The 121671-nt window shown below is 40.5% G+C and overlaps 4 protein-coding genes, 28 non-coding genes and 1 pseudogene across 36 annotated transcripts in view; 2 read left to right on the top strand and 31 right to left on the bottom strand.

Moving 5' to 3' along the window:
• Positions 1-13061, bottom strand: part of LOC135552114 (krev interaction trapped protein 1) — a 15383-nt gene extending 2322 nt beyond the window's left edge. Inside the window, exons 1-13 of one of the 3 annotated variants that reach the window (XM_064983528.1) lie at positions 12860-13061; positions 12130-12308; positions 9610-9766; positions 9364-9456; positions 6362-6491; positions 5561-5804; positions 2525-2640; positions 2100-2243; positions 1725-1881; positions 976-1083; positions 716-872; positions 421-572; positions 95-261 (exon numbers count right to left, since the gene is read on the bottom strand). In XM_064983528.1, the coding sequence (XP_064839600.1) occupies positions 95-261; positions 421-572; positions 716-872; positions 976-1083; positions 1725-1881; positions 2100-2243; positions 2525-2640; positions 5561-5804; positions 6362-6491; positions 9364-9456; positions 9610-9766; positions 12130-12231 (1727 nt within the window). In that variant the 5' untranslated portion in view covers positions 12232-12308; positions 12860-13061. Of the gene's footprint in view, positions 1-94; positions 262-420; positions 573-715; positions 873-975; positions 1084-1724; positions 1882-2099; positions 2244-2524; positions 2641-5560; positions 5805-6361; positions 6492-9318; positions 9341-9363; positions 9457-9609; positions 9767-12129; positions 12309-12505; positions 12654-12859 lie in introns of those variants that run through there. The other 2 variants (XM_064983529.1, XM_064983530.1) reach the window with 2 other exon arrangements.
• Positions 13062-15850: 2789 nt separating this feature from the next.
• LOC135552113 (protein rapunzel-like) lies at positions 15851-18431 on the bottom strand. Its single transcript, XM_064983527.1, has 2 exons — positions 18322-18431; positions 15851-17318 (listed from the first exon to the last, which is right to left on the bottom strand). Exon 2 carries the CDS (start codon positions 17298-17300, stop codon positions 16623-16625), a length of 678 nt encoding a protein of 225 aa, XP_064839599.1. The 5' UTR covers positions 17301-17318; positions 18322-18431; the 3' UTR covers positions 15851-16622.
• Positions 18432-29631: 11200 nt separating this feature from the next.
• On the top strand, positions 29632-34340 carry LOC135553312 (uncharacterized; annotated as a pseudogene).
• Positions 34341-37018: 2678 nt separating this feature from the next.
• Positions 37019-42081, bottom strand: LOC135552111 (proline-rich protein PRCC-like). The gene is made up of 7 exons (XM_064983523.1): positions 40441-42081; positions 40267-40314; positions 39345-39824; positions 38801-38899; positions 38423-38569; positions 38094-38159; positions 37019-37802 (listed from the first exon to the last, which is right to left on the bottom strand). Exons 1-7 carry the CDS (start codon positions 40756-40758, stop codon positions 37716-37718), a joined length of 1245 nt encoding a protein of 414 aa, XP_064839595.1. The 5' UTR covers positions 40759-42081; the 3' UTR covers positions 37019-37715.
• A 3264-nt stretch (positions 42082-45345) lies between these two features.
• Positions 45346-65043, top strand: LOC135552112 (hepatoma-derived growth factor-like). 3 transcript variants are annotated; one of them, XM_064983525.1, is made up of 6 exons: positions 45346-45411; positions 53426-53502; positions 53805-53949; positions 54243-54398; positions 59908-60096; positions 60524-65043. In XM_064983525.1, the coding sequence occupies exons 1-6, from the start codon at positions 45361-45363 to the stop codon at positions 60542-60544; spliced, it is 639 nt and encodes a 212-aa protein (XP_064839597.1). In that variant the 5' UTR covers positions 45346-45360; the 3' UTR covers positions 60545-65043. The 3 variants fall into 3 exon arrangements, with proteins under 3 accessions (XP_064839597.1, XP_064839596.1, XP_064839598.1); XM_064983524.1 differs by having other exon boundaries at positions 45350-45839; XM_064983526.1 differs by lacking the exon at positions 45346-45411 and adding an exon at positions 45878-46481.
• Positions 65044-67663: 2620 nt separating this feature from the next.
• On the bottom strand, positions 67664-67746 carry trnal-caa (transfer RNA leucine (anticodon CAA)). Its single transcript has one exon. It is a non-coding gene; the product is annotated as a tRNA-Leu (tRNA).
• A 1572-nt stretch (positions 67747-69318) lies between these two features.
• Positions 69319-69401, bottom strand: trnal-uaa (transfer RNA leucine (anticodon UAA)). Its single transcript has one exon. It is a non-coding gene; the product is annotated as a tRNA-Leu (tRNA).
• A 2215-nt stretch (positions 69402-71616) lies between these two features.
• Positions 71617-71699, bottom strand: trnal-uaa (transfer RNA leucine (anticodon UAA)). The gene has a single exon. It is a non-coding gene; the product is annotated as a tRNA-Leu (tRNA).
• A 1146-nt stretch (positions 71700-72845) lies between these two features.
• On the bottom strand, positions 72846-72928 carry trnal-uaa (transfer RNA leucine (anticodon UAA)). Its single transcript has one exon. It is a non-coding gene; the product is annotated as a tRNA-Leu (tRNA).
• Positions 72929-75553: 2625 nt separating this feature from the next.
• On the bottom strand, positions 75554-75636 carry trnal-uaa (transfer RNA leucine (anticodon UAA)). The gene has a single exon. It is a non-coding gene; the product is annotated as a tRNA-Leu (tRNA).
• A 3284-nt stretch (positions 75637-78920) lies between these two features.
• On the bottom strand, positions 78921-79003 carry trnal-uaa (transfer RNA leucine (anticodon UAA)). The gene has a single exon. It is a non-coding gene; the product is annotated as a tRNA-Leu (tRNA).
• Positions 79004-81219: 2216 nt separating this feature from the next.
• Positions 81220-81302, bottom strand: trnal-uaa (transfer RNA leucine (anticodon UAA)). The gene has a single exon. It is a non-coding gene; the product is annotated as a tRNA-Leu (tRNA).
• A 1396-nt stretch (positions 81303-82698) lies between these two features.
• trnal-uaa (transfer RNA leucine (anticodon UAA)) lies at positions 82699-82781 on the bottom strand. Its single transcript has one exon. It is a non-coding gene; the product is annotated as a tRNA-Leu (tRNA).
• A 1397-nt stretch (positions 82782-84178) lies between these two features.
• Positions 84179-84261, bottom strand: trnal-uaa (transfer RNA leucine (anticodon UAA)). Its single transcript has one exon. It is a non-coding gene; the product is annotated as a tRNA-Leu (tRNA).
• A 987-nt stretch (positions 84262-85248) lies between these two features.
• trnal-uaa (transfer RNA leucine (anticodon UAA)) lies at positions 85249-85331 on the bottom strand. The gene has a single exon. It is a non-coding gene; the product is annotated as a tRNA-Leu (tRNA).
• Positions 85332-86727: 1396 nt separating this feature from the next.
• trnal-uaa (transfer RNA leucine (anticodon UAA)) lies at positions 86728-86810 on the bottom strand. Its single transcript has one exon. It is a non-coding gene; the product is annotated as a tRNA-Leu (tRNA).
• Positions 86811-87794: 984 nt separating this feature from the next.
• Positions 87795-87877, bottom strand: trnal-uaa (transfer RNA leucine (anticodon UAA)). Its single transcript has one exon. It is a non-coding gene; the product is annotated as a tRNA-Leu (tRNA).
• A 1392-nt stretch (positions 87878-89269) lies between these two features.
• On the bottom strand, positions 89270-89352 carry trnal-uaa (transfer RNA leucine (anticodon UAA)). The gene has a single exon. It is a non-coding gene; the product is annotated as a tRNA-Leu (tRNA).
• Positions 89353-90742: 1390 nt separating this feature from the next.
• trnal-uaa (transfer RNA leucine (anticodon UAA)) lies at positions 90743-90825 on the bottom strand. The gene has a single exon. It is a non-coding gene; the product is annotated as a tRNA-Leu (tRNA).
• Positions 90826-92222: 1397 nt separating this feature from the next.
• Positions 92223-92305, bottom strand: trnal-uaa (transfer RNA leucine (anticodon UAA)). Its single transcript has one exon. It is a non-coding gene; the product is annotated as a tRNA-Leu (tRNA).
• A 1397-nt stretch (positions 92306-93702) lies between these two features.
• trnal-uaa (transfer RNA leucine (anticodon UAA)) lies at positions 93703-93785 on the bottom strand. The gene has a single exon. It is a non-coding gene; the product is annotated as a tRNA-Leu (tRNA).
• Positions 93786-95181: 1396 nt separating this feature from the next.
• trnal-uaa (transfer RNA leucine (anticodon UAA)) lies at positions 95182-95264 on the bottom strand. Its single transcript has one exon. It is a non-coding gene; the product is annotated as a tRNA-Leu (tRNA).
• A 1806-nt stretch (positions 95265-97070) lies between these two features.
• On the bottom strand, positions 97071-97153 carry trnal-uaa (transfer RNA leucine (anticodon UAA)). Its single transcript has one exon. It is a non-coding gene; the product is annotated as a tRNA-Leu (tRNA).
• A 3027-nt stretch (positions 97154-100180) lies between these two features.
• On the bottom strand, positions 100181-100263 carry trnal-uaa (transfer RNA leucine (anticodon UAA)). The gene has a single exon. It is a non-coding gene; the product is annotated as a tRNA-Leu (tRNA).
• A 2618-nt stretch (positions 100264-102881) lies between these two features.
• On the bottom strand, positions 102882-102964 carry trnal-uaa (transfer RNA leucine (anticodon UAA)). The gene has a single exon. It is a non-coding gene; the product is annotated as a tRNA-Leu (tRNA).
• A 2051-nt stretch (positions 102965-105015) lies between these two features.
• On the bottom strand, positions 105016-105098 carry trnal-uaa (transfer RNA leucine (anticodon UAA)). Its single transcript has one exon. It is a non-coding gene; the product is annotated as a tRNA-Leu (tRNA).
• Positions 105099-107786: 2688 nt separating this feature from the next.
• trnal-uaa (transfer RNA leucine (anticodon UAA)) lies at positions 107787-107869 on the bottom strand. Its single transcript has one exon. It is a non-coding gene; the product is annotated as a tRNA-Leu (tRNA).
• A 1397-nt stretch (positions 107870-109266) lies between these two features.
• Positions 109267-109349, bottom strand: trnal-uaa (transfer RNA leucine (anticodon UAA)). Its single transcript has one exon. It is a non-coding gene; the product is annotated as a tRNA-Leu (tRNA).
• A 2209-nt stretch (positions 109350-111558) lies between these two features.
• trnal-uaa (transfer RNA leucine (anticodon UAA)) lies at positions 111559-111641 on the bottom strand. The gene has a single exon. It is a non-coding gene; the product is annotated as a tRNA-Leu (tRNA).
• A 1395-nt stretch (positions 111642-113036) lies between these two features.
• On the bottom strand, positions 113037-113119 carry trnal-uaa (transfer RNA leucine (anticodon UAA)). The gene has a single exon. It is a non-coding gene; the product is annotated as a tRNA-Leu (tRNA).
• A 2466-nt stretch (positions 113120-115585) lies between these two features.
• trnal-uaa (transfer RNA leucine (anticodon UAA)) lies at positions 115586-115668 on the bottom strand. Its single transcript has one exon. It is a non-coding gene; the product is annotated as a tRNA-Leu (tRNA).
• A 2212-nt stretch (positions 115669-117880) lies between these two features.
• Positions 117881-117963, bottom strand: trnal-uaa (transfer RNA leucine (anticodon UAA)). The gene has a single exon. It is a non-coding gene; the product is annotated as a tRNA-Leu (tRNA).
• Positions 117964-119769: 1806 nt separating this feature from the next.
• On the bottom strand, positions 119770-119852 carry trnal-uaa (transfer RNA leucine (anticodon UAA)). The gene has a single exon. It is a non-coding gene; the product is annotated as a tRNA-Leu (tRNA).
• Positions 119853-121671: the final 1819 nt, after the last annotated feature.

Genomic DNA, 121671 nt, shown 5'->3' with positions numbered 1-121671 from the left:
CTTATCTACAAATACCATACCAAGATTTCACCAGTTTTAAAGAAGAGTATTATGCTAAATTGATTCAATTCAGGTACTGATTTAAGATATTTACTTAAGGAAACCCTGCTTGTGCTTCTTGCTCTCATAGTTTCCATAGATGATCTGCAGCAGAAGGCTGGCCAGGGTGATCAGCTTGCTGTCCGGGGAGGGGAAGAAGCCCTTGAGGAGGCAGTGTCTGGCCTCGTCAAACAGGATCAGGATGGACAGGGGGTCCTCAATCTGGGGGAGAAGATTCAAGCCAATAATGGATGGATTAACTTGAACAGAGTTGAGAAACACTGATCTAATCAATATTCAATATCCCAAATCCGTGCTTTACAGATGCAGAATTTCCCCAAGGGGATAATAAAGTTTATCAAAATCAAATCGGTTACAAACCTTTTTCTCAATGTCGAGGGGCAGACGGACATCTCTACGGAGGAAGAGCTGTGGGTTCTCCCTCTGGGGGTCCAGGACAGTGAGGTCAGTGACGATCTCGGTCCAGATACGCAGGTGCTGCAGGGGCTTGTGGTAGGGCTTCAGCTGCAGGTCTGATGGAAGACAAGACACAGAAACACACAAAGGGTATAATAAGCACAGGTAGCCTGGAAATGAGATACTACAAATACAAGCATATACTACCTAAGCCTAGATATTGTGGCGGCCATTTTTAATCTGTGTATGTGTGACTCACTGAGATTCTCAGAGCAAATCCAGATGGTGAAGTACTGCTGGGTGTCCTTGGAGAGCCGCATGCCCTCCATGATCTGCTGCACTGATGTGTTGTTCCCGTGCTTCAGCTCCACCGAGCGGTACGAGCCATCCATGCGGTAGATGCGCACCTTCTCGTACTGCAGAAGGAAAACACTGTTTTTTGTATACATTTCTAAACTTAATCAAAGCCTTTGTCAAGTCTGTTGGAATAGCATACATGCACACACACTTCACACTCACTGGTTTGTTATTGGCTTGCTGTAGGAGTTTCACTGTCTCCTCCCATTCGTTCTGCTTGTTCTCTTCACAGATTTGCATGGGCGATCTCTTTTGCTGATCCTCTATGTGCTAATAAATACAAGTAAGCAAAGTTACTTTCTAACTGCTACTTAATACTGGAAACATATTGAAGTCCTAAACTATGATGTTCCACTGGTACCAGCACAGTATGTGGCCATCATGCAAATAGGATGGAGGATATACTGTTTTCAACCAGGCTTCTCCAGTTCAGGTCTTGGAGAGATACTGGGTGTGCAGGCTTTTATTCCAGCACAGCAGAGTAGCCTAGTGGTGGACTAGTAACTGGAAGGTTGTAAGTTCAAACCCCCGAGGCACAAATCTGTCATTCTGCCCCTGAACAGGCAGTTAACCCACTGTTCCTAGGCTGTCATTGAAAATAAGAATTTGATCTTAACTGACTTGCCTAGTTAAATAAAGGTCAAATAAATGAAGGTGTTGAATTGGGAATTAACCCTAACCCTTGGGAACTAACCCTAACTTCACGTCCACACCCTGGCTGAAGTCTAACCCTAGTCATAACCTTAGCCATAAGAGAAAGACTATTTTCACGCCATTTCGATACCGAAGTTACTTTTTCATAAGTTAGCAAAACTTAGGCAGCAGGTTAGGATAACTAATGTAGCAGATTAGGAGTATGAGGTTAACATTAAGAAAAGGGTTAGGTTTAGCAACCCCCGTCTCAGTCTTACCCGGTCTATCTCAGGATGCTGGAGCAGAAGCTGTACTATCTGTGAGTGGCCCCCTCCAGCAGCAAAGTGCAGCGGGGAGCTCAGCTGGCCATTCAGCAGGTTGGGGTTACAGTTTCCCTTCTCCAGCAGTAGCTTGGTCGCCTCCACTTTACCATACCTACATTCAAAACAACACCAAAGTTAGACTCTTATTTGACGATAGCTGTTCGATTAAAAAAAAAAAAAATAGAAACGTTATTGTCCGTAGAGGACTTAACATTTACTTTAGGGACTTGGTTTACAATCTGGGATTTGTTTTTCAGCAAAATGGCAGCCCCGCCACTTGTTTTGGTCTACACCTGTGCTAAAACACAACATCCCTCGTATAAGACGTACCAGCAGGCGTAATGGATGGGGGCCCAGTGGTCGCTGTCCAGCTGTTTGACTGAGAAGCCACTTTCCAGGAGCTTGGTGAGCAGCTCTGTGTCGCCTTCACAGGCACTGCGGTGGAGGGGAAAGTCATCCACCCACTGACGCTCCCTAGGGAGGAGACAGAGAATAGGCCCATTGAAATCACTGACTTCACAATGTCATAAAGCATTTGAAAAGGCCCAAACTCCAGAGAATGCCAGACAGAATTTGGCTTGATTGAGGTTGCCTGGTGCAATGGAACAGATGGAATTGTCCCAAATGGGCAAATGTTGCCCATTTGGCACTTCAGACATGCTCAAACTATTTGAAGGAAAACATATACTATTTGAACCCTGTTCTGGAAAATGCATGAAGTTGTTTTGAAGTAAAATTTTGGGATGCTCACTCACTTGTCCTCTGTCACACTGTTAGATCCGTGCTGCCACTTTTCTCTCTTAGGGATCTGGATTTTAGAGTAATCCGGAGCACCAAGGCCAAAGTAAGGGTTGATGATAACTTTGTCCACCTAGAAATGGCAAAAATAGAGAGGATACATAAACACTAGTTTATGTTCAAATATTTTGATGATGATACAAATAATTACTGTGTAAAATAAAAGTATATCAGTGCAGGGCTAAAACAAAAATGTGAACTGTCTTGTAAGTCATCCCTCAGGAGAGGATAAGGATTGGAAAAAACACTATCATTAAAGACAAATTGGTTAAAGTAAATTGTGATGAATAAAAAATATATATACCAGTTTCATTTAAAGACCAAAAAAATTACAGCTGTGCCATATAGATTGCAAAATAGTGGGGAAGAGATTGTTTTGACGTACCGATTCCATAGCACATGGATTATGAACTGATCCGTAAAACAAAGCTGTACTCAAAACTTTGAATTTTTCCATTTAAATGATTATACAAAATTCTTGCAACCTATAGAATGTTATATATATGGGGGATACAACCTTCCCAGCTCTGCAGATTATGCTACAAAGAGACAGAGTCATTAGATCATTTATTTTGGTAATGTCTATATGTAGCTTGTTTTTGGTCACAGGTCCAGGAATGGCTGAAGAATTGTCAAATTTACCTGGAGCTAACGCTGCAGATAGCAATACTGGGTGATTTGAAAAGTCACAGTCAGCTAATCAATAATGTAATAATAATTTTAGCAAAAACGTTTATCTTGAAATGTACAATCTGTAGAAACTATGAGAATATAAAGGTTCAGAACTTTTGTTAAGCTTCACAGCACAGTTGAAAAATATATGGCAAATAGAAATCCAATATGGATGGTGTTAAGAGATAAATGGGAGGAGTTGAATGGAGCTGAAGGGTGTAACTAATAATAACACGATAACAAATGTAAAATATACTGCGTATGTAAAATGTATAAAGGTTCAGATCTTTTGTGAATCAGCAGTTAAAAATATATGGCGAATCAAACTGGGTGGACATCAGAAATAAGTAGATTAGATTAGATTAGATTAGATTAATAGATAGACAGACAGACAGACAGACAGACAGACAGACAGACAGACAGACAGACAGACAGACAGACAGACAGACAGACAGACAGACAGACAGACAGACAGACAGACAGACAGACAGACAGACAGACAGACAGACAGATAGATTGTATGTATGTATGTATGTATGCATGCATGCATGTATGTATGCATGTGTATGTAAACTCAGCAAAAAAAATAAACGTCCTCTCACTGTCAACTGCATTTATTTTCAGCAAACTTAACATGTGTAAATATTTGTATGAACATAACAAGATTCAACAACTGTGACATAAACTAAACAATTTCCACAGACATGTGACTAACAGAAATTGAATAATATGTCCCTGAACAAAAGGGGGGGGTCAAAATCCAAAGTAACAGTAGTGCAGCTCATCTCCTCCTCATGAACTGCACCAGATTTGCCAGTTCTTGTTGTGAGATGTTACCCCACTCTTCCACCAAGGCACCTGCAAGTTCCAGGGAGAATGGCCCTAGCCCTCACCCGCCAATCCAACAAGGTCCCAGACGTGCTCAATGGGATTGAGATCCGGGCTCTTTCACTGACCATGGCAGAACACTGACATTCCTGTCTTATAGGAAATCACGAACAGAACGAGCAGGTTGCATTGTCTGGTGGCATGCTGGAGGGTCATGTCAGGATGGGCCTGCAGGAAGGTTACCACATGAGGGAGGAGGAAGTCTTCCCTGTAATGCACAGCGTTGAGATTGCCTGCAATGACAAGAAGCTCAGTCCGATGATGCTGTGACACACCGCCCCAGACCATGACAGACCCTCCACCTCCAGAGTACAGGCCTCATTCCTTTGACGATAAACACGAATCCAACCATCACCCCTGATAAGACAAAACGGCAACTCATCAGTGAAGAGCAATTTTTGCCAGACCGGTCTGGTCCATTGACAGTGGGTTTGTGCCCATAGGCGACGTTGTTGCCGGTGATGTCTGGTGAGGACCTGCCTTACAACAGGCCTACAAGCCCTCAGTCCAGCCTCTCTCAGCCTATTATGCGTTCCTGGTGTAACTCGGGCAGTTGTTGTTGCCATCCTGTACCTGTCCCGCAGGTGTGATGTTCAGATGTACCGATCCTGTGCAGGTGTTGCTACACGTGGTCTGCCACTGTGAGGATGATCAGCTGTCCGTCCTGTCTCCGTGTAGCGCTGTCTTAGGTGTCTCACATTATGGACATTGCGATTTCCTGCCCTGGCCACATCTGCAGTCTTCATGCCTCCTTGCAGCATGCCTAAGACACATTCACGCAGATGAGCAGGGATCCTGAGCATCTTTCTTTTGGTATTTTTCAGAGTCCTTGTGACCTTAATTGCCTACCGTCTGTAAGCTGTTAGTGTCTGAAAGACCGTTCCACAGGTGCATGTTCATTAATTGTTTATGGGTCATTGAACAAGCATGGGAAACAGAGTTCAAACCCTTTAAATGAAGATATGTGAAGTTATTTGGATTTTTACAAATTATCTTTGAAAGACAGGGTCCTGAAAAAGGGACGTTTCTTTTTTTGCTGAGTTTAGATATGTTGAGAGAAGAGAGTGCCAAGAGTGTGCAAAACTGTCATCAAGGCAAAGGGTGGCTACTTTGAAGAATCTCAAATATAAAATATTTGGATTTGTTTAACACTTTTTTGGTTACTACATGATTCCACATGTGTTATTTCATAGATTTGATGACTTCACTATTATTCTACAATTTAGAAAATAGTACAAATAAAGAAAAACCCTTGAATGAGTCCAAACTTATGACTGGTACTGTATATATTTATAAATAAATACATATATATATGGGGGATTGAAAATGATGTAGACAATTACATTGATGGAAGCTACAATCTATCTGTAAAGCTGATCTACCCCCTAAAAATAAAAAATAAAAAAAACAGTATGTGGGCAAAGGGCACTCACCCGGTTGGTATACTGCAAGTCTGAGCCGTAGAGAGGGTTCTGAATGCACATGTCAGCCTTCTCCAGTGACAGCATCTTGCTCTTGATCTCCAAGGCAGTGTAACCCATGTGCAAACCCCCGTCACTGGGTTTGCCCTCTCTGATGTAGGCAGGGTTACTCACGTTGGTCTTGACTCGGTCCGCGGGCGTGGGCCGGAACAGAGCTGGAACGGCGTGAGGCATGGTGTGCTGCTCTGCCAGCCACCTGGATAAGGCATGTGACAAGTTCAAAGGTCAAAGTTTAGTAGGATGACGTTCTGGTAAGGTTAACCAATGTCTCTGTGGTGGGTGAATTATCTACTATGTGCCACTCACTGCACTGTAAATCGCTTTAAATATATTTTGTTATTCCCAATCCCAACTCCGCGGACACCACAAACTCACAGGAGGCTGGAAGCAGCACAACGACAGTCACAGTGCAGCGGGGTAAAGTGCCTTGCTCAAGGGCACAACAGTAGTGGATAGTGTTAATGATCTGAAACCAGCAGCCCTTCAGTAACCAATCTAGTTCCCCACTTTTTTCATTGTCCGGCCCGAGAATTAAACCAACAACCTTCCTGTTACCGGTCCACCTCTCTTACCTCTGGGCTACCTACCGACCCTGAAGTGGCCTAAATACAACAGACATGCAGATGGTACAGTAAGTGATGCTACCATATACAGTGATTTTCAGCTCTCTGATACACACCCAAAACAGTAAGTCACACTGGATCAGGGTGCCTGCTAAATGACTTCAATATGAAATCATAGACAAAGACTTACTTGTCCAAGGCCAGGAGGATCTTTGAGGTGATGGGGGAGAAGTGAGGACTGGTCTCGCTACACACACGTATGATATCCTGCAGGCAGTAAAAACTGGGGCTACCAGGGCTGTAGATAGGCTTGCTGTTATCTGTTCAGAAAGACCAGTAAGCAGCACACAACAATAAAAAAAACATTGCTAGCTAAACTATATTATTAGGAATGGTTAAAAAAGTACACCAGACAAAAGTGGACTAACACTTTCACTTACAGTGGGGTCCGGAATTATTGTATCCCTCGATAAAGGATCAAAAAATATGTTTTTTATATAGTATTAAATAATACAAATACTGAGCTATATTGTATGCAAAATATATATATATATATATATATTAGTTTATACTAATACAATTGCTAATACAATATTTGTTTAACAAATAATAAAAAGATGCATCAAAAGCCAATAATTTTGATGTATGCTTGGGATTATTGTCTTGCTGGAAAATCAACTTGCAGACAAGTTTCAGCCTCCTGAACCTGGTCATATGACACGAAAATAAAGGTCTTTGGCCATGCACACCAGTGGTGGATTTGGCCTTAGAGAGAACAATGCATAGACAGAAGATTCCTCATCCTAAATGTTAAATATGGTGGATGATCTTTGATGTCATGGGGCTATTTTGCACTTGATAAGGTCAACGGCATCGTGAACTACCAAGTGCCAGGACATTTGAGCCAAAAACCTGGTTGCCTCTCCCAGCAGGCTGAAACTTGGCCAAAAGTGGATCTTCCAGCAAGACAATAACCCCAAGCACACATCAAAATCCACAAAGAAATGGTCAATTGATCACAAAGTCAACCTTTTGCAATGGCAATCCTATTCTCCAGAATTGAACCCCATTGAAAACTTTTCTTTTGAATTAAAGGAAGCAGTCCATAAGCGCAGGCAAAGGATATCTAGAATCTGGAAAGATTCTGCATGGAGGAAGGGTCTAAGATCCCTCCAAATGTCTTCTCCAATCTCAAAAAAAAACATTTTAGAAAAAGGCCCAGTGTCATGGTCCTCGCAAGGGGCGGGTGCTGGAGTATAGAAAACAGCAGATCCAATAATTCTGACCCCATCTTTGAGATTATTATTTTATTATTATTAATTCTTAAACAAAATCTATTTATCTGAGTAATTTGTATTAGTATAAAATAATAACATGTTTCCTTTTTTTTAGCATACATATACAGTGGGGCAAAAAAGTATTTAGTCAGCCACCAATTGTGCAAGTTCTCCCACTTAAAAAGATGAGAGAGGCCTGTAATTTTCATCATAGGTACACTTCAACTATGACAGACAAAATGAGAAGAAAAAAATCCAGAAAATCACATTGTAGGATTTTTTATGGTTTTTTTTGCAAATTACGGTGGAAAATAAGAATTTGGTCAATAAACTTTTGTTATCTCAATACTTTGTTATATACCCTTTGTTGGCAATGACAGAGGTCAAACGTTTTGTGTTATTCTTCACAAGGTTTTCACACACTGTTGCTGGTATTTTGGCCCATTCCTCCATGCAGATCTCCTCTAGAGAAGTGATGTTTTGGGGCTGTTGCTGGGCAACACGGACTTTCAACTCCCTCCAAAGATTTTCTATGGGGTTGAGATCTGGAGACTGGCTAGGCCACTCCAGGACCTTGAAATGCTTCTTACGAGGCCACTCCTTCGTTGCCCGGGCGGTGTGTTTGGGATCATTGTCATGCAGAAAGACCCTGCCAAGTTTCATCTTCAAAGCCCTTGCAGATGGAGGGAGGGGTTTTCACTCAAAATCTCACGATACATGGCCCCATTCATTCTTTCCTTTACACGGATCAGTCGTCCTGGTCCCTTTGCAGAAAAACAGCCCCAAAGCATGATGTTTCCACCCCCATGCTTCACAGTAGGTATGGTGTTCTTTGGATGCAACTCAGCATTCTTTGTCCTCCAAACACGACGAGTTGAATTTTTACCAAACAGTTCTATTTTGGTTTCATCTGACCATACGGCATTCTCTCAATCTTCTTCTGGATCATCCAAATGCTCTCTAGCAAACTTCAGACGGGCCTGGACATGTACTGGCTTATGCAGTGGGACACGTCTGGCACTGCAGGATTTGAGTCCCTGGCGGCGCAGTGTGTTACTGATGGTAGGCTTTGTTACTTTGGTCCCAGCTCTCTGCGGGTCATTCACTAGGTCCCTCCGTGCGGTTCTGGGATTTTTGCTCACCGTTCTAGTGATCATTTTGACCCCACAGGGTGAGATCTTGTGTGGAGCCCCAGATCTAGGGAGATTATCAGTGGTCTTGTATGTCTTCCATTTCCTAATAATTGCTCCCACAGTTGATTTCTTCAAACCAAGCTGCTTACGTATTGTAGATTCAGTCTTCCCAGCCTGGTGCAGGTCTACAATTTTGTTTCTGGTGTCCTTTGACAGCTCTTTGGTCTTGGCCATAGTGGAGTTTGGAGTGTGACTGTTTGAGGTTGTGGACAGGTGTCTTTTATACTGATAACAAGTTCAAACAGGTGCCATTAATACAGATAGCGAGTGGAGGACAGAGGAGCCTCTTAAAGAAGAAGTTACAGGTCTGTGAGAGCCAGAAATCTTGCTTGTTTGTAGGTGACCAAATACTTATTTTCCACCATAATTTGCAAATAAATTAATTAAAAATCCTACAATGTGATTTTCTGGATTTTTTCTCCTAATTTTGTCTGTCATAGTTGAAGTGTACCTATGATGAAAATTACAGGCCTCTCTCAACTTGCACAATTGGTGGCTGACTAAATACTTTTTTGCCCCACTGTAGCTCAGTATTTACATACTTTATTTTATTGTCTTTTTCTTGCTAATCTTTATCAAGGGATCCAATAACTCCGGTCCCTACTGTATATAACTAAAGAGCATTTATACCATTTCTAATCATTTATACGCCTTTATGTGTTAGTGGCAAGTCCTACCTTTGACATTGACTGGCACAATAAAGAGTTAGTGGCAAGTCCTACCTTTGACATTGACTGGCACAATAAAGAGGGAGACCTCTTTCCCTTCTTTGTCAACATCGAGAGGGAATTTCCTCATGTGCACCACACGCTTTCCTGTGATGAACAACAGGATCAGTGCTTTGACACAATTTGTTATTTCAAATGTCTTTCTACTCTTCATAAATATTTTACATTAACAAACGATTCACATCCAAACCTGGAAAGATACCATAACTACAGAAAAGTAGCAAAGATGTATTTATTTACCAATAAAACCCTGGTTATTAGATATGGGTTTAGTCATTTCGTCTACATAATCCAAAATGGATCTGGCTGTGTCCCCACTCGCTTGGATTTTGGTCGCCAGTAAGACTTTCTTCCGTTTCTTCTCTTTTCCTTCCAAAGGAACTTCTATCAACAGGATCTAAAGGATGGGTAATAGGGTTACACATGTTGATGGGGAACATAAACTGAACGAGAAATACATTTCTGAAATCAAACCATAAGCTAAAAAATTGTAATTGGCCATGAACAATATTTGGGTTAAAGTAAAATTATATTGAAGCGGATTTGGGGTTGATGTTATGGAAATATTTGTATATTTCTTATTTAACCTTTATTTAACTAGATACAGTGCCTTGCGAAAGTATTCGGCCCCTTGAACTTTGCGACCCTTTGCCACATTTCAGGCTTCAAACATAAAGATATAAAACTGTATTTTTTTGTGAAGAATCAACAACAAGTGGGACACAATCATGAAGTGGAACGACATTTATTGGATATTTCAAACTTTTTTAACAAATCAAAAACTGAAAAATTGGGCGTGCAAAATTATTCAGCCCCCTTAAGTTAATACTTTGTAGCGCCACCTTTTGGTGCGATTACAGCTGTAAGTTGCTTGGGGTATGTCTCTATCAGTTTTGCACATCGAGAGACTGAATTTTTTTCCCATTCCTCCTTGCAAAACAGCTTGAGCTCAGTGAAGTTGGATGGAGAGCATTTGTGAACAGCAGTTTTCAGTTCTTTCCACAGATTCTCGATTGGATTCAGGTCTGGACTTTGACTTGGCCATTCTAACCTGGATATGTTTATTTTTGAACCATTCCATTGTAGATTTTGCTTTATGTTTTGGATCATTGTCTTGTTGGAAGACAAATCTCCGTCCCAGTCTCAGGTCTTTTGCAGACTCCATCAGGTTTTCTTCCAGAATGGTCTTGTATTTGGCTCCATCCATCTTCCCATCAATTTTAACCATCTTCCCTGTCCCTGCTGAAGAAAAGAAGGCCCAAACCATGATGCTGCCACCACCATGTTTGACAGTGGGTATGGTGTGTTCAGGGTGATGAGCTGTGTTGCTTTTACGCCAAACATAACGTTTTGCATTGTTGCCAAAAAGTTCAATTTTGGTTTCATCTGACCAGAGCACCTTCTTCCACATGTTTGGTGTGTCTCTCAGGTGGCTTGTGGCAAACTTTAAACAACACTTTTTATGGATATCTTTAAGAAATGGCTTTCTTCTTGCCACTCTTCCATAAAGGCCAGATTTGTGCAATATACGACTGATTGTTGTCCTATGGACAGAGTCTCCCACCTCAGCTGTAGATCTCTGCAGTTCATCCAGAGTGATCATGGGCCTCTTGGCTGCATCTCTGATCAGTCTTCTCCTTGTATGAGCTGAAAGTTTAGAGGGACGGCCAGGTCTTGGTAGATTTGCAGTGGTCTGATACTCCTTCCATTTCAATATTATCGCTTGCACAGTGCTCCTTGGGATGTTTAAAGCTTGGGAAATATTTTTGTATCCAAATCCGGCTTTAAACTTCTTCACAACAGTATCTCGGACCTGCCTGGTGTGTTCCTTGTTCTTCATGATGCTCTCTGTGCTTTTAACGGACCTCTGAGACTATCACAGTGCAGGTGCATTTAAACGGAGACTTGATTACACACAGGTGGATTGTATTTATCATCATTAGTCATTTAGGTCAACATTGGATCATTCAGAGATCCTCACTGAACTTCTGGAGAGAGTTTGCTGCACTGAAAGTAAAGGGGCTGAATAATTTTGCACGCCCAATTTTTCAGTTTTTGATTTGTTAAAAAAGTTTGAAATATCCAATAAATGTCGTTCCACTTCATGATTGTGTCCCACTTGTTGTTGATTCTTCACAAAAAAATACAGTTTTATATCTTTATGTTTGAAGCCTGAAATGTGGCAAAAGGTCGCAAAGTTCAAGGGGGCCGAATACTTTCCCAAGGCACTGTAAGTCAGTTAAGAACAAATTCTTCTTTACAATGACGACCTACACGGGCCAAACCCTCCCCTAACCCGGCTGACGCTGGGCCAATTGTGTGCTGCCTTATGGGACTCCCGATCACGGCCGGTTGTAATACAGCCCGGGATCAAACCCAGGTCTGTAGTGATGCCTGTAGCACTGCCTTAGACCACTGTGCCACTCAGGATCAAGCCACAAACCAGAACTATGAACTTCCAAGGAGCTTTGCAAAACTGAGCCTCCTTACACTAAATGTACTAATAAAGGCATTGACACTTTGCATTAACCATAGTCTGCTACTCGCAGTGTAACTTAAATGTGTATATGAAATGTGCATACCACTTCTGAAACCAATGTAACAAATTCAGGAGGTAGCCCAGACTGGGACACAAACTCAGTACTCCGCGACTGTCATTCCAAACCCTTGCTGTTATGCAAAGAGATCCTAACCTCTGGATGAGGTTGCGAGATGTTGCATGGTCGCTACTGTATCATATGAAATATACTGTAGTCTTACCTCATAGGCTTTAGCCCGATATTCCTTAGAGCTCAGACTGACTTGATTCTTTGGACGAATGACAGCAACAAACACATCTTCCAAGTTGTCTTGGTTGCCCATGGCGTTGACTGGCCTTCAATCCCTTTCAAGCATCCTACATAAGGACTGATTTATGAGGAATGTGAGGAGCTCCATGCCTGAAATGTTACAAATAATACATCAGAATCTAATTGGGAGACAGCAAAACGTGATTATTCTATTAATAATCTATATTCTATTGTAGAGTGTCTTTTAATTATTAAAAAATAGGCTAGGCTATTACACATTATATGGTTCTCATCACTGATCAATCTTGAAAAGACAAGACTTAAATTGTTAACTTGAAATTAATTACTTCATATCTACGATCACATAGGCTGTTACTTTAACGCATTAAAATTAAATAGCATAATGATAGTAACACAATTATGGCGAAAATCTTTTCAAAAGGCAAATTTGATTGCGTTCAAAAGTCGAAAGTTATGTCACAACAACAGTCACGCCCCGGAAACCAAGCATACTGTTGCCTTCCTCTAGAAGACTGCTGATATCACATACAGTATAAAATACAACATGAAAAGTACTATGGGGCACGAATTTTAATTTGAGGTACATTGTGTCCTTTGAAGTAAATGTGAAACTTTACGTCAGATAACTTGAAGACTTGGGTATCGCACTGTTACGTTTTGAGAAACGTTTTCAAACATACCTGAAATTATGATCTATCACAAACTTCAAAAAGTATAAATTGTCGGTGTTTTCATTTTCCCGGGTGTAATAAGGCATAGACACGCAGTAACAATAAACTCGGCAAACTTATAAACAGATATTTGTGCGTTTCCTAAAAGCATAACATCGGTTGCCGACCACAGCAAGTGAAATGGAAGAGAGGCACTGCGCCTATACTGACTAGTTTTGACAACAGGGAACTCTGCTGGTCGGGTGGACTTAGTGCGCATATTTTTCTTCTGAAAATGTAGACAGATGGAAATAAATTAAACAGAAATCAAATCGGATGTGAAAGTAATTTGCTTTGGTATGAAATAAGGCCAAGTGACTTTTGACTCATAACTTTTGTTCTGAATTAATTTGATTGCATTCAGGCAATCCTGGTATAAATTGTGAGTAAGGGCATGTTTCCAAATATTTGTATATTAAATAGTCAATTCCAGGTACATTTTTGCTAGTTTCAGATTATGTATGGCAGGTGTTCCAAACCTTTTTTTACACAGGGCACCCTTTTCACATTTGAATCAAACACCAGGTTGATTTTGTTTAATATGAGGGACCTATGATTTTTTTTAAAGACTAATTCCCTGCAATTATACCAAGTTTAACAAGACGCATGATATATTTTAGGTAGGCTATTTGTGATAATAATGAGGTTAATAGATAAGGAAAATAAAGTCTAGACCCAATTTCCACAAATCTTATTTTGCTACCAAGTGTTTTAGTGTGATAATTTACATGCACCCTCAACTGAATTATACATATTATCTTACAGAAAGTGCTTTAATCAATTAATAGTCACCTATTGTGCAAGATTACTTCCCAAAGTCTAATTTCTTTGACTCCTCGACTTTAGGTCGTAGCTCCGTTTCTGAATATCAGAGACAAACAAAAGAGAATAGTGAATGGCGGCAAATGTTTTACTTTTAAACTCGGACAAAACAGAAATGTTAGTTCTAGGTCCCAAGAATCAAAGAGATATGCTGATTGATCTGACAATTAATTCTGATGGTTCAGTCGTCTCAAATAAAACTGTGAAGGACCTCTGCGTTACTCTGGACCCTGATCTTTCTTTTGACAAACATATCAAGAATATTTCAAGTGCAGCTTTTTTCCATTTTCATAACACTGCAAAAATCTGAAACTGTTTGTCCCAAAATTATGTAGAAAAGCTAAACCATGCTTTTGTCACTTATAGATTAGACTGCTGCAATGCTCTACTCTCCGGCTACCTGGATCAAGCACTAAATAAACTCCAGTTAGTGATAAATACAGCTACTGATATCTTGACTAGAATCAAACAAAGATATCATATTACTCCACTGCTAGCCTCGCTACACCGGCTTCCTGTTATGGCTACGGTTGACTTCAAGGTTTTACTGCTAAACTACAAAGCATTCAATGGATTTGCTCCAACCTATCTCTCCGATTTAGTCCTGCTGTACATACCTACAAGTACGCTACATGGTCACAAGACGCAGGCCTCCTTATTGTCCCTAGAATTTCTAAGCAAACATGCTGGAGCCAGGGCCTTCTCCTATAGAGCTTCATTTTTACGGAATGGTCTGTCTATTCATGTGAGAGACGCAGACTTTACTGAAGACTCATCTCTTCAGTAGGTCCTATGAATGAATGTAGTCTGGCCCAGGGGTGCGAAGGTGTATGGCAAGGCACTGATTGGACGAACCGCCCTTGCTGTCTCTGCCTGGCCGTCTCCCTTTTTCCCACTGGGACTTTCTGCCTCAGACCCTATTATGGAGGCTGATTCACTGGCTTACTAGTGCTCTTCCATGCCGTCCCTAGGAGGGCTGCGTCATGTCAGGCTTTTTTCCGCTATACTCGACTTGAGTGGGATGAGTCACTGACATGATCTTCCTGTCTGGTTTTGCACCCCCTCGGGTCGTGTGGTGGAGGAGAACTTTGTGGACTATACTCAGCCTCATCTCAGGGCAGTAAATTGGTGGTCTGTTGATATCCTTCTCTTGGTGTGGGGGCTGTACTTTGGCAAAGTGGGAGGGTTTATATTCTGCCTGGTTGGCCCTGTCCAGGGGTATCATCGGACAGGGCCACAGTGTCCCCCGACCCCGTCTCAGCCTCCAGTAGCTATGCTGCTATAGTCTATGTGCCAGGGGGCTCGGGTCAGTCTGTCCTATCTGGTGAAATTTTGCTACCTTGTACCAGACCTGCTGTATTTCACCCTCACCTGCTGTCTCAACCTCTGAATGCTCAGCTATGAAAAACCAACTGATATTTACTCCTGAGTTGCACCATCTACAACCACTGTGATTATTATTTAACCCTGCTTGTCATCTATGAACATTTGAACATTGATCTGGCCTTAATGGCCATCCACTCTTATAATATCCACCCGGCACAGCCTGGCCACCCCTCAAAGCCTGGTTCCTCTCTAGGTTTCTGGGCTTTCTAGGGAGTTATTCCTAGGCACCATGCTTCTACATCTGCATTGCTCACAGTTTTTTTTTTTTTTTTTACTTTATTGAACTAGGCAAGTCAGTTAAGAACAAATTCTTATTTACAATGACAGCCTACGGGGGAACACTGGGTTAGCTGCCTTGTTCAGGGGTAGAATGACAGATTTTTCCCTTGTCAGCTCAGGGATTCGATCCAGCAAACTTTCGGTTACTGGCCCAGCGCTCTAACCACTAGGCTACCTGCCGGACCCAATTGTTATACAAATAAAAAAGCCTTTATAAAAGCCTACATTTGATTGATTGATATTCCCATGTGCATCAGTCTTCATCTGGCATTGTACCTATTTTTCTAGCATAACGCATCACAGATTTCTGCGTCGTTTTAGATCAATATAAACAATTATGAATTGTACCCCTAAAATGAAGGAAGGTCCCTAGGTTGGGAACCCCTGATGTATGGTGACATCATTGGTACATAGCAAACAGAGCGAGAGAGAGATACTAGTGTTTCAGTCAAATGATTATTGTGCATACTGTAATATGGGTCATAATTTAGACTTGTTTATTGAAGACAGTGTATAAAATATTAATGGACAGTCAGAGAATGTATTGACAGGTAGGCTAATATAAGGCAGCTGTATGATCACAAGTTCAAATTAGGAACTATTGCCACAACAACAGAGTTCAGTTGACCCGAAAAAATGACAATACATTTGATTGCTTTTACTGTGAATTTAGTTTCCCATCTATTCATAATACATGATTTCCTTGCTTTACTTGGTCCACTTGAATGAGTCTGGTTGCTGAGAAAGTGGGAACGAACCTCTTCTCCACAGTTTCAACGACCAAACTCCACTTCTCACCCACCTAACCTCCCCTCAAATCGTTGGCCCTGTCAAGAATCAACCCCTAGCCCCTACCCCTTGGCACTTGTGTTGATCACAGTAAATTGGACAGGTCTAAGAAATGTTTGACAAAAAATTCCACCTTGCCTCTCATAGAGCAAGGTGGAGCTACAGCCATATTGCTTGTACCTATCCAGTTCTAAAAATGAGTTAGAGCAGGGGTGACCTTTTACTGAATAGCTACTGGGTCTGAAGGCTTTTATTCCATCCCTACTCTAACATACCTGGTTTAGCTAATTAGGCCCATGATCAGCAGCTGATTAGTAGAATCAGATATATTAGAGCAGGGTAGGAACACCCAGGACATACTTCACACCCGGTAGCACTCCAGGACTGGGAGTAAGGGTAATTTCTGGACAGGGTCCCCACCTCTCCCCTTCCCCAAGCTTTAGGAAAGACTCCTATCCTACTCTTTGCACTGACTCAAAACCTCCTGCATCTTGGCTTGGATGTCCTCCACACGCTTGGTCCACTTCTCTCGCACCTCATCCTCGTCGTCCTCTGTCACCGCTGTGTAGGCCATGAGGGCGATCAGGCCGATGTGGAACAGGTGTCCCACCTGGGAGCACCAGTGCTCCATGACCCTGCGGTCTCCGTTGCAGTGCTCCAGGTACACCTTCAGCAGGGGCCTTCCGAACACCGACCCGGTGCCCATTACTCCCCGGTAGTACACGTCCAGGCTCAGGTCGCTCTTGTCCCTCTCATAGACCCACTCGAAGTTGGCCATGTGGCGCCGCGCTCCCTCCGGGTCCTTCCTCACCAACGCCACCATGGAGCTGAAGGCGGCATACTGGTGCTTGATGTACTCCTCGTACTTACCAAATGTCTCATTGACCTCGTCCACACGAATCTGCCGCAGGCACTGGCGGTTCTTCGCCGAGATGCTCTCCAGCTTGCCGTGCACCACCTGGAAGTCCTTGTCCAGGGCGTGTGCCTCATCACCCACCAGGCCTATGCGCACCACCCCGACCAGGGAGGAGACGATGCCGAAGAGGGGATTGATGGACGAGGCGAAAGAGGATACTTTCTCCACGCAGCCCAGCACCTTGACCACTGTCTTTCTGATTTGCCCGGCATCAGCCATCACTGTGAGCTTCTGACTCTGACAAACAGTGAGCAAGACAGACAGACAGGCAGACAGACAGAGGCAGACAGACAGAGCAGACACTGTCAGGCTGTTGAAAGAGTAGACAATGAACTGAACTGTTTCTGTTTTTCTTGTAGATGGGGAATTGACCAATGTTTCAGTAGAATTCAAATCTTATTACTTTTAATGCTGCAGGCAAAATCAGGCATCTTAGTTCAAGTTACATTCTACATATGCATTATGTCACTGTGTCTTTTAGCTTCAGGTATCAAGTTACAGTCGTAATACTCCTGAGTGACACCACTCATAAAGCCCCTAGTTGTGTAGCAAGCAACAAGTCTATAGGCCAGGGCAAAAAGTCACTAATTACTTAGATTTAGAAGCCAAGATGAACTCTTATTTGAAAGAGAAAGCGAGACAATGCTTTTCTAAGAGAAACATTTCATTATCAAACTTTTCATTTTCATATCAGTTCTAATCAAGTAGAGTATTTCATTCAATTACAGGGCATAGAATGCTTCTAAATGCAAACCCCACACAGACATCCATTTGGGTAACTGGTTTAAAGGGAGTGGCTGCTGTCCTGTGTATGTACACCAACTGATATGTGTGGCTGTGGCCAAACACACAAAACATTATAATCATAGTTCATAGCTTAGCTCTTACTCATCATGCCCAAGCCGGCAATGCAAAAAAAAAATCAGGAAGATCAGTGGGTGTCTCTAGGGTACGTTAAGTACGATCATTGACCTCCTATTACAGTGCAAGTTTTTCTAAAGATTAACAAAATGATGAAGGCCCATGCCAATCTTCATCAATTCAGAGATCATTTTGCCATTAGTAAATCACATTCATTTTGGTCTAACTAAATTCATTTCCTGTATCTCCAACCACAAACGTGTATCATGAACCACTGATTTCCCTTTTGAATTAAATATATCTAAACAGTGTTCCTTTTCAGATAAACCCCCAAAAGATAATACAAAGCCAAATGTATTACTACATTTCTTATTTTTACCTGAATTCAAGCTATTGTTATACTTCTCTTCACACAAGCTGTCAGTATTTCCAAGCCACCATATTCCTGGAGTCCCAGCCTACGTTCTGCCATATAAGGACAGAGGAACGAGGAAACATGACTCTTGTTCGGGCTGTGCTGATTGGATGAAGGGGAAAATGCAGCTGACTGCTTTATGGTTGTAACCCAAACAGAGGACAGGGTGTCTATTGTTTTAGGTATATCAAGTACGTCCACACCTTCAGTAGGAATAATTGTTTTATAGTGTTGTAGGGAATGTAGGGATAAGGGTAGGGGGGATCCATCAGAATATAATATATCTATGTTCATATTTGCATGGCAATTCTTAATTTTCTGCTTTCACAGTACTCAACCAACACACCACACCACAACTTTCTATCTCTCTCTCTCACACACACACACACACACACACACGCCAGTAAAGTACTTCAGTAAAAATAATTTCAAGTACTACATAAGTAGTTTTTTTTATATATCTGCACTTTAATATTTTTATTTTTGACAACTTTTACTACTACTCCACTACATTCCGAAAGCAAATAATGCACTTTTTGCTCCATACATTTTCCCTGACAATCAAAAGTACTTGTTACATTTTAAATGGCTGGCCCGCTCCAGGAGTCTGGGGACAGAAACAGGAAAATGGTCAAATTCACACACTTATCAAGAGAATATCCCTCGTCATTCCTACTGCCTATGATCTGGTGGACTCACTAAACACAAATGCTTCGTTTGTAAAATTATGCCTGAGTGTTGGATCCGTAAATAAAAAATAAAAATAATAAAATTGTGTTGTCTGGTTTGCTTAATATAAGGAATGTGAAATGATTTATACCTGTAAGGGGTGCGTAGTGGCGGCAGAGAAGTCAGGCGCAGGAGAGCAAAACTGTGTTACAACGGGGCAGTTTAAAAATGAAAATCACCGTAAACAGAACGATCAATACAATGGTTACAAAACCCGATGCACACCAGAATATCGTGCATAAGCACTTACAATAAAAAATTCCAGACAAGGACATGGGGGGAACAGAGGGTGAAATACACAACATGTAATGATGGAATTGAAACCAGGTGTGTGGGAAAACAAGACCAAACAAATGGAAAATGAGAAGTGGATCGAAGAAGGCCGGAGACGCCGAAAGCCATCCGGACAAGAAGAGGATCCAACTTCGGCGGAAGTCGTGACATCCCCCCCCCCCCCCCCGTGATGCACGGCTCCAGCAGTGCCAACACCAGCCTCGGGGACGACCCAAAGGGCGAGGCGCAGGGCGATCCGGACGAAGACGGTGGAACTCCTGTAGCACTGAAGGGTTCGACACGTCCTCGACCGGAACCCAGCGCCTTTCCTCCGGACCGTACCCCTCCCACTCCAGGAGATACTGAAGGCCCCTCGCCCGATGCCTCGAATCCAGTATGGAGAAAACGGAGTACGCCGGGGCCCCCTCGATGTCCAGAGGGGGCGGAGGAACCTCCCGCACCTCAGACTCCTGGAGCGGGCCAGCCACCACCGGCCTGAGGAGAGTCACATGGAACGAGGGGTTAATATGGTAATCGGGGGGAAGCCTATAACAAATCTTGTTCACTGAGAAGTCAGGACTTTAAATGGCCAAACCAACCACGGACCCAGCTTCCGGCAGGGCAGGCGGAGGGGCAGGTTTCGGGTCGAGAGCCTGAACCAGTCGTCCACCGCAGGAGCCTTGGTCTGACTCTGATGCCAAGGCGCCAGAACCAGCTGATACCCCAGTACGCACTGGAAGGGAGAGAGGTTAGTGGAGGAGTGGCGAAGCAAGTTCTGTGCCATCTCAGTCCAGGGCACGAACGCCACCCACTCCCCGGGCCGGTCCTGCCCACATCCTGGTTTACTCTCTCCACCTTCCCATTACTTTCGGGGTGAAGGCTGATCGAGACCCCCAGATGTTCCATGAACGCCTTCCAGACCCTCAAAGTGAACTGGGGACCTCGATCAGACACTATATCCTCAGGCACCCCGTAGTGCCGGAAGATGTGCGTAAACATGGCCTCCGCAGTCTGTAGGGCCGTAGGGAGACCGGACAGAGGGAGCAGATGACAGGACTTAGAGGACCAATCCACAATGACCAGGATCGTGGTGGTACCCTGTGAGGGGGGAGATCGGTAAGAAATTCCACCGACAGGTGCGACCAAGGCCATTGTTGAACGGGTAAGGGGTATAGCTTCCCTCTGGGCAGGTGCCTAGGAGCCTTGCACTGGGCGCACACCAAGCAGGAGGAAACATAAACCCTCACGTCCTTAGCCAAGGTAGGCCACCAGTACCTCTGTAGGAAAGGGTGAACACAAAATGGGTGGAAAAACATGGCCCACCTTGCCTGGTGAAGGTTCAGTCTCTTCGCTGGCCAGATGTACTCCAGATTGCGGTGTTCAGTCCAGATGAGAAAAGGGTGTTTAGCCCCCTCAAGCCAATGTCTCCACGTCTTTCAAGGCCTTGACGACAGCCAATGGCTCCCGGTCCCTCACGTTATAGATTCCCTCCGCAGGGCTGAGCATCTTCGAGAAGAAGGCACAGGGGCGGAGCTTCGGTGGCGTACCCGAGGGCTGAGAGAGAACAGCTCCTATCCCAGCCTCGGACGCATCCACTTCCACTATAAACGCCAAAGAGGGATCCGGATGGGCCAGCATGGGAGCCGAGGTAAACAGAGCCCTCAGGTGACCAAAAGCCCTGTCCGCCCCAGCCGACCACTGCAAACGTACTGGGCCCCCCTTAAGCAGTGAGGTAATGGGAGCCACTACCTAACCAAAACCCGGATCAACCTCCGGTAGTAGTTGGCAAACCCTATGAACCTCTACACCTCCTTTACTGTGGTGGGAGTCGGCCAATTATGCATGGCTGAAATGCGGTCACTCTCCATCTCCACCCCTGAGGTGGAAATGCGGTACTCTAGGAAGGAGATGGACTGCTGGAAGAACAGGCATTTCTCAGCCTTGACGTACAGGCGTGCTCCAACAGGCGACCAAGCACCCTGTGCACCAGGGACACATGCTCGGCGCGTGTAGTGGAGTATATCAGAATGTCATCGATATACACCACTACATCCAGCCCGTGCAGGTCCATAAAAATCTTGTCTACAAAGGCTTGGAAGACTGATGGCTCATTCATCAACCCGTACGGCATGACTCATAGTGCCCTGAGGTGGTACTGAAAGCCGTCTTCCACTCGTCTCCTTCCCGGATACGCACCAGATTGTAAGCGCTCCTCTAGTTTGGTGAAGAAGCGTGCCCCATGCATTGACTCAATTGCTGTGGCTATGAGCGGTAGCGGGTAACTATACCTCACAGTGATCTGGTTCAGACCTTGATAGTATGGGCGGAGACCTCCCTCCTTCTTCTTCACAAAAAAAGAAACTCAAGGAGGCGGGTGAAGTGGAGGACCGAATGTACCCATTGACTGCAGGGATTCGGAGACATATGTTTCCATAGCCTTGTCTCTGCCTGTGAGAGGGGATACACGTGACTCCTGGTAAGTGCAGCGTCTACCAGATCTATCGCACAATCGCCCCGTTGATGGGGTGGTAATTGAGTCGCATTCTTTTTGGAGAAGGCGAGAGCCAAATTTGGCATATTCAGGGGGAATGCACACGGTGCAGAATACACACCTGGTCTGGACTTTCCACCGTAGTAGCACCAACTGAAACCCCTAAACACCTCCCTGAGCACTCTCATGACCACCCAGGGAGAGCCCTCTGTTGCCAAGAAACAGTGGGGTCATGACAAGCGAACCAGGGTAAGCCTAGCATGGGAAATGCAGGAGAGTAAATAAGGAAGAGACTAATTCTCTCCTTGTGACCTCCCTGCGTCACCTTGCCCAGAGGAGCGGTGCACTCCCTAATCAACCCTGACCTTAATGGTCGATTATCTAAGGCGTGAACGGGAAAGGCACAGCCACGGGAACAATGAGGATCCCTAAACTATGGGCGAACGATCTATCAATAAAATTCCCAGCCGCGCCTGAATCGACGAACGCCTTATGCTGGGAATGCGGGGAATACTCAGCTAAAATTACATACAAAACATATGTGCAACAGAGGGCTCTGGTTGAGAATGGTGCCGACTCATCTGGGGTGACGCCAGAGTGCCCTGCCTGCTGCCTCGATACCCAGAGGAACCAACCCGGCACTGACTGGCAGTGTGACCTCTGCGGCCACAGATGGTGCACGAGCCGGAACCCCCTCTGGTCTCCCTGCGCACCGCCCCTCCCAGCTCCATGGGTATCGGAGAGGGGGTGCGGGGGGATGGAACCAACAGACCCTGATCTGAACGTCCACGGGTAGCCAGCAGGTTATCCAGCCGGATGGACAGGTCCACCAGCTGGTCGAATGTGAGGGTGGTGTCTCTGCAGGCCAACTCCCGACGGACATCCTCGCACAGACTGCAGCGATAATGGTCGATCAGGGCCCTGTCGTTCCATCACGTGCCGGCAGCCAGAGTCCGAAACTCCAGGGCAAACTCCTGGGCGCTCCTCGTCCACTGCCTCAGATGGAAGAGGCATTCACCCATCGCTCTACCCTCGGACGGGTGGTCGAAGACTGCCCGGAAACGGAAAGTGAACTCCTCAAACTGGTCCAACACCGCATCTCCCTCTCTCCGCACAGCGTTGACCCACTCCAGGCACAAGAAGAGGGCGGACACCCTCTCACGGCCCGAAGGAGCCGGGTGGACGGTTGCCAGGTATAGGTCGAGCTGCAACAGGACCCCCTGGCAGTTGGCAGCCGTGCCATTGTATTCCTGGGGAAGGGAGAGACGAATCCCACTGGGACCAGGAGAAGGAGGAGCGCGTAGTGGAGACCCCGGTTGTGCTGGTGGAGGCGCTGGTAGAACTCTCTGTCTCTCCCAGCGGTCCATTATCTGGACTACGCGGTCCATGGCGGTGCCAAGATGGTGGAGCATTGCTGAGTGATCCCGGACGTGCTCCTCCACCCCTATACCCCGGGTACCTGCTCCTGCTGACTCCATAAGTTTGGTCCGGAATTCTGTAAGGGGTGCATACTGGCAGCAGAGAAGTCAGGCGCAGGAGAGCAAAACTGTGTTACAACGGCACAGTTTAATAATACAAATCACCGTAAACAGAACAATCAATACAATGGTTACAAAACCTGACGCACACCAGAATAACGTGCACAAGCATTTACAATAAACAATTCCCGGACATGGACATGGGGGGAACCGAGGGTTAAATACACAACATGTAATGATGGAATTGAAACCAGGTGTGTGGGAAGACAAGACAAAACAAGTGGAAAATGAAAAGTGGATCGATGATGGCTAGAAGACCGGCGACGCCGACCACCCGAACAAGGAGAACAAATAGTCTTAGACTTTTACTCAAGTAATATTTCACTGGTTGACTTTCACTTTTAATGAAGTCATTTTTTATTAAGGTATCTTTACTTTGACTCAAGTACTGTATGACAATTGGATACTTTTCCCACCGCTGACACACACACATACACACACATACACACACACACACACACACACACACACACACACACACACACAAAAACACACACACACACACACACACACACACACACACACACACACACACACACACACACACACACACACAAACACAGAGAGAGAAAGCGAGAGTAGCCCTACTGGATGAGGGGGTTAGGTGCCTTACTCAAGGGTACAATGGCAGTAGGTAGCACATAGGATATTAACGACAGCAACCCTCTGGCTGCTGGAACACTCCCAGTGTCCTGTCCTATATTAGGAATAGAGAGAAGATGGGTCCTAAAACAAGCAGCCCTATGAGATCACAGGTTGGAAATACATTGTAAACCTTCATTACTCACTTTGCACTAGTAACAACAAAATATTGATATGCTACATTGTACTTCAGAAATGTAATTAGAATTGTACAGAAATTAAATTAAGCTGTTTTGAGAAACCGCGACTGTTACTCCTTAAAAATGTGTAATTACAAAAACTGCTCAGTCCATTAGTATGCCATTACAAAGCAATCACTACGTTAGTATGCAACAACACTGTAGTAATTACACGGTTACTACATAGGCATAAGAAAAGGTGCACGTCACCACTTTTTAACCTCATATTCATTATCCATTATCTCCAGCACCATACCAGTGTCTACATATGTTCTTGAGTAAAAAAAAATCTAATCAAAAAGTGTTACAGTTGAAAACATAAAGATACATAATTAGCCTTATTCATAAGGCTCATCAATGCTTATAACACCATACCTGTCTGCTTGCCCCCTTTTCTAATTTTCTCTATACTGATGTATATTAATTGTACAAGACAGCAAACAATGGCTCCATTATTTTACTCTTTAATTATGAAATAATTTCTGCCACCAATGACGTAGCATTGCCATCGTGATGTGAAAATAAACATATTTGGCAGGGCATTATAATTCACATTATATATTTCTATTTGGCACATTTCATATCATACAAAGCACAGCAATTGCACTGAAACGTGACGAGAAAGTGAACGATAAACATGAACTTGCTCGACATACAACCAAAAATATATGTAATTCCAACACTATCGTGTATTGAATTTCAAACCACTGTTTATGGTTACACAGTTGCCTGGGTAGTTATGAATAAGGTAGACTTTGATTTATCTATCTGTGTTCACTTGCGTAGGTGTGTGCGTGCATGCCTTTAAGTGTGTACATGTACGGTCTGTGTTTGTGTATGTGTCTAGTGTGTGTGTGTGTGTGTGTATGTATGTGTGTGTGTGTGTGTGTGTGTGTGTGTGTGTGTGTGTGTGCGCGCATGTGCGCGCGCGTGCGCGCGTGCATGTGTATGGAACAGAATATTGAAAAATATGACCTTGGTATCCTGTAATCCAAACCATCAACCTGCCTCACCCAATGTGATACGGAATCGCTATTATTTTTAATTTTTAGAACACATTCAAGAACCTCCAGAAGCTTGGACACTGATCACTTGGCTACATAGCTGATGCATGTTGGACTGTCCATTAATCACGGTACTCCATTCTGCTTGTTTATGTTTTATCTGTCGGCCCCAGCCGCACTCAGGCTCTATGTGTAGTTAATCCGACCCTCCCTGCCTAGTCAATGCCATTTTACCTGCTGTTGTTGTGCTAGATGATTAGCTGTTGTTGTCTTACCTACTGTTTTAGCTAGCTCTCCCAATTCAACACCTGTGATTACTGTATGCCTCGCTGTATGTCTCTCTCAAATGTCAATATGCCTTGTATACTGTTGTTCAGGTTAGTTATCATTGTTTTAGTTTACAATGGAGCCCCTAGTTCCACTCTTCATACCCCTGATACCCCCTTTGTCCCACCTCCCACACATGCGGTGACCTCACCCATTTCAACCAGCATGTCCAGAGATACAACCTCTCTCATCATCACCCAGTGCCTGGGATTACTTTCGCTGTACCCGCACCCCACCATACCCCTGTCTGCGCATTATGCCCTGAATATATTCTACCATGCCCAGAAATCTGCTCCTTTTATTCTTTGTCCCCAACGCTCTAGACGACCAGTTTTGATAGCCTTTAGCCACACCCTCATACTACTCCTCCTCTGTTCCGCGGGTGATGTGGAGGTAAACCTAGGCCCTGCATGTCCCCAGGCACCCTCATTTGTTGACTTCTGTGATCGAAAAAGCCTTGGTTTCATGCATGTCAACATCAGAAGCCTCCTCCCTAAGTTTGTTTTACTCACTGCTTTAGCACATTCTGCTAACCCTGATGTCCTTGCCGTGTCTGAATCCTGGCTCAGGAAGGCCACCAAAAATTCTGAGATTTCCATATCCAACTATAACATTTTCCGTCAAGATATAACTGCTCAAGGGGGAGGAGTTGCAGTCTACTGCAGAGATAGCCTGCAAAGTAATGTCATACTTTCCAGGTCCATACCCAAACACTACTAATCTTAAAAATGACTCTCTCCAGAAATAAGTCTCTCACTGTTGCCGCCTGCTACCGACCCCCCTCATCTCCCAGCTGTGCCCTGGACACCATTTGTGAATTGATCGCCCCCCATCTAGCTTCAGAGTTTGTTCTGTTAGGTGACCTAAACTGGGATATGCTTAACACCCCGGCAGTCCTACAATCTAAGCTAGATGCCCTCAATCTCACACAAATCATCAAGGAACCCACCAGGTACAACCCTAAATCTTTAAAAAAGGGCACCCTCATAGACGTCATCCTGACCAACTGGCCCTCCAAATACACCTCCGCCGTCTTCAACCAGGATCTCAGCGATCACTGCCTCATTGCCTGTATCCGCTACGGAGCCGCAGTCAAACGACCACCCCTCATCACTGGCAAACGCTCCCTAAAACACTTCTGTGAGCAGGCCTTTCTAATTGACCTGGCCCGGGTATCCTGGAAGGACATTGACCTCATCCCGTCAGTTGAATGCCTGGTCATTCTTTAAAAGTAACTTCCTCACCATTTTAAATAAGCATGCTCCGTTCAAAAAATACAGAACTAAGAACAGATATAGCCCTTGGTTCACTCCAGACCTGACTGCCCTCGACCAGCACAAAAACATCCTGTGGCGGACTGCAATAGCATCGAATAGTCCCCGCGATATGCGACTGTTCAGGGAAGTCAGGAACCAATACACGCAGTCAGTCAGGAAAGCTAAGGCCAGCTTCTTCAGGCAGAAATTTGCATCTGTAGCTCCAACTCCAAAAAGTTCTGGGACACTGTGAAGTCCATGGAGAACAAGAGCACCTCCTCCCAGCTGCCCACTGCACTGAGGCTAGGTAACACGGTCACCACCGATAAATCCATGAATATCGAAAACTTCAACAAGCATCATTTCTCAACGGCTGGCCATGCCTTCCGCCTGGCTACTCCAACCTCGGCCAACAGCTCCACCCCCCCCCCCCCCCCCAGCTACTCGCCCAAGCCTCTCCAGGTTCTCCTTTACCCAAATCCAGATAGCAGATGTTCTGAAAGAGCTGCAAAACCTGGACCCGTACAAATCAGCTGGGCTTGACAATCTGGACCCTCTATTTCTGAAACTATCCGCCGCCATTGTCGCAACCCCTATTACCAGCCTGTTCAACCTCTCTTTCATATCGTCTGAGATCCCCAAGGATTGGAAAGCTGCCGCAGTCATCCCCCTCTTCAAAGGGGGAGACACCCTGGACCCAATCTGTTTCAGACCTATATCCATCCTGCCCTGCCTATCTAAGGTCTTCGAAAGCCAAGTCAACAAACAGGTCACTGACCATTTCGAATCACACCGTACCTTCTCCGCTGTGCAATCTGGTTTCCGAGCCGGTCACGGGTGCACCTCAGCCACGCTCAAGGTACTAAATGATATCATAACGGCCATCGATAAAAGACAGTACTGTGCAGCCGTCTTCATGGACCTTGCCAAGGCTTTCGACTCTGTCAATCACCATATTCTTATCGGCGGACTCAGTAGCCTCGGTTTTTCTGATGACTGCCTTGCCTGGTTCACCAACTACTTTGCAGACAGAGTTCAGTGTGTCAAATCGGAGGGCATGCTGTCCGGTCCTCTGGCAGTCTCTATGGGGGTGCCACAGGGTTCAATTCTCGGACCGACTCTTTTCTCTGTGTATATCAATGATGTTGCTCTTGCTGCGGGCGATTCCCTGATCCACCTCTACGCAGACGACACCATTCTATATACTTCTGGCCCGTCCTTGGACACTGTGCTATCTAACCTCCAAACGAGCTTCAATGCCATACAACACTCCTTCCATGGCCTCCAACTGCTCTTAAACGCTAGTAAAACCAAATGCATGATTTTCAACCATTCGCTGCCTGCACCCGCACGCCCGACGAGCATCACCACCCTGGATGGTTCCGACCTAGAATATGTGGACATCCATAAGTACCTAGGTTTCTGGCTAGACTGTAAACTCTCCTTCCAGACTCATATCAAACATCTCCAATCGAAAATCAAATCTAGAGTCAGCTTTCTATTCCGCAACAAAGCCTCCTTCACTCACGCCGCCAAACTTACCCTAGTAAAACTGACTATCCTACCGATCCTCGGCGACGTCATCTACAAAATAGCTTCCAACACTCTACTCAGCAAACTGGATGCAGTTTTTCACAGTGCCATCCGTTTTGTCACTAAAGCACCTTATACCACCCACCACTGCGACCTGTATGCTCTAGTCGGCTGGCCCTCGCTTCATATTCGCCGCCAGACCCACTGGTTCCAGGTCATCTACAAGTCCATGCTAGGTAAAGCTCCGCCTTATCTCAATTCACTGGTCACAATGGCAACACCCACCCGTAGCACGCGTTCCAGCAGGTGTATCTCACTGATCATCCCTAAAGCCAACACCTCATTTGGCCGCCTTTCGTTCCAGTTCTCTGCTGCCTGTGACTGGAACTTTCGTTCAAGTTCTCTGCTGCCTGTGACTGGAACGAATTGCAAAAATCGCTGAAGTTGGAGACTTTTATCTCCCTCCCTTTTAACTCCAAACATCTGCTATCTGAGCAGCTAACCAATCGCTGCAGTTGTACATAGTCTATCGGTAAATAGCCCACCCAATTTTACCTAACTCATCCCCATACTGTTTTTATTTATTTACTTTTCTGCTCTTTTGCACACCAATATCTCTACCTGTACATGACCATCTGATCATTTATCACTCCAGTGTTAATCTGCAAAATTCTAATTATTTGCCTTCCTCCTCATGCCTTTTGCACACAATGTATATAGACTCTCTTTTTTTCTACTGTGTTATTGACATGTTTATTGTTTACTCCATGTGTAACTCTGTGTTGTCTGTTCACACTGCTATGCTTTATCTTGGCCAGGTCGCAGTTGCGAATGAGAACTTGTTCTCAACTAGCCTACCTGGTTAAATAAAGGTGAAATAAAATAAAAAATATTTTTTTTTATACGTTTTAAGTTTGTTCACAGACTGTATTGAACACCAAGGAAACATTTTCCGATTAAATTGACCCCAACTCCCAACTGTTCACAGTGTTGCCTAAATCAGGTAGGCACATTCCTTCATAGGATGGGAGGTTTGTTTTTATTTTCCTGTTTCTACTCATTTATTATTACTTAAACTCTGTATGTATTTCTTACTTGTGTTTTTCTTTTGAGTTGCAGCCCACGGGTATATTTTATATAAATTGAATATATTAATTGAAATGGATAATGTACCTGTATTGCTGCTAATCTAAAACTAAAGCACCAAACAAAGATTCATTTGCACTTCCTTTTCTTACCCCCAAACTCAGTCCCCATTTATATAACTGAAGAATCAGATATGGCAAGCACCATATGCGGAAGATGTTTATCAAGCAGATGATCCTTTTGTGGTGAGTATCTTGTTTCAAAGGCAGTCAGGGGTTGTGTCTCAATAGTCTTGAATAGTTTAAGGAGACAATGTCATTAGCACTGATCTGAAATGACTGGAGAGGACAAAGCAATATAGTAGAGGCCAATTTAAGCCTTCTGTAGTTATAAAGTAAAGGATATAAGGAGAGGACATCATTCAGGAGAATATAGACACAACCCTAGAGAAGGAGTGTAAAGAGATGGTGTGAGTGTCAGTTGTGAGTATAATTAGCTTACTTCAGGATTAGGTATTGACCTTTGACACCAAACTAATTATCTACCAGGGCTGTTTGCTTGAGCAACAGTGCCATCCAGAGGCCCGAGTACGACAAAATACTCCAGCCCCAGAGTTTGTCAACCCCACCTGGATGGCGGGCCTCCCAGACAGCTGCCTGCTGTCCGAGGTCACCATGGCCATCTACAGTGGCGCCTTGGCCGAGCCTGGCGTCGCAGCTCCAGGCCGGTGTGTGCTTCCTGGTTGTTCGTGTACGCCATGTGCGTGGCAACCTCACCATCCACCACGGCGTGTCTTACCTGTGGGTAAGGGCGTGGCCGACTTCCTAAGGGAGTACCCCGCTGGTGCGGCTCAAGGAGGAGTTCAGTGATACCTTCAAAATCTACGGGGCGGTAGTCAGCTACATCCACCTCTACGCTGACTGGGACCTGCTGTGGAACAGTTGGTTCATGCCCACTGTGGGACAGAACAGAGGGAAGCTCCTTGTCCTGCAGGACTTTGGCGGACCTGACCTCGGAATGGGCCTGGACATTGCAGACGACTGGAAGGTAATTTCATTTTTGAAAATGAAATTGTTGCTAGGAAAATGTATTGAGTCTCATATACTTGTCTCCCCAGGTCCCCACCCTCCTGCATATGGCTGAGAAATGGCAAAGTGTGCATGAACATCTGGAAGCTGCCCCTGTGTGCAACAAGGCCCATATCTTCCTTACCTACGGCAGCGGAGCCCAGCGAATCAACGCCCACCTGTATGACTACCTGACGGCACAGATAGGGCAGAGCAGGCGCTTCGGAATCATCACCATGGATTTCCCCGCCGCTCCCCTCCTTCAAATGATCATCAACTTCAACTTAGAGAGAGGTCCCTCATCTACCAAGCCAGCTACCGTACAATCAACATAGATACAATCAAATGAAAATGGCTGGGACTACATACGAACTGTGAGTCCAGTTTGCATATTGCATGCTTGTTTTCACTATGCCTTGCCATTTAACAAAGTAGTTGTCTCTTGACGTTCCAACAAGCGGGCTCTCCGTAGCCAACATTCACAAGGCCGCAGGGCCAGACGGATTACCAGGACGTGTACTCCGAACAGGTGTTCATGGACGAGTCGCACCTCTATTTTCTCATTCATAGTGGGACCTATACAACAGATGGACATGGACTCATCTCCATCTAAAAATGTCTGATAACCTTTGATTTTGTAGTGAACATTTACTTTAAGTGCTGATGCTCAAAGAAAACAGGCACATTTGGGAAGAATGCCACACCACAAACAATGAACTCAAAAGGGAAAAGACATATGGTATCTGTTTGAAAGTGATGTCATTAAAATATTAACCACTTTCAAACCCAGCAGTGTTTCAGTCACAACAATGACACAATGTAAGTATGATTGGACAGGCTATTCAAAATTGTCAGTAGAAATAAATTGGACTTGAATTGACTGAATTGAGATTTTGAAAGAAAACAGCTGTTGAAAGAATGATGACAATAACTTTCCCACACTGAAACCTTGGCTTTTATCGTTATAAATAAGCAAATGAACACCAACCTTAGTTTGACCAAAAACATTACTATGCTATTTATAGATAGAAAGATATACGATGCAACAGTATTTAGACCACTTGACTTTTTCAACAACAAAAAAATACCTTACAGCCTTTTTCTAAAATTGATTAAATGAAAAACTGTACCCATAAATCTACACACAATAGACCACAATGACAAAGTGAAAACAGGTTTTTAGAAATGTTTGCAAATGTAATAAAAATAAGAACAGAGATACCTTATTTACATAAGTACTCAGACCCTTTGCTATGAGACTTGAAATTGAGCTCAGGTGAATGCTGTTTCTATTGGTCATCCTTGAGATGTTTCTACAACTTGATTGGGGTCCCCTGTGGTAAATTCAATGCAAATAGTCCAGTTAGCTGTTCAGGAGTCTTATGGCTTGAGGGTAGAAGCTGTTTTAAGAAGTCTTTTGGACCTAGGCTTGACGCTCCGGTACCGCTTGCCATTTGGTAGCAGAGAGAACAGTCTATGACTAGGGTGGCTGGAGTCTTTGGCAATTTGTAGGGCCTTCCTCTGACATCATCTGGTGTAGAGGTCCTGGATGGCAGGAAGCTACCCTCTGTAGTGCCTTGCGGTCGGAGGCTGAGCAGTTGCCATACAGGCAGTGACACAACTGGTCAGGATGCTCTCGATGGTGCAGCTGTAGAACGTTTTGAGGATCTGAGGACCAATTACCAAATCTTTTCAGGATCCTGAGGAGGAATAGGCGTTGTTGTGCTCTCTGCATGAATGTCTTGGTGCGCTTGGACCATGACCGTTCATTGGTGATGGGGACACTAAGGAACTTGAAGCTCTCAACATGCTCCACTACAACCCGTCGATGAGAATGGGGGCGTGCTTGGCCCTCTTTTTCCTGTAGTCCACAATCATCTCCTTTGTCTTGATCACGTTGAGGGAGAGTTTGTTTTCCTGGCACCACACTGCCAGGTCTCTGACCTCCTCCCTATAGGCTGTCTCATCGTTCTTGTTGATCAGGCCTACCACTGTTGTGTCATCGGAAAACTTAATGATGGTGTTGGAGTCATGTAGTCATGGGTGAACAGGGAGTACAGGAGAGGACTGAGCACGCACCCCTGAGGGGCCCCCGTGTTGAGGATCAGTGTGACAGATGTGTTGTTACCTACCCTTACCACCTGGGGGCGGCCCGACACGAAGTCCAGGATCCAGTTGCAGAGGGGGGTGTTTAGTTCCAGAGTCCTTAGCTTAGTGATGAGCTTTGAGGGCACTATGGTGTTGAACACTGAGCTGTAGTCAATGAATAGCATTCTCATGTAGGTGTTCCTTTTGTACAGGTGGGAAAGGGCAGTGTGGAGTGCAATAGAGATTGCGTCATCTGTGGATCTTTTAGGACGGTATGCAAATTGGAGTGGGTCTAGGGTTTCTGGGATAATGGTGTTGATGTGAACCATGACCAGCCTGTCAAAGCACTTCATGACTACAGACTTGAGTGCTACAGGTCGGCAGTCATTTATTCAGGTTACAGGTTACCTTGGTGTTCTTGGTCACAGAGACTATGGTGGTCTGCTTGAAACATGTTGGTATTACAAACTCGGTCAGGGACAGGTTGAAAATGTCAGTGAAGACACTTGGCAGTTGGGCAGCGCATGCTCGGAGTACACGTCCTGGTACTCTGTTTGGCCCTGCGGCCTTGTAAATGTTGACGTGAGTAAGATCTTTAAACAGATCGGCTATGGAGAGCGTGATCACACAGCTGTCCGGAACAGCGGGTGCTCTCATGCATGCTTCAGTATTGCTTGCCTCGAAGCGTAGAAGTAATTTAACTCGTATGGTAGGCTTGTGTCACTGGGCAGCTCATGGCTGTAAATGTGATATTTCCATATTTTTTTTAAATACATTTTCAAAATAATTCTAAAACTGTTTTTGCTTTGACATTATGGGATATTTTGTGTAGATTGATGTAAAGTGGCTAGTGATATATTTTACATCAATTCCCATTATTAAAGTGGCTGAAGGCTAGCTGTATTGGGTGCAGTTGACTGAACTGCTCACTTTTGTGTCTGTAGGTATACAGACAAGGAGGCATACAAAGGTATGTCAATTGGCATCGGTATGTTATGCAGAACACATTTACCATCCTCCTCCCTTACCTCTTCAATGAATATCCCATCGGATGTGTATGAAAACCATTTTCAAAAGTTTTTTTCATTCACATTTACCACAAAAACCAAGTATGAATACTATTGTGTGCATGTTTTGTTAATCATCTGTATACTTACTATTTTTTGGATTCACAAACTTCATTTTCCATACACCTCTGAATATAACTACAACATGGCTCTGGAGGAGGGGGGATTAAAAAATTAACCCCAAATGGTTCTTCAAAGAATTTATAGGGGCAGGGTAGCCTAGTGGTTAGAGCGTTGGACTAGTAACCGAAAGGTCCCCGAGCTGACAAGGTATAAATCTGTCGTTCTGCCCTTGAATAGGCAGTTAACACACTGTTCCTAGGCCATCATTGAAAATACGAATTTGTTCTTAACTGACTTGCCTAGTAAAATTAAAATATGGGTTGCTCTACAGTTTCAATTTGAAGAAGAACCCCTAAAGGTTCTTCAGAAACCTTTTATTTTTTGTGTGTTCCTGAGGTTGTCGTTTCAGAGGCTGCAGTTCCAGTCTGCCGTTTCAGAGGATGTAGCAGTCGCAGTTACAGAGGCTAGCATTTCAAAGGTGATTGCAGTTGCGGCTCCAAAAGTTGCCGTGCCCGAGGTGGCAGCTACAGCCCCAGAGGCTACCCCAGAAGTGGCTGCCACACCAGAGGTGACTAAGAAAAGAAAAAAAGCAGTTCCACCAACAGAGAACCAGAAAAAAGACAAAGAACCCCGTGTTTGAGCACTTAATGTCATTACTAGATACTCACAGAACAGTTTACTCTGTTTGACTCCTGGCAATAACAGTAAATCAATTATTTGGATCTGTTTTGAAAGTGGAAGAAGTAGTTATTTAATGACAAACTCATGGTTGTACATTGTATTCTACTCTTTCATTTTGTCATTTCATTATTTTCATATGCACGTGATACATGTCACTTTCACTGCAAGTTGATATAAAGAGTAGTTACTGTGCAAATGCCTGTGATGGAGCCTTTAACTTGGTCTTGGTTTCCAGGTGTCGGTACCATCGACTGATTTATTTCAGTTTCTCTTTAGGCAATGTTAAGAGCTGAGATATTGGTGGACAGGATATTGTACAATACGTATCAAATCTGACAAAAATGGTCAGGAACTTAAATATTTGATTTTAACAGCACAAAACTTGTAACAAAGTATAGGGTAAAACAAGATATTTCTCACATCTCTTCATTGATATACAGTATTGAAATACCTCCTAAGGAGCTTGACAAAGCACAGACCTTTGCAGGAGCCGAGTGCCGAAAGTAGTTAACTATAACACCTTTAGAAATCTAGCAGTCTGTCTGCTTTTCCACTGACCTCAATGGGGTGCTTTTCACGGCACCAGGCTTTGTCGCTGCCAATGTCAACTTGTGAACATGATGGTTAAATTGTGATATATTTTGCTTTGACTTAGCAGGAGTGTCAATGTACAAAACACTTATGAGCTAGTTGATTTATCATGTAAGGTAGAATCCTGATCATTGGACTGTGTTCATTTTCAGATTAAAAAAAAGGGATTAATTAAGGAAACTGCCACTCCATGCTCCATTTCCCTTAATTCTCACCCTTGAAGATCTGAGTGGATTGGATATGTATAAGCAATGAATGCACCTTTATCTATCAAATTGCTATACGTAGCTATTAGCATATTTCTTACACATACAGTATGTCTTTAGATCCAGAATTGATGCGGTCCCAGTATATCACCATATCGAGTTACAACAAAACCAGAAGAATGTGCAGTGTACCCTTCAGAAATATGGATGACCAATTAATCACTAAATGTTGAGGCCTGGCCAGCGAAGCCATTTAAAAACCTGGTTAGCTAGCTGGGACGGTAAAATGCATAACAGATCAAATTTTACATCCACGCCTCTGAAGAGAACGCAACATCCTCAAACATTTTCCACAGCTTGAGAAACAATGGCAGTTCTATTTTATTCAAATTGCACAGCTCAATACTATAATGAACAAGAAATATAAACGCAACATGTAAAGTGTTGGTCCCATGTTTCATAAAATGAAATAAAAGATCCCAAAAATGTCCCATATGCACAAAAAGCATCTCAAATTGTGTGTACAAATTTGTTTACATCCCTGTTAGTGACCATTTCCCCTTGTCCAAAGCAATCCATACACCTGACAGGTGTGGCATATCAAGATCCTGATTAAACAGCAAGATTACACAGGTGCACCTTGTGCTAGGGACAATAAAAGGCCACTTTAAAATGTGAAGTTTTGTCATACAATGCTACAGATGTCTCAAGTTGAGGGAGTGTGCAATTAGCATGCTGACTGCAGGAATGTACACCAGAACTGTTGCTAGAGAATTTAATGTTAATTTCTATACCATAAGCCACCTTCAAAGTAATTTGAAAGAATGTGGCAGTACGTCCAACAGGCCGCAGACCACGTGTAACCATGCCAGCCCAGGACCTCCACATCTGGCTTTTTCATCTGCGGTATCGTCTGAGACCAGCCACCCGGACATCTGAGGAAACTGTGGGTTTACACAAAGAATTTCTGCACAAACTATCTGCGTGCTCATTGCCCTCACCAAGGTCTTGACCTGACTGAAGTTTGGCGTCGTAACCAACTTCAGTAGGCAAATGCTCAACTTCGATGGACACTGGCACACAAGAAAAGTGTGCTCTTCATGGATTAATCCTGGTTTCAAATGTATCGGGCAGATGGCAGACCGCATGTATGGCAATGTTTAGGCGAGTGGGTCGTTTATGTCAACGTTGTGAACAGAGTACCCGATGGTGACGGTGGAGTTCTGGTATGGGCAAGCATAAGCTACAAACACAAATTGCATTTTATCGATGGCAATTTGACTGCACAGAGATACCGTGACAAGATCCTGAGGCCCATTGTCGTGCCATTTTTCAGCCACCATCACCTCATACATAATGCCTGGCCACGTCGCAAGGATCTGTACACAATTCCCAGAAACTGAAAATATACCATTTTTTTTGGCCTGCATACTCACCAGACATGTCACCCATTGAGCATGTTTGGGATGCTCTGGATAAAGGTGTATGACAGCGTGTTTCAGTTCCAGCCTATATCCAGCAACTTCTCACAGCCATCGGAGAGGAGTGGGACAACATTCCACAATTAACAGTCTGATCAACTCGATGCAAAGGGTGTGTTGCACTGCATGAGGCAAATCGTGGTCACACCAGATACTGACTGGTTTTCTGACCCACGCCCCTACCTATCTGTGACCAACAGATGCATATCTGTATTCCTAGTCATGTGAAATTCATAGATTAGGTCCTAATTAATATATTTCAATTGACTGATTTCCTTACATGAATAAACTCAGTAAAATCTTTTAAATTGTTATGTTCATATTTTTGTTAAGTGTACAATTTCAATAAGTCTCTGTCATCACTGTATATGATCATGTTTATTCACAGATGACAGTAGGAGTTTCTGGCTCCTTTAAAAAGATACCAACTCTCCCCCAAAATCCAATAGAGACATATTCCAAACTGGTCAGGTTGAAGCGTCGTCACCACAGGGCAATTCCAACAAGACCACCAAATGTGTTTTCTAACATCTAAAAACCAAGGGAAAGCTTAGGGTTGGATTGACATGATTTAAGAACAGGTCACTGTCCCACCCTTGGAAACGTACAAGATGAAGAAAATATTGACACCACATGGGAAACGTTCCTCTTATTCTCAGACTATTGATCATTGGTGGTTCAAGGTGTAATATGAAAAACACCACCACATGAAATTGCATTTAAACAGTATTTCCCAGGAAACCATATTGTGTCTTAACAATGTGATTTCTTATGCAGCCAAGAACCAGCATAATATAAAATAGTCCCACCAAAATGGTTTAAATCAGAAATGTTTTAAGTATCACAATTCCAGGGAGGCCAACAAATAAGGGTGAACAAAAAGGAAAGTCAGTGGTAGCATCTCCAATGATGGGTCTATGAGGTGTGTAACCCCTCCCCCACTGCAAGGGTATAGTATGACCCACGTTGTTGAGGGAACCTTGTGGACTGTACTACTCTAATCATCAGGGGGGGGGGGGGGGGCTATGCATGCCACCAAGCCTCCTGTTATGGTTCTTAGAATCCGTATTTTGCCTGTGTTTGCCGGCGAGTCAGCTTGTTGTCGGCCCAGCTGTTCTTCAGCTCCAGCTCTCGCTCCTTTGCCTATAGGTGATAAGAATTAGAACAAGTTTGCTCAAACTGACACGTTTGTAAACATCCCATATCTGGTTAAATTTAGGTATGTTGATGTGAGGCCAATAATCATGCAAGTGTTTAAAAAAATGCAAGTGATAGGTGTGCCAAGTCATGGTCAGTTGGTGCCAAACTGGTCCAACTTGTCCAGTGGGAACACATTTTATTTATTTTTCTCCCATTTGTGTCTACTGAATGGGACCTTGGTGTTAGATTCCAAGACAGTACTCTAACACGATCTAGCAATGTATATGTACTCACCTGGTGGATGAGGTATGTGATCTGGTGCTTGCGTCGCTGTTGCCCTGTGGGTTGGTCTCCCTTTTTCTATAGAGGGAAGAGGTCAGGGGTCAGGCCAAACAAGGTTGAGAACAGATGACAAAATCCTCACCGTGGCCACATGGAAAAAGTCCTGCCTCACCAACTCTTGTTCCACTATTGCCTAATATTCCCCTACCCCATTATCACTACTACGATCCAGTTTCCAAATCAACACCTAGCCCCTAACAACCCTTTATATGTTTACAGATCTGGAAGGAGTGGACAAGTGTAAGCAATATTGGAAAAGCTCCTGTGCAAATCTCCCTCACCTTGCTGAAGGACTTGCGCTCCTGCTTCTCCTCAGTCATGCTCTTGGTCATCCACTGCTGGTTGCCACTCAGCTGGTCATCTCCCTTGATCTCCAGGAACTTCACCTCTTCCTTGCCCCTGTTCCTCTTCCCCTGCAGCCTCATGAACTGCAGCCAGAAAACATTATATACTCTACTATATCTTGAAGCAGTAACCTCTTTATTCAATGTATGAACTATGCCGACAATTAAAGATGTGATCAGGACAATATAAAACAAATATAGATATATAGGATAATGTCAGACAAGCAGGACTTCCTGATTAATCAGGGGGGAAAGAGAACATTCCTGATCAATAACAAGCAAATAAACCATTGTCAAGTCAGGAAACCTTCATACCGCTTCATCATCAAACAGGGCGGAGGAACCAGTTTGCTCTGGCTCAGGCAACGCTGGGTCAGACTCAGGATCCTGGTAGTAAGCCTCGTTGTAGTAGCCCTATCCAACAGGAGAATGTTTTTGTTAGCCTGTATCAACGCAACATGACAAAAGCATTACGCTATCCTGATGTGTCTCAATGGATGAAAACAAGAGAGATTTTACAGCAAACTGTTGTCTGCAAGAGCAACTCGTAGGGGTCAATAAGGATCCATTCTGGGCAGAGTATATCTGATGTTTGAACCTGTATATCAGCTTGGTAAGAGACTGATATAGATAATTTGCTCTCTTCTAAAATAAGTTGTAGTTGGAGATTTGAGATTTGAGTAGGTAATGCACAGCGGGTCTATTGTATTTGGTATATTGTGGAAGTTGAGTATTATTGTAGTTAATTTTGGTGTATTGGCAAGATTGTTTTATATAATGCTTTGCAAAGCAATAAAGTTTGTGTCCAAACATAATAGATATAGCTATCTTTCTCTCTATAACAGCATTTTCTCAGTACCTGAGGCTCTGCCGAGGGTTGTTGGTACACCCCTAGCTGTTGACCTCCCCAAGCTCCCTCTTGGTTCGCACTGAAGTCCAGAGGAGCGTCTGACTGGAAGGTACCACGCTGTATGCTTGCAGGAGCGGGTAGTAGGCCTGAGGTGGGGACAGGCTCCGGGTTCAGGCTGGGGATCACAGCGGGGAGAGGTTTGGAGCTCTCTCCCAGGGAGAAGTAGTTCTCTGGGGCCAGTTCCTCGTCACTTTCCTCAGCAGCTATCTGCCTCGCTAGCTGCAGGGCAGCCGACTTGGCTGCTGCTTTGATAGCGGAGGGAGATGCACTAGCACTGGCGTGGCCCTGGGAGGACCCTAAAGAGGGCTTTGTGGTTTTCTTTGGCTCCGGCCGCTTGGTGAGGGTGTGAGGCACTAGGGCCCTCTGCATCTCCTTCACAACCACATTTTTGGGCTGAGGCAGGAGGGAGGAAAGGCCAGTGCCAGGGCCCTAAGAGAGAGAGATAGAGGTTGAAAGACAATGAGGAAGCATGTCTTCAAATCAAAGTTTTTCGTACACAGATTTACAGATGTTGTCGCAGGTGCAGCAAAATGCTTATGTTTCCTGTTCCAACCGTGCAGCAATACCTACAGTTTTTTAATAGAATACAGTATGTACATAGTGAGTGAAACACCATGCAAACATAATTAAAGTGACCATTGTTCATGACTATGTGCATAGGGCAGTAGTCTCTGGGGTGCAGGGTAGAGTACCGGATGGTAGCTGGCTCGAAGAGTGACTTAGTTTCAGGGCTGTGTAGTGGGCGGAGGCCAGCTAGTGGTGACTTAGATCAGGGGTCAGATCATGATATGTATGGTTGGAAAGGCCTATGTCCACAAACTGAGAATTTGACATTGAGAATGATCTAAAAAGCAAGTGCAAGTCAGGTTACCTGGGGCAGGGATTTCTTTCTCCTTGGTTCATCTTCATCAGAGTCAGACTGTTGACAAGACATAGAATCATGTTGAAATCTCCACTTTGAATCCATTTAAAAACAAGCAAACGAGGTCTGTAATTGAATGTTTAAAATGTAGCCTAGGTATGAGCCTGTGGTCCTGTTACTTACATCCCCTCTTTTTATCTCAGGTATAGTGATTTTGACAGGCTCTGTTCGCTTCTTCGGCTTAGGTAAATCGAAAAGCAACCCTCCTTTAAATGCATGAGAACGGGTAACGGAGTCCTCGTCGCCATCGCTTGACACAGTGTTCTGTGATGATGCGTGTGTTGCCCCTTTGCTTGGTCGCACGTTTCCTAGTGCCTCTGAGGCAGATATTTTTGGGGCAGGAAGGCGTGCGAAAAGCCCCCCGGGTTTGCTCCCCGGGATGATGGAACTAGATGTTTCTGAATCACTGTCATCACTGCTAGCATACGCTACCAAAGACATTATCGATGTTTCTGCAGCAGCTTGTTCGCATAAGTAGCGGGTAAATACAGATATGGCAAACTAGCTACAGCTGCACCCACGACCCACTTTCCAAGCTCACGATAGCTAGCTACAATTGTTTGGCCAGGAAAGTATATGAGACGTATTGCATGAGAACAATTAAATTGTGGACAACCATTTAAAATTGGACCAACTTCATTGCTAGCTTTAAAATTGAATTTAAAAACAACTGGCTTGCCAAAGGCTAGCGAGGCTCAAGTCAAGTCACACTGCAGGGTAATGTTACAAACAGGCCGAGGATTGATTGACTCGAAGCTAACAAGGCCTCAGCAGGTCGTTTTAACAGACTTTTAATGTCAACGTTAAGCTAATTGTAGTTTACCGTTACATTTAATATCATGCAATCGATTTATTCAATACTCCATGGTTTCTTTCCTCCACCAAAATAGCTATTTCTATCCAATAACATTAGCAATTGCTAGCATTTCCTTTTTGGGTCTCGAATGCCATTCATGGATAGATGCGTGCAAAACAGAAGTGTTCAAGCTGCTACTTATTGCGCAGCTTCGACGCAAATCTACCTTCTTCTTCTTGTGGTTTTCTGGCAGACGAGACGCTTTGTTACATATTGTCAATCTTTCTCACTCACACAGGACATTTCTGATCCCCAGCAAGACTACTCAGGGTTTTCAGGCACATAACATGCATTTTTTTCTCCTGTACTTGATCCAAAGGGCTTGTATTTCACAGTAGGTTGGGGTTTTCACCTTGCACCCTTCTTTCTGCCTCGCTTCTTCTCGCCATTCCAACCACAGTCCTCTGACATTGATGACTTTCATCTCCGTGTGGGACTTCAGGAAATTCAGTTTCAAGCTGCCCTCTGCAGCTTTTTCTTCTTCTTCAAGTTTTATTGGGGAATCACAACCAACTGACAGGTGCATTCTGGCCCTGTCAAAAAAAACTTTCCTTTCCACATCATACATTTCATAAAATAATAATACATATTCAACTGTTTCCTCTACCATACAGCCATTATACATTCAAAGATTAATTCAATCCTGTATGCCCTAATCTCATCCCATACAACATAACTTCCTCCCTTTTGTTCCTATTATATGCCATTGTAGATATCATTGTACTATAAAACTGTCTGCCATTACTACTTTCATCCCATTGTCTCTGCCAGCAATCAAACCCATTTTTCTGAATCAATGTTTTAATTTCCCCTTTACCTAACTGCGCCTGTATATCCACAATATTATTTTTGCTATTATATCTACTAAACTTCTGTATGAACCGGAATCCAACAGAACTGAATTTCAATACCATTTATTTGTAACCCCAACAACAGCATCACTCTTTCTAACTGTAAATCCTTACGTTCTGACTTTCCAGACCTTAAACTACACAAAACTCCAAACATATTACTACTCTTGGTTGCACCATTTAAATCCAACAATTATCGCAACCATTTTGGTTACTGCCCGCTGCTGCCATGCGCTCTTTTTCATGGTATTATGGCGGTCCACAAACAAATGTTAGAGGTGCATGCCGCCACCTACTGGGTGGGTGGGGGTGAAAACTAGGTAACTTTAACACAGAAAAAAACACAGGGAATGGGTGAAAAATAAATACATTTCGTCCTCATTTTCACTCGCTCCTTCAGTCATTTCCAATGACTCTGAATAGGACACATGCTGGACAGAGCTCTGATTCTTGCTACTTCGACCTCCTTCACTCTTACAGGGCACTCCTGAAACTCAGGAACATGGTTCCCACCACAATTGCAGGACCATCTGACCACAGTGTAGCTCAGTGTTCATCACCATAATGCCCTCCAAGCTCATCACTAAGAACCCTGGGACTGAACACCTCCCTCTGCAACTGGATCTTGGACATCCTGATGGGCCGCACCCCAGGTGGCGAGGGTAGGCAACAACACATCCGCCACACTGACCCTCAACACAGAGCCCCTCAGGGGTGCGTGATTAGTTCCCTCCAGTACTCCAAGTGCACCCAAGACTGCGTGGTCGCGCACGACTCCAACATCATCTTTCAATTTGCAGACGACACAACAGTGGTAGGCCTGATCGCCGACAACAGCCTATAGGGAGGAGGTCAGAGACCTGGCAGTGTGGTGCCAGGACAACAACATCAGCAAGACAAAGAATCTGATTGTGGACTACAGGAAACGGAGGGCCGAGCACACCCCCATTCCCATTGACAGGGCTGTAGTGGAGCGGGTTGAGAGCTTCAAGCTCTTCGGTGTCCACATCACTAAGGATCTATCATGGTCCACACACACCAACACAGTCGTGAAGAGGACACGACAATGCCTCTTCCCACTCAGGAGGCTGAAAAGATTTGGTATGCACCCTCAGATCCTTCAAAAGATCTACAGCTGCACCATTGAGAGCATATTGACTGGCTAGCATCACCGCTTGGTATGGCAACAGCTTGGCATCCAAAAGCGTGGTGCTACAGAGGGTAGTGCATATATCTGCATTGACCCTGTTTGCACTAACTTTTATATCAGACCCAAAAAAAGTACATTTACATAATTGTAGGTTGTAAAAGGATACAAACAATTAGATTGGACTCTGACATTAAGCTAGATTTGCACCTGATGGTCCAAAACAAAAACAAACAAAAATTGAATGAGAACAGCAGCTACCTATTTCCTATCAGGTCCAAATCTACCATTGCTATGGTGATTTGAAAAAAGGACCCATTAGTTCATGGTATCTTTAAAGTACATGGATATCCTTCAAACATGTCAGGGAAACAAACCCCCTAAACATACACATACCAAGAGACGGATATAGATGCCTGGAGGACACTGTGGGAGTTGTTGCTTCACTACCCAGCTGTTGAGCTTCAACTCCACCAGACACAGCATGCTGTGGCAGTTGTGGAGTGTCACAAGAGGGAGGCGGTTTGATCTGGCGGTGTAGCGACAGTGGCATCATTAGGTCTCACAATGGTGGAAACATTGTCCATCATTTGGAATTGTGGGAGGTATGTAGTGTATCCCATGAACAGTCAATTGACCTTAGAGCACCTGTTTGTTAGCACCTGATCATTCTAGCTTTTCTGCAGTATTCTGCATAATCGGACTAACCATATTAGTAATATTCTGCATAGAATATCATAGTACTGATAATCCATCTTCTGCTTCTGGCTTGCTCATCTCCTTATGTCTGGGCCCATTTTTATAAAATGTCAATTGCTGGGTTTAAAACGAATATTGTTGAATGAAGTGTAAATGCTATGCTATGTTTCTGTCACAGACTGCCTCGTGGGACTGTTCGAAGGGGGTAGCAGCAGCTTTTCAGCGAGCCAATCACTCAAAGGTTTTATTTTTTACAAATGTAATGATGCCATCATGTTGATCCAAAGAGTGTGTTTTAAAAACTTTTACTGTCTTTACTCAGCACACTGTTTTTGGTTTGAAATACTGAAATACTGATTTCCCAACATCCTAAAATTGACTTTAATACTGCCAACAACAAAATGGTTCTCATTTCCTGTACTTTATTTGGAGCAGCAATATGATCTTAACGAATCTCCACAAATGAGTCATATGAGGAATTCAGACATTGGCAGCATGAACTCAATGCTAGTTGTTGGATTCCACCAGCCTCCTCAGATGGCATCAGAACCCCTCTATGTCCTCAGGTATACAGCAAGAAACAACAATATGATGGATTTGACAGGTGGAGAGGTGAGGGGCTTCTTAAACAATATCATAAGGCAAATGGGACTCATCTGCTGAAAGGTTTTTCTGCAAACAGAAGGCTCACACATTTGTCTGTGCGGCTCAGAACCTGTCAAATTAGGTACTTTAGATGCTATACAATGAAGTGTCAAAGTTTATATGTGAGACTAAGGCAATATAGTAAGTCTGGCATCACAGATCATGATAAAACACCCAACAGGTTTGATTGGAGATACTTTGGTTGGTCTTGGATTTTTACTAATATGTCAAAAGAAGACTGGACTCCTTTACAGCCCATTCATGCTACTTGATATATCCAGTAATGTCAATCATCTTCACACAGGTTTTTACAGGTACCTTGGACTTCTCAATATTCCCACACGGTGTCTTGATCTGAGAATACCAGGAGCAACTCGGGGACATTTTAGAGTTGGACAATTCAGGATGAATTATCAGTTTGAGATACTTAGTGTACTACTCAACCCTTTTCACACTACTGAGTCCAGTGGGACTGCGCCAAGCTGAATTTTGGCCTGGCCCGGTTATGCATTCATTCACCATAAGATTTCTGGAACTGTGCTGCAAAGGAAAGTGAGAAAGAAAATAGAGCCAGTACAGTACCCTTTTTTGGATTGGCACAATAGTGGATAGAATTGTATTGGTTCTCCCTAGATAGATTGTTTATGTATTTGGGTAGCCTTTTACCAGTAGAATATTATAGACAATTGACCTTTTAAAGCAAATCAAATACAAAACAGGGATTTTTGTTGGTGTACTGGAAGGTTTTTGTTCCTTAGAATCCATGGAGGGTATGAAATCTTGCAGAATTCCAATATCTTTGTTACCTCGGTTTTGGCCTAGACCATACTAGTCAATCCCAGATAATGAATCTGCTCATGAGAGGGAAGCGGTTCCAAATTTCAAACAAAAACAAGGTCTGTAGATATAGACTACAGAGGATTACGACGGCAGGAATAACGGAATGATAATATTTTTAAATAAGAAAATTACATTTAATAGCTGCAGCTTGTAACCACACTCTGAAAAACTCTGGATCGCGCAAAGTTACCAATTCGATTGCGTCCATGTTCCAAATTTCTACGCATGATATAATTTTGACGCGAAAACCTGAAGCCACCCAAAGTTGGAGCTCTTAACCTCACAAGTGCAATCCTCTGGGAGGCTATATCTCGTTGTCCTTACTTGCAACAGTAAACTGACATTATACATTTTATATATATTTTTAAAACATATCTTATTCATCCGCTGAGAAGCTATGCCGAGGTCGAATAGGCAAAAAGAATACAAGCCTGGGGATCTCGTGTTTGCGAAAATGAAGGGTTATCCACATTGGCCCGCGAGGGTAAGCTCCTTCATACTTTTCTTCTTGCATAACCAAACGCTAATAGTAGACTTACCTCTTCTTGTTTCTAGTCCACATGCATGTAGGCCTATCTGCTAGATCAGTTCAACGAGGCCTATCCCCTGGTCTTTGCAAAGTTTATTGGCGTATGACTACGTGGTGTGAAATAGGCTAGTGGCATTTTTTTGTACATTCGGTGTTTGATTTTGAGAAATGCGAAATCATCTATTTGTAGCAGTAAACATAACATTTTTGGGTAACCTAGACAATGCCGTCCTTATTACTGTTCAGTTCGTAGAGGCACGGTTTAATTTAACCATTGATACGAGGCCTAGTATAGGCTGTTCGATAGATTCTGGCTTCACGTAAACAAACATGTATAACATCTTCAACTTCGGTAACAAATAGGCTCGAGTAGCCTACGTTTAAGAACAGTTACCACTCGGATATTAGGCTTTTCCAAGTCCAACTAGTAGCATTTTACAATGTGAATGTGAGACAAAGCTGAGGCGAGTCGTGAAATGGATTCTTTGAAACACTGTAACCGAGTTTGCTACAATGTGGTAATTCCCGTATGATTAATATTTGGCGGCAGCGGCGGCGTTTGATTGTCTGGAAGGAATGCATGAGCCTATTGTAACGGTAATGTAAATGTTGTATTTTAGCCTAGACTCCATTCCAAATTAGGGGAAAGTAGGTAATTCATTATCATTAATGAGAATTGCCATTGTTTATATATATATATATAAAAAAATAAGTTATATCCTCGGGCAAAGGACAACACACATTGCTTGAATTAGTGCTCTCCCTTCCTGAGGCATTCCAAATCCATTGAAGTGTAATTAACTGTTTCGGCAACGTGGATTAGTTTCAAGTAAATATTCTACCAATTTATGCAACAACAGCGTTTGGAAACTTCTAAAAGTTTCATTAATTTATTTTCGTCAAAAGTCATGCCGAATTTACCTCTGTAATTTATACTTTTGCACAGTAGCCGCCCCACAATAACATTGGGAAATGACCAGCTGAAGCAACAAATAAATAAAAGAAGTAGTCTTCAGGACAATGTGTTATTTGTTCATTTGTATTAATTGTGCATTGCTCATGATGGCAGTATACTTGTACATGACAGAAATTCACAACCAGATGCCTAGAGGGCACTGTTACAAAAGTAAGATATAGAGCATGATATCAGAAAGCTCAGAATGGCTGTCAGCCTACGATGACCATAGATACAGGACATGACTGGTCAGATCCCTGGAACAATGCATATACCCCCCCCCCGTTTTCTGTCTGTCTCTCCTCCCACTATCCCTCCCTCCTTCCCCTTTAACAGAGTGTCCACAGTCAATGCCCCTGTCCTTGCCCACCAAACACACACTCTGGTAAGATGCACAACGGGCACGCCTATAGGGCCTCTTTGGCATGACGCTCATCAGGAAGCAAGGTGGCACAGCGAGGCAGGCACGGCGACTCAGTGCCCAACTGTTGTCACAGGACTTCCTGTACAACACACCATAGCTGTGTCACACAGAGAAAGATAATGGGTACCTCTCAATTTTATGGAGTCTTAATCTGAAAACAAGGTAGCCTAGGTGTCCGGTGTTGTGTCCCAATAATCTCCTTGCTTCCGAAGTGTGCACTTATTCACTTCCCTTCACGGATTTTAAAGTGGCAATATGTAACTTTTTGGGCCACCCTGACCAAATTCTCATAGAAATGTGAGTTATAGATCTATCATTCTACTTGAAAGCAAGTCTAAGAAGTAGAGGTTGACCGATTTAATTAGGGCCGATTTCAAGTTTTCATAACAACCGGTAATCTGCATTTTTGGACACCGATTACATTGCATTCCACGAGGAAATTGCTTGGCAGGCTGACCACCTGTTACGCGAGTGCAGCAAGAAGCCAAGGTAAGTTACTTGCTAGCATTAAACTTATCTTATAAAAAACAATCAAACTTAACATAATCACTAGTTAGCTACACATGGTTGATGATATTACTAGGTTAACGAGCTTGTCCTGCATTGCATATAATCAATGCGGTGCCTGTTAATTTTTCATGAATCACAGCCTACTTTGCCAAACGGGTAATGTTTTAACAAAAGCGCATTCGCGAAAAAAGCACAATCGTTGCATGAATGTACCTAACCATAAATATCAGTGCCTTTCTTAAAATCAATACACAGAAGTATATTTTTTAAAACCTGCATATTTATTTAAAAGAGTCATGTTAGCAGGCAATATTAACCGGGGAAATTGTGTCACTTCTCTTGCGTTCATTGCATGCAGAGTCAGGGTATATGCAACAGTTTGGGCTGCCTGGCTCGTTGCGAACTAATTTGCCAGAATTTTACGTAATTATGACATAACATGGAAGGTTGTGCAATGTCACTGACATATTTAGACTTAGGGTTGCCTCCTGTTCGATAAAATACACAACGGTTCTGTATGTCACTGAAATAATAAATGATAATTTCCGGATTTTACCATATTACTGACCTAAGGCTCATATTTCTGTGTTTATTTTATTATTATTAAGTCTATGATTTGATAAATGATAGAGTAGTCTGACTGAGCGGTGGGAGACGGCAGCAGGCTCGTAAGCATTCATTCAAACTTTACTGCGTTTGCCAGCAGCTCTTAGCAATGCTTGCTTCACAGCTCTGTTTATGACTTCAAGCCTATCAAAAAATCAAATCAAATTTTATTTGTCACATACACATGGTTAGCAGATGTTAATGCGAGTGTAGCGAAATGCTTGTGCTTCTAGTTCCGACAATGCAGTAATAACCAACAAGTAATCTAACTAACAATTCCTAAACTACTGTCTTATACACAGTGTAAGGGGATAAAGAATATGTACATAAGGATATATGAATGAGTGATGGTACAGAGCAGCATAGGCAAGATACAGTAGATGGTATTGAGTACAGTATATACATATGAGATGAGTATGTAAACAAAGTGGCATAGTTAAAGTGGCTAGTGATACATGTATTACATAAGGATGCAGTCGATGATATAGAGTACAGTATATACGTATGCATATGAGATGAATAATGTAGGGTAAGTAACATTATATAAGGTAGCATTGTTTAAAATGGCTAGTGATATATTTACATTTCCCATCAATTCCCATTATTAAAGTGGCTGGAGTTGAGTCAGTGTCAGTGTGTTGGCAGCAGCCACTCAATGTTAGTGGTGGCTGTTTAACAGTCTGATGGCCTTGAGATAGAAGCTGTTTTTCAGTCTCTCGGTCCCAGCTGTGATGCACCTGTACTGACCTCGTCTTCTGGGTGATAGCGGGGTGAACAGGCAGTGGCTCGGGTGGTTGATGTCCTTGATGATCTTTATGGCCTTCCTGTAACATCTGGTGGTGTAGGTGTCCTGGAGGGCAGGTAGTTTGCCCCCGGTGATGCGTTGTGCAGACCTCACTACCCTCTGGAGAGCCTTACGGTTGAGGGCGGAGCAGTTGCCGTACCAGGCGGTGATACAGCCCGCCAGGATGCTCTCGATTGTGCATTTGTAGAAGTTTGTGAGTGCTTTTGGTGACAAGCCAAATTTCTTCAGCCTCCTGAGGTTGAAGAGGCGCTGCTGCGCCTTCTTCACGATGCTGTCTGTGTGAGTGGACCAATTCAGTTTGTCTGTGATGTGTATGCCGAGGAACTTAAAACTTGCTACTCTCTCCACTACTGTTCCATCGATGTGGATAGGGGGTGTTCCCTCTGCTGTTTCCTGAAGTCCACAATCATCTCCTTAGTTTTGTTGACGTTGAGTGTGAGGTTATTTTCCTGACACCACACTCCGAGGGCCCTCACCTCCTCCCTGTAGGTCGTCTCGTCGTTGTTGGTAATCAAGCCTACCACTGTTGTGTCGTCCGCAAACTTGATGATTGAGTTGGAGGCGTGCGTGGCCACGCAGTCGTGGGTGAACAGGGAGTACAGGAGAGGGCTCAGAACGCACCCTTGTGGGGCCCCAGTGTTGAGGATCAGCGGGGAGGAGATGTTGTTACCTACCCTCACCACCTGGGGGCGGCCCGTCAGGAAGTCCAGTACCCAGTTGCACAGGGCGGGGTCGAGACCCAGGGTCTCGAGCTTGATGACGAGCTTGGAGGGTACTATGGTGTTGATTGCCGAGCTGTAGTCGATGAACAGCATTCTCACATAGGTATTCCTCTTGTCCAGATGGGTTAGGGCAGTGTGCAGTGTGGTTGAGATTGCATCGTCTGTGGACCTATTTGAGCGGTAAGCAAATTGGAGTGGGTCTAGGGTGTCAGGTAGGGTGGAGGTGATATGGTCCTTGACTAGTCTCTCAACGCACTTCATGATGACGGAAGTAATTGCTACGGGGCGGTAGTCGTTTAGCTCAGTTACCTTAGCTTTCTTGGGAACAGGAACGATGGTGGCCCTCTTGAAGCATGTGGGAACAGCAGACTGGTATAGGGATTGATTGAATATGTCCGTAAACACACCAGCCAGCTGGTCTGCGCATGCTCTGAGGGCGCGGCTGGGGATACCGTCTGGGCCTGCAGCCTTGCGAGGGTTAACACGTTTAAATGTTTTACTCACCTCGGCTGCAGTGAAGGAGAGACCGCATGTTTCCGTTGCAGGCCGTGTCAGTGGCACTGTATTTTCCTCAAAGCGGGCAAAAAAGTTATTTAGTCTGCCTGGGAGCAAGACATCCTGGTGCGTGACTGGGTTGGATTTCTTCCTGTAGTCCGTGATTGACTGTAGACCCTGCCACATGCCTCTTGTGTCTGAGCCGTTGAATTGAGATTCTACTTTGTCTCTGTACTGACGCTTAGCTTGTTTGATAGCCTTACGGAGGGAATAGCTGCACTGTTTGTATTCAGCCATGTTACCAGACACCTTGCCCTGATTGAAAGCAGTGGTTTGCGCTTTCAGTTTCACGCGAATGCTGCCATCAATCCACGGTTTCTGGTTAGGGAATGTTTTAATCGTTGCTATGGGAACGACATCTTCAACGCACGTTCTAATGAACTCGCACACCGAATCAGCGTATTCGTCAATGTTGTTATCTGACGCAATACAAAACATGTCCCAGTCCACGTGATGGAAGCAGTCATGGAGTGTGGAGTCAGCTTGGTCGGACCAGCGTTGGACAGACCTCAGCGTGGGAGCTTCTTTTTTTTAGCTTTTGTCTGTAGGCAGGTATCAGCAAAATGGAGTCGTGGTCAGCTTTTCCGAAAGGGTGGCGGGGCAGGGCCTTATATGCGTCGCGGAAGTTAGAGTAACAGTGATCCAAGGTTTTTCCGCCCCTGGTTGCGCAATCGATATGCTGATAAAATTTAGGGAGTCTTGTTTTCAGATTAGCCATGTTAAAATCCCCAGCAACAATGAATGCAGCCTCCGGATAAATGGTTTCCAGTTTGCAAAGAGTTAAATAAAGTTCGTTCAGAGCCATCGATGTGTCTGCTTGGGGGGGGGATATATACGGCTGTGATTATAATCGAAGAGAATTCTCTTGGTAGATAATGCGGTCTACATTTGATTGTGAGGAATTCTAAATCAGGTGAACAGAAGGATTTGAGTTCCTGTATGTTTCTTTCATCGCACCATGCCTCGTTAGCCATAAGGCATACACCCCCATGCCTCTTCTTACCAGAAAGGTGTTTGTTTCTGTCGGCGCGATGCGTGGAGAAACCCGTTGGCTGCACCGCTTCGGATAGCGTCTCTCCAGTGAGCCATGTTTCCGTGAAGCACAGAACGTTACAGTCTCTGATGTCCCTCTGGAATGCTACCCTTGCTCGGATTTCATCAACCTTGTTGTCAAGGGACTGGACATTGGCAAGAAGAATGCTTGGAAGTGGGGCACAATGTGCCCGTCTCTGTAGTCTGACCAGAAGACCGCCTCGTTTCCCTCTTTTTCTGAGTCGTTTTTTTGGGTCGCTGCATGCGATCCATTCCGTTGTCCTGTTTGTAAGGCAGAACACAGGATCCGCGTCGCGAAAAACATATTCTTGGTCGTACTGATGGTGAGTTGACGCTGATCTTATATACAGTAGTTCTTCTCGACTGTATGTAATGAAACCTAAGATTACCTGGGGTACTAATGTAAGAAATAACACGTAAAAAAACAAAAAACTGCATAGTTTCCTAGGAACGCGAAGCGAGGCGGCCATCTCTGTCGGCGCCGGAAGTAAGAATCAACTTCTGAGATTAGGCTGGCAATACTAAAGTGCCTATTAGAACATCCAATAGTCAAAGGTATTTGAAATACAAATGGTATAGAGAGAAATAGTCGACACGTCATAATTCCTATAATAACTACAACCTAAAAGTTCTTTAACTGCAAATATTGGAGAACTGGGAATATTGAACCACCAGCTTTCATATGTTCTGAGCAAGGAACTTAAGCTTTAGCTTTTTTACATGGCACATATTGCACTTTTAATTTCTTCTCCAACATTGTGTTTTTGCATTATTTAAGTATGTTCTAGGTGTGCTTTTTTTCTATGCTTCCCGTTCTTATATATATATTTTTGCTACTTTTACCTTCGTTTTTTTTTTACACCAGCCTCAAAGAGCTGAAACAATATTTTGGGTTATGGAAAATGTATTTCACAGCGGTTTAGATTGTACACTATCTTATTTTGTCGGACACCTCCAAATGTGCAACTACACCAAAGAATGTGGCAAATGAGCATGCAGAAAAGTATACGCTCACATAAGCATTGGGTAATTAATACATTTGTGCATGATCCCAGATGTGCATGCACATTCATAACACATTCACAGCACGCAAAACAAAAAATCATTACTATTCCATAAACTAGCCCATAATGCCAAACCTACACACACTGTTGTTTTTTATTGTTCAGCACAAAGTGAGTCAGTGAAGAGACTTATTGATTTGCCACTTGGTTTATTGCCCAATATTTGCCTTTGGGAGAGTGACACCATTTTCACACAACTAAATGGCAGTCATTTACGCTATGTGTGTATTTGAGTAACAAAACAAGTGTTGGTCAGTCATTGACAGGCCTGGTTGTCGACAGGTTCTTTGAGTGTGAAGTACATTTTTAATTACCTTATTGGAGCACTGGCGTCTTTGTTTACACTGGTCTGTTTCTTCTTTGTTTCAGTAGCCAACATTTCTTTTTTATGTACTTGTTTGTGTTAGCTCCTGCAATTCATAAATCCATATCAGGTACTGGCACAGGTGATATTTAAGAACGGCTGTCCTAGTGCTCCAGTTGCCTTGAGAGATGTGGAGAGTTAACGCCGTTAGTTGGTTCTCCCTATTTGATTTTTAAAAAACAATCCTTTATCTTATATTTGCTTTTGTTTTGCTCCATTTGTTTTTGGTTTGCTTCATGTCTTTAAGTTTGGTGTGGGTTTAAATTGTGTTTGTCTCCTCTTGGGCATATTTAGACATGATTGGGGCCTTTAAGTCCCAGTTGGACACCCCCTTTCTGAAACCCTTTCTGAACCTGTTTAGTTTTGGTTTTTAGTGACTCTTTGTTAGTTCACCTTCTGTTTGAGCTACAGTTTTTGGTTTCTTTCTGGGGGACGTAACAGATGCACTCACTAAAAGATTGCACTCCCCATTTCCTTCCGCAGATTAATGAGTTACCCGAAGGAGCAGTCAAGTCCCCCTCCAACAAGTACCAAGTATTCTTCTTTGGGACACATGAGACGTAAGTGAATATTGCTTTTGATGTGACGAATCCTATCACAAATCCAAATGAGCCCCTACCTTCAATACACTTGTGGAGATCTGAGAGAAGTAATATGGTGAAAATACAGACTAGCTTATCAGAGAACAAGTTGGAGCTACCACCATATTGTTTCTTTCGCGTATCAAATTCTCTCCAAATCTCCACAAGTGCATTAGGCGGTTCGTTTGAAATTAGAATTAGCTCCATAGAATAGTATTTTGAAGCTCTGTAGGTTGTTGCATGCGTCAACCTTTGAACTTTCTACAATTTTGCCATCTCAGTGCATTCCTGGGTCCCAAGGACTTGTTCCCCTATGAGGAGGGCAAGGAGAAGTTTGGCAAGCCCACCAAGAGGAAAGGCTTCAGTGAGGGTCTATGGGAAATTGAGAACAATCCTACGGTGATACACGAACCCGCAGGTTATGAGGTGTGTGTGTGTGTGTGTGTGTGCTTAGATTACGACGGAAAGGGTCGTGTCTGTCTACCTGCCGACGTGCATGAGCCTTTGTTCCTGTGTGACACACATGATTTTAGCCAATATTAAGAAGCACACCACACACAATGTTTATTTTTCCTTTTCTGGTAACACAAAATCCCTATTACTTTATCATCCATGACGAAAAGTACTCCCAAATACAGATTTACCTATACTCAACCTCAGCAAATACAGGGAGTAATTCACCACAATTTCCTGCCAAAAGTATGTTCTTTCTCGCTCAGCTGGCAAAGGAGACCCCAGCAGAGGGGGCAGTGGAAGCAGGTGTGCCGCGAAAGGGGAATGCAGAAGGAAGCAGTGATGAGGACGAAGGGACCCTCATCATCGATGAGAAGACCGACAGGGGAGGGGCCAAGAGGAAAGCTGGGGATTCCGTCGAGGTAAGTGTCAGTCACAAGCAATGTTCCCATTTTTTTGAGTGCAAATTTCATGTCTGCTGAGCACCAACTTGAACGTTTATAGTGAACACTGAGGCTGTACCCACTTTAAGTTAGTTTTAACAGTGGCCAAGTCGTCTATTTTATCATAATACCAGAGTGGCCTACCATCAAAAACAATGGCGAAAATGCATCCCATAACATTTTAATATGGAAATAGCTGTTCTATCATTCAGCCAACAGTAGCAGACAATGTGTGGTGTTCAATGAAGGCCTACATTCCATGAGACTTTTAACCTCTATCTGCTTGTCCTTCAGACAAGGTGACTGAAAATGTTGTTTGATGCCAGAAACCACTTTACAAAATCAAATGTATTATTATTCCCATAACATTATTACAGAGAATCATACAAATTATGCTACCCTCTGCCTATTGGCTACTTAGCTTATTCAAACCTGTTTCAAAATACCACACTGCCCCTTTAAGACAAAAAAGCCCTTTTTCCTGACTTGTTTTTTTAAGATGTCTAGAAATGTATACATTTTGTGCTTGTGTAGGAAGCAATCACTCCTGTATTGCTAATTACAAACAATCTATAACTGTGTTAATAACTCACTACCTAGCAAATGATATGAACAAAATGTGCACAAGTGGCTATATGCAGCTCTCACTTTGATCCTAAACCAAGCTCATCTATTCACGGCTGCTCATGTTGAAAACACAGTCCAGTTCAAAGTAAATGGCACATATCCATATATGGCAATGATCTGTTATCATATAGGCCTACTGCAGCTCTGATTGTTTATGCCACACTGGTCTGTATAGAGTATGGGATGAGACGTGCGTGTCAATGCAATAGTATCCTACTCTGATGTGTTCTGCCTACAACAAAATCTCTTGCATAGTTTGTTTTGTTTCAGTATGTTGCATTGGAAGTGGCTAACATTGCATTGATTCGATCACAATTGCCACTGTAAAGGGAAATGCTCTAGAACAGTCGTCACCAACCTTTTCTGAGTCAAAATGCAGGTAGAGATCTACTGCTCAGATTATTTTTTACATTACTTAAAAAACAAGCATATGCAACATTGACCAATTATAAAAACAGTACTGGAACAATGAGGTTTGCGCAGCAAGCTATAGGCCCGATACTTACAGTGCCTTGCGAAAGTATTCGGCCCCCTTGAACTTTGCGACCTTTTGCCACATTTCAGGCTTCAAACATAAAGATATTAAACTGTATTTTTTTGTGAAGAATCAACAACAAATTTATTGGCTATTTCAAACTTTTTTAACAAATCAAAAACTGAAAAATTGGGCGTGCAAATTATTCTGCAGGAGCAGATTTCAGGAGGACAAGACACCGTTCTTTTCTTCTGATGACTGATATAAGGGCCTGTACAGTATGTGTCAGGCCTATCTGACTGATATGATGGTCATAATGCTTCTTGACTGTGTCATAAAGTGTATTTTCTACAAGGTATTTAAAATATGATGAAAGAATGCATTACAACAAGAAGAACAAAGGATTTAAGAAACAGACTTTCAAACGAAAGGAAACATCTGGGTAGGGTAAAAAACTATAAACAACTTATGTAATAATAAGATAATTCTTCAGATGTTTAATAAATCTAATCATAAATTTTATACAATTATTTTAAATACCAATCATGAGTCTTTTTTGCATAGCCTCGTCTCAAGCGAGTGCTATTTATACTTTATAAATACTATATATAATGTTGAGTGACCAGTGTAATTTCTCAAAAAGATGGACATGCCATTGGTAGACATTCCAGCAGTACTCGATGCTCCTTTAAAGATGGTATCTGCAGTAGGGGAAACAGTGCCACTGTTAATATACTGTATATGTTTTTGGTTTTTGAGGAGACTAAGCGGAGGTGAGGAGTGTCGCACAGCGTGCAGAACATATTCTGCTGTTTTATCGCGCATGTAGTGATGTCTGAGGGGAATTTCTTTTGTTGTTGTTTTGCAGTAACTTCTTTGTTATAATATTGCAAATGAACATGGCAGTTTCACCATTAAGCATTCCAGATTTAAGTTTTCAAAATGTCCTAGGACACATTGATGGTTAAACAATAATCACACTCTACAGAGGATGTTTTTATTAAGGAAATATAATAAACATTTTATTCCAGAACAGTGGTAGTACAGTAGGGGCCCGAGGGCAGACACTTAATGTGTTGTGAAATCTGTTGATTGTATAGTTATTTTTTTAAATGGAATAACTGCTTTAATTTTACTGGACTCCAGGAAGAGTAGGCCTTGGCCACAGCAAATGGGGATCCTTAATAAATACAAATACAAACAGTCACACTGTTGTAATAGTGTGGTGTATACCTTCGTCCGAAAATGCAAACATGACCCTTTTCATGGCAGTGGTTTTTCTACCAAAACCAAGTGTGGATTGCAGTTGCTCCTTAGAGAAGTCCATAGACCTCTTATGTGGTAAGAAAACAAATACCTGAATACATAATTTCACTGAACTATCCCATTACTTTCAAATTTGATTGTATTACGTTTAAAGAATTAATACCTTTAAAGGCTAGTCGGAGTGCCGCCAAACAAAGCAAAGTCTGCGTTTTAAAAAGACTGAGGCACTGGAAGAATTTAAAGGTTATGCATGTAACATTTCTAACTCGATCACATACAGTGCCTTTGGAAAGTATTCAAAACCCTTGACTTTTTCCACATTTTGTTAGCTTACAGCCTTATTCTAAAATGTATTAATCTACGCACAATACCTCATAATGACAAAGCAAAAACAGGTCTTTAGAAATGGTTGCTAATTTATACTTTAAAAAAAACTGAAATATTACATTTACATAAGTATTCAGACCTTTTACTCAGTACTTTGTTGAATCACCTTTTGTAGCGATTACAGCCTAGAGTCTTGGGTATGACACTACAATCTTGGCACACATGTATTTGGGGAGTTTCTCCCATTCTTCTCTGCAGATCCTCTCAAGCGCCGTCAGGTTGGATGTGAAGTTTTGCTCCACGGCCTTTTCAGGTCTCTCCAGCAATGTTAGATCAGGTTTAAGTCCGGGCTCTGGCAAGCCACTCGAGGACATTCAGAGACTTGTCCCAAAGCGCTCCTGGGTTGTCTTGGCTGTGTGCTTAGTGTCGTTGTCCTGTTGGAAGGTGAACCTTCGGCCCCAGTCTGAGGCCTTGAGCACTCTAGAGCAGGTTTTCATCAAGGATCTCTCTGTACTTTACTCCATTCATCTTTCCCTCGTTCCTGACTAGTATCCCAGTCCCTGCAGCTGAAAAACATCCCAACAGCATGATTCTGCCACCACCATGCTTCACCATAGGGAAGGTACCAGGTTTCCTCCAGACGTGACACTTGGCATTGAAGTCAAAGAGTTCAAACTTTGTTTCATCAGACCAGAGAATCTTGTTTCTCATGGTCTGAGAGTCTTTAGGTGCCTTTTTGGCAAACTCCAAGCGGGCTGTCGTGTGCCTTTTTACTGAGGAATGATTGGTGGAGTGCTGCAGAGATGGTTATCCTTCTGGAAGGTTCTCCCATCTCCACAGACAATCTCTAGAGCTCTGTCAGAGTGACCATCGGGTTCTTGGTCATCTCCCTGACCAAGGCCCTTCTCTTGGTGGTTCCAAACTTCTTCCATTTAAGAATGATGGCGGCCACTTCTTGGGGACATTTAATGCTGCAGAAAGGTGTTGGTACCCTTCTGCAGATCTGTGCCTCGACACAATCCTGTCTCGTAGCTCTACGAACAATTCCCCTCCACCTTATGGCTTGTGTTTTGCTCTGACATGCACTGCCAACTGTGGGACCTTATATAGACACGTGTGCCTTTCTAAATCATGTCCAATCAATTGAATTTACCACAGGTGGACTCCAATCAAGTTGTAGAAACATCTCAAGGATGATCAATGGAAACAGCATGCACATGAGCTCAATTTTGAGTCTGATAGTAAAGGGTCTGAATGCTTATGTAAATAAGGTATTTATATATAACACATTTGCAAATTATTATTTTTCATAACAGGGTATTGTTTGTAGATTGCTGTTTTAATTTTTAAAAATTTTAGAATAAGGCTGTAACATAACAATGTGGATAAAGACAAGGGGTCTGAATACTTTATGAAGGCACTGTATATAATGAATGAATAAAAATCCACTGGAGAAAAGCTGGCCGGTTCGGCTACATCTCCCTGTTTTATGATTAGTTCTGGTTTGAGAGGTTGACAACGTTAGAAAAACATTAGCATTACAATACTTCCTCATGACCTTGAAATAGTTGTTTTACATCAGTTTTTGTGACAATCTTTGCTATTTTTCTTTTAACATCCTGTATTGTGTGCTTATTATTTTACCATATGTTCTAGACTATTTTGAGACCTTAATAAGGAGCATCAGGTACTGCTGGAATGTCTCCCAATTCATGTCCATCTTTTTGTAAGAAATTACTGGTCACTCAAAACATATAAAGTATTTCTAATGTATAATTTTATTTATTTTTATTTTATTTAACCAGGTAGGCAAGTTGAGAACAAGTTCTCATTTACAATTGCAACCTGGCCAAGATAAAGCAAAGCAGTTCGACACACAACAACGACACAGAGTTACACATGGAGTAAAACAAACATACAGTCAATAATACAGTATAAACAAGTCTATATACAATGTGAGCAAATGAGGTGAGATAAGTGAGGTAAAGGCGAAAAAGAAGAAAAAAAAGGCCATGGTGGCAAAGTAAATACAATATAGCAAGTAAAACACTGGAATGGTAGATTTGCAGTGGAAGAATGTGCAAAGTAGAAATAAAAATAATGGGGTGCAAAGGAGCTAAATAAATAAAATAAATACAGTAGGGAAAGAGGTAGTTGTTTGGGCTAAATTATAGGTGTGCTATGTACAGGTGCAGTGAGCTGCTCTGACAGTTAGTGCTTAAAGCTGGTGAGGGAGATAAGTGTTTCCAGTCTCAGGCAGCGATCGGTTGAAGAGCATGCATTTAGTTTTACTTGTATTTAAGAGCAATTGGAGGCCACGGAAGGAGAGTTGTATGGCTTTGAAGCTTGCCTCGCCCTCACTTTAGATGAAGCCACGCAAAAATACATAGCTAATGATTAAATGGCATATAAGGACCTATATTATACATATAAATTATCCTATGGATCATTACTACATACTTTAGAAGTTTATAAATATGTGAATAGCTAGCTTACTAACATTAACAAATGTTGGAGTACTGATTTTAATGAATACACAATTTACTAATCCATTATAAATGCTTTACTACAAGGTGTTATTATAAAGTGCTGCCAAATATTAAATAGAAAAGGTGCAGGTGTGGCTCACTTTGCTATTCGTAAATAAATTGTTATTACATGGTATTTCAAAGGTTTTTAAGAGGTTGTTTATTTGAATCAGTAAAAAAAACGTAAGAAAGTAAGCAATCATGTATGTTTGCCGACTTGTGGAAACATGGCACTTGAATAAGGGTCATGTCTTTCTCTCTGAAGAGCTCTCCTAAACGACCTAAGGACACAGAGAGCAAAGGTGACTCGAAGGTGGATAGCAAGAAGTCTGACACCGAGCTGAAGCTCAATGACAAGGTAGGGCCTAAGCCCACAGCGCTGTCTTCTGCAGGTGAACCAAAGCCAGAGAGCCAAGCAAAACCACCGACCGAGGCCCAATTAACATCAGAGAAGGTGAGGGAAGCTGTCTTTTACACATTGAGTTACAGAGACATAAAACAACAACAAAAAATAATAATGAACGTACCCTTCACTATGTTTTACACCAACCTCCTGTTTGGAGAATATCTATTAATTTGGTCATACTTCAGGGCTGACACAGGGTGAGTTTTCCAAACGCCTTGAAGCTAATATGGCCTGTTATTTCTCTTGACAATCTTCTGTGCTTGAATTAACGCAATTCAAATTAAGCACTTTGCTGTCCTACGTGAGCTGTGTCATGAAGAGATGTGTTGTACTGTGCTGGCAACGAGGTTTTTGAGAAACTCACCCCTGATCCACTTAGCTTTGAATAGTTAGTGGTGTTTCGTTCATTTCCAACATTATTTAAAAACATAAATTACTGATGCAATGTAACATTTTCTCCATGCTTTTCTTTCAGCCTGTGACTGACAGTGCTTAACAGCAACCCTCCGAGGATGACCAAGGACCCGTGGTTCTTTTCCATGGAATTTTGGGCATCAACATAATTAGCTAATCTTTGAATGCTAGGTTTCTGCTGTTATTAAGTAACTGGAAAGTGTTAAGACCTATATAGAAATTGTACAGGCCAAACAAACTTACTTGCCAGTTGGGGGTATTGAATATCCCAGGATTTAAATTGTTGTCAAACCAATAGTGAGGAGAAATGCAATGCTCAAGAGGAAATGGGTTTCGGATGTATACATTTTTTTTTTTAAAGTGCAATTATGAAGTCTAGCTGCTAGGTGTCAAAATGCATTACAGTTTAGAGAGTACACACGCCCGCCGGTTTCTTAACAATCTGAACATAAGCAAACAAAAACACAATTTTGGGGAAAATCTTTTGACCATCACATTCATAATGCTTTTTCATTTAACATGAGAATCCTGCTTATCCTGTTTTAAATACGTTTTTAGTTTTGTGGTTCGTTGGTTTGAGAATATTAGATAGCTTTTTATCTATGACGGTGTGCTTTATAAAAAGAACACATCTTTATGTTCTTGGCTTTAAGGTGTGTACAGTGCATTCGGAAAGTATTCAGACCCCTCCACATTTTGTTCCATTATAGCCTTATTCTAAAATGGATTAAATAGTTTTTTTCCCCTCTTCAATCTACACACAATAACTCATAATGGCAAAGAAAAAACAGGTTGTTTTGAAATTTTTGCAAATGTATTAACAAATAAATACATATCACATTTGCATAAGTATTCAGACCCTTTACTCAGCACTTTGTTGAAGCACCTTTGGCAGCGATTACAGCCTTGAGTCGTCTTGGGTATGATGCTACAAACTTGGCACACCTGTATTTGGGAAGTTTCTCCCCTTCTCTGCAGATCCTCTCAAGTTCTGTCCTGTTGGATGGGGAGCGTCACTGCACAGCTATTTTCAGGTCTCTCCAGAAATGTTCGGTTTTAAGTCCAGGCTCTGGCTGGGCCACTCAAGGACATTTGGAGAATTGTCCCGAAGCCATTCCTGCGTTATCTTGGTAGGTGAACCTTCACCCAAGTCTGAGGTCCTGTGCACTCGGGAGCATGTTTTAATCCCCATGTACTTTGCTCCGTTTATCTTTCTCTCAATCCTGACGAGTCTCCCAGTCCCTGCTGCTGAAAAACATCCTCACAGCATAATGCTGCCACCACCGTGCTACACCGTAGCGATGGTGCCAGGTTTATTCCAGATGTGACACTTGGCCTTCAAGCCAAAGAGTTCAAACTTTGTTTCATCAGACCAGAGAATCTTGTTTCTGATGGTCTGAGAGTCATTTAGGTGCCTCCAAGCAGGCTGTCATGTGCCTTTTACTGAGGAGTGGCTTCCGTCTGGCCACTACCATAAAGGTCTGATTTGGTGGAGTGCTGCAGAGATGGTTGTCCTTCTGGAAGGTTCTCCCATCTCCACAGAGGAACTCTGGAGCTCTATAAGAGTGACCATTGGATTCTTGGTCACCTCCCTGACCAAGGCCCTTCTCCCCCAATTGCTCAGTTTTGCAGGGCAGCCAGCTCTAGGAAGATTCTTGGTGGTTCCAAACTTTTAAGAAGATGGCCACTGGGTTCTTGGGGACCTTCAATGCTGCAGAAATGTTTTGGTACCCTTCCCCAGACCTGTGCCTGGACAAAACCCTATCTCGGAGCTCTACTGACAATTCCGTCGACCTAATGGCTTGGCTTTTGCTCAGACATGCACTGTCAACTGCGGGACCTTATATAGACAGGTGTGTGCCTTTGTCCAATCATGTCCAATCAATTGAATTTATCACAGGTGGACTCCAAGTTGTAGAAACATCTCAAGGATGACCAATGGAAACAATGGACCCTGAGCTCAATTTCGAGTGTCGTAGCACATGGTCTGAATACTTATGTAAATAAGGTATTTCTGTTTTTAATATTTTATACATTTGCAAACATTTCTAAAATCCTGTTTCGCTTTGACATTGTGGGGTATTGTGTGTAGATTAATGAGACAAAAATAATATTTAATACATTTTATAATAAGGCTGTAACGTAACAAAATGTGGAAAAAGTCAAGGGGTCTTAATACTCTCCAAATGCACTGTACATAATAGTAATTGTACTTAAGTTTTTCCTCGGCCTGACTTTGAAATAGGTGATGTATTTTCTTACTCGTGGTGTGTTTCACTTTTAAGATATTTAACTTTTCTTAGATCACTAGCAAGTTGTCGCTAGCAAAACTATCGCTTTAAAGCTACATAACATGTTGCATGCTGCCTGTACATGGGAGGTGACCAAATGTCTTCATTGACACTTAGATCCCATAGAATTAACTTTTTATTGAATGTCACAAATCTATTCACATAAACACAAGAGAACAAAACCACTTTGCAAAGCCCTGTCTTAACCTGTTACACTCATACCTATATATTGGTTGAAAAATGCCTGATAAGCAACTAAATTGGAAGGCAGTGGCTATAGAGTAACATGCTATAAATGACGTCAGAGCTCAGGTTCTGTGCTTCACAGTGCTGTATGGGTTTTGACTGACAGCCGTTCTAAACTTGAGTACTGCACACGAGAGAGACGTTGCCCCCATCCCTCCCGCTAATTGGATAACTTTGGCAAATTTGTCTGAGCCTCTTTACATTTTAAGAGGACTCAATGTATTTTGAAAGATGAGATGTTGACGATAATAAATACTGTTTTGATGTCCATCAAGCAAGCCAAACACCCGTGAGTCCAAATGTGCACCTCACATTTCCATAACGTAAAACTCATGTCATATACAGGGTCAACGTTTATGATCACTATGTTTGATGTACAGTTACAAGATGACATGGCGTCATACCCTGGGTGGTTCTGAACAGAATGAGCCTGTGTTTGTCTATTGTGAAGCAAATTTGTTGCAGTTCACGCAACTGAATGCACTTGACTCCTTTTCTATGCACACCAAAATTACTATCCGTTTCTCTGAATTGCCTTGTAAAAGCCTAACCTTGTAAGATTGTACTTTATAATTTAGCTAGTGATGTTGGCAATAGAACAAGCTTTCAAATTATGCCAACCTGACCCAGATTTCAAATTATAATGGTCTGATTTGGATTGCATAAACAGTAATTGTGTGATGGCGTGGATGCAGGGTTGTGTTCCAAACAAAACGACTACAAGTGTGCTTGCTCTAGTTCCTCAATGGCACAGCTAGGAGAGCTTTAAAAAAAGCACCCTATCGTTGACGACTCTTCTTCTTAATAAATTGCACCTACCTGGTGTCCCAGGTTTTACTCAGTCCCTGATTAGAGGGAAGGAATAGTACATTTTTTTCTTAAGCAGTGGAAGTGGCTTCAAGGTTCAGATTTGAAAATGAGGGTTTTATGGTAAGGTATCGCTCATGTCTTAAATATATTTCTTGATAGTTCATGTTAATATCCACTGCACTGTTAATTTGTCCATACATGTACAATGTCATCCATCTTTTATGGTGCTTTAATGGTGACAATGTAATGAGAAGGACATCAGCCAATGTCCAACAAGATGGTGTCCTGGTTATTGTAATATTGGGCCACTTGTGAAAACATAACACTTCAACACTGTGTAGACGACCTGTCTGGGTACATGGTTGTTACGATTCTGATTTGGTAGTTGCTTTGCTTTTTTATTATACTATTCACTGTGGGACATGCTTTGAGTGTGTACTGTGTGTACCTTGATGTTTCGGTATGAGTGACTTGTCCTTCATGCCTTTTTGAACTGGAGCAAAGATACCTTTTTGATTGAGTATTGTCCTATGATTTTGGATGCTAAACCAAATTTTGTAAGATTAATTTTACTATTAGCTTGTAAGAATAACCCTTTTGTTGATGTTTGAAATACAATATGGTTTTTTTTCGGGGAGCCCTTTCTCTCATCTTATTGGTCCCTCCCTTATTTGTATGTTATTTGTAATTGTCATTGTGGGGGATCCCTGTGTGTTCTGGTTTGTATGATTGGATGACATTCATTCGTTGTGGCCCATGTTTGGTGAAATCCATATCTGCATTCAATCAGGTCTTTCGAACTCCATAAGTCATTAATTGACTCGTTTTGAAAACCACGACTCACAGGGGCGCTGCAGGACCAGGCCTTAGAACTGCTTTAAGTCTGTACTGAATATGGCCCAGACCTTTACTTGACCCTTTCTTTTCAACTGCTGGACTGTCACTCATTCATAGATAACGTTGTATGCTGACTGACCTACTACATGATTCTGGAGCTTTCATTGTTTTTCCCTTCTACATTTCAACTTTTAAAACCTAATGCTGTCAGAACGATTCCAAATGTTTTTTGGGTCATTGCCACATCCTCACCACCTTTGCAATTCACAGTGGACGTAAAGAGATAAAAAATGGCCTGATTGCCAGTTCGCCACCACGCTTCTTGCTTGGTTCTACCATTGTAGCGAGCCACCAGTCCATTTGGTTAAACTCAATAAACATGTTGATGACAAAATGAGGCCACCTGCCTGTCATGTTTGTAACTTTTTCTATGTGCCTGTGATTGTGAACTTATGTCAGGACACCACCAGCAGTGCCTTTCTTAACAATGTGCCCATTCCTCTCTAATCATTCAACCTGGACATTAATGTTCATCCCACCCAATTTAGTGGCCTTGTGGTTAGTGTCCACCCTGAGATTGGAAGGTTGAGAGTTCAATCCCTGCATCTCTGCTTGGCACTCAGCATAAAGGAGCTGGATCTGGGTGAGGCCCTGTGATAGACTAGCATCCTGTCCAGGGGGGTGTACGTGTACATTAAGCTGCCTCACGCTACAGAAACAGGAGATGGGCTCCTGACCTATGAGCTGTTCCGGCTCACACAAGCAAAGGCTTGGGCCAGCTACTTCCTTACCACCGCTGCCACTAAATATATTAGATGGTGGATGCAAGAAGGCAGGCATATCTTTTACTGAAAAGTCCACTATCTGACAGTGCCATTAACTTCCTGTCAAAGCATTTTTCTATTTATCCTCTGAAATGGGTAAACCTAAATTTATGAACCCATTGAAAACACTTACGACTAAAGTGTATTTATGAGAGTCTTTGTAGAGCCCCACAGTGGAGGTGTCGTAATACCAATAAAACCTAGCGGTCAAACAAATGCTTCCAATCGTTTTATCTGCTGTTCATTTTTACTTGGTTGTTATGTTTTGATAACCAGCAATCTCTCTTGGACAAGGTTAAAATATTCAGCTCTATTTACTCTGAATCGAAAATGCTTATTAGCGTCGAAGTAGACATGCAAAACTACAAATCCCTGCAAGCTCTTGCACGTCACCTCTAGTAGACAACTTTGCTAACAGGTATTGTGTCAGTTTAAGACTTGCACAGAATTGTCAATTTTAAAGAAATTTTGCCAAGTTATTTATGACTACATTTAGCTAACATTGGATAGTTCATCCAGAGATTCTTACCTTTGCTTCGATTCGGCAGTCTCTTCCCGATCATCATCATTGCATTTGTAGTTCTTTATGATAGCCTAATTAGCGTTTCATTTTTCTGGGTAAATGCACACAAATATATTGATTAAAGTCACCTAGTCCTAGAGAGGTTTACACAGTTATCACAACTTTACTGCAGGGTAAGCCTAGATGAAACACCACCCTATGTGAAGAATGAGTGGTGGGAAAGCAATTGGACAGTTTCCCTGCCATTTATTATGACTCATTCTGTTGTACATTGGAAGGTTCTCACAGTCACCTTTTGTTTTGACCCGACAATACCAAAGGAATTAAATGAGACTGGGTTACATTCAAATCAAAGGTAAACATGTATACCAATAGTTGGGTTCGTACCCACGTATACCCATGTCCATTGGAGCTTAAGTCCAATGCCTTAACCACTCAGTCATCCTGCTGTTACCAAAAGACTAAAAAGTGCTGAGTCAAAGTGGACATAGTCATTTATTTTGGATTTGATCCACACAAACTTCAAATCAGAGTTTATTACATCCAAATCAAAGCTAAACTTGTTACCAGGAGAGGGGTTCGAATCCATATGTCCACTGGCGCTTAAGTCCAACGCCTTAACCTCTCATTATCCTGATGTAGCTAAAATATACTCAAGAGCCCAGCCAAAGTGGAAAAAGGGGTCATAGACATTACTTTCAGCCTTTATCCACATAAAATACAAATGAGCAAAAGGAGGGTTGATTACATCTAAATCAAATTTACATTTCTACCAGGAGTGGGGTTCAAACCCACATGTCCATTGGATCTTAAATCCAACACCTTAACCATTCAGCCATTCTGGTGTTAATAAATTACAATCAAGAGCCCAGTGAAAGGGAAATAAGAGGACACAGATTTTTGGCTTTTGAGCTAAATTATTACATCCATATTAAAATTATTCTAAGAGTGGGGTTTGAACGCACATGTCGTCCATTGGATTTTAATTCCAATTCTAAACTTCTCAGTCATCCTGGTATAAATAAAGTACTTTCAAGAGGCCATTCAAAGTGGAATAAGGAGCACATAGTCAGCTATTTTGGCTTTGAGCTCGACAACATCTAAATGAGACTTGTTTACATCCAAATAAAACTCTACCAGAAGGGGGTTTGGAACCAACAAGAGGAATCAATAATTTCATATCAATTCTAACACCTTAACCACTCAGCCATCTAGGTGTTTCTAAATGATAAACAAGTGCTGAGTCAAAGTGGAATACTTCGGACACAGTCATTTTATTCAGCTTTGATTCACACAAAATCCAAACAAGTGAAATTACATTTGATAACATCCAAATCAAAGGTAAACTTTAACAAGAAATGGGGTTCGAACCCACAAGGATATAAGTCCAACGTCTTAACCCCTCAGCCTCCCTGGTGCAAATAAGTAACTATCTGAAGCTCAGTGAAAGTGGAATAAAGAGCAAGGAGGCTGATATTTTGGCTTTGATCCAGACAATATCTAAATGTGACTTGATTACATTCAAAGTAAGCTTTTAGCCAGGACTTGGGTTGGGACCCACGAGAACAACCTGTTCCTTGGAGTTTTATTCCAACATCAATTCTTTCAGCTAAAGAAATGTCAAATGAGTGGAAGGACAATTGATGACTTTCAAATGATAGATGAACTTACACCAAGAGTGGGGTTCGAACCCACGTGGACATTTGTCCATTGGATGTTGAGTCCAACGCCTTAACCTCTCGGCCATCCTGGTGTAATAAACATAAATTCAAGGGCGCAGTCAAAATGGAATATGGAGCACACAGTTAGATTTTTTTGGCTTTGATCCAGATAATATGTATATAAAACTTGATTACATCCAAATCAAACTTTCTACCAGATTTAGGTTTGGAACAAACAAGAACATTTTAATTTCGATCATGAGTCTAACGCCTTGAACACACTGACATCCAGGTGTTACTAAAAGACTAACAAGAGCTGAGTCAAAGTAGATGAACTTGTCATAGTCATTCCTTTCAGATTTGAGCCACGCTAATTGGAAATGAATGAAAGGTGGGTTGATTACATCCAAAGTAAGTTTTTTCCAGGAATGCTGTTGGTACCCACAAGAACAAAGAATTCATTGGATTTTTATTCCAGCAGTCAAAACCACTCATCCATCCTGGTGTAAAGTACAATCAAGAGCCCAGTGAAATTGGAATGAGGAGCACACAGTCAGTTATTTTGGCTTTGAGCCAGAAAATATCTAAATGAGACTTGTTGACATGCAAATCAAACTTAATACAAAGATGGGGTTTCGAAGCAAGAAGAAGAATAATGAAGTTGATAATGACTCAAACACCACAACCACTTGGCCATCTTTTGTGTATTTAAAGGATAAATACTTGAAGGCGGAATAAGGGGAACAAAGTCAATTCTTTCAGCTTTCATCCAAAGAAATTTCAAATGAGTGAAAGGACAGTTGATTAAATCCAATTGATAAAATCCAATTGATAGATTCACTTATACCAGGAGTGGGGTTCGAACCCATGAGGACATATGTCCATTGGATCTTAAGACCAGCGCCTTAACCTCTCGGCCATCCTCGTGTAATAAACATAACTTCAAGGGCGCAGTCAAAATGGAATATGGAGCACACAGTTAGATCCTTTGGCTTTGATCCAGACAATATGTATATGAAGCTTGATTACATCCAAATCAAACTTTCTACCAGATGTAGGTTTGGAACAAACAAGAACATTTTAATTTCGATCATGAGTCTAACGCCTTAAACACACTGACATCCAGGTGTTTCTAAAAGACGAACAAGAGCTGAGTGAAAGTAAAAGAACTTGTCATAGTCATTCCTTTCAGATTTGAGCCACGCTAATTGGAAATGAATAAAAGGTGGGTTGATTACATCCAAAGTAAGTTTTTTCCATGAATGCTGTTGGTACCCACAAGAACATAGCATTCATTGGATTTTTATTACAGCAGTCTAGACCACTCAGCCATCCTGGTGTAAAGTACAATCAAGAGCCCAGTGAAATTGGAATGAGGAGCACACAGTCAGTTATTTTGGCTTTGAGCCAGAAAATATCTAAATGAGACTTGTTGACATGCAAATCAAACTTAATACAAAGATGGGGTTTCGAAGCAAGAAGAAGAATAATGAAGTTGATAATGACTCAAACACCACAACAACTTAGCCATCTTTTGTGTATTTAAAGGATATATACTTGAAGGCGGAATAATGGGAACAAAGTCAATTCTTTCAGCTTTCATGCAAAGAAATTTCAAATGAGTGAAAGGACAGTTGATTACATCCAATTGATAGATGCACTTATACCAGGAGTGGGGTTCGAACCCACGAGGACATATGTCCATTGGATCTTAAGTCCAACGCCTTAACCTCTCGGCCATCCTGGTGTAATAAACATAACTTCAAGGGCGCAGTCAAAATGGAATATGGAGCACACAGTTAGATCCTTTGGCTTTGATCCAGACAATATGTATATGAAGCTTGATTACATCCAAATCAAACTTTCTACCAGATGTAGGTTTGGAACAAACAAGAACATTTTAATTTCGATCATGAGTCTAATGCCTTAAACACACTGACATCCAGGTGTTTCTAAAAGACGAACAAGTGCTGAGTGAAAGTAAAAGAACTTGTCATAGTCATTCCTTTCAGATTTGAGCCACGCTAATTGGAAATGAATAAAAGGTGGGTTGATTACATCCAAAGTAATTTTTTTCCAGGAATTCTGTTGGTACCCACAAGAACATAGCATTCATTGGATTTTTATTACAGCAGTCTAAACCAGTCAGCCATCCTGGTGTAAAGTACAATCAAGAGCCCAGTGAAATTGGAATGAGGAGCACACAGTCAGTTATTTTGGCTTTGAGCCAGAAAATATCTAAATGAGACTTGTTGACATGCAAATCAAACTTAATACAAAAATGTAGGTTTGGAACAAACAAGAACATTTTAATTTCGATCATGAGTCTAACGCCTTAAACACACTGACATCCAGGTGTTTCTAAAAGACGAACAAGAGCTGAGTGAAAGTAAAAGAACTTGTCATAGTCATTCCTTTCAGATTTGAGCCACGCTAATTGGAAATGAATAAAAGGTGGGTTGATTACATCCAAAGTAATTTATTTCCAGGAATTCTGTTGGTACCCACAAGAACATAGCATTCATTGGATTTTTATTACAGCAGTCTAAACCACTCAGCCATCCTGGTGTAAAGTACAATCAAGAGCCCAGTGAAATTGGAATGAGGAGCACACAGTCAGTTATTTTGGCTTTGAGACAGAAAATATCTAAATGAGACTTGTTGACATGCAAATCAAACTTAATACAAAAATGTAGGTTTGGAACAAACAAGAACATTTTAATTTCGATCATGAGTCTAACGCCTTAAACACACTGACATCCAGGTGTTTCTAAAAGACAAACAAGAGCTGAGTGAAAGTAAAAGAACTTCTCATAGTCATTCCTTTCAGATTTGAGCCACGCTAATTGGAAATGAATAAAAGGAGGAGTTGATTACACCCAAAGTAAGTTTTTTCCAGGAATGCTGTTGGTACCCACAAGAACATAGCATTCACTGGATTTTTATTACAGCAGACTAAACCACTCAGCCATCCTGGTGTAAAGTACAATCAAGAGCCCAGTGAAATTGGAATGAGGAGCACACAGTCAGTTATTTTGGCTTTGAGCCAGAAAATATCTAAATGAGACTTGTTGACATGCAAATCAAACTTAATACAAAGATGTAGGTTTGGAACAAACAAGAACATTTTAATTACTATCATGAGTCTAACGCCTTAAACACACTGACATCCAGGTGTTTCTGAAAGACTAACAAGAGCTGAGTGAAAGTAGAAGAACTTGTCATAGTCATTCATTTCAGATTTGAGCCACGCTAATTGGAAATGAATGAAAGGTGGGTTGATCCTTTGGCTTTGATCCAGACAACATGTACATGAAGCTTGATTACATCCAAATCAAACTTTCTACCAGATGTAGGTTTGGAACAAACAAGAACATTTTAATTTCGATCATGAGTCTAACGCCTTAAACACACTGACATCCAGGTGTTTCTAAAAGACGAACAAGAGCTGAGTGAAAGTAGAAGAACTTGTCATAGTCATTCCTTTCAGATTTGAGCCACGCTAATTGGAAATGAATAAAAGGTGTGTTGATTACATCCAAAGTAAGTTTTTTCCAGGAATGCTGTTGGTACCCACAAGAACATAGCATTCATTGGATTTTTATTACAGCAGTCTAGACCACTCAGCCATCCTGGTGTAAAGTACAATCAAGAGCCCAGTGAAATTGGAATGAGGAGCACACAGTCAGTTATTTTGGCTTTGAGCCAGAAAATATCTAAATGAGACTTGTTGACATGCAAATCAAACTTAATACAAAGATGGGGTTTCGAAGCAAGAAGAAGAATAATGAAGTTGATAATGACTCAAACACCACAACAACTTAGCCATCTTTTGTGTATTTAAAGGATATATACTTGAAGGCAGAATAATTGGAACAAAGTCAATTCTTTCAGCTTTCATGCAAAGAAATTTCAAATGAGTGAATGGACAGTTGATTACATCCAATTGATAGATGCACTTATACCAGGAGTGGGGTTCGAACCCACGAGGACATATGTCCATTGGATCTTAAGTCCAACGCCTTAACCTCTCGGCCATCCTGGTGTAATAAACATAACTTCAAGGGCGCAGTCAAAATGGAATATGGAGCACACAGTTAGATCCTTTGGCTTTGATCCAGACAATATGTATATGAAGCTTGATTACATCCAAATCAAACTTTCTACCAGATGTAGGTTTGGAACAAACAAGAACATTTTAATTTCGATCAGGAGTCTAATGCCTTAAACACACTGACATCCAGGTGTTTCTAAAAGACGAACAAGAGCTGAGTGAAAGTAAAAGAACTTGTCATAGTCATTCCTTTCAGATTTGAGCCACGCTAATTGGAAATGAATAAAAGGTGGGTTGATTACATCCAAAGTAATTTTTTTCCAGGAATTCTGTTGGTACCCACAAGAACATAGCATTCATTGGATTTTTAATACAGCAGTCTAAACCACTCAGCCATCCTGGTGTAAAGTACAATCAAGAGCCCAGTGAAATTGGAATGAGGAGCACACAGTCAGTTATTTTGGCTTTGAGCCAGAAAATATCTAAATGAGACTTGTTGACATGCAAATCAAACTTAATACAAAAATGTAGGTTTGGAACAAACAAGAACATTTTAATTTCGATCATGAGTCTAACGCCTTAAACACACTGACATCCAGGTGTTTCTAAAAGACGAACAAGAGCTGAGTGAAAGTAGAAGAACTTGTCATAGTCATTCCTTTCAGATTTGAGCCACGCTAATTGGAAATGAATAAAAGGTGGGTTGATTACATCCAAAGTAAGTTTTTTCCAGGAATGCTGTTGGTACCCACAAGAACATAGCATTCATTGGATTTTTATTACAGCAGTCTAGACCACTCAGCCATCCTGGTGTAAAGTACAATCAAGAGCCCAGTGAAATTGGAATGAGGAGCACACAGTCAGTTATTTTGGCTTTGAGCCAGAAAATATCTAAATGAGACTTGTTGACATGCAAATCAAACTTAATACAAAGATGGGGTTTCGAAGCAAGAAGAAGAATAATGAAGTTGATAATGACTCAAACACCACAACAACTTAGCCATCTTTTGTGTATTTAAAGGATATATACTTGAAGGCAGAATAATTGGAACAAAGTCAATTCTTTCAGCTTTCATGCAAAGAAATTTCAAATGAGTGAAAGGACAGTTGATTACATCCAATTGATAGATGCACTTATACCAGGAGTGGGGTTCGAACCCACGAGGACATATGTCCATTGGATCTTAAGTCCAACGCCTTAACCTCTCGGCCATCCTGGTGTAATAAACATAACTTCAAGGGCGCAGTCAAAATGGAATATGGAGCACACAGTTAGATCCTTTGGCTTTGATCCAGACAATATGTATATGAAGCTTGATTACATCCAAATCAAACTTTCTACCAGATGTAGGTTTGGAACAAACAAGAACATTTTAATTTCGATCATGAGTCTAACGCCTTAAACACACTGACATCCAGGTGTTTCTAAAAGACGAACAAGAGCTGAGTGAAAGTAAAAGAACTTGTCATAGTCATTCCTTTCAGATTTGAGCCACGCTAATTGGAAATGAATAAAAGGTGGGTTGATTACATTCAAAGTAATTTTTTTCCAGGAATTCTGTTGGTACCCACAAGAACATAGCATTCATTGGATTTTTATTACAGCAGTCTAAACCACTCAGCCATCCTGGTGTAAAGTACAATAAAGAGCCCAGTGAAATTGGAATGAGGAGCACACAGTCAGTTATTTTGGCTTTGAGCCAGAAAATATCTAAATGAGACTTGTTGACATGCAAATCAAACTTAATACAAAAATGTAGGTTTGGAACAAACAAGAACATTTTAATTTCGATCATGAGTCTAACGCCTTAAACACACTGACATCCAGGTGTTTCTAAAAGACGAACAAGAGCTGAGTGAAAGTAAAAGAACTTCTCATAGTCATTTCTTTCAGATTTGAGCCACGCTAATTGGAAATGAATAAAAGGTGGGTTGATTACATCCAAAGTAAGCATTTTCCAGGAATGCTGTTGGTACCCACAAGAACATAGCATTCATTGGATTTTTATTACAGCAGTCTAAACCACTCAGCCATCCTGGTGTATAGTAAAATCAAGAGCCCAGTGAAATTGGAATGAGGAGCACACAGTCAGTTATTTTGGCTTTGAGCCAGAAAATATCTAAATGAGACTTGTTGACATGCAAATCAAACTTAATACAAAGATGTAGGTTTGGAACAAACAAGAACATTTTAATTTCGATCATGAGTCTAACGCCTTAAACACACTGACATCCAGGTGTTTCTAAAAGACGAACAAGAGCTGAGTGAAAGTAAAAGAACTTCTCATAGTCATTCCTTTCAGATTTGAGCCACGCTAATTGGAAATGAATAAAAGGAGGAGTTGATTACACCCAAAGTAAGTTTTTTCCAGGAATGCTGTTGGTACCCACAAGAACATAGCATTCACTGGATTTTTATTACAGCAGACTAAACCACTCAGCCATCCTGGTGTAAAGTACAATCAAGAGCCCAGTGAAATTGGAATGAGGAGCACACAGTCAGTTATTTTTGCTTTGAGCCAGAAAATATCTAAATGAGACTTGTTGACATGCAAATCAAACTTAATACAAAGATGTAGGTTTGGAACAAACAAGAACATTTTAATTACTATCATGAGTCTAACGCCTTCAACACACTGACATCCAGGTGTTTCTGAAAGACTAACAAGAGCTGAGTGAAAGTAGAAGAACTTGTCATAGTCATTCATTTCAGATTTGAGCCACGCTAATTGGAAATGAATGAAAGGTGGGTTGATCCTTTGGCTTTGATCCAGACAACATGTACATGAAGCTTGATTACATCCAAATCAAACTTTCTACCAGATGTAGGTTTGGAACAAACAAGAACATTTTAATTTCGATCATGAGTCTAACGCCTTAAACACACTGACATCCAGGTGTTTCTAAAAGACGAACAAGAGCTGAGTGAAAGTAAAAGAACTTGTCATAGTCATTCCTTTCAGATTTGAGCCACGCTAATTGAAAATGAATAAAAGGTGGGTTGATTACATCCAAAGTAAGTTTTTTTCCAGGAATGCTGTTGGTACCCACAAGAACAAAGCATTCATTGGATTTTTATTCCAGCAGTCAAAACCACTCATCCATCCTGGTGTAAAGTACAATCAACAGCCCAGTGAAATTGGAATGAGGAGCACACAGTCAGTTATTTTGGCTTTGAGCCAGAAAATATCTAAATGAGACTTGTTGACATGCAAATCAAACTTAATACAAAGATGTAGGTTTGGAACAAACAAGAACATTTTAATTTCGATCATGAGTCTAACGCCTTAAACACACTGACATCCAGGTGTTTCTAAAAGACGAACAAGAGCTGAGTGAAAGTAAAAGAACTTCTCATAGTCATTCCTTTCAGATTTAAGCCACGTTAATTGGAAATGAATAAAAGGAGGGTTGATTACATCCAAAGTAAGTTTTTTCCAGGAATGCTGTTGGTACCCACAAGAACATAGCATTCATTGGATATTTATTACAGCAGAATAAACCACTCAGCCATCCCGGTGTAAAGTACAATCAAGAGCCCAGTGAAATTGGAATGAGGAGCACACAGTCAGTTATTTTGGCTTTGAGCCAGAAAATATCTAAATGAGACTTGTTGACATGCAAATCAAACTTAATACAAAGATGGGGTTTCGAAGCAAGAAGAAGAATAATGAAGTAGATAATGACTCAAACACCACAACAACTTAGCCATCTTTTGTGTATTTAAAGGATATATACTTGAAGGCAGAATAATTGGAACAAAGTCAATTCTTTCAGCTTTCATGCAAAGAAATTTCAAATGAGTGAAAGGACAGTTGATTACATCCAATTGATAGATGCACTTATACCAGGAGTGGGGTTCGAACCCACGAGGACATATGTCCATTGGATCTTAAGTCCAACGCCTTAACCTCTCGGCCATCCTGGTGTAATAAACATAACTTCAAGGGCGCAGTCAAAATGGAATATGGAGCACACAGTTAGATCCTTTGGCTTTGATCCAGACAATATGTATATGAAGCTTGATTACATCCAAATCAAACTTTCTACCAGATGTAGGTTTGGAACAAACAAGAACATTTTAATTACGATCATGAGTCTAACGCCTTAAACACACTGACATCCAGGTGTTTCTGAAAGACTAACAAGAGCTGAGTGAAAGTAGAAGAACTTGTCATAGTCATTCCTTTCAGATTTGAGCCACGCTAATTGGAAATTAATGAAAGGTGGGTTGATCCTTTGGCTTTGATCCAGACAATATGTACATGAAGCTTGATTACATCCAAATCAAACTTTCTACCAGATGTAGGTTTGGAACAAACAAGAACATTTTAATTTCGATCATGAGTCTAACGCCTTAAACACACTGACATCCAGGTGTTTCTAAAAGACGAACAAGAGCTGAGTGAAAGTAGAAGAACTTGTCATAGTCATTCCTTTCAGATTTGAGCCACGCTAATTGGAAATGAATAAAAGGAGGAGTTGATTACACCCAAAGTAAGTTTTTTCCAGGAATGCTGTTGGTACCCACAAGAACATAGCGTTCACTGGATTTTTATTACAGCAGACTAAACCAGTCAGCCATCCTGGTGTAAAGTACAATCAAGAGCCCAGTGAAATTGGAATGAGGAGCACACAGTCAGTTATTTTGGCTTTGAGCCAGAAAATATCTAAATGAGACTTGTTGACATGCAAATCAAACTTAATACAAAGATGTAGGTTTGGAACAAACAAGAACATTTTAATTTCGATCATGAGTCTAACGCCTTAAACACACTGACATCCAGGTGTTTCTAAAAGACGAACAAGAGCTGAGTGAAAGTAAAAGAACTTCTCATAGTCATTCCTTTCAGATTTGAGCCACGCTAATTGGAAATGAATAAAAGGAGGAGTTGATTACACCCAAAGTAAGTTTTTTCCAGGAATGCTGTTGGTACCCACAAGAACATAGCATTCACTGTATTTTATTACAGCAGACTAAACCAGTCAGCCATCCTGGTGTAAAGTACAATCAAGAGCCCAGTGAAATTGGAATGAGGAGCACACAGTCAGTTATTTTGGCTTTGAGCCAGAAAATATCTAAATGAGACTTGTTGACATGCAAATCAAACTTAATACAAAGATGTAGGTTTGGAACAAACAAGAACATTTTAATTTCGATCATGAGTCTAACGCCTTAAACATACTGACATCCAGGTGTTTCTAAAAGACGAACAAGAGCTGAGTGAAAGTAAAAGAACTTGTCATAGTCATTCCTTTCAGATTTGAGCCACGCTAATTGAAAATGAATAAAAGGTGGGTTGATTACATCCAAAGTAAGTTTTTTCCAGGAATGCTGTTGGTACCCACAAGAACAAAGCATTCATTGGATTTTTATTCCAGCAGTCAAAACCACTCATCCATCCTGGTGTAAAGTACAATCAACAGCCCAGTGAAATTGGAATGAGGAGCACACAGTCAGTTATTTTGGCTTTGAGCCAGAAAATATCTAAATGAGACTTGTTGACATGCAAATCAAACTTAATACAAAGATGTAGGTTTGGAACAAACAAGAACATTTTAATTTCGATCATGAGTCTAACGCCTTAAACATACTGACATCCAGGTGTTTCTAAAAGACGAACAAGAGCTGAGTGAAAGTAAAAGAACTTCTCATAGTCATTCCTTTCAGATTTAAGCCACGCTAATTGGAAATGAATAAAAGGAGGGTTGATTACATCCAAAGTAAGTTTTTTCCAGGAATGCTGTTGGTACCCACAAGAACATAGCATTCATTGGATATTTATTACAGCAGAATAAACCACTCAGCCATCCCGGTGTAAAGTACAATCAAGAGCCCAGTGAAATTGGAATGAGGAGCACACAGTCAGTTATTTTGGCTTTGAGCCAGAAAATATCTAAATGAGACTTGTTGACATGCAAATCAAACTTAATACAAAGATGTAGGTTTGGAACAAACAAGAACATTTTAATTACTATCATGAGTCTAACGCCTTCAACACACTGACATCCAGGTGTTTCTGAAAGACTAACAAGAGCTGAGTGAAAGTAGAAGAACTTGTCATAGTCATTCATTTCAGATTTGAGCCACGCTAATTGGAAATGAATGAAAGGTGGGTTGATCCTTTGGCTTTGATCCAGACAACATGTACATGAAGCTTGATTACATCCAAATCAAACTTTCTACCAGATGTAGGTTTGGAACAAACAAGAACATTTTAATTTCGATCATGAGTCTAACGCCTTAAACACACTGACATCCAGGTGTTTCTAAAAGACGAACAAGAGCTGAGTGAAAGTAAAAGAACTTGTCATAGTCATTCCTTTCAGATTTGAGCCACGCTAATTGAAAATGAATAAAAGGTGGGTTGATTACATCCAAAGTAAGTTTTTTTCCAGGAATGCTGTTGGTACCCACAAGAACAAAGCATTCATTGGATTTTTATTCCAGCAGTCAAAACCACTCATCCATCCTGGTGTAAAGTACAATCAACAGCCCAGTGAAATTGGAATGAGGAGCACACAGTCAGTTATTTTGGCTTTGAGCCAGAAAATATCTAAATGAGACTTGTTGACATGCAAATCAAACTTAATACAAAGATGTAGGTTTGGAACAAACAAGAACATTTTAATTTCGATCATGAGTCTAACGCCTTAAACACACTGACATCCAGGTGTTTCTAAAAGACGAACAAGAGCTGAGTGAAAGTAAAAGAACTTCTCATAGTCATTCCTTTCAGATTTAAGCCACGTTAATTGGAAATGAATAAAAGGAGGGTTGATTACATCCAAAGTAAGTTTTTTCCAGGAATGCTGTTGGTACCCACAAGAACATAGCATTCATTGGATATTTATTACAGCAGAATAAACCACTCAGCCATCCCGGTGTAAAGTACAATCAAGAGCCCAGTGAAATTGGAATGAGGAGCACACAGTCAGTTATTTTGGCTTTGAGCCAGAAAATATCTAAATGAGACTTGTTGACATGCAAATCAAACTTAATACAAAGATGGGGTTTCGAAGCAAGAAGAAGAATAATGAAGTAGATAATGACTCAAACACCACAACAACTTAGCCATCTTTTGTGTATTTAAAGGATAAATACTTGAAGGCAGAATAATTGGAACAAAGTCAATTCTTTCAGCTTTCATGCAAAGAAATTTCAAATGAGTGAAAGGACAGTTGATTACATCCAATTGATAGATGCACTTATACCAGGAGTGGGGTTCGAACCCACGAGGACATATGTCCATTGGATCTTAAGTCCAACGCCTTAACCTCTCGGCCATCCTGGTGTAATAAACATAACTTCAAGGGCGCAGTCAAAATGGAATATGGAGCACACAGTTAGATCCTTTGGCTTTGATCCAGACAATATGTATATGAAGCTTGATTACATCCAAATCAAACTTTCTACCAGATGTAGGTTTGGAACAAACAAGAACATTTTAATTACGATCATGAGTCTAACGCCTTAAACACACTGACATCCAGGTGTTTCTGAAAGACTAACAAGAGCTGAGTGAAAGTAGAAGAACTTGTCATAGTCATTCCTTTCAGATTTGAGCCACGCTAATTGGAAATTAATGAAAGGTGGGTTGATCCTTTGGCTTTGATCCAGACAATATGTACATGAAGCTTGATTACATCCAAATCAAACTTTCTACCAGATGTAGGTTTGGAACAAACAAGAACATTTTAATTTCGATCATGAGTCTAACGCCTTAAACACACTGACATCCAGGTGTTTCTAAAAGACGAACAAGAGCTGAGTGAAAGTAGAAGAACTTGTCATAGTCATTCCTTTCAGATTTGAGCCACGCTAATTGGAAATGAATAAAAGGAGGAGTTGATTACACCCAAAGTAAGTTTTTTCCAGGAATGCTGTTGGTACCCACAAGAACATAGCGTTCACTGGATTTTTATTACAGCAGACTAAACCAGTCAGCCATCCTGGTGTAAAGTACAATCAAGAGCCCAGTGAAATTGGAATGAGGAGCACACAGTCAGTTATTTTGGCTTTGAGCCAGAAAATATCTAAATGAGACTTGTTGACATGCAAATCAAACTTAATACAAAGATGTAGGTTTGGAACAAACAAGAACATTTTAATTTCGATCATGAGTCTAACGCCTTAAACACACTGACATCCAGGTGTTTCTAAAAGACGAACAAGAGCTGAGTGAAAGTAAAAGAACTTCTCATAGTCATTCCTTTCAGATTTGAGCCACGCTAATTGGAAATGAATAAAAGGAGGAGTTGATTACACCCAAAGTAAGTTTTTTCCAGGAATGCTGTTGGTACCCACAAGAACATAGCATTCACTGTATTTTTATTACAGCAGACTAAACCAGTCAGCCATCCTGGTGTAAAGTACAATCAAGAGCCCAGTGAAATTGGAATGAGGAGCACACAGTCAGTTATTTTGGCTTTGAGCCAGAAAATATCTAAATGAGACTTGTTGACATGCAAATCAAACTTAATACAAAGATGTAGGTTTGGAACAAACAAGAACATTTTAATTTCGATCATGAGTCTAACGCCTTAAACATACTGACATCCAGGTGTTTCTAAAAGACGAACAAGAGCTGAGTGAAAGTAAAAGAACTTGTCATAGTCATTCCTTTCAGATTTGAGCCACGCTAATTGAAAATGAATAAAAGGTGGGTTGATTACATCCAAAGTAAGTTTTTTCCAGGAATGCTGTTGGTACCCACAAGAACAAAGCATTCATTGGATTTTTATTCCAGCAGTCAAAACCACTCATCCATCCTGGTGTAAAGTACAATCAACAGCCCAGTGAAATTGGAATGAGGAGCACACAGTCAGTTATTTTGGCTTTGAGCCAGAAAATATCTAAATGAGACTTGTTGACATGCAAATCAAACTTAATACAAAGATGTAGGTTTGGAACAAACAAGAACATTTTAATTTCGATCATGAGTCTAACGCCTTAAACATACTGACATCCAGGTGTTTCTAAAAGACGAACAAGAGCTGAGTGAAAGTAAAAGAACTTCTCATAGTCATTCCTTTCAGATTTAAGCCACGCTAATTGGAAATGAATAAAAGGAGGGTTGATTACATCCAAAGTAAGTTTTTTCCAGGAATGCTGTTGGTACCCACAAGAACATAGCATTCATTGGATATTTATTACAGCAGAATAAACCACTCAGCCATCCCGGTGTAAAGTACAATCAAGAGCCCAGTGAAATTGGAATGAGGAGCACACAGTCAGTTATTTTGGCTTTGAGCCAGAAAATATCTAAATGAGACTTGTTGACATGCAAATCAAACTTAATACAAAGATGGGGTTTCGAAGCAAGAAGAAGAATAATGAAGTAGATAATGACTCAAACACCACAACCACTTAGCCATCTTTTGTGTATTTAAAGGATAAATACTTAACTGCGGAATAAGGGGAACAAAGTCAATTCTTTCAGCTTTCATGCAAAGAAATTTCAAATGAGTGAAAGGACAGTTGATTACATCCAATTGATAGATGCACTTATACCAGGAGTGGGGTTCGAACCCACGAGGACATATGTCCATTGGATCTTAAGTCCAACGCCTTAACCTCTCGGCCATCCTGGTGTAATAAACATAACTTCAAGGGCGCAGTCAAAATGGAATATGGAGCACACAGTTAGATCCTTTGGCTTTGATCCAGACAATATGTATATGAAGCTTGATTACATCCAAATCAAACTTTCTACCAGATGTAGGTTTGGAACAACAAGAACATTTTAATTACGATCATGAGTCTAACGCCTTAAACACACTGACATCCAGGTGTTTCTGAAAGACTAACAAGAGCTGAGTGAAAGTAGAAGAACTTGTCATAGTCATTCCTTTCAGATTTGAGCCACGCTAATTGGAAATGAATGAAAGGTGGGTTGATCCTTTGGCTTTGATCCAGACAATATGTACATGAAGCTTGATTACATCCAAATCAAACTTTCTACCAGATGTAGGTTTGGAACAAACAAGAACATTTTAATTTCGATCATGAGTCTAACGCCTTAAACACACTGACATCCAGGTGTTTCTAAAAGACGAACAAGAGCTGAGTGAAAGTAGAAGAACTTGTCATAGTCATTCCTTTCAGATTTGAGCCACGCTAATTGGAAATGAATAAAAGGAGGAGTTGATTACACCCAAAGTAAGTTTTTTCCAGGAATGCTGTTGGTACCCACAAGAACATAGCATTCACTGGATTTTTATTACAGCAGACTAAACCAGTCAGCCATCCTGGTGTAAAGTACAATCAAGAGCCCAGTGAAATTGGAATGAGGAGCACACAGTCAGTTATTTTGGCTTTGAGCCAGAAAATATCTAAATGAGACTTGTTGACATGCAAATCAAACTTAATACAAAGATGTAGGTTTGGAACAAACAAGAACATTTTAATTTCGATCATGAGTCTAACGCCTTAAACACACTGACATCCAGTTGTTTCTAAAAGACGAACAAGAGCTGAGTGAAAGTAAAAGAACTTGTCATAGTCATTCCTTTCAGATTTGAGCCACGCTAATTGGAAATGAATAAAAGGAGGGTTGATTACATCCAAAGTAAGTTTTTTCCAGGAATGCTGTTGGTACCCACAAGAACATAGCATTCATTGGATATTTATTACAGCAGAATAAACCACTCAGCCATCCCGGTGTAAAGTACAATCAAGAGCCCAGTGAAATTGGAATGAGGAGCACACAGTCAGTTATTTTGGCTTTGAGCCAGAAAATATCTAAATGAGACTTGTTGACATGCAAATCAAACTTAATACAAAGATGGGGTTTCGAAGCAAGAAGAAGAATAATGAAGTAGATAATGACTCAAACACCACAACCACTTAGCCATCTTTTGTGTATTTAAAGGATAAATACTTAACTGCGGAATAAGGGGAACAAAGTCAATTCTTTCAGCTTTCATGCAAAGAAATTTCAAATGAGTGAAAGGACAGTTGATTACATCCAATTGATAGATGCACTTATACCAGGAGTGGGGTTCGAACCCACGAGGACATATGTCCATTGGATCTTAAGTCCAACGCCTTAACCTCTCGGCCATCCTGGTGTAATAAACATAACTTCAAGGGCGCAGTCAAAATGGAATATGGAGCACACAGTTAGATCCTTTGGCTTTGATCCAGACAATATGTATATGAAGCTTGATTACATCCAAATCAAACTTTCTACCAGATGTAGGTTTGGAACAAACAAGAACATTTTAATTACGATCATGAGTCTAACGCCTTAAACACACTGACATCCAGGTGTTTCTGAAAGACTAACAAGAGCTGAGTGAAAGTAGAAGAACTTGTCATAGTCATTCCTTTCAGATTTGAGCCACGCTAATTGGAAATGAATGAAAGGTGGGTTGATCCTTTGGCTTTGATCCAGACAATATGTACATGAAGCTTGATTACATCCAAATCAAACTTTCTACCAGATGTAGGTTTGGAACAAACAAGAACATTTTAATTTCGATCATGAGTCTAACGCCTTAAACACACTGACATCCAGGTGTTTCTAAAAGACGAACAAGAGCTGAGTGAAAGTAGAAGAACTTGTCATAGTCATTCCTTTCAGATTTGAGCCACGCTAATTGGAAATGAATAAAAGGAGGAGTTGATTACACCCAAAGTAAGTTTTTTCCAGGAATGCTGTTGGTACCCACAAGAACATAGCATTCACTGGATTTTTATTACAGCAGACTAAACCAGTCAGCCATCCTGGTGTAAAGTACAATCAAGAGCCCAGTGAAATTGGAATGAGGAGCACACAGTCAGTTATTTTGGCTTTGAGCCAGAAAATATCTAAATGAGACTTGTTGACATGCAAATCAAACTTAATACAAAGATGTAGGTTTGGAACAAACAAGAACATTTTAATTTCGATCATGAGTCTAACGCTTTAAACACACTGACATCCAGGTGTTTCTAAAAGACGAACAAGAGCTGAGTGAAAGTAAAAGAACTTGTCATAGTCATTCCTTTCAGATTTGAGCCACGCTAATTGGAAATGAATAAAAGGAGGGTTGATTACATCCAAAGTAAGTTTTTTCCAGGAATGCTGTTGGTACCCACAAGAACATAGCATTCATTGGATATTTATTACAGCAGAATAAACCACTCACCCATCCTGGTGTAAAGTACAATCAAGAGCCCAGTGAAATTGGAATGAGGAGCACACAGTCAGTTATTTTGGCTTTGAGCCAGAAAATATCTAAATGAGACTTGTTGACATGCAAATCAAACTTAATACAAAGATGGGGTTTCGAAGCAAGAAGAAGAATAATGAAGTTGATAATGACTCAAACACCACAACCACTTAGCCATCTTTTGTGTATTTAAAGGATAAATACTTAACTGCGGAATAAGGGGAACAAAGTCAATTCTTTCAGCTTTCATGCAAAGAAATTTCAAATGAGTGAAAGGACAGTTGATTACATCCAATTGATAGATGCACTTATACCAGGAGTGGGGTTCGAACCCACGAGGACATATGTCCATTGGATCTTAAGTCCAACGCCTTAACCTCTCGGCCATCCTGGTGTAATAAACATAACTTCAAGGGCGCAGTCAAAATGGAATATGGAGCACACAGTTAGATCCTTTGGCTTTGATCCAGACAATATGTATATGAAGCTTGATTACATCCAAATCAAACTTTCTACCAGATGTAGGTTTGGAACAAACAAGAACATTTTAATTACGATCATGAGTCTAACGCCTTAAACACACTGACATCCAGGTGTTTCTGAAAGACTAACAAGAGCTGAGTGAAAGTAGAAGAACTTGTCATAGTCATTCCTTTCAGATTTGAGCCACGCTAATTGGAAATGAATGAAAGGTGGGTTGATCCTTTGGCTTTGATCCAGACAATATGTACATGAAGCTTGATTACATCCAAATCAAACTTTCTACCAGATGTAGGTTTGGAACAAACAAGAACATTTTAATTTCGATCATGAGTCTAACGCCTTAAACACACTGACATCCAGGTGTTTCTAAAAGACGAACAAGAGCTGAGTGAAAGTAGAAGAACTTGTCATAGTCATTCCTTTCAGATTTGAGCCACGCTAATTGGAAATGAATAAAAGGAGGGTTGATTACATCCAAAGTAAGTTTTTTCCAGGAATGCTGTTGGTACCCACAAGAACATAGCATTCACTGGATTTTTATTACAGCAGACTAAACCAGTCAGCCATCCTGGTGTAAAGTACAATCAAGAGCCCAGTGAAATTGGAATGAGGAGCACACAGTCAGTTATTTTGGCTTTGAGCCAGAAAATATCTAAATGAGACTTGTTGACATGCAAATCAAACTTAATACAAAGATGGGGTTTCGAAGCAAGAAGAAGAATAATGAAGTAGATAATGACTCAAACACCACAACCACTTAGCCATCTTTTGTGTATTTAAAGGATAAATACTTAACTGCGGAATAAGGGGAACAAAGTCAATTCTTTCAGCTTTCATGCAAAGAAATTTCAAATGAGTGAAAGGACAGTTGATTACATCCAATTGATAGATGCACTTATACCAGGAGTGGGGTTCGAACCCACGAGGACATATGTCCATTGGATCTTAAGTCCAACGCCTTAACCTCTCGGCCATCCTGGTGTAATAAACATAACTTCAAGGGCGCAGTCAAAATGGAATATGGAGCACACAGTTAGATCCTTTGGCTTTGATCCAGACAATATGTATATGAAGCTTGATTACATCCAAATCAAACTTTCTACCAGATGTAGGTTTGGAACAAACAAGAACATTTTAATTACGATCATGAGTCTAACGCCTTAAACACACTGACATCCAGGTGTTTCTGAAAGACTAACAAGAGCTGAGTGAAAGTAGAAGAACTTGTCATAGTCATTCCTTTCAGATTTGAGCCACGCTAATTGGAAATGAATGAAAGGTGGGTTGATCCTTTGGCTTTGATCCAGACAATATGTACATGAAGCTTGATTACATCCAAATCAAACTTTCTACCAGATGTAGGTTTGGAACAAACAAGAACATTTTAATTTCGATCATGAGTCTAACGCCTTAAACACACTGACATCCAGGTGTTTCTAAAAGACGAACAAGAGCTGAGTGAAAGTAGAAGAACTTGTCATAGTCATTCCTTTCAGATTTGAGCCACGCTAATTGGAAATGAATAAAAGGAGGAGTTGATTACACCAAAGTAAGTTTTTTCCAGGAATGCTGTTGGTACCCACAAGAACATAGCATTCACTGGATTTTTATTACAGCAGACTAAACCAGTCAGCCATCCTGGTGTAAAGTACAATCAAGAGCCCAGTGAAATTGGAATGAGGAGCACACAGTCAGTTATTTTGGCTTTGAGCCAGAAAATATCTAAATGAGACTTGTTGACATGCAAATCAAACTTAATACAAAGATGTAGGTTTGGAACAAACAAGAACATTTTAATTTCGATCATGAGTCTAACGCCTTAAACACACTGACATCCAGTTGTTTCTAAAAGACGAACAAGAGCTGAGTGAAAGTAAAAGAACTTGTCATAGTCATTCCTTTCAGATTTGAGCCACGCTAATTGGAAATGAATAAAAGGAGGGTTGATTACATCCAAAGTAAGTTTTTTCCAGGAATGCTGTTGGTACCCACAAGAACATAGCATTCATTGGATATTTATTACAGCAGAATAAACCACTCAGCCATCCCGGTGTAAAGTACAATCAAGAGCCCAGTGAAATTGGAATGAGGAGCACACAGTCAGTTATTTTGGCTTTGAGCCAGAAAATATCTAAATGAGACTTGTTGACATGCAAATCAAACTTAATACAAAGATGGGGTTTCGAAGCAAGAAGAAGAATAATGAAGTAGATAATGACTCAAACACCACAACCACTTAGCCATCTTTTGTGTATTTAAAGGATAAATACTTAACTGCGGAATAAGGGGAACAAAGTCAATTCTTTCAGCTTTCATGCAAAGAAATTTCAAATGAGTGAAAGGACAGTTGATTACATCCAATTGATAGATGCACTTATACCAGGAGTGGGGTTCGAACCCACGAGGACATATGTCCATTGGATCTTAAGTCCAACGCCTTAACCTCTCGGCCATCCTGGTGTAATAAACATAACTTCAAGGGCGCAATCAAAATGAAATATGGAGCACACAGTTAGATCCTTTGGCTTTGATCCAGACAATATGTATATGAAGCTTGATTACATCCAAATCAAACTTTCTACCAGATGTAGGTTTGGAACAAACAAGAACATTTTAATTACGATCATGAGTCTAACGCCTTAAACACACTGACATCCAGGTGTTTCTGAAAGACTAACAAGAGCTGAGTGAAAGTAGAAGAACTTGTCATAGTCATTCCTTTCAGATTTGAGCCACGCTAATTGGAAATGAATGAAAGGTGGGTTGATCCTTTGGCTTTGATCCAGACAATATGTACATGAAGCTTGATTACATCCAAATCAAACTTTCTACCAGATGTAGGTTTGGAACAAACAAGAACATTTTAATTTCGATCATGAGTCTAACGCCTTAAACACACTGACATCCAGGTGTTTCTAAAAGACGAACAAGAGCTGAGTGAAAGTAGAAGAACTTGTCATAGTCATTCCTTTCAGATTTGAGCCACGCTAATTGGAAATGAATAAAAGGAGGGTTGATTACATCCAAAGTAAGTTTTTTCCAGGAATGCTGTTGGTACCCACAAGAACATAGCATTCATGGATTTTTATTACAGCAGACTAAACCAGTCAGCCATCCTGGTGTAAAGTACAATCAAGAGCCCAGTGAAATTGGAATGAGGAGCACACAGTCAGTTATTTTGGCTTTGAGCCAGAAAATATCTAAATGAGACTTGTTGACATGCAAATCAAACTTAATACAAAGATGGGGTTTGAAGCAAGAAGAAGAATAATGAAGTTGATAATGACTCAAACACCACAACCACTTAGCCATCTTTTGTGTATTTAAAGGATAAATACTTAAGGCGGAATAATGGGAACAAAGTCAATTCTTTCAGCTTTCATGCAAAGAAATTTCAAATGAGTGAAAGGACAGTTGATTACATCCAATTGATAGATGCACTTATACCAGGAGTGGGGTTCGAACCCACGAGGACATATGTCCATTGGATCTTAAGTCCAACGCCTTAACCTCTCGGCCATCCTGGAGTAATAAACATAACTTCAAGGGTATAATCAAAATGGAATATGGAGCACACAGTTAGATTTTTTGGCTTTGATCCAGACAATATGTATATGAAGCTTGATTACATCCAAATCAAACTTTCTACCAGATGTAGGTTTGGAACAAACAAGAACATTTTAATTACGATCATGAGTCTAAACCTTAAACACACTGACATCCAGGTGTTTCTGAAAGACTAACAAGAGCTGAGTGAAAGTAGAAGAACTTGTCATAGTCATTCCTTTCAGATTTGAGCCACGCTAATTGGAAATGAATGAAAGGTGGGTTGATCCTTTGGCTTTGATCCAGACAATATGTACATGAAGCTTGATTACATCCAAATCAAACTTTCTAAGATGTAGGTTTGGAACAAACAAGAACATTTTAATTTCGATCATGAGTCTAACGCCTTAAACACACTGACATCCAGGTGTTTCTAAAAGACGAACAAGAGCTGAGTGAAAGTAAAGAACTTGTCATAGTCATTCCTTTCAGATTTGAGCCACGCTAATTGGAAATGAATAAAAGGAGGGTTGATTACATCCAAAGTAAGTTTTTTCCAGGAATGCTGTTGGTACCCACAAGAACATAGCATTCATTGGATTTTTATTACAGCAGACTAAACCAGTCAGCCATCCTGGTGTAAAGTACAATCAAGAGCCCAGTGAAATTGGAATGAGGAGCACACAGTCAGTTATTTTGGCTTTGAGCCAGAAAATATCTAAATGAGACTTGTTGACATGCAAATCAAACTTAATACAAAGATGTAGGTTTGGAACAAACAAGAACATTTTAATTTCGATCATGAGTCTAACGCCTTAAACACACTGACATCCAGGTGTTTCTAAAAGACGAACAAGAGCTGAGTGAAAGTAAAAGAACTTGTCATAGTCATTCCTTTCAGATTTGAGCCACGCTAATTGGAAATGAATAAAAGGAGGGTTGATTACATCCAAAGTAAGTTTTTTCCAGGAATGCTGTTGGTACCCACAAGAACATAGCATTCATTGGATATTTATTACAGCAGAATAAACCACTCAGCCATCCCGGTGTAAAGTACAATCAAGAGCCCAGTGAAATTGGAATGAGGAGCACACAGTCAGTTATTTTGGCTTTGAGCCAGAAAATATCTAAATGAGACTTGTTGACATGCAAATCAAACTTAATACAAAGATGGGGTTTCGAAGCAAGAAGAAGAATAATGAAGTAGATAATGACTCAAACACCACAACCACTTAGCCATCTTTTGTGTATTTAAAGGATAAATACTTAACTGCGGAATAAGGGGAACAAAGTCAATTCTTTCAGCTTTCATGCAAAGAAATTTCAAATGAGTGAAAGGACAGTTGATTACATCCAATTGATAGATGCACTTATACCAGGAGTGGGGTTCGAACCCACGAGGACATATGTCCATTGGATCTTAAGTCCAACGCCTTAACCTCTCGGCCATCCTGGTGTAATAAACATAACTTCAAGGGCGCAGTCAAAATGGAATATGGAGCACACAGTTAGATCCTTTGGCTTTGATCCAGACAATATGTATATGAAGCTTGATTACATCCAAATCAAACTTTCTACCAGATGTAGGTTTGGAACAAACAAGAACATTTTAATTACGATCATGAGTCTAACGCCTTAAACACACTGACATCCAGGTGTTTCTGAAAGACTAACAAGAGCTGAGTGAAAGTAGAAGAACTTGTCATAGTCATTCCTTTCAGATTTGAGCCACGCTAATTGGAAATGAATGAAAGGTGGGTTGATCCTTTGGCTTTGATCCAGACAATATGTACATGAAGCTTGATTACATCCAAATCAAACTTTCTACCAGATGTAGGTTTGGAACAAACAAGAACATTTTAATTTCGATCATGAGTCTAACGCCTTAAACACACTGACATCCAGGTGTTTCTAAAAGACGAACAAGAGCTGAGTGAAAGTAGAAGAACTTGTCATAGTCATTCCTTTCAGATTTGAGCCACGCTAATTGGAAATGAATAAAAGGTGGGTTGATTACATCCAAAGTAAGTTTTTTCCAGGAATGCTGTTGGTACCCACAAGAACATAGCATTCACTGGATTTTTATTACATAAACCAGACAGCCATCCTGGTGTAAAGTACAATCAAGAGCCCAGTGAAATTGGAATGAGGAGCACACAGTCAGTTATTTTGGCTTTGAGCCAGAAAATATCTAAATGAGACTTGTTGACATGCAAATCAAACTTAATACAAAGATGTAGGTTTGGAACAAACAAGAACATTTTAATTTCGATCATGAGTCTAACGCCTTAAACACACTGACATCCAGGTGTTTCTAAAAGACGAACAAGAGCTGAGTGAAAGTAAAAGAACTTGTCATAGTCATTCCTTTCAGATTTGAGCCACGCTAATTGGAAATGAATAAAAGGAGGGTTGATTACATCCAAAGTAAGTTTTTTCCAGGAATGCTGTTGGTACCCACAAGAACATAGCATTCATTGGATATTTATTACAGCAGAATAAACCACTCAGCCATCCCGGTGTAAAGTACAATCAAGAGCCCAGTGAAATTGGAATGAGGAGCACACAGTCAGTTATTTTGGCTTTGAGCCAGAAAATATCTAAATGAGACTTGTTGACATGCAAATCAAACTTAATACAAAGATGGGGTTTCGAAGCAAGAAGAAGAATAATGAAGTAGATAATGACTCAAACACCACAACCACTTAGCCATCTTTTGTGTATTTAAAGGATAAATACTTAACTGCGGAATAAGGGGAACAAAGTCAATTCTTTCAGCTTTCATGCAAAGAAATTTCAAATGAGTGAAAGGACAGTTGATTACATCCAATTGATAGATGCACTTATACCAGGAGTGGGGTTCGAACCCACGAGGACATATGTCCATTGGATCTTAAGTCCAACGCCTTAACCTCTCGGCCATCCTGGTGTAATAAACATAACTTCAAGGGCGCAGTCAAAATGGAATATGGAGCACACAGTTAGATCCTTTGGCTTTGATCCAGACAATATGTATATGAAGCTTGATTACATCCAAATCAAACTTTCTACCAGATGTAGGTTTGGAACAAACAAGAACATTTTAATTACGATCATGAGTCTAACGCCTTAAACACACTGACATCCAGGTGTTTCTGAAAGACTAACAAGAGCTGAGTGAAAGTAGAAGAACTTGTCATAGTCATTCCTTTCAGATTTGAGCCACGCTAATTGGAAATGAATGAAAGGTGGGTTGATCCTTTGGCTTTGATCCAGACAATATGTACATGAAGCTTGATTACATCCAAATCAAACTTTCTACCAGATGTAGGTTTGGAACAAACAAGAACATTTTAATTTCGATCATGAGTCTAACGCCTTAAACACACTGACATCCAGGTGTTTCTAAAAGACGAACAAGAGCTGAGTGAAAGTAGAAGAACTTGTCATAGTCATTCCTTTCAGATTTGAGCCACGCTAATTGGAAATGAATAAAAGGAGGAGTTGATTACACCCAAAGTAAGTTTTTTCCAGGAATGCTGTTGGTACCCACAAGAACATAGCATTCACTGGATTTTTACTACAGCAGACTAAACCAGTCAGCCATCCTGGTGTAAAGTACAATCAAGAGCCCAGTGAAATTGGAATGAGGAGCACACAGTCAGTTATTTTGGCTTTGAGCCAGAAAATATCTAAATGAGACTTGTTGACATGCAAATCAAACTTAATACAAAGATGTAGGTTTGGAACAAACAAGAACATTTTAATTTCGATCATGAGTCTAACGCCTTAAACACACTGACATCCAGGTGTTTCTAAAAGACGAACAAGAGCTGAGTGAAAGTAAAAGAACTTGTCATAGTCATTCCTTTCAGATTTGAGCCACGCTAATTGGAAATGAATAAAAGGAGGGTTGATTACATCCAAAGTAAGTTTTTTCCAGGAATGCTGTTGGTACCCACAAGAACATAGCATTCATTGGATATTTATTACAGCAGAATAAACCACTCAGCCATCCCGGTGTAAAGTACAATCAAGAGCCCAGTGAAATTGGAATGAGGAGCACACAGTCAGTTATTTTGGCTTTGAGCCAGAAAATATCTAAATGAGACTTGTTGACATGCAAATCAAACTTAATACAAAGATGGGGTTTCGAAGCAAGAAGAAGAATAATGAAGTAGATAATGACTCAAACACCACAACCACTTAGCCATCTTTTGTGTATTTAAAGGATAAATACTTAACTGCGGAATAAGGGGAACAAAGTCAATTCTTTCAGCTTTCATGCAAAGAAATTTCAAATGAGTGAAAGGACAGTTGATTACATCCAATTGATAGATGCACTTATACCAGGAGTGGGGTTCGAACCCACGAGGACATATGTCCATTGGATCTTAAGTCCAACGCCTTAACCTCTCGGCCATCCTGGTGTAATAAACATAACTTCAAGGGCGCAGTCAAAATGGAATATGGAGCACACAGTTAGATCCTTTGGCTTTGATCCAGACAATATGTATATGAAGCTTGATTACATCCAAATCAAACTTTCTACCAGATGTAGGTTTGGAACAAACAAGAACATTTTAATTACGATCATGAGTCTAACGCCTTAAACACACTGACATCCAGGTGTTTCTGAAAGACTAACAAGAGCTGAGTGAAAGTAGAAGAACTTGTCATAGTCATTCCTTTCAGATTTGAGCCACGCTAATTGGAAATGAATGAAAGGTGGGTTGATCCTTTGGCTTTGATCCAGACAATATGTACATGAAGCTTGATTACATCCAAATCAAACTTTCTACCAGATGTAGGTTTGGAACAAACAAGAACATTTTAATTTCGATCATGAGTCTAACGCCTTAAACACACTGACATCCAGGTGTTTCTAAAAGACGAACAAGAGCTGAGTGAAAGTAGAAGAACTTGTCATAGTCATTCCTTTCAGATTTGAGCCACGCTAATTGGAAATGAATAAAAGGAGGAGTTGATTACACCCAAAGTAAGTTTTTTCCAGGAATGCTGTTGGTACCCACAAGAACATAGCATTCACTGGATTTTTATTACAGCAGACTAAACCAGTCAGCCATCCTGGTGTAAAGTACAATCAAGAGCCCAGTGAAATTGGAATGAGGAGCACACAGTCAGTTATTTTGGCTTTGAGCCAGAAAATATCTAAATGAGACTTGTTGACATGCAAATCAAACTTAATACAAAGATGTAGGTTTGGAACAAACAAGAACATTTTAATTTCGATCATGAGTCTAACGCCTTAAACACACTGACATCCAGGTGTTTCTAAAAGACGAACAAGAGCTGAGTGAAAGTAAAAGAACTTGTCATAGTCATTCCTTTCAGATTTGAGCCACGCTAATTGGAAATGAATAAAAGGAGGGTTGATTACATCCAAAGTAAGTTTTTTCCAGGAATGCTGTTGGTACCCACAAGAACATAGCATTCATTGGATATTTATTACAGCAGAATAAACCACTCAGCCATCCCGGTGTAAAGTACAATCAAGAGCCCAGTGAAATTGGAATGAGGAGCACACAGTCAGTTATTTTGGCTTTGAGCCAGAAAATATCTAAATGAGACTTGTTGACATGCAAATCAAACTTAATACAAAGATGGGGTTTCGAAGCAAGAAGAAGAATAATGAAGTAGATAATGACTCAAACACCACAACCACTTAGCCATCTTTTGTGTATTTAAAGGATAAATACTTAACTGCGGAATAAGGGGAACAAAGTCAATTCTTTCAGCTTTCATGCAAAGAAATTTCAAATGAGTGAAAGGACAGTTGATTACATCCAATTGATAGATGCACTTATACCAGGAGTGGGGTTCGAACCCACGAGGACATATGTCCATTGGATCTTAAGTCCAACGCCTTAACCTCTCGGCCATCCTGGTGTAATAAACATAACTTCAAGGGCGCAGTCAAAATGGAATATGGAGCACACAGTTAGATCCTTTGGCTTTGATCCAGACAATATGTATATGAAGCTTGATTACATCCAAATCAAACTTTCTACCAGATGTAGGTTTGGAACAAACAAGAACATTTTAATTACGATCATGAGTCTAACGCCTTAAACACACTGACATCCAGGTGTTTCTGAAAGACTAACAAGAGCTGAGTGAAAGTAGAAGAACTTGTCATAGTCATTCCTTTCAGATTTGAGCCACGCTAATTGGAAATGAATGAAAGGTGGGTTGATCCTTTGGCTTTGATCCAGACAATATGTACATGAAGCTTGATTACATCCAAATCAAACTTTCTACCAGATGTAGGTTTGGAACAAACAAGAACATTTTAATTTCGATCATGAGTCTAACGCCTTAAACACACTGACATCCAGGTGTTTCTAAAAGACGAACAAGAGCTGAGTGAAAGTAGAAGAACTTGTCATAGTCATTCCTTTCAGATTTGAGCCACGCTAATTGGAAATGAATAAAAGGAGGGTTGATTACACCCAAAGTAAGTTTTTTCCAGGAATGCTGTTGGTACCCACAAGAACATAGCATTCACTGGATTTTTATTACAGCAGACTAAACCAGTCAGCCATCCTGGTGTAAAGTACAATCAAGAGCCCAGTGAAATTGGAATGAGGAGCACACAGTCAGTTATTTTGGCTTTGAGCCAGAAAATATCTAAATGAGACTTGTTGACATGCAAATCAAACTTAATACAAAGATGTAGGTTTGGAACAAACAAGAACATTTTAATTTCGATCATGAGTCTAACGCCTTAAACACACTGACATCCAGTTGTTTCTAAAAGACGAACAAGAGCTGAGTGAAAGTAAAAGAACTTGTCATAGTCATTCCTTTCAGATTTGAGCCACGCTAATTGGAAATGAATAAAAGGAGGGTTGATTACATCCAAAGTAAGTTTTTTCCAGGAATGCTGTTGGTACCCACAAGAACATAGCATTCATTGGATATTTATTACAGCAGAATAAACCACTCAGCCATCCCGGTGTAAAGTACAATCAAGAGCCCAGTGAAATTGGAATGAGGAGCACACAGTCAGTTATTTTGGCTTTGAGCCAGAAAATATCTAAATGAGACTTGTTGACATGCAAATCAAACTTAATACAAAGATGGGGTTTCGAAGCAAGAAGAAGAATAATGAAGTAGATAATGACTCAAACACCACAACCACTTAGCCATCTTTTGTGTATTTAAAGGATAAATACTTAACTGCGGAATAAGGGGAACAAAGTCAATTCTTTCAGCTTTCATGCAAAGAAATTTCAAATGAGTGAAAGGACAGTTGATTACATCCAATTGATAGATGCACTTATACCAGGAGTGGGGTTCGAACCCACGAGGACATATGTCCATTGGATCTTAAGTCCAACGCCTTAACCTCTCGGCCATCCTGGTGTAATAAACATAACTTCAAGGGCGCAGTCAAAATGGAATATGGAGCACACAGTTAGATCCTTTGGCTTTGATCCAGACAATATGTATATGAAGCTTGATTACATCCAAATCAAACTTTCTACCAGATGTAGGTTTGGAACAAACAAGAACATTTTAATTACGATCATGAGTCTAACGCCTTAAACACACTGACATCCAGGTGTTTCTGAAAGACTAACAAGAGCTGAGTGAAAGTAGAAGAACTTGTCATAGTCATTCCTTTCAGATTTGAGCCACGCTAATTGGAAATGAATGAAAGGTGGGTTGATCCTTTGGCTTTGATCCAGACAATATGTACATGAAGCTTGATTACATCCAAATCAAACTTTCTACCAGATGTAGGTTTGGAACAAACAAGAACATTTTAATTTCGATCATGAGTCTAACGCCTTAAACACACTGACATCCAGGTGTTTCTAAAAGACGAACAAGAGCTGAGTGAAAGTAGAAGAACTTGTCATAGTCATTCCTTTCAGATTTGAGCCACGCTAATTGGAAATGAATAAAAGGAGGAGTTGATTACACCCAAAGTAAGTTTTTTCCAGGAATGCTGTTGGTACCCACAAGAACATAGCATTCACTGGATTTTTATTACAGCAGACTAAACCAGTCAGCCATCCTGGTGTAAAGTACAATCAAGAGCCCAGTGAAATTGGAATGAGGAGCACACAGTCAGTTATTTTGGCTTTGAGCCAGAAAATATCTAAATGAGACTTGTTGACATGCAAATCAAACTTAATACAAAGATGTAGGTTTGGAACAAACAAGAACATTTTAATTTCGATCATGAGTCTAACGCCTTAAACATACTGACATCCAGGTGTTTCTAAAAGACGAACAAGAGCTGAGTGAAAGTAAAAGAACTTGTCATAGTCATTCCTTTCAGATTTGAGCCACGCTAATTGAAAATTAATAAAAGGTGGGTTGATTACATCCAAAGTAAGTTTTTTCCAGGAATGCTGTTGGTACCCACAAGAACAAAGCATTCATTGGATTTTTATTCCAGCAGTCTAAACCACTCATCCATCCTGGTGTAAAGTACAATCAACAGCCCAGTGAAATTGGAATGAGGAGCACACAGTCAGTTATTTTGGCTTTGAGCCAGAAAATATCTAAATGAGACTTGTTGACATGCAAATCAAACTTAATACAAAGATGTAGGTTTGGAACAAACAAGAACATTTTAATTTCGATCATGAGTCTAACGCCTTAAACACACTGACATCCAGGTGTTTCTAAAAGACGAACAAGAGCTGAGTGAAAGTAAAAGAACTTGTCATAGTCATTCCTTTCAGATTTGAGCCACGCTAATTGGAAATGAATAAAAGGAGGGTTGATTACATCCAAAGTAAGTTTTTTCCAGGAATGCTGTTGGTACCCACAAGAACATAGCATTCATTGGATATTTATTACAGCAGAATAAACCACTCAGCCATCCCGGTGTAAAGTACAATCAAGAGCCCAGTGAAATTGGAATGAGGAGCACACAGTCAGTTATTTTGGCTTTGAGCCAGAAAATATCTAAATGAGACTTGTTGACATGCAAATCAAACTTAATACAAAGATGGGGTTTCGAAGCAAGAAGAAGAATAATGAAGTAGATAATGACTCAAACACCACAACCACTTAGCCATCTTTTGTGTATTTAAAGGATAAATACTTAACTGCGGAATAAGGGGAACAAAGTCAATTCTTTCAGCTTTCATGCAAAGAAATTTCAAATGAGTGAAAGGACAGTTGATTACATCCAATTGATAGATGCACTTATACCAGGAGTGGGGTTCGAACCCACGAGGACATATGTCCATTGGATCTTAAGTCCAACGCCTTAACCTCTCGGCCATCCTGGTGTAATAAACATAACTTCAAGGGCGCAGTCAAAATGGAATATGGAGCACACAGTTAGATCCTTTGGCTTTGATCCAGACAATATGTATATGAAGCTTGATTACATCCAAATCAAACTTTCTACCAGATGTAGGTTTGGAACAAACAAGAACATTTTAATTACGATCATGAGTCTAACGCCTTAAACACACTGACATCCAGGTGTTTCTGAAAGACTAACAAGAGCTGAGTGAAAGTAGAAGAACTTGTCATAGTCATTCCTTTCAGATTTGAGCCACGCTAATTGGAAATGAATGAAAGGTGGGTTGATCCTTTGGCTTTGATCCAGACAATATGTACATGAAGCTTGATTACATCCAAATCAAACTTTCTACCAGATGTAGGTTTGGAACAAACAAGAACATTTTAATTTCGATCATGAGTCTAACGCCTTAAACACACTGACATCCAGGTGTTTCTAAAAGACGAACAAGAGCTGAGTGAAAGTAGAAGAACTTGTCATAGTCATTCCTTTCAGATTTGAGCCACGCTAATTGGAAATGAATAAAAGGAGGAGTTGATTACACCCAAAGTAAGTTTTTTCCAGGAATGCTGTTGGTACCCACAAGAACATAGCATTCACTGGATTTTTATTACAGCAGACTAAACCAGTCAGCCATCCTGGTGTAAAGTACAATCAAGAGCCCAGTGAAATTGGAATGAGGAGCACACAGTCAGTTATTTTGGCTTTGAGCCAGAAAATATCTAAATGAGACTTGTTGACATGCAAATCAAACTTAATACAAAGATGTAGGTTTGGAACAAACAAGAACATTTTAATTTCGATCATGAGTCTAACGCCTTAAACACACTGACATCCAGTTGTTTCTAAAAGACGAACAAGAGCTGAGTGAAAGTAAAAGAACTTCTCATAGTCATTCCTTTCAGATTTGAGCCACGCTAATTGGAAATGAATAAAAGGAGGAGTTGATTACACCCAAAGTAAGTTTTTTCCAGGAATGCTGTTGGTACCCACAAGAACATAGCATTCATGGATTTTTATTACAGCAGACTAAACCAGTCAGCCATCCTGGTGTAAAGTACAATCAAGAGCCCAGTGAAATTGGAATGAGGAGCACACAGTCAGTTATTTTGGCTTTGAGCCAGAAAATATCTAAATGAGACTTGTTGACATGCAAATCAAACTTAATACAAAGATGTAGGTTTGGAACAAACAAGAACATTTTAATTTCGATCATGAGTCTAACGCCTTAAACATACTGACATCCAGGTGTTTCTAAAAGACGAACAAGAGCTGAGTGAAAGTAAAAGAACTTGTCATAGTCATTCCTTTCAGATTTGAGCCACGCTAATTGAAAATGAATAAAAGGTGGGTTGATTACATCCAAAGTAAGTTTTTTCCAGGAATGCTGTTGGTACCCACAAGAACAAAGCATTCATTGGATTTTATTCAGCAGTCTAAACCACTCATCCATCCTGGTGTAAAAACAATCAAAGAGCCCAGTGAAATTGGAATGAGGAGCACACAGTCAGTTATTTTGGCTTTGAGCCAGAAAATATCTAAATGAGACTTGTTGACATGCAAATCAAACTTAATACAAAGATGTAGGTTTGGAACAAACAAGAACATTTTAATTTCGATCATGAGTCTAACGCCTTAAACACACTGACATCCAGGTGTTTCTAAAAGACGAACAAGAGCTGAGTGAAAGTAAAAGAACTTGTCATAGTCATTCCTTTCAGATTTGAGCCACGCTAATTGGAAATGTAAAGGAGGGTTGATTACATCCAAAGTAAGTTTTTTCCAGGAATGCTGTTGGTACCCACAAGAACATAGCATTCATTGGATATTTATTACAGCAGAATAAACCACTCAGCCATCCTGGTGTAAAGTACAATCAAGAGCCCAGTGAAATTGGAATGAGGAGCACACAGTCAGTTATTTTGGCTTTGAGCCAGAAAATATCTAAATGAGACTTGTTGACATGCAAATCAAACTTAATACAAAGATGTAGGTTTGGAACAAACAAGAACATTTTAATTTCGATCATGAGTCTAACGCCTTAAACACACTGACATCCAGGTGTTTCTAAAAGACGAACAAGAGCTGAGTGAAAGTAGAAGAACTTGTCATAGTCATTCCTTTCAGATTTGAGCCACGCTAATTGGAAATGAATAAAAGGTGGGTTGATTACATCCAAAGTAAGTTTTTTCCAGGAATGCTGTTGGTACCCACAAGAACATAGCATTCATTGGATTTTTATTACAGCAGAATAAACCACTCAGCCATCCTGGTGTAAAGTACAATCAAGAGCCCAGTGAAATTGGAATGAGGAGCACACAGTCAGTTATTTTGGCTTTGAGCCAGAAAATATCTAAATGAGACTTGTTGACATGCAAATCAAACTTAATACAAAGATGTAGGTTTGGAACAAACAAGAACATTTTAATTTCGATCATGAGTCTAACGCCTTAAACACACTGACATCCAGGTGTTTCTAAAAGACGAACAAGAGCTGAGTGAAAGTAAAGAACTTGTCATAGTCATTCCTTTCAGATTTGAGCCACGCTAATTGGAAATGAATAAAAGGAGGGTTGATTACATCCAAAGTAAGTTTTTTCCAGGAATGCTGTTGGTACCCACAAGAACATAGCATTCATTGGATATTTATTACAGCAGAATAAACCACTCAGCCATCCTGGTGTAAAGTACAATCAAGAGCCCAGTGAAATTGGAATGAGGAGCACACAGTCAGTTATTTTGGCTTTGAGCCAGAAAATATCTAAATGAGACTTGTTGACATGCAAATCAAACTTAATACAAAGATGGGGTTTCGAAGCAAGAAGAAGAATAATGAAGTAGATAATGACTCAAACACCACAACCACTTAGCCATCTTTTGTGTATTTAAAGGATAAATACTTAACTGCGGAATAAGGGGAACAAAGTCAATTCTTTCAGCTTTCATGCAAAGAAATTTCAAATGAGTGAAAGGACAGTTGATTACATCCAATTGATAGATGCACTTATACCAGGAGTGGGGTTCGAACCCACGAGGACATATGTCCATTGGATCTTAAGTCCAACGCCTTAACCTCTCGGCCATCCTGGTGTAATAAACATAACTTCAAGGGCGCAGTCAAAATGGAATATGGAGCACACAGTTAGATCCTTTGGCTTTGATCCAGACAATATGTATATGAAGCTTGATTACATCCAAATCAAACTTTCTACCAGATGTAGGTTTGGAACAAACAAGAACATTTTAATTACGATCATGAGTCTAACGCCTTAAACACACTGACATCCAGGTGTTTCTGAAAGACTAACAAGAGCTGAGTGAAAGTAGAAGAACTTGTCATAGTCATTCCTTTCAGATTTGAGCCACGCTAATTGGAAATGAATGAAAGGTGGGTTGATCCTTTGGCTTTGATCCAGACAATATGTACATGAAGCTTGATTACATCCAAATCAAACTTTCTACCAGATGTAGGTTTGGAACAAACAAGAACATTTTAATTTCGATCATGAGTCTAACGCCTTAAACACACTGACATCCAGGTGTTTCTAAAAGACGAACAAGAGCTGAGTGAAAGTAGAAGAACTTGTCATAGTCATTCCTTTCAGATTTGAGCCACGCTAATTGGAAATGAATAAAAGGAGGTTGATTACATCCAAAGTAAGTTTTTTCCAGGAATGCTGTTGGTACCCACAAGAACATAGCATTCATTGGATTTTTATTACAGCAGACTAAACCACTCAGCCATCCTGGTGTAAAGTACAATCAAGAGCCCAGTGAAATTGGAATGAGGAGCACACAGTCAGTTATTTTGGCTTTGAGCCAGAAAATATCTAAATGAGACTTGTTGACATGCAAATCAAACTTAATACAAAGATGTAGGTTTGGAACAAACAAGAACATTTTAATTTCGATCATGAGTCTAACGCCTTAAACACACTGACATCCAGGTGTTTCTAAAAGACGAACAAGAGCTGAGTGAAAGTAAAAGAACTTGTCATAGTCATTCCTTTCAGATTTGAGCCACGCTAATTGGAAATGAATAAAAGGAGGAGTTGATTACACCCAAAGTAAGTTTTTTCCAGGAATGCTGTTGGTACCCACAAGAACATAGCATTCACTGGATTTTTATTACAGCAGACTAAACCAGTCAGCCATCCTGGTGTAAAGTACAATCAAGAGCCCAGTGAAATTGGAATGAGGAGCACACAGTCAGTTATTTTGGCTTTGAGCCAGAAAATATCTAAATGAGACTTGTTGACATGCAAATCAAACTTAATACAAAGATGTAGGTTTGGAACAAACAAGAACATTTTAATTTCGATCATGAGTCTAACGCCTTAAACATACTGACATCCAGGTGTTTCTAAAAGACGAACAAGAGCTGAGTGAAAGTAAAAGAACTTGTCATAGTCATTCCTTTCAGATTTGAGCCACGCTAATTGAAAATGAATAAAAGGTGGGTTGATTACATCCAAAGTAAGTTTTTTCCAGGAATGCTGTTGGTACCCACAAGAACAAAGCATTCAATTTTTATTCCAGCAGTCTAAACCACTCATCCATCCTGGTGTAAAGTACAATCAAGAGCCCAGTGAAATTGGAATGAGGAGCACACAGTCAGTTATTTTGGCTTTGAGCCAGAAAATATCTAAATGAGACTTGTTGACATGCAAATCAAACTTAATACAAAGATGTGGGTTTGGAACAAACAAGAACATTTTAATTTCGATCATGAGTCTAACGCCTTAAACACACTGACATCCAGGTGTTTCTAAAAGACGAACAAGAGCTGAGTGAAAGTAAAAGAACTTGTCATAGTCATTCCTTTCAGATTTAAGCCACGCTAATTGGAAATGAATAAAAGGAGGGTTGATTACATCCAAAGTAAGTTTTTTCCAGGAATGCTGTTGGTACCCACAAGAACATAGCATTCATTGGATTTTATTACAGCAGAATAAACCACTCAGCCATCCTGGTGTAAAGTACAATCAAGAGCCCAGTGAAATTGGAATGAGGAGCACACAGTCAGTTATTTTGGCTTTGAGCCAGAAAATATCTAAATGAGACTTGTTGACATGCAAATCAAACTTAATACAAAGATGTAGGTTTGGAACAAACAAGAACATTTTAATTTCGATCATGAGTCTAACGCCTTAAACACACTGACATCCAGGTGTTTCTAAAAGACGAACAAGAGCTGAGTGAAAGTAGAAGAACTTGTCATAGTCATTCCTTTCAGATTTGAGCCACGCTAATTGGAAATGAATAAAAGGTGGGTTGATTACATCCAAAGTAAGTTTTTTCCAGGAATGCTGTTGGTACCCACAAGAACATAGCATTCATTGGATATTTATTACAGCAGAATAAACCACTCAGCCATCCCGGTGTAAAGTACAATCAAGAGCCCAGTGAAATTGGAATGAGGAGCACACAGTCAGTTATTTTGGCTTTGAGCCAGAAAATATCTAAATGAGACTTGTTGACATGCAAATCAAACTTAATACAAAGATGGGGTTTCGAAGCAAGAAGAAGAATAATGAAGTAGATAATGACTCAAACACCACAACCACTTAGCCATCTTTTGTGTATTTAAAGGATAAATACTTAACTGCGGAATAAGGGGAACAAAGTCAATTCTTTCAGCTTTCATGCAAAGAAATTTCAAATGAGTGAAAGGACAGTTGATTACATCCAATTGATAGATGCACTTATACCAGGAGTGGGGTTCGAACCCACGAGGACATATGTCCATTGGATCTTAAGTCCAACGCCTTAACCTCTCGGCCATCCTGGTGTAATAAACATAACTTCAAGGGCGCAGTCAAAATGGAATATGGAGCACACAGTTAGATCCTTTGGCTTTGATCCAGACAATATGTATATGAAGCTTGATTACATCCAAATCAAACTTTCTACCAGATGTAGGTTTGGAACAAACAAGAACATTTTAATTACGATCATGAGTCTAACGCCTTAAACACACTGACATCCAGGTGTTTCTGAAAGACTAACAAGAGCTGAGTGAAAGTAGAAGAACTTGTCATAGTCATTCCTTTCAGATTTGAGCCACGCTAATTGGAAATGAATGAAAGGTGGGTTGATCCTTTGGCTTTGATCCAGACAATATGTACATGAAGCTTGATTACATCCAAATCAAACTTTCTACCAGATGTAGGTTTGGAACAAACAAGAACATTTTAATTTCGATCATGAGTCTAACGCCTTAAACACACTGACATCCAGGTGTTTCTAAAAGACGAACAAGAGCTGAGTGAAAGTAGAAGAACTTGTCATAGTCATTCCTTTCAGATTTGAGCCACGCTAATTGGAAATGAATGAAAGGTGGGTTGATCCTTTGGCTTTGATCCAGACAATATGTACATGAAGCTTGATTACATCCAAATCAAACTTTCTACCAGATGTAGGTTTGGAACAAACAAGAACATTTTAATTTCGATCATGAGTCTAACGCCTTAAACACACTGACATCCAGGTGTTTCTAAAAGACGAACAAGAGCTGAGTGAAAGTAGAAGAACTTGTCATAGTCATTCCTTTCAGATTTGAGCCACGCTAATTGGAAATGAATAAAAGGAGGGTTGATTACATCCAAAGTAAGTTTTTTCCAGGAATGCTGTTGGTACCCACAAGAACATAGCATTCATTGGATTTTTATTACAGCAGACTAAACCACTCAGCCATCCTGGTGTAAAGTACAATCAAGAGCCCAGTGAAATTGGAATGAGGAGCACACAGTCAGTTATTTTGGCTTTGAGCCAGAAAATATCTAAATGAGACTTGTTGACATGCAAATCAAACTTAATACAAAGATGTAGGTTTGGAACAAACAAGAACATTTTAATTTCGATCATGAGTCTAACGCCTTAAACACACTGACATCCAGGTGTTTCTAAAAGACGAACAAGAGCTGAGTGAAAGTAAAAGAACTTGTCATAGTCATTCCTTTCAGATTTGAGCCACGCTAATTGGAAATGAATAAAAGGAGGGTTGATTACATCCAAAGTAAGTTTTTTCCAGGAATGCTGTTGGTACCCACAAGAACATAGCATTCATTGGATTTTTATTCAGCAGACTAAACCAGTCATCCATCCTGGTGTAAAGTACAATCAAGAGCCCAGTGAAATTGGAATGAGGAGCACACAGTCAGTTATTTTGGCTTTGAGCCAGAAAATATCTAAATGAGACTTGTTGACATGCAAATCAAACTTAATACAAATGTAGGTTTGGAACAAACAAGAACATTTTAATTTCGATCATGAGTCTAACGCCTTAAACACACTGACATCCAGGTGTTTCTAAAAGACGAACAAGAGCTGAGTGAAAGTAAAGAACTTGTCATAGTCATTCCTTTCAGATTTGAGCCACGCTAATTGGAAATGAATAAAAGGTGGGTTGATTACATCCAAAGTAAGTTTTTTCCAGGAATGCTGTTGGTACCCACAAGAACATAGCATTCATTGGATATTTATTACAGCAGAATAAACCACTCAGCCATCCCGGTGTAAAGTACAATCAAGAGCCCAGTGAAATTGGAATGAGGAGCACACAGTCAGTTATTTTGGCTTTGAGCCAGAAAATATCTAAATGAGACTTGTTGACATGCAAATCAAACTTAATACAAAGATGGGGTTTCGAAGCAAGAAGAAGAATAATGAAGTAGATAATGACTCAAACACCACAACCACTTAGCCATCTTTTGTGTATTTAAAGGATAAATACTTAACTGCGGAATAAGGGGAACAAAGTCAATTCTTTCAGCTTTCATGCAAAGAAATTTCAAATGAGTGAAAGGACAGTTGATTACATCCAATTGATAGATGCACTTATACCAGGAGTGGGGTTCGAACCCACGAGGACATATGTCCATTGGATCTTAAGTCCAACGCCTTAACCTCTCGGCCATCCTGGTGTAATAAACATAACTTCAAGGGCGCAGTCAAAATGGAATATGGAGCACACAGTTAGATCCTTTGGCTTTGATCCAGACAATATGTATATGAAGCTTGATTACATCCAAATCAAACTTTCTACCAGATGTAGGTTTGGAACAAACAAGAACATTTTAATTACGATCATGAGTCTAACGCCTTAAACACACTGACATCCAGGTGTTTCTGAAAGACTAACAAGAGCTGAGTGAAAGTAGAAGAACTTGTCATAGTCATTCCTTTCAGATTTGAGCCACGCTAATTGGAAATGAATGAAAGGTGGGTTGATCCTTTGGCTTTGATCCAGACAATATGTACATGAAGCTTGATTACATCCAAATCAAACTTTCTACCAGATGTAGGTTTGGAACAAACAAGAACATTTTAATTTCGATCATGAGTCTAACGCCTTAAACACACTGACATCCAGGTGTTTCTAAAAGACGAACAAGAGCTGAGTGAAAGTAGAAGAACTTGTCATAGTCATTCCTTTCAGATTTGAGCCACGCTAATTGGAAATGAATAAAAGGTGGGTTGATTACATCCAAAGTAAGTTTTTTCCAGGAATGCTGTTGGTACCCACAAGAACATAGCATTCACTGGATTTTTATTACAGCAGACTAAACCACTCAGCCATCCTGGTGTAAAGTACAATCAAGAGCCCAGTGAAATTGGAATGAGGAGCACACAGTCAGTTATTTTGGCTTTGAGCCAGAAAATATCTAAATGAGACTTGTTGACATGCAAATCAAACTTAATACAAAGATGTAGGTTTGGAACAAACAAGAACATTTTAATTTCGATCATGAGTCTAACGCCTTAAACACACTGACATCCAGGTGTTTCTAAAAGACGAACAAGAGCTGAGTGAAAGTAGAAGAACTTGTCATAGTCATTCCTTTCAGATTTGAGCCACGCTAATTGGAAATGAATAAAAGGTGGGTTGATTACATCCAAAGTAAGTTTTTTCCAGGAATGCTGTTGGTACCCACAAGAACATAGCATTCATTGGATTTTATTACAGCAGAATAAACCACTCAGCCATCCTGGTGTAAAGTACAATCAAGAGCCCAGTGAAATTGGAATGAGGAGCACACAGTCAGTTATTTTGGCTTTGAGCCAGAAAATATCTAAATGAGACTTGTTGACATGCAAATCAAACTTAATACAAAGATGGGGTTTGAAGCAAGAAGAAGAATAATGAAGTTGATAATGAGTCAAACACCAAACACCATCCAAAAAGACCAAGAGCTGAGTGAAAGTAGCCATTCTTTCAGATTTGATGCCAAGCTAATTGGAAATGAATAAAAGGAGGAGTTGATTACATCCAAAGTAAGTTTTTTCCAGGAATGCTGGGTAACAAAACATAGCATTCACTGGATTTTTTCAGCTTTAAACCATCAGCCATCCTGGTGTAAGACAATTTCAAATGAAATGAATGAGGACACACAGTTGATTACTTCCAATTGATGAGATGCATCCAAATTTTCTACCAGATGTAGGTTTGGAACAAACAAGAACATTTGTCCATTGGATCATGAGTCTAACGCCTTAAACACACTGACATCCAGGTGTTTCTGAAAGACTCCTGGTGAAATAAAGAACATAACTTTCAGATTTGAGCCAAAATGGAAATGAATGAAAGTGGGTTGATCCTTTGGCTTTGATCCAGACAATATGTACATGAAGCTTGATTACATCCAAATCAAACTTTCTACCAGATGTAGGTTTGGAACAAACAAGAACATTTTAATTTCGATCATGAGTCTAACGCCTTAAACACACTGACATCCAGGTGTTTCTAAAAGACGAACAAGAGCTGAGTGAAAGTAGAAGAACTTGTCATAGTCATTCCTTTCAGATTTGAGCCACGCTAATTGGAAATGAATAAAAGGTTGATTACACCCAAAGGTTTTTTCCAGGAATCCCCACAAGAACATTTCACTGGATTTTTATTTTGATCCAGACAATCATGAAATTGGAATGAGGAGCACACAGTCAGTTATTTTGGCTTTGATTAAATGAGACTTGTTCATGCAAATCAAACTTAATACAAAGATGTAGGTTTGGAACAAACAAGAACATTTTAATTTCGATCATGAGTCTAACGCCTTAAACACACTGACATCCAGGTGTTTCTAAAAGACGAACAAGAGCTGAGTGAAAGTAAAAGAACTTGTCATAGTCATTCCTTTCAGATTTGAGCCACGCTAATTGGAAATGAATAAAAGGAGGGTTGATTACATCCAAAGTAAGTTTTTTCCAGGAATGCTGTTGGTACCCACAAGAACATAGCATTCATTGGATTTTATTACAGCAGAATAAACCACTCAGCCATCCTGGTGTAAAGTACAATCAAGAGCCCAGTGAAATTGGAATGAGGAGCACACAGTCAGTTATTTTGGCTTTGAGCCAGAAAATATCTAAATGAGACTTGTTGACATGCAAATCAAACTTAATACAAAGATGGGGTTTCGAAGCAAGAAGAAGAATAATGAAGTAGATAATGACTCAAACACCACAACCACTTAGCCATCTTTTGTGTATTTAAAGGATAAATACTTAACTGCGGAATAAGGGGAACAAAGTCAATTCTTTCAGCTTTCATGCAAAGAAATTTCAAATGAGTGAAAGGACAGTTGATTACATCCAATTGATAGATGCACTTATACCAGGAGTGGGGTTCGAACCCACGAGGACATATGTCCATTGGATCTTAAGTCCAACGCCTTAACCTCTCGGCCATCCTGGTGTAATAAACATAACTTCAAGGGCGCAGTCAAAATGGAATATGGAGCACACAGTTAGATCCTTTGGCTTTGATCCAGACAATATGTATATGAAGCTTGATTACATCCAAATCAAACTTTCTACCAGATGTAGGTTTGGAACAAACAAGAACATTTTAATTACGATCATGAGTCTAACGCCTTAAACACACTGACATCCAGGTGTTTCTGAAAGACTAACAAGAGCTGAGTGAAAGTAGAAGAACTTGTCATAGTCATTCCTTTCAGATTTGAGCCACGCTAATTGGAAATGAATGAAAGGTGGGTTGATCCTTTGGCTTTGATCCAGACAATATGTACATGAAGCTTGATTACATCCAAATCAAACTTTCTACCAGATGTAGGTTTGGAACAAACAAGAACATTTTAATTTCGATCATGAGTCTAACGCCTTAAACACACTGACATCCAGGTGTTTCTAAAAGACGAACAAGAGCTGAGTGAAAGTAGAAGAACTTGTCATAGTCATTCCTTTCAGATTTGAGCCACGCTAATTGGAAATGAATAAAAGGAGGAGTTGATTACACCCAAAGTAAGTTTTTTCCAGGAATGCTGTTGGTACCCACAAGAACATAGCATTCACTGGATTTTTATTACAGCAGACTAAACCAGTCAGCCATCCTGGTGTAAAGTACAATCAAGAGCCCAGTGAAATTGGAATGAGGAGCACACAGTCAGTTATTTTGGCTTTGAGCCAGAAAATATCTAAATGAGACTTGTTGACATGCAAATCAAACTTAATACAAAGATGTAGGTTTGGAACAAACAAGAACATTTTAATTTCGATCATGAGTCTAACGCCTTAAACACACTGACATCCAGGTGTTTCTAAAAGACGAACAAGAGCTGAGTGAAAGTAAAAGAACTTGTCATAGTCATTCCTTTCAGATTTGAGCCACGCTAATTGGAAATGAATAAAAGGAGGGTTGATTACATCCAAAGTAAGTTTTTTCCAGGAATGCTGTTGGTACCCACAAGAACATAGCATTCATTGGATATTTATTACAGCAGAATAAACCACTCAGCCATCCCGGTGTAAAGTACAATCAAGAGCCCAGTGAAATTGGAATGAGGAGCACACAGTCAGTTATTTTGGCTTTGAGCCAGAAAATATCTAAATGAGACTTGTTGACATGCAAATCAAACTTAATACAAAGATGGGGTTTCGAAGCAAGAAGAAGAATAATGAAGTAGATAATGACTCAAACACCACAACCACTTAGCCATCTTTTGTGTATTTAAAGGATAAATACTTAACTGCGGAATAAGGGGAACAAAGTCAATTCTTTCAGCTTTCATGCAAAGAAATTTCAAATGAGTGAAAGGACAGTTGATTACATCCAATTGATAGATGCACTTATACCAGGAGTGGGGTTCGAACCCACGAGGACATATGTCCATTGGATCTTAAGTCCAACGCCTTAACCTCTCGGCCATCCTGGTGTAATAAACATAACTTCAAGGGCGCAGTCAAAATGGAATATGGAGCACACAGTTAGATCCTTTGGCTTTGATCCAGACAATATGTATATGAAGCTTGATTACATCCAAATCAAACTTTCTACCAGATGTAGGTTTGGAACAAACAAGAACATTTTAATTACGATCATGAGTCTAACGCCTTAAACACACTGACATCCAGGTGTTTCTGAAAGACTAACAAGAGCTGAGTGAAAGTAGAAGAACTTGTCATAGTCATTCCTTTCAGATTTGAGCCACGCTAATTGGAAATGAATGAAAGGTGGGTTGATCCTTTGGCTTTGATCCAGACAATATGTACATGAAGCTTGATTACATCCAAATCAAACTTTCTACCAGATGTAGGTTTGGAACAAACAAGAACATTTTAATTTCGATCATGAGTCTAACGCCTTAAACACACTGACATCCAGGTGTTTCTAAAAGACGAACAAGAGCTGAGTGAAAGTAGAAGAACTTGTCATAGTCATTCCTTTCAGATTTGAGCCACGCTAATTGGAAATGAATAAAAGGTGGGTTGATTACATCCAAAGTAAGTTTTTTCCAGGAATGCTGTTGGTACCCACAAGAACATAGCATTCATGGATTTTTATTACAGCAGACTAAACCACTCAGCCATCCTGGTGTAAAGTACAATCAAGAGCCCAGTGAAATTGGAATGAGGAGCACACAGTCAGTTATTTTGGCTTTGAGCCAGAAAATATCTAAATGAGACTTGTTGACATGCAAATCAAACTTAATACAAAGATGTAGGTTTGGAACAAACAAGAACATTTTAATTTCGATCATGAGTCTAACGCCTTAAACACACTGACATCCAGGTGTTTCTAAAAGATAACAAGAGCTGAGTGAAAGTAAAGAACTTGTCATAGTCATTCCTTTCAGATTTGAGCCACGCTAATTGGAAATGAATAAAAGGAGGAGTTGATTACATCCAAAGTAAGTTTTTTCCAGGAATGCTGTTGGTACCCACAAGAACATAGCATTCATTGGATTTTTATTACAGCAGAAAACCAGTCAGCCATCCTGGTGTAAAGTACAATCAAGAGCCCAGTGAAATTGGAATGAGGAGCACACAGTCAGTTATTTTGGCTTTGAGCCAGAAAATATCTAAATGAGACTTGTTGACATGCAAATCAAACTTAATACAAAGATGTAGGTTTGGAACAAACAAGAACATTTTAATTTCGATCATGAGTCTAACGCCTTAAACACACTGACATCCAGGTGTTTCTAAAAGACGAACAAGAGCTGAGTGAAAGTAAAAGAACTTGTCATAGTCATTCCTTTCAGATTTGAGCCACGCTAATTGGAAATGAATAAAAGGAGGGTTGATTACATCCAAAGTAAGTTTTTTCCAGGAATGCTGTTGGTACCCACAAGAACATAGCATTCATTGGATTTTTATTCAGCAGACTAAACCACTCATCCATCCTGGTGTAAAGTACAATCAAGAGCCCAGTGAAATTGGAATGAGGAGCACACAGTCAGTTATTTTGGCTTTGAGCCAGAAAATATCTAAATGAGACTTGTTGACATGCAAATCAAACTTAATACAAAGATGTAGGTTTGGAACAAACAAGAACATTTTAATTTCGATCATGAGTCTAACGCCTTAAACACACTGACATCCAGGTGTTTCTAAAAGACGAACAAGAGCTGAGTGAAAGTAAAAGAACTTGTCATAGTCATTCCTTTCAGATTTGAGCCACGCTAATTGGAAATGAATAAAAGGTGGGTTGATTACATCCAAAGTAAGTTTTTTCCAGGAATGCTGTTGGTACCCACAAGAACATAGCATTCATTGGATATTTATTACAGCAGAATAAACCACTCAGCCATCCCGGTGTAAAGTACAATCAAGAGCCCAGTGAAATTGGAATGAGGAGCACACAGTCAGTTATTTTGGCTTTGAGCCAGAAAATATCTAAATGAGACTTGTTGACATGCAAATCAAACTTAATACAAAGATGGGGTTTCGAAGCAAGAAGAAGAATAATGAAGTAGATAATGACTCAAACACCACAACCACTTAGCCATCTTTTGTGTATTTAAAGGATAAATACTTAACTGCGGAATAAGGGGAACAAAGTCAATTCTTTCAGCTTTCATGCAAAGAAATTTCAAATGAGTGAAAGGACAGTTGATTACATCCAATTGATAGATGCACTTATACCAGGAGTGGGGTTCGAACCCACGAGGACATATGTCCATTGGATCTTAAGTCCAACGCCTTAACCTCTCGGCCATCCTGGTGTAATAAACATAACTTCAAGGGCGCAGTCAAAATGGAATATGGAGCACACAGTTAGATCCTTTGGCTTTGATCCAGACAATATGTATATGAAGCTTGATTACATCCAAATCAAACTTTCTACCAGATGTAGGTTTGGAACAAACAAGAACATTTTAATTACGATCATGAGTCTAACGCCTTAAACACACTGACATCCAGGTGTTTCTGAAAGACTAACAAGAGCTGAGTGAAAGTAGAAGAACTTGTCATAGTCATTCCTTTCAGATTTGAGCCACGCTAATTGGAAATGAATGAAAGGTGGGTTGATCCTTTGGCTTTGATCCAGACAATATGTACATGAAGCTTGATTACATCCAAATCAAACTTTCTACCAGATGTAGGTTTGGAACAAACAAGAACATTTTAATTTCGATCATGAGTCTAACGCCTTAAACACACTGACATCCAGGTGTTTCTAAAAGACGAACAAGAGCTGAGTGAAAGTAGAAGAACTTGTCATAGTCATTCCTTTCAGATTTGAGCCACGCTAATTGGAAATGAATAAAAGGTGGGTTGATTACATCCAAAGTAAGTTTTTTCCAGGAATGCTGTTGGTACCCACAAGAACATAGCATTCACTGGATTTTTATTACAGCAGACTAAACCAGTCAGCCATCCTGGTGTAAAGTACAATCAAGAGCCCAGTGAAATTGGAATGAGGAGCACACAGTCAGTTATTTTGGCTTTGAGCCAGAAAATATCTAAATGAGACTTGTTGACATGCAAATCAAACTTAATACAAAGATGTAGGTTTGGAACAAACAAGAACATTTTAATTTCGATCATGAGTCTAACGCCTTAAACACACTGACATCCAGGTGTTTCTAAAAGACGAACAAGAGCTGAGTGAAAGTAAAAGAACTTGTCATAGTCATTCCTTTCAGATTTGAGCCACGCTAATTGGAAATGAATAAAAGGAGGGTTGATTACATCCAAAGTAAGTTTTTTCCAGGAATGCTGTTGGTACCCACAAGAACATAGCATTCATTGGATTTTATTACAGCAGAATAAACCACTCAGCCATCCCGGTGTAAAGTACAATCAAGAGCCCAGTGAAATTGGAATGAGGAGCACACAGTCAGTTATTTTGGCTTTGAGCCAGAAAATATCTAAATGAGACTTGTTGACATGCAAATCAAACTTAATACAAAGATGGGGTTTCGAAGCAAGAAGAAGAATAATGAAGTAGATAATGACTCAAACACCACAACCACTTAGCCATCTTTTGTGTATTTAAAGGATAAATACTTAACTGCGGAATAAGGGGAACAAAGTCAATTCTTTCAGCTTTCATGCAAAGAAATTTCAAATGAGTGAAAGGACAGTTGATTACATCCAATTGATAGATGCACTTATACCAGGAGTGGGGTTCGAACCCACGAGGACATATGTCCATTGGATCTTAAGTCCAACGCCTTAACCTCTCGGCCATCCTGGTGTAATAAACATAACTTCAAGGGCGCAGTCAAAATGGAATATGGAGCACACAGTTAGATCCTTTGGCTTTGATCCAGACAATATGTATATGAAGCTTGATTACATCCAAATCAAACTTTCTACCAGATGTAGGTTTGGAACAAACAAGAACATTTTAATTACGATCATGAGTCTAACGCCTTAAACACACTGACATCCAGGTGTTTCTGAAAGACTAACAAGAGCTGAGTGAAAGTAGAAGAACTTGTCATAGTCATTCCTTTCAGATTTGAGCCACGCTAATTGGAAATGAATGAAAGGTGGGTTGATCCTTTGGCTTTGATCCAGACAATATGTACATGAAGCTTGATTACATCCAAATCAAACTTTCTACCAGATGTAGGTTTGGAACAAACAAGAACATTTTAATTTCGATCATGAGTCTAACGCCTTAAACACACTGACATCCAGGTGTTTCTAAAAGACGAACAAGAGCTGAGTGAAAGTAGAAGAACTTGTCATAGTCATTCCTTTCAGATTTGAGCCACGCTAATTGGAAATGAATGAAAGGTGGGTTGATCCTTTGGCTTTGATCCAGACAATATGTACATGAAGCTTGATTACATCCAAATCAAACTTTCTACCAGATGTAGGTTTGGAACAAACAAGAACATTTTAATTTCGATCATGAGTCTAACGCCTTAAACACACTGACATCCAGGTGTTTCTAAAAGACGAACAAGAGCTGAGTGAAAGTAGAAGAACTTGTCATAGTCATTCCTTTCAGATTTGAGCCACGCTAATTGGAAATGAATAAAAGGTGGGTTGATTACATCCAAAGTAAGTTTTTTCCAGGAATGCTGTTGGTACCCACAAGAACATAGCATTCATTGGATATTTATTACAGCAGAATAAACCACTCAGCCATCCTGGTGTAAAGTACAATCAAGAGCCCAGTGAAATTGGAATGAGGAGCACACAGTCAGTTATTTTGGCTTTGAGCCAGAAAATATCTAAATGAGACTTGTTGACATGCAAATCAAACTTAATACAAAGATGTAGGTTTGGAACAAACAAGAACATTTTAATTTCGATCATGAGTCTAACGCCTTAAACACACTGACATCCAGTTGTTTCTAAAAGACGAACAAGAGCTGAGTGAAACTAAAAGAACTTCTCATAGTCATTCCTTTCAGATTTGAGCCACGCTAATTGGAAATGAATAAAAGGAGGAGTTGATTACACCCAAAGTAAGTTTTTTCCAGGAATGCTGTTGGTACCCACAAGAACATAGCATTCACTGGATTTTTATTACAGCAGACTAAACCAGTCAGCCATCCTGGTGTAAAGTACAATCAAGAGCCCAGTGAAATTGGAATGAGGAGCACACAGTCAGTTATTTTGGCTTTGAGCCAGAAAATATCTAAATGAGACTTGTTGACATGCAAATCAAACTTAATACAAAGATGTAGGTTTGGAACAAACAAGAACATTTTAATTTCGATCATGAGTCTAACGCCTTAAACACACTGACATCCAGGTGTTTCTAAAAGACGAACAAGAGCTGAGTGAAAGTAGAAGAACTTGTCATAGTCATTCCTTTCAGATTTGAGCCACGCTAATTGGAAATGAATAAAAGGAGGGTTGATTACATCCAAAGTAAGTTTTTTCCAGGAATGCTGTTGGTACCCACAAGAACATAGCATTCACTGGATATTTTATTACAGCAGACTAAACCACTCAGCCATCCTGGTGTAAAGTACAATCAAGAGCCCAGTGAAATTGGAATGAGGAGCACACAGTCAGTTATTTTGGCTTTGAGCCAGAAAATATCTAAATGAGACTTGTTGACATGCAAATCAAACTTAATACAAAGATGTAGGTTTGGAACAAACAAGAACATTTTAATTTCGATCATGAGTCTAACGCCTTAAACACACTGACATCCAGGTGTTTCTAAAAGACGAACAAGAGCTGAGTGAAAGTAAAAGAACTTGTCATAGTCATTCCTTTCAGATTTGAGCCACGCTAATTGGAAATGAATAAAAGGTGGGTTGATTACATCCAAAGTAAGTTTTTTCCAGGAATGCTGTTGGTACCCACAAGAACATAGCATTCATTGGATTTTTATTACAGCAGTCTAAACCACTCAGCCATCCTGGTGTAAAGTACAATCAAGAGCCCAGTGAAATTGGAATGAGGAGCACACAGTCAGTTATTTTGGCTTTGAGCCAGAAAATATCTAAATGAGACTTGTTGACATGCAAATCAAACTTAATACAAAGATGGGGTTTCGAAGCAAGAAGAAGAATAATGAAGTAGATAATGACTCAAACACCACAACCACTTAGCCATCTTTTGTGTATTTAAAGGATAAATACTTAACTGCGGAATAAGGGGAACAAAGTCAATTCTTTCAGCTTTCATGCAAAGAAATTTCAAATGAGTGAAAGGACAGTTGATTACATCCAATTGATAGATGCACTTATACCAGGAGTGGGGTTCGAACCCACGAGGACATATGTCCATTGGATCTTAAGTCCAACGCCTTAACCTCTCGGCCATCCTGGTGTAATAAACATAACTTCAAGGGCGCAGTCAAAATGGAATATGGAGCACACAGTTAGATCCTTTGGCTTTGATCCAGACAATATGTATATGAAGCTTGATTACATCCAAATCAAACTTTCTACCAGATGTAGGTTTGGAACAAACAAGAACATTTTAATTACGATCATGAGTCTAACGCCTTAAACACACTGACATCCAGGTGTTTCTGAAAGACTAACAAGAGCTGAGTGAAAGTAGAAGAACTTGTCATAGTCATTCCTTTCAGATTTGAGCCACGCTAATTGGAAATGAATGAAAGGTGGGTTGATCCTTTGGCTTTGATCCAGACAATATGTACATGAAGCTTGATTACATCCAAATCAAACTTTCTACCAGATGTAGGTTTGGAACAAACAAGAACATTTTAATTTCGATCATGAGTCTAACGCCTTAAACACACTGACATCCAGGTGTTTCTAAAAGACGAACAAGAGCTGAGTGAAAGTAGAAGAACTTGTCATAGTCATTCCTTTCAGATTTGAGCCACGCTAATTGGAAATGAATAAAAGGTGGGTTGATTACATCCAAAGTAAGTTTTTTCCAGGAATGCTGTTGGTACCCACAAGAACATAGCATTCATTGGATATTTATTACAGCAGAATAAACCACTCAGCCATCCTGGTGTAAAGTACAATCAAGAGCCCAGTGAAATTGGAATGAGGAGCACACAGTCAGTTATTTTGGCTTTGAGCCAGAAAATATCTAAATGAGACTTGTTGACATGCAAATCAAACTTAATACAAAGATGTAGGTTTGGAACAAACAAGAACATTTTAATTTCGATCATGAGTCTAACGCCTTAAACACACTGACATCCAGGTGTTTCTAAAAGACGAACAAGAGCTGAGTGAAAGTAAAAGAACTTGTCATAGTCATTCCTTTCAGATTTGAGCCACGCTAATTGGAAATGAATAAAAGGAGGAGTTGATTACACAAAGTAAGTTTTTTCCAGGAATGCTGTTGGTACCCACAAGAACATAGCATTCATTGGATTTTATTACAGCAGACTAAACCAGTCAGCCATCCTGGTGTAAAGTACAATCAAGAGCCCAGTGAAATTGGAATGAGGAGCACACAGTCAGTTATTTTGGCTTTGAGCCAGAAAATATCTAAATGAGACTTGTTGACATGCAAATCAAACTTAATACAAAGATGTAGGTTTGGAACAAACAAGAACATTTTAATTTCGATCATGAGTCTAACGCCTTAAACACACTGACATCCAGGTGTTTCTAAAAGACGAACAAGAGCTGAGTGAAAGTAAAAGAACTTGTCATAGTCATTCCTTTCAGATTTGAGCCACGCTAATTGGAAATGAATAAAAGGAGGGTTGATTACATCCAAAGTAAGTTTTTTCCAGGAATGCTGTTGGTACCCACAAGAACATAGCATTCATTGGATTTTTATTACAGCAGACTAAACCACTCAGCCATCCTGGTGTAAAGTACAATCAAGAGCCCAGTGAAATTGGAATGAGGAGCACACAGTCAGTTATTTTGGCTTTGAGCCAGAAAATATCTAAATGAGACTTGTTGACATGCAAATCAAACTTAATACAAAGATGTAGGTTTGGAACAAACAAGAACATTTTAATTTCGATCATGAGTCTAACGCCTTAAACACACTGACATCCAGGTGTTTCTAAAAGACGAACAAGAGCTGAGTGAAAGTAGAAGAACTTGTCATAGTCATTCCTTTCAGATTTGAGCCACGCTAATTGGAAATGAATAAAAGGTGGGTTGATTACATCCAAAGTAAGTTTTTTCCAGGAATGCTGTTGGTACCCACAAGAACATAGCATTCATTGGATTTTTATTACAGCAGTCTAAACCACTCAGCCATCCTGGTGTAAAGTACAATCAAGAGCCCAGTGAAATTGGAATGAGGAGCACACAGTCAGTTATTTTGGCTTTGAGCCAGAAAATATCTAAATGAGACTTGTTGACATGCAAATCAAACTTAATACAAAGATGGGGTTTCGAAGCAAGAAGAAGAATAATGAAGTAGATAATGACTCAAACACCACAACCACTTAGCCATCTTTTGTGTATTTAAAGGATAAATACTTAACTGCGGAATAAGGGGAACAAAGTCAATTCTTTCAGCTTTCATGCAAAGAAATTTCAAATGAGTGAAAGGACAGTTGATTACATCCAATTGATAGATGCACTTATACCAGGAGTGGGGTTCGAACCCACGAGGACATATGTCCATTGGATCTTAAGTCCAACGCCTTAACCTCTCGGCCATCCTGGTGTAATAAACATAACTTCAAGGGCGCAGTCAAAATGGAATATGGAGCACACAGTTAGATCCTTTGGCTTTGATCCAGACAATATGTATATGAAGCTTGATTACATCCAAATCAAACTTTCTACCAGATGTAGGTTTGGAACAAACAAGAACATTTTAATTACGATCATGAGTCTAACGCCTTAAACACACTGACATCCAGGTGTTTCTGAAAGACTAACAAGAGCTGAGTGAAAGTAGAAGAACTTGTCATAGTCATTCCTTTCAGATTTGAGCCACGCTAATTGGAAATGAATGAAAGGTGGGTTGATCCTTTGGCTTTGATCCAGACAATATGTACATGAAGCTTGATTACATCCAAATCAAACTTTCTACCAGATGTAGGTTTGGAACAAACAAGAACATTTTAATTTCGATCATGAGTCTAACGCCTTAAACACACTGACATCCAGGTGTTTCTAAAAGACGAACAAGAGCTGAGTGAAAGTAGAAGAACTTGTCATAGTCATTCCTTTCAGATTTGAGCCACGCTAATTGGAAATGAATAAAAGGTGGGTTGATTACATCCAAAGTAAGTTTTTTCCAGGAATGCTGTTGGTACCCACAAGAACATAGCATTCATTGGATTTTTATTACAGCAGAATAAACCACTCAGCCATCCTGGTGTAAAGTACAATCAAGAGCCCAGTGAAATTGGAATGAGGAGCACACAGTCAGTTATTTTGGCTTTGAGCCAGAAAATATCTAAATGAGACTTGTTGACATGCAAATCAAACTTAATACAAAGATGTAGGTTTGGAACAAACAAGAACATTTTAATTTCGATCATGAGTCTAACGCCTTAAACACACTGACATCCAGGTGTTTCTAAAAGACGAACAAGAGCTGAGTGAAAGTAAAAGAACTTGTCATAGTCATTCCTTTCAGATTTGAGCCACGCTAATTGGAAATGAATAAAAGGAGGAGTTGATTACACCCAAAGTAAGTTTTTTCCAGGAATGCTGTTGGTACCCACAAGAACATAGCATTCACTGGACTTTTATTACAGCAGACTAAACCAGTCAGCCATCCTGGTGTAAAGTACAATCAAGAGCCCAGTGAAATTGGAATGAGGAGCACACAGTCAGTTATTTTGGCTTTGAGCCAGAAAATATCTAAATGAGACTTGTTGACATGCAAATCAAACTTAATACAAAGATGTAGGTTTGGAACAAACAAGAACATTTTAATTTCGATCATGAGTCTAACGCCTTAAACACACTGACATCCAGGTGTTTCTAAAAGACGAACAAGAGCTGAGTGAAAGTAGAAGAACTTGTCATAGTCATTCCTTTCAGATTTGAGCCACGCTAATTGGAAATGAATAAAAGGTGGGTTGATTACATCCAAAGTAAGTTTTTTCCAGGAATGCTGTTGGTACCCACAAGAACATAGCATTCATTGGATTTTTATTACAGCAGTCTAAACCACTCAGCCATCCTGGTGTAAAGTACAATCAAGAGCCCAGTGAAATTGGAATGAGGAGCACACAGTCAGTTATTTTGGCTTTGAGCCAGAAAATATCTAAATGAGACTTGTTGACATGCAAATCAAACTTAATACAAAGATGGGGTTTCGAAGCAAGAAGAAGAATAATGAAGTAGATAATGACTCAAACACCACAACCACTTAGCCATCTTTTGTGTATTTAAAGGATAAATACTTAACTGCGGAATAAGGGGAACAAAGTCAATTCTTTCAGCTTTCATGCAAAGAAATTTCAAATGAGTGAAAGGACAGTTGATTACATCCAATTGATAGATGCACTTATACCAGGAGTGGGGTTCGAACCCACGAGGACATATGTCCATTGGATCTTAAGTCCAACGCCTTAACCTCTCGGCCATCCTGGTGTAATAAACATAACTTCAAGGGCGCAGTCAAAATGGAATATGGAGCACACAGTTAGATCCTTTGGCTTTGATCCAGACAATATGTATATGAAGCTTGATTACATCCAAATCAAACTTTCTACCAGATGTAGGTTTGGAACAAACAAGAACATTTTAATTACGATCATGAGTCTAACGCCTTAAACACACTGACATCCAGGTGTTTCTGAAAGACTAACAAGAGCTGAGTGAAAGTAGAAGAACTTGTCATAGTCATTCCTTTCAGATTTGAGCCACGCTAATTGGAAATGAATGAAAGGTGGGTTGATCCTTTGGCTTTGATCCAGACAATATGTACATGAAGCTTGATTACATCCAAATCAAACTTTCTACCAGATGTAGGTTTGGAACAAACAAGAACATTTTAATTTCGATCATGAGTCTAACGCCTTAAACACACTGACATCCAGGTGTTTCTAAAAGACGAACAAGAGCTGAGTGAAAGTAGAAGAACTTGTCATAGTCATTCCTTTCAGATTTGAGCCACGCTAATTGGAAATGAATGAAAGGTGGGTTGATCCTTTGGCTTTGATCCAGACAATATGTACATGAAGCTTGATTACATCCAAATCAAACTTTCTACCAGATGTAGGTTTGGAACAAACAAGAACATTTTAATTTCGATCATGAGTCTAACGCCTTAAACACACTGACATCCAGGTGTTTCTAAAAGACGAACAAGAGCTGAGTGAAAGTAGAAGAACTTGTCATAGTCATTCCTTTCAGATTTGAGCCACGCTAATTGGAAATGAATAAAAGGTGGGTTGATTACATCCAAAGTAAGTTTTTTCCAGGAATGCTGTTGGTACCCACAAGAACATAGCATTCATTGGATTTTTATTACAGCAGTCTAAACCACTCAGCCATCCTGGTGTAAAGTACAATCAAGAGCCCAGTGAAATTGGAATGAGGAGCACACAGTCAGTTATTTTGGCTTTGAGCCAGAAAATATCTAAATGAGACTTGTTGACATGCAAATCAAACTTAATACAAAGATGTAGGTTTGGAACAAACAAGAACATTTTAATTTGATCATGAGTCTAACGCCTTAAACACACTGACATCCAGTTGTTTCTAAAAGACGAACAAGAGCTGAGTGAAATAAAGAACTTCTCATAGTCATTCCTTTCAGATTTGAGCCACGCTAATTGGAAATGAATAAAAGGAGGAGTTGATTACATCCAAAGTAAGTTTTTATACCAGGAATGCTGTTGGTACCCACAAGAACATAGCATTCATTGGATTTTAAGTACAACGCAGACTAAACCAGTCAGCCATCCTGGTGTAAAGTACAATCAAGAGCCCAGTGAAATTGGAATGAGGAGCACACAGTCAGTTATTTTGGCTTTGAGCCAGAAAATATCTAAATGAGACTTGATTGACATGCAAATCAAACTTTCTACAAAGATGTAGGTTTGGAACAAACAAGAACATTTTAATTTCGATCATGAGTCTAACGCCTTAAACACACTGACATCCAGGTGTTTCTAAAAGACGAACAAGAGCTGAGTGAAAGTAGAAGAACTTGTCATAGTCATTCCTTTCAGATTTGAGCCACGCTAATTGGAAATGAATAAAAGGTGGGTTGATTACATCCAAAGTAAGTTTTTTCCAGGAATGCTGTTGGTACCCACAAGAACATAGCATTCATTGGATTTTTATTACAGCAGAATAAACCACTCAGCCATCCTGGTGTAAAGTACAATCAAGAGCCCAGTGAAATTGGAATGAGGAGCACACAGTCAGTTATTTTGGCTTTGAGCCAGAAAATATCTAAATG

The sequence above is a fragment of the Oncorhynchus masou genome, chromosome 13, assembly GCF_036934945.1.
Source record: "Oncorhynchus masou masou isolate Uvic2021 chromosome 13, UVic_Omas_1.1, whole genome shotgun sequence".
Taxonomy (NCBI): Eukaryota; Metazoa; Chordata; class Actinopteri; order Salmoniformes; family Salmonidae; genus Oncorhynchus; species Oncorhynchus masou.
Note: the sequence above shows the minus strand (reverse complement) of the source record. Positions and strands in the feature narration are given on the sequence as shown.

Coding starts and splice junctions, on each gene's coding strand:
- LOC135552113 (XM_064983527.1), bottom strand. CDS start 17,300: ATGGCTGATGCCGGGCAAATCAGAAAGACAGTGGTCAAGGTGCTGGGC.
- LOC135552111 (XM_064983523.1), bottom strand. CDS start 40,758: ATGTCTTTGGTAGCGTATGCTAGCAGTGATGACAGTGATTCAGAAACA. Junction 38,900..39,344: donor AACCCTCGGCAGAGCCTCAG/GTACTGAGAAAA, acceptor CCTGTTGGATAG/GGCTACTACAACGAGGCTTA. Junction 38,160..38,422: donor AGCGCAAGTCCTTCAGCAAG/GTGAGGGAGATT, acceptor TTCCCTCTATAG/AAAAAGGGAGACCAACCCAC.
- LOC135552112 (XM_064983524.1), top strand. CDS start 45,753: ATGCCGAGGTCGAATAGGCAAAAAGAATACAAGCCTGGGGATCTCGTG. Junction 45,840..53,425: donor ATCCACATTGGCCCGCGAGG/GTAAGCTCCTTC, acceptor TTCCTTCCGCAG/ATTAATGAGTTACCCGAAGG. Junction 53,503..53,804: donor TTCTTTGGGACACATGAGAC/GTAAGTGAATAT, acceptor TTGCCATCTCAG/TGCATTCCTGGGTCCCAAGG.